Source organism: Leuresthes tenuis, unplaced genomic scaffold (assembly GCF_036924035.1).
Source record: "Leuresthes tenuis unplaced genomic scaffold, fLeuTen1.0.hap1 SCAF_24, whole genome shotgun sequence".
In the NCBI taxonomy this organism is placed as follows: Eukaryota; Metazoa; Chordata; class Actinopteri; order Atheriniformes; family Atherinopsidae; genus Leuresthes; species Leuresthes tenuis.
Window position 1 is genome coordinate 8,470,901 of NW_027325378.1, and position 142,084 is coordinate 8,612,984.

General features: G+C 39.6%; 7 protein-coding genes across 16 annotated transcripts in view; 5 read left to right on the plus strand and 2 right to left on the minus strand.

Moving 5' to 3' along the window:
* Positions 1-833: 833 nt before the first annotated feature.
* eif2s3 (eukaryotic translation initiation factor 2, subunit 3 gamma) lies at positions 834-8,324 on the plus strand. Its single transcript, XM_072378122.1, has 12 exons — positions 834-940; positions 2,149-2,212; positions 2,310-2,437; positions 4,254-4,375; positions 4,616-4,710; positions 4,977-5,135; positions 5,666-5,800; positions 5,905-5,999; positions 6,093-6,237; positions 7,348-7,517; positions 7,648-7,820; positions 7,913-8,324. Exons 1-12 carry the CDS (start codon positions 872-874, stop codon positions 7,974-7,976), a joined length of 1,419 nt encoding a protein of 472 aa, XP_072234223.1. The 5' UTR covers positions 834-871; the 3' UTR covers positions 7,977-8,324.
* Positions 8,325-9,264: 940 nt separating this feature from the next.
* Positions 9,265-17,985, plus strand: lrrc31 (leucine rich repeat containing 31). 2 transcript variants are annotated; one of them, XM_072378403.1, is made up of 11 exons: positions 9,265-9,319; positions 9,447-9,559; positions 10,011-10,202; positions 11,960-12,103; positions 12,354-12,521; positions 13,019-13,183; positions 13,294-13,476; positions 14,545-14,712; positions 14,795-14,959; positions 15,758-15,913; positions 16,668-17,985. In XM_072378403.1, exons 2-11 carry the CDS (start codon positions 9,547-9,549, stop codon positions 17,063-17,065), a joined length of 1,752 nt encoding a protein of 583 aa, XP_072234504.1. In that variant the 5' UTR covers positions 9,265-9,319; positions 9,447-9,546; the 3' UTR covers positions 17,066-17,985. The 2 variants fall into 2 exon arrangements, with proteins under 2 accessions (XP_072234504.1, XP_072234505.1); XM_072378404.1 differs by lacking the exon at positions 9,447-9,559 and having other exon boundaries at positions 9,276-9,319.
* Positions 17,903-24,971, minus strand: lrrc34 (leucine rich repeat containing 34). Its single transcript, XM_072378406.1, has 10 exons — positions 24,846-24,971; positions 21,887-21,999; positions 21,734-21,798; positions 21,057-21,143; positions 20,302-20,430; positions 20,075-20,170; positions 19,840-19,994; positions 19,587-19,742; positions 18,449-18,575; positions 17,903-18,372 (listed from the first exon to the last, which is right to left on the minus strand). The coding sequence occupies exons 1-10, from the start codon at positions 24,950-24,952 to the stop codon at positions 18,175-18,177; spliced, it is 1,233 nt and encodes a 410-aa protein (XP_072234507.1). The 5' UTR covers positions 24,953-24,971; the 3' UTR covers positions 17,903-18,174.
* Positions 24,972-25,680: 709 nt separating this feature from the next.
* mynn (myoneurin) lies at positions 25,681-39,863 on the minus strand. 3 transcript variants are annotated; one of them, XM_072378410.1, is made up of 10 exons: positions 39,835-39,863; positions 34,574-34,636; positions 33,932-34,001; positions 32,145-32,415; positions 31,111-32,057; positions 29,742-29,901; positions 28,932-29,110; positions 28,757-28,849; positions 28,029-28,154; positions 25,681-27,658 (listed from the first exon to the last, which is right to left on the minus strand). In XM_072378410.1, exons 4-10 carry the CDS (start codon positions 32,408-32,410, stop codon positions 27,234-27,236), a joined length of 2,196 nt encoding a protein of 731 aa, XP_072234511.1. In that variant the 5' UTR covers positions 32,411-32,415; positions 33,932-34,001; positions 34,574-34,636; positions 39,835-39,863; the 3' UTR covers positions 25,681-27,233. The 3 variants fall into 3 exon arrangements, with proteins under 3 accessions (XP_072234511.1, XP_072234510.1, XP_072234512.1); XM_072378409.1 differs by lacking the exons at positions 34,574-34,636; positions 39,835-39,863 and having other exon boundaries at positions 32,145-32,412; positions 33,932-34,109; XM_072378411.1 differs by lacking the exons at positions 34,574-34,636; positions 39,835-39,863 and having other exon boundaries at positions 33,932-34,109.
* A 769-nt stretch (positions 39,864-40,632) lies between these two features.
* On the plus strand, positions 40,633-47,446 carry LOC140284647 (uncharacterized). Its single transcript, XM_072378567.1, has 10 exons — positions 40,633-40,926; positions 41,003-41,075; positions 41,741-42,025; positions 42,144-42,245; positions 42,357-42,690; positions 42,990-43,117; positions 43,199-44,613; positions 45,692-45,805; positions 45,883-45,968; positions 46,611-47,446. Exons 6-10 carry the CDS (start codon positions 42,999-43,001, stop codon positions 46,923-46,925), a joined length of 2,049 nt encoding a protein of 682 aa, XP_072234668.1. The 5' UTR covers positions 40,633-40,926; positions 41,003-41,075; positions 41,741-42,025; positions 42,144-42,245; positions 42,357-42,690; positions 42,990-42,998; the 3' UTR covers positions 46,926-47,446.
* Positions 47,447-48,653: 1,207 nt separating this feature from the next.
* pld1b (phospholipase D1b) lies at positions 48,654-95,995 on the plus strand. 3 transcript variants are annotated; one of them, XM_072378395.1, is made up of 26 exons: positions 48,654-48,728; positions 69,112-69,282; positions 69,366-69,529; positions 70,333-70,475; positions 70,565-70,673; positions 72,053-72,118; positions 72,481-72,539; positions 72,838-72,930; positions 73,822-73,974; positions 74,078-74,227; positions 76,091-76,174; positions 77,303-77,384; positions 77,809-77,919; positions 77,999-78,181; positions 78,935-79,154; positions 82,871-82,999; positions 83,088-83,206; positions 83,673-83,786; positions 84,962-85,072; positions 86,356-86,444; positions 88,857-88,970; positions 89,239-89,288; positions 89,995-90,129; positions 91,353-91,506; positions 91,738-91,855; positions 92,192-95,995. In XM_072378395.1, exons 2-26 carry the CDS (start codon positions 69,144-69,146, stop codon positions 92,414-92,416), a joined length of 3,114 nt encoding a protein of 1,037 aa, XP_072234496.1. In that variant the 5' UTR covers positions 48,654-48,728; positions 69,112-69,143; the 3' UTR covers positions 92,417-95,995. The 3 variants fall into 3 exon arrangements, with proteins under 3 accessions (XP_072234496.1, XP_072234495.1, XP_072234497.1); XM_072378394.1 differs by lacking the exon at positions 48,654-48,728 and adding an exon at positions 60,875-61,122; XM_072378396.1 differs by lacking the exons at positions 48,654-48,728; positions 91,353-91,506; positions 91,738-91,855; positions 92,192-95,995 and adding an exon at positions 60,875-61,122 and having other exon boundaries at positions 89,199-89,288; positions 89,995-90,081.
* A 5,551-nt stretch (positions 95,996-101,546) lies between these two features.
* tnikb (TRAF2 and NCK interacting kinase b) overlaps positions 101,547-142,084 on the plus strand; it is a 69,353-nt gene continuing 28,815 nt past the window's right edge. For 3 of the 5 annotated variants that reach the window (XM_072378384.1, XM_072378385.1, XM_072378388.1), the window contains exons 1-16: positions 101,547-102,034; positions 106,969-107,034; positions 121,504-121,560; positions 121,665-121,790; positions 121,995-122,105; positions 124,058-124,148; positions 124,264-124,394; positions 126,904-126,958; positions 127,765-127,843; positions 128,339-128,514; positions 128,611-128,677; positions 128,793-128,991; positions 130,284-130,400; positions 131,576-131,662; positions 135,729-135,926; positions 139,289-139,576. In XM_072378384.1, coding sequence (XP_072234485.1) covers positions 101,927-102,034; positions 106,969-107,034; positions 121,504-121,560; positions 121,665-121,790; positions 121,995-122,105; positions 124,058-124,148; positions 124,264-124,394; positions 126,904-126,958; positions 127,765-127,843; positions 128,339-128,514; positions 128,611-128,677; positions 128,793-128,991; positions 130,284-130,400; positions 131,576-131,662; positions 135,729-135,926; positions 139,289-139,576 — 1,956 coding nt within the window. In that variant the 5' untranslated portion in view covers positions 101,547-101,926. The remainder of the gene's footprint in view (positions 102,035-106,968; positions 107,035-121,503; positions 121,561-121,664; positions 121,791-121,994; positions 122,106-124,057; positions 124,149-124,263; positions 124,395-126,903; positions 126,959-127,764; positions 127,844-128,338; positions 128,515-128,610; positions 128,678-128,792; positions 128,992-130,283; positions 130,401-131,575; positions 131,663-135,728; positions 135,927-139,288; positions 139,577-142,084) is intronic. The other 2 variants (XM_072378386.1, XM_072378387.1) reach the window with 2 other exon arrangements.

Consider the following 142,084-nt stretch of genomic DNA (forward strand, 5'->3'; position numbering starts at 1 on the left):
ACCCCAGCCAAGAAAATGAATAAACAAAATGAGATACCAAATGTCAACAAAGACGCTTAGAATAATTGTGCATATTCTCTGAGGGTGGTTGGGTTTGCTGACCATGTTTGGTTATAATTCATCTACCACTTAAAAAATTATTAAAGGAATAATTATGGTTTATTAATCGAGTAATTACAGCAAGAAATTTAAAGATTTTTCAGGATGTAGTTGACAAACATTAAAAGAAGAAATAAATAAGTAATACTGTAAATTCAAATAAATAACACACAATTTATTCCATTCACAAAGTAAAAAAGATATTAAAATTGAATTAAATAGTTAAAAACCAACACCAAGCCTTGGGACCAGAGCTATAGAGAAGTCCCAACCAGAGCTATAGAGTATATACTCTGTTCGTTAGTTGATTAAATTATTTAAAGAACTACAACCCTGATCAAAGGACTACAAACTGTATTTCAATGACGTCACACTGCAACGACGGACCAAACACATGAACAGAAAAAAGGAAGATTCTTTTAAGTTTATTTTTAGGGAAGCAAAATCAAGCGACGCAGGTAGCTCCTAAAGTTATTGGCAGTTATTAGAATGATATAAAATACAGAAAGTTCAATTTACTTTTCTTTACAGTAGAGATAAATTGCATCAGCCGTTAATAAAGGACCCCGTCGTATTGGATACAACATTTTGGTCATTATAACTCAAGACAAATTCAAACAATTGTACTGTTTTAAAGTTGTCCGATATTATCTCACGTCCGAAGAGAGAATTAAATTATTTTACAACAAACTTTTGGTGCAAAGAACCTAGGGTTTCGTTAGTTGATCAGGCATTCGCCGGAGCCGCCTCTTCCATTCCCTTTTCATTCAAGATGGCGGGCGATGAGTCTGGTACAACGCTCGGTCAGCCTCACCTGGCCAGACAAGACCTTAGTACTTTGGTAAGTCTTTCTTTGACGGACTTTACAGCTCTGTGATTTTATGTCGGCGACTGCTGGTCCATCGTTTCACTGCAACAACTCAAGAAAAAGTGGGAATATTAACATGAACGGTCGCTGGTGCTGCGCCGCCTCTACCCGGCACATGACGCCAGGCCCGGCGGGGCGGATAGCTCAGTGTTGGATTCTACATATTTTTATTATAAAACAAATGGTTCATTGTTTGGCATGATTTTCTAGCGTAGTAGTTATGAGTGTCAGTGGTGTCTACTTATAGATATATGGCCCCGGGCAGCTACAAGTTATGTTGTGAAATATAGAGAACCATTTGGTTTTTGGTGGTGATTTCGTTCTGGATAAAGCCATGTTTAGACGTACATCCAGTCTTGTAACATCAAAAGGTATGTGAAAAGCATCTGCCAGTTCATAAAAACTAACAATTATGGAAGAACATAGTTTTTTAAAATTGTATAGTTCATACACACCGTTAAATATTTATTTGAAACTGCTAAAATGTGATTAAAACAGTGCTGGACTTAAAAAACATGTACCACCTGGAATATAGTTTTATATGGTTAATATAGTAATGCTGCATGGTAATGAACAAAGTCTTAGTGGGGTTTGCTTACAAGGACAGAAAATTAGGCTAGCAGGACATCAGTTTTGTCATTTAGGAGCTTTGGTGTTTAAAATTTGAGATTAATTATAGATCAAATTTTAATAGAAGCGGAGAAAGTTGTCTGATAACTGTTGTTTTTTTTGGCAAACTCTTTGGGAGACTGTATTTGTCATTCTGCTATCAAAAGCTTAGCCTGGATAGCTCCAAATTAATGTTATGAACGTTTTGTAGATTGTTAATATGACAATAAGCCTGATATTTTGTCCTCCGTATACATTTTCATAGCTGGTAAAAAGTGTTTAGTTTGCAGTCTAAACATTTAAAGCTAATAGTTTTAAATTTATTAACTAATTTTCACACTCGGTTTACAAAAATATTTGTCTTGTTACGTTAAGGTGACTTGACTATATCCACTGGCAGGCGGCAACAGTTTTAACCATTTTATTGTTGTGTTTTATGAGCGGTACAGAGTCACTTGTGTCAGTGTGCTGCCTCTCTTTGTCCCTATTCACCTCCCGGATTAAACACAGGCTGGCTGCCCGTGTTGTTTTTCATTGTACGTTTTGTCTGATTTTGAGTTTGCTCTCGCCAGGATGTGTCGACCTTGACGCCGCTCTCTCCGGAGATCATCAGCAGACAGGCTACCATCAATATTGGTATGGAACTCAACTTGATCAGTTTTGGAGACTCCGTTCAAGTTAACTAAAATGGACGGCCTATTTTGACCCTGGTCTTCTTCCTTCTTGCTCTCAGGCACCATCGGTCACGTGGCCCATGGAAAATCCACAGTAGTGAAGGCCATTTCCGGTGTGCACACCGTCAGGTTCAAGAACGAGTTGGAGAGGAACATCACCATCAAGCTAGGATATGCTAACGCTAAGGTGAGTGGAGCTGTTTCTGTCTATCTGCTGCCCCTGTCATTGTTTTTAAAGGGTTTTAGTATTATTTTTTTAGTATTGTTCTTTCAGCAGCACAAAGTGTCATGAATGATGTTGCCATTCAGCGCAAGAGCTGTGTAAACACAAGCTGAGATCCAGGTTGATAAACTTTAGCATGTTTACTTGGCTGATAAATGAGAATACATACTTTATTAACTATTTTTTTACTAAATATAACTGAGCTTTTACTGTAAATGCCAGCAGCATTTTCATTATATTTATAAACCAGACCTAGATCATGGGGCATTATGCCCAGCTCAATAACTTACACACCTCGTGGATTGATTAGATAAATAGGTGAGACCACAAAAGTAATACAGTGATAAATACAACCGATTGTTTAACTCTGACTGAAGCAGTGAGTCAACCGTGTCAGAAGATACACTCTGAGGTTGTACTCTGTTTCAGAAGAGTCCAACTGATGCAAAAAAAAAAAAAAATGATGAAGGTGTCTGACACTGCTAAAGCTGGGCTAAGAACCGTCCAACACATTATTAAAACCTGAAAGGACAGCGGAGAACTATCATTTCTTTTAGGGAGTTAAATGGTCGAGAGAAAATCTTTGATTGTTATCAAAGATCATTTGAAAATCGACTCAAAGCGAGTATTTCCAATTTCTTCTGTGTGTCGGGACCAAACAGCTGTGCAGCCTTTAGGGAACGACTCATTAGTGAGGATTGTTGAATGAAGGTTTCAGCTCAGCTAATTAAAAGGTGAGGTAAGTCATTTGTTCGGTTCCAGAGTAATGAGCGTAGCACCAGTCTTACCTGGTGTCTACTGTTCAAGTCTGTAGAGGCATAGCTGTCATCTGAGGTTGGTCAGGTCGAAGGTTAGTCGCATCATGTGGGTCAACTGACCATGTGAATATACTGAATGACAGGGTTCGTCCCTGATGGGCTCAGAGTGTGAAATAGTGGTTCAGGGATAATTTTCTCACATGGATTGGCCACCACCCAGTTCAGATCTTTACCCCGTTAACTGTGGTCCAACTCTCCATCATCAATATGAGACATCAGTTAAAAATTAAATAAACTCTGGACTGAGATCATTGTTGTGACACTACATAAAAAGAAGGTTGTCTGACAACATCTCAGTATTTGTGACTGTTTTTTACTTATTTTCTATGGCTAAGCAGTGTGTTTGTCCTCGATTATGTCTCCGAATCAATGTCACTGTTATTTTAAGATATTTTAAATAGTAGGATGATCCAAGTACAGGTTTGTAAAATGAAATGGTTGTCGTGTTGTTCACATTCAGCAGCGCGCATGTCTTGTTTTGATGCGATCGATGATGGTTGGTCACATTCTGTTATACGTACTCGTGTCTCTGTTTCAGGTATCATGCACACGAGTCTCTTTCTTGTCATTGATATTAAATTCTATGCAATACAAGTAGCTCCTGGTTGTTGAGGATAACTGGCAGCTTCTTATCACAGATCTCTCTCAATCTTTCTGGAATGAGTTTACACAGTGGAAATGTCAGTCATGGCTGTTCTCACCAACAATTAACCAAAAGCTGCTCAGTTTCATCAAGCAAGATAGATATTATGTCAGATTGGGACGAGTCCAGCCAGCCTCACAGATCCCATCTCTGAAGTGTTCACATGTAGTGATTCATGACTCTGGTTTACCTCAGATGTGGGTCATTTGTTCTGGTTTAAAATCTTGTAGTCTGGACTTGGATTTCGAGTGGACTCGCTCATATCAGGATTTCCAGAAGCTAATCCTCACCTCCATGTCTGTGTTCCCACATGTTTTAGGTCTACAAGCTGGACGAACCCAGCTGTCCCAGGCCAGAATGCTACAGGTCGTGTGGCAGCAGCACTCCTGATGAGTTTCCCACAGATATCCCTGGCACCAAGGGCAGCTTTAAACTGGTCAGGTACGACTGGGAAGAAAAGGGGAGCAGTTTCCAAGTAGCACTCGTTAGTTTAGAGTCACAACATCTGAGGCTGTTTGACAGTGAAAACTCTTAAACTTCTCCCCGTTTTATTTGTAGGAAACTAAATGTCTTAAAGTCTTGGAAAGTTTCTCACATTTCATAGACAAAACTACTACGGAGAGTAAAATAATGGTTTGTTGTAACCCAAATAAAGACATTTTCTTTTTCTTCTTCTGACAGACACGTGTCATTTGTGGACTGTCCTGGTCACGACATTTTGATGGCAACCATGTTGAACGGAGCTGCAGTCATGGACGCCGCCCTCCTGCTTATTGGTAAATCTATGATTGAGTCAATGAGGGTTTTACTCAACTTGCTTTATGTCCCAACAATGTATTTGAGAATTACCAACATCCAAGCAGCCACTTTTGTTTCTATATTTGTAGTATCTAATTAAATAAACACAAGAATCTAGATTAAAGTCAGCATCACTGCTGTTATCGGTTCTGAGAACTGAAGTCGGACACCAAACGACCCCGTATCACAGATCGGAGTCAAATCACAGGAAGCAGATTGACCTCTTTGTTGTTTGTCCTTCCAGCGGGGAATGAGTCGTGTCCTCAGCCTCAGACGTCAGAGCATCTGGCTGCCATAGAGATCATGAAGCTGAAACACATCCTCATCCTCCAGAACAAGATCGACCTGGTGAAGGAGAGCCAGGCCAAAGAGCAGTACGAGCAGATCCTCGCCTTCGTGCAGGGTGAGTTACCTCGAGAGAAGCTCGTCCATCAGCTGAAGCAGTCTTCTGGAGCACATTTGCCATGGCAACATTTTTATAAGCTCATACAATCAGATAACAGATTAATATCCATTCAGAGCTGCATTCATTTTACACCAAGATCTTGTACTGATGATGAAGAGTCGGATCGCTGTGTAAAGTCTCAGAGATAGAGAGAGTCCCAGAGATTCTCAGTGGGGTTAAAAAAAAGTCAGTCCATGTGTGAAAATGTCCCACTTTCACCACGATGAATCCTAACCTTGGAATACGTCCGTACCATTCTTTTCTTTACCAGGCGGTGCATGTTGCTAAGGTGCCAAACAGCAGATGATGACCGCCTTCGACAAGCAGCCAAAACCTCTCTGTTCAGCTTTTTGACATTTTAGTTGCTTTTAGTCACTCCGACTGTTGAGACTGAACTTTTACAGGATGTCTGGCTTTTTTTTTGTTCTGTCTTGTCTTCTTGTGTCCACTTTGGGATTCTCTGCTCTAACTAAATGTTTCCCCTGCAGGCACGGTGGCCGAGGGCGCCCCCATCATTCCCATCTCAGCCCAGCTGAAGTACAACATTGAGGTGGTTTGTGAGTACATTGTCAAAAAGATTCCTGTACCTGTCAGAGACTTCATCTCCGAGCCCAGACTCATCGGTACGAACAAACACGTTTTAACTCTTTCAGCACTTATTTGCTCTCGTTTTTCTGTGATTCTGTGAAGGTTATTGTAGTTTAACATTTCGAGCCTGTTGTTTCAGTCATCAGATCTTTTGATGTGAACAAGCCCGGCTGTGAAGTTGATGACCTGAAGGGAGGAGTGGCCGGAGGAAGTATCCTGAAGGGCGTTCTGAAGGTGAGAATTATGACCTGTTCGTTTTATACTGAAACAACAAACACCGACACCTAAAACTGACTCACGTGTTGTCCTCCTCTGTGTGACATCCAGGTGGGTCAGGAGATCGAGGTGCGGCCCGGCATCGTCTCCAAAGACCAGGAAGGAAAGCTAATGTGCAAACCCATCTTCTCCAAGATCGTGTCTCTGTTCGCGGAGCACAACGACCTGCAGTACGCTGCACCCGGAGGCCTCATCGGTGAGACATGCTCTGCTCTCATTTAGCTTCATCTCCAGATTTTTACTCTCTGACGGAAGAGCACAGAGCCCCAGGTCTACCCTGAGCTTGTGTCAAAAGAGAGCAGTGAAGCGCAGATGTTACTACAAAAACGTTCTATTCAGATGAATAATCAGAGTAAATTAAAGCTTTTCGACCAGGTGCTGTTTCAGGACTGGTGCTGGAGCCAGTTCCCACCACAGAGCTGCTCAAACATGTCACTTTAAACGCATTTAAAGCTCCCTGTGTTGTATTCTGTTTATCTACAGAGGACAGGGAGACAGTTTATCTCCACCCTCGTCTATCACCGAAACAGTTTATAAATGTTGTTTATAGTTGATGAATGACTGTTTTTTAAATTTTTTTTATGAGTGCATCTGCAGATGGAACTGAAACAGCCATCATCTGAAATAAATGCAAATATCTGTGAATGGATAAATTAAGATTATATGATGGTAAATGCTAATAAAAGTAAATAGAAATTAAATTTATGCTAAAATAATCTGATAGAATGTGAAAAGAAAAACTTTCTGCTTTAATTTTAAACAGGAAATCATTTAAGCACTTGTTAATGTTGATATTTATTTACTTTTCCACTTTAATTTATTTTTAAATTAAATGTGTTTTCTTTCTTTGTTAATTTATTACTCCTGTATTCATTTCTGTATTATATTCTTTTACATCATATTGATCTGTTTATTCCCTCCAGACTTTTTACACGTTTATTTTATTTAGATTTCAGAATACATTTTATTTTTAAATTTAATTTCTAGATGTATTTACTTCTGTTATTTTCCATTCACACTGAAGCTCAATTTTTATCATGAATTAAACAGAGGAGACTCTACTTTGGCTCTGGATTTTTAACACGTTGGTCTCCATAAAGGAGCTTTGTCGGTTAGAAAAGAAAGAACAGTTTTTTATGTTTGGATCTATTTCTGAGGTTCAGATCTAAAGAGTTCAAGTGGACTTGAATACAGATGCACTAACAACAGTATCACGTCCAGTGTCTGGAACTCAGTTTGTACATTAAAGAGAAAAATGTGAAGTGTGTGTGAAGTAAAACCAGCAGTGAAATGTGTGTTTACGCAGGTGTGGGCACGAAGATCGACCCGACGCTGTGCCGGGCGGATCGTATGGTCGGTCAGGTGCTGGGCGCCGTCGGAGCGCTGCCTGACATCTTCACCGAGCTTGAGATTTCTTATTTCTTGCTCAGACGGCTGTTGGGAGTCCGCACAGAGGGAGACAAGAAGGCTGCCAAGGTGAGTGGTGCATCATGGAAAATGTAGTCCAAATGCCTTTGAGCTATGAGAGAAGAATATCTGTTTGATGGTGCTGAACTTGTCTGGCCTGATTGTATGAAACAGCTTCTGTTGTCTTTCCGTTTTGCAGGTGCAGAAACTGTCCAAGAACGAGGTGCTGATGGTGAACATCGGCTCGCTGTCGACGGGCGGCCGTGTCAGCGCCGTCAAGGCTGATCTGGCCAAGATCGTCCTCACCAATCCTGTGTGCACAGAGGTCGGAGAGAAGATCGCTCTGAGTCGACGTGTGGAGAAACACTGGCGGTGAGAATAAAGACGGAAACGTCTCCAGAATATTAACCAACGTGTCCAGGTGGCATCGGAATATGTAATCGATGTATTGTTATTCTTCTCAGCCTGATTGGTTGGGGACAGATCAGGAGAGGCGTGACCATCACACCCACAGTGGACGACGACTGAGAAGACCAAACCAGAACATCAGCCGGACAACACAACCACCCAACTCCTCTAGGCTATTTTTTATTTTTATTTTTCTCACATAGAGGACGAAGAGAGAGAACACAGCACGGACATTTCACAGGTTTAAAGACACTTCCTCCCTCTTGTCTACACTGTTTTCTCTGCAGCGGCACTCAAGGGTGGCATGCAACTGATCTACCTCCTGCTGGAGATAAAGGAGGGCCCAGGAGTAGAGGAAGTTCTTTAGACTTTCATAACAGTCCTGCAGACACCAGGAGTCCATTCAGTGCAGAGGCAAACCTGTACTGGCAACAGATTTCAGATCTAATAAAATAAATTTGGAAGGAACTTTCTTGTCCTTGATGTCTCATTGTTGCATCTGAGTCTCCTGTCCGTTTGAATGTTAACTGCAATTATAGCTAACTATAGTTGAAGCTGTAACTTTCCTTTATTTAAGTGGCAAATGGTTAATTCAACCTCTTTTTATAAGGCTCTGGTACATAACAAAAGGAAGCAGCTGAAGGTACAACGGGCAAACAGTTTAAAACCCGCGAGTTTTCCCGAGAAACAGGAAGTGCGTTGTTGCCATGGATACAAGTTGTTGCATTGCGGGCTTTTGGCCAATATTGACTAAAATCTGGGTTAGTCAATTCGCCGAAATAGCTGTTAATAGTTAAAACTCGTGATTATGAGACTTCAATTCGCAGTCCCCTTCGTAATTCTGATTATATGACAGTTTTTCTCATAATCGCGAGAAAAAGTACAGCAGCATTTTGAGACGAAGAATTGGAATGACGCAGAACTCCCCTGAAATTCCACAGCGTTTATCATTTTGTTAATTTCAAGTTAATCAGCGTGATAGCTACCAATACCTCTGATGGCACAAAACAAAAGAAAACGGTTCAAGGCTTATTCGGCGCATTTAAAGTTGCAAGATATTACCGATAGAACCGGTTATAAGCTCTTGTCAGAAAATCTTGCAGCAATTGTGTGACCTTAAAAAGTCGCAATCTCTAAATCAGTCAATTTGAATTCATTCTTAAAAGGTATGAAGTTAATAAATTCTGTTTTATTTTAAGAGCAAAGTTGAACGAAGAGGACAGTTATTGTGCAGTAAATATAGTTTTATCTTAAAAATGATATTCTTAGATTTTCAGCTGCCAGTCACAACCGCAGCATTAGTTAAGAAGTAAAAACAATATTTGCATTTTAATGGCCCGCAAAACTGTTGCCAGAGCAAACCGATGGTCATTTACTGAAGGTGTCGTCGCACTTCCGGGCTCAGGCACCTGACGAGCACGGGACATGACGTCGGGCAGGTGTACAAGCACCGAGGGGAAAAGGTGATTTAGATAGGGCTTCATTAAGTTATTGAATCGTATATCTGTAATATAGTAAGCGCAAACTGTGCAGAGAGTTATGGTGAGGTGATCTGAACTCCTGCTTTTTCATTTTTACTTTGTTTTCCAGACAAACCGAGAGCGAGTCGTCTTCTCGTGCAATTGATTAAAAACACTCACGCTTTCATATTTTCTTCCACTTCTTGTATCTCTTTTGACTTAAAACTCACATGGAGTCTGCAGGTAAGAGGACTTGTGTTCACACGCTCGTATTTTATTGCAACCAAACACGGATTTCTGTCCTGGACGTTAAGAATTCTCCCACCGAAGGATGAATATCTCTTTAGATTTTCCCTGCACTGGTACTTTTGTGATGATTATATTTAGAATAAAGCCGCACCTTTTTTTGATCTTCTAAATACTGAAGTTAAAAATGAATGTACCTGATAATCAACGTGTCTCTTCTAAATAATGTCAACCCTTGTAAATATGTATTTAGTCACAATTATTTAATTATTTAAGGCCAAATTCAACCTTTGATCAGTGTAACATCTATTAAGTTGTAGTGGAGTTATGATATTGCATTTGATACATTTAAGCACTTATTAATGTACAATAATAAGTTAACAAATAAAACTTCTATTAAGACTTAGATAATTCTTACTGTATTTATAATGACTGTACATTTGTTCAGATGGTCAGCGGGGGGGTGATGGTGGCAGCCAGAGACGTTCCCCTCTGGATGTCATCATGAGTCAGATCCGCAGGAAACGATCAGCCTCAGACAGGAAGCCGCTGGGACGCTTCCTCTCCAGAACCTTAAGTCAGACGGGGATCCCTGAGAATGGAGAGTCGGAGGGCAAAGAGAACAGAGGACAGAGTCCAGGTGAGGATGAAAGTCTGAGTTGTGTTATTTCAGGGCAGTTTGGGATCCCTGGTTATTGTTTATTTCACAACACATGAAAGTTTGCAGGTTTTTCCTCTGATTGGTGGCGATTTCCAGGTTTCTGTCGTTTCAGGTCTCATTTACTTTACATTAGTAAAATATAACTTAAACTTAGTGTTAGTCATATGTGACTTTCATGATATATGTTGTTTGGCATGTTTACTTTAGTGTTGTTGAAGTCATGGCTACAAATCAGTCAGGGGCCAAGATACAAACAGACTAAGAGAAATAATATAAATACAAAAAAACTTAAAAAAAAAAAAAGAAAACAGGACAGATGGAAAAATTACAACAAATCATCCCCAAGAATAGAAACAAAACAGCCACATGTAGAAAAATAAACCTTGAAGAGACCAAACACCTGTGCAAAAATGTGAAATAACCACATGGAAATAGAGCACTTAAAAGATACAACATGACCACGAAAACAACACGTAGTTTGAATATGAAACATTACACAAAGGAGCAGCAACAAGGCACAAAGCAACCACACAGAGGGAAGCTTTGTAAAATAAAAATATGCAGCAACTAGACCAAAGACAACACAATGGGAGGAAGTGAGGAGGAGGAGGAGATGAAGTTTACGAGTAAGACACGGGACAAGAATAAACGTCAGATTTGATGTTACTGCTGGAGAGAACTCAGGATGATCAGTACTTTACTTATCAGTAAGTAATAACTAATTAGAGCTCTTGTTCTGTACCTTTTGCTTTACTTGGTTCTGTCGGTGAAGTCGTCAACCTGCAGGTTTAATCATGAAAATAATAAAATCATGATCATTTCCCCCTCTGCGCTTTAAAGGCTGTAAGTCAGACTGAAACTGTGGTTGATTTCTGTAATAAAACTAATGAAACATGTTTATATACTCTAGACATTTACTTTGGTGCTCTGTATCAGGACTAACAGGAAATTCACAACATTACAATAGCAAAAACATCAATTATAACCTCATATCATATATCATTGATGAAGCCTCAGTTAGCTCCTCGGTTCTATTTCAGACTAACACGTCTGGTAATGTTTGGTCATTTTGATCTAATTTCACACCAAAATCTTGGAAGTTTTCAGCCTTTAAAAATGTTCTCTGCCATCTTCAGTCCCTGGCACTGTCATTTAAACAGTGTGCAAATGTACTGAAACAAATCAGTGAGTCATTAGCAGGCTTGTGCAGAACTTAACAATCTTTTGAGGAGATCCATTTCACCTGAATCAGGCGTGTTGAAGCAGGGAAACATCTAAAACCTGCAGGACAGCGGCCCTCCAGGACCGACTTTGGGCATCCCTGCTGTAAAACATGACAACAACTTCACGTGTGTAGCGGTGCATGTACAGGGCTTAGATGGAGGTGATGTTACATCCCACAACTAGAGCAACAAAAAAAGCCAAATTGTTTAGGGATACTTTAAAGTGAAAAAGAATAACTTCAAAAAGATTCACATCATTTTTCAGCAGAATGTCCATCTGCTTGTTAGTCAAGAGTAGTGAGAAAAAGAAGGTAGAGAGGAAAGGGCATGACGTAAAGGTAATGAGGTGTGCTGTAAAACAATCTTAGAGACCGTTAGAGGTGTTTTTGACAGAAGAAAAAGAGATCTTTGAAAACAAAGCTCAGCAGCTGCCACATCTACTGAAACAATCTGACAGCTACAGAAAGATGCAGAAGAGGTGCTGGCTCATTAGATCAGGTGTGTGTGTTTCAGGTGTTGCAGCGGCGGCAGAGAGTGAGCGCCACATTGGCTGGGGTCGAGTGTGTGTTTTCCTGCAGAAGCTGGGAAAGAAAGCTGACAGCAGGAGGCTCAGTTTGGCCCACTGTGATCTGACAGCCACAGACCTTCTGGAGCTCGGTACAAACACACACACGTAATCTGAATGCTATTATTGGATTATATTTAAGATTTAAGATTTTTACCTTTTGTTTACCTTTGAAACAACTCAGAATGAGATGACTGATGTCCACTTCCATATCACACCTGCACATATGATAAAGATGAAGTAAAGAGTGATATTAGTGGTGTGACATACGCAGGACGTTGGTCAAAGTGTGAAATAAGTGTGAGCACAAGTCCGCTTCATTTTTATCGGTTTCCTCCTCAGCGACGTTGCTCCACCTCCTCCCTCAGCTGGAGGAGCTGGACGTCTCCTGGAACGAGCTGCTTGGTGGGAGTCTGACAGTGCTCACCACTCACCTCCAGCACGTGGGCGGGATCAGGACACTGAGGCTCTGCAGTTGTAGGCTAAACACCGATGACATCACCGCTCTGGGTAAGGGTCGCTTTTATTTTTTAAGAGTAAAATATAAACTGCAGACTGAGTCTGCATCTACTGTAAGTAAAATTCTTATTTTGCTTGATGTTTAATTCCAAGATAACTTTATTAGTTGTATAACTATAACTATGTTGTGTTTCACTCCAAGTCTTCCATGAGCTTTTACTTAAACTTAAACTCGCTGGAAATATCTCTTGCCATCTTTTAAAAGAAAAACTCAATAAACTGTCAGTGTGTTGATTGATACATCTTATTTATGGACTATATGAGCATTTTTTTTTACCCTGAATTGGATGTTAATTCACAATGTTAAATAAGCCAGACTTTAAGCGCAAATCAAAGAACAAATCAAAGAGGCTTCCCCCTGCTGGCCATTAGATAGAATACAGTTGCGATATATAACCGGTGGCTCCTTCCATGTTTTTTGTGTAGTCTGTGATCCTGTCTAAAGGTCTGTGTCGTCATATTAGCTGTTATTTGGTATGTTTGTGTAGGTGAAGGTCTCAGTTATCTCCCTCTTTTGGAGATACTTGATTTGTCCTGGAACGGCGGTGTTGGGGGCGGAGCTTTGCAAAGCCTGCTGGGAAGAATTCACCCACCGCTGAGGGAGCTCCACCTCGTGGCCTGTCAGCTAACTGCAGCGGATGCGACTGCTTTAGGTAATGTTTTGAACAAATATTAATGTTTCCACATGATGTTTGGTTACATTTTGATCCATTTCCTGCCTCCTCTGATGGATAACTCCCTGTGTGTCATATATTCCTCTCAGGAGGAATGGCGGCTGTTCTCCCCAGACTTTGCGTGCTGGATATCTCCTGTAACCCTCGGCTCACACAGGAGGTGGATGCTGGCGGCTTCACTGACCTGGCGACTTCCCTCTCTCAGACCATCTCCCTCACCACGCTTCGTCTACAGTCTTGTGGTCTGATGGCAGACTGCCTCGATGCTCTCGGTAGGATGACTGGAAAGAGTCCTGAAATTAAGTAAACGCAACCTAAGATGAACAACACATGACATTTTACACTGTGTCATTATTTATTGAACAAAAATTAAGACAAAACACAGAAGCAGTGTGTGAAAAACTAAGTGAACCCTTACTACTTTCACAGGAATTAAAAGGGTAAGTAGCAGCCAGGTGCTGCTGATCAATGCTCTGATTAATTGATTATCAGTAAGTGTGAGCACCTCTATAAAAGCAGGAGTTTTGTCAGTTTGCTGGTCTGGAGCATTCAGGTGTGTGTTAACACAATGCCAAGGAGGAAAGACTTCAGCAATGATCTTAGAGAAGCTGTCCATCAATCTGGGAAGGGTTATAAGGCCATTTCCAAACTATTTGGAGTCCATAATTTTACAGAGAGAAAGATTATTCACAAGTGGAAAACATTCAGGACAGCTGTCAATCTTCCCCGGAGTGGACGTCCCAGCAAGTTCACCCCAAGGTCAAAAACCCAAGAGCTACATCTCAGACTCTACAGGCTTCAGTTAGCATGTTAAAGGTTAAAGTTCATGACAGAACAATTAGAAAAAGACTGAACAAGTATGGCTTGTTTGGATTGTAGGGTTGTAGTAGAAGGAAAGAAGAGTGGGCCAAAATTCCTCCACAACCATGTCAGAGACTGATAACATCATACAGAAAATCATTACTTCAACTTATTGCTGCTAAAAGGTGGTTCTACGAGCTGTTGGATCGTTCACTTAGTTTTTTTACCCACTGCTTCTGTGTTTTGTCTCAGTTTTTGTTCCAGAAATAATGACACTGTGTAATATGTCACGTGTTGTTGTTCATCTGAGGTTGGATTTACCTTATTTTAACTTCTGATACATTAAACTGCAGAAGTGAAAATGGGGGATCTTTCTTTTTCATGTGACTGTAGACTGTAAATCTATCATTCATGTATGAAGTGTCTCACCCATACACATGATGAACAACTTGTAGTGGAGGTATAAGTACAAAGTTGTATTATGAGAACGAATTACAACCTTGAGATACATGTGTTGTCTCCTCTCTGCTGGCCTGCAGGTGGCTCACTCCGCTGCCTACCCTCGATGCGAGAGTTGGACCTGTCCTGTAACAAACATCTGTCTGGAGGACTGAGCTCCCACACCGGCCACCTGGCTCACGTCACACACCTCGAGAGCCTGGACCTTCACCAGTGCTGCCTCACGCATGCTGACCTCGAGGCCTTGAGTGAGTCGCTGTGAATCTTGGATCTCAGACTGAGCTGAGGCTGCAGGTATCTGCAGCAGTCATGTGACTTTTTTGTCTCCAGTCCAGGTGCTTCCCTCTCTGACGGCGTTGACGGAGCTCGACGTATCGTCCAATAAGGAGGCAGGAAGCGTAGTCCACCCGCTGGTCTCTGCCCTCCCGCTGACACAGATGAGACGACTGCCGCTTAACAGCTGCAGCCTGAATGAGGAGTCCCTCACTGCTCTGGGTAACTGATGAAGATCATTCTGTTTCATAGTGTTTTGTATAAATAAGAAGCTTTGCAAAGCGACAAAATTCAAAGCAACTCATTTGCATAATTAATGCTTAGAAGGTCACTTGGTTGAAATCAAATGAAAGAAGGATCTGCTCATCCAACAGGGGTTTCTGTCCTTGGCCTTTCCACACTGAGATTTCCCCAGACTCCCTGAATCTTTTCACAATATTCAGCTCTGTAAATGCTGAAAGACCAATTTTCTTTACAATCTTACTGAGAAATATTTGTTGAACTTATTGATGATTCTCTGATGGAGTTTGGCACAGAGTGGTGAGCCACGACCCATCCTTGTTTAGAAAGAAACCTTTGGTGGATGCTCCTTTTACACCCTCACCTGTCACCAGGTAACTTGCAGATTGAAGAATCTACTTTATGTTCTTTAAACCTTTTTTGTCCTTTTTTGCCTCTATAACAACCTTTTTCCTGTGTTCTACTGTGTCAAATTTGAAATGTATTTAAGTTTTCTACACAAAGTTTAAAATGTATTATCAAATTACAGAATTAAGTTTTTAGAGCATTTTATAAAACTCCCAACTGTTCTGGAATTTAAATTTGTATTTGGCAGGTTGAAATGACTAAATTAGACAAAAGGAGCTGAACAGAAAGCTAATAATCTGGGGCTAAGAGGCACAGACGAGACAGACCAGCTGTACGAAGTGAAAGCTGGAAACAGGACAAGATAACCGTCTGCCTAAAATGATGAGAACTTCCTTAGTGATCGTTATGTTATGCAACATTTCTGTGTGTCAGCCTTGGCAGTCCCCTACCTGCGCAGTGTGGATGTTTCCTGGTGTAAAGTGGTTGGCGGTCGCTTGGCGCTGCTGCTGGACGCTCTGCAGCCATCAGTCACCGTGGAGCTCCGCCTCAGCAGCTGTGAGCTCACCTCTGACGACCTGCATCACCTCGGTAACAAACATTCACTTCAGAATCATTGCAGTAGATTTAGTTAATGAATCAATTAATGCTGTTTTGTTTGTTAACAATAGCTTGATTTTAATCTCAAATACAGCTTGTCAGTGTATCATTTAGCTGAATAAAATGACTTACATTCATATTCTAAACTATATTTAAACAAATATCACAAACGTTTAATGAGATTTTGCATCTTTCCGTCTTTCTTGCTTTGAATTATTGCAAACTAAGTAGCTAAATGTTCATTTCTACACACTTGTTGCAAAAATATTAAAAACATACCTTTTGAAAATGGTACTAAATACTTTACACAGTACAAAGAATTAAAATATGTTATAAAGCACAAAAAATGTGTAGGTCAGTCAAATTGACATGTTTGATAACATCACTTTGAATGCTTTCCGAATATGTTCCAAAAGCTGGAACATGGTCTTCAAATTGAATGTTTTGAATGTTAAAGGATAATACTTTCATAATACCAAAGGGAAATTAGCTGAAAATGTAAAAGATTAAGGAAGTTAAAGAGGGAGAGGCACAATAAGCACAGGGAGAAAACAGAAAGCAGAACTTCTTTATGAGGAAATCAGTAACATTATCATCAAAATATATTATCTACCATGCTCACAGTGGCTGTAGTTCTGTTAAGTCAGAAACATTGTGCAGGAATCGTGGAAAATCGAATCCTGACCGCCTCCCTGCCTAAATTGATCAATAATCAATAATCGGTCTGTTATCTTTCTGTGTGCAGCTGCAGTGTGCAGACGTGGCTGTTTGTCCTCTCTCAAAGTGTTGGATCTGTCCTACAACGGCTCGGTGGGTGATGCCGGCTGGTCGGCTCTGTTCGCAGCAGGAGGTCTGGGCTCGCTGGAGGACGCGGACCTCAGCCTGAGACCTTTGACCTCTTCTCCATGCTTGGCCTGGCTGCCCACGCTGCTCGGCGCTCTGCCTCGAATGCCAGTGCTGGCTCGGCTGGCGATGCAGCGTTGGACCGCCGGATCCCAGGAGAGACAGCAGCTGAACTACAGCACGAAGAACAGAGGCATCCAGCTGGAGTGGGATCCAGACATCACAGACTCAGCTTGTAAGATGACCGACGAGGAGAGACCTGAGGAGAGTCAGCCTGAGGAGAGTCAGCCTGAGGAGTAGGCACAAAAATCCTGACGGCAGATAATCTGATACTGTCTGTCACGGATGAAGGAGGCCCAATTAAAAACAAACCACCGCTGATCCAGTTCAGCTACAAGACTTCATCAGAGCATCATAATCCCTTACAAATAACTTATAGATTCTTCTCATATATAAAATGATCAGATTACTCCAGATAACTGCACCACTAACGTACAATAAGTCAGATATTCAGTTCCTGCTCTTGTAGATGAAATCAGAGTTAAATTTTAACTTTAAGAGATCAATTGTTTTATACAGTATTTCAGCTTTATTTAGTTTTGTTATTCCAACACAACATAACTTTTAAGCTTCAACCAACAACTCTTTCCTTTCTAATAGTGACAAGCTTGTTTAGCGTGAAAAATGTCATAAAATGGTGAGAAACACCTATATTTATTTTTTCCTGAAGCCCTAGTTAAAGTTATTCTCATGTCTTGGCTTTTCTGAACTCAAAGATTTGAGTTTACTGTCACAGAGAGTTGGAAAATATTCACATGTGATTCAACTCATTTCGTAAGTTTCACCAAATACGAATGAAAAATATGAAAAAAAGATCCAAATCAAATCCTCACTGACATTAGGTCACCTTGGTCTACTATCAAAGGATATTGTCTGCTCTTATGACTTAATTATTGCAAGACAATCATGCTTAATGTTTAGCAACAATGTTCAGTTATGGATCCACATCAGCTGTCATGATGATGATCTTCAAGCTGAAATCAGGTGTGATCAAATTCATCTAATACTTATTTTTGGGTTCTGTATAAATATCCTTGGGAGGAGCTTTGCTTTCTCAAAGTATCTGGTTGTATTTACCTCTTAAGAGAGCATACGGCAGATTTCTTGAGATGAAACTGCCAGTTATCACGAGAGAAGCAGCTTTGTTACTTCAAGATGAATTTTTAAAAAAGCACAGCCAGACTTTTGGGACACTTTTCAGTCAGAATTATGCAGTTTTTTATGTATTTACTGTTAAATCAGGGTGCAATGATTAAAAAAAAAGTTTATTTGCCGCTATTTGTTGATATTTTTTGTGTTGAAATCCATTTCTGTTGACGTTGGACGTGAGGAAAGTTAGGCTTTAGAGTTCAGGGCTGCAGAGGAACAAGATGCTGTTCCCTGATGTGCGGACAAATGGTGGCGTCATTGGATGTGTCTGCACAGTAAATGCGTTTCCTCAAACTCTGAAAGACCTCTGCGAGGAACACCTGACCGTCCACCTCGTACGCACTGACGTCTGTCTGCTCGGGCGGCAGTCGGCCGCTGGATATCAGCTCTCTGAAGGCCTGAGGGAGGAAGCAGCCATAGATTTAAGCAACATGTGATTTAAATGTGAATCCAGCCCTCCTTAGTGTGTTTTACCTGGCAGACTGACTCCTCCAGGTGGTTTCCCCAAATGTAGATGTGTGTTAGAGTTTTGTTCTTTTTCATAGCCTGAGCCAAAGATAACAGACCCTCCGTCCTGATGCTGTTGCTCCTGACGGACAGCCTGGCACACAGAGACAGCGTGAGCATAAAAGTGGACTCCTAATTCTTATTCAGATCTCAATACTGAATAATCAAACTTTGATAGAAATGGTCTTTATAAGAAGTGAAAAACTGGATTCCGATCCAAATTTAAATGTAAAGTATGATACTTTCCTCTCCGTGCACCTCTAAATATTCTGAAAATACTTCACAGAGTGACTTTTGTCTTAATTTACCTAAAACTTGTGAAATTAAATAAGGAATAAAGAAAGAGATTTTTCTTTTTAAAAGACATTTCAGTTCCTTAAGTAAAACCCCTGGCAAAAATGATGGATTCACTATTAGTGGGGTATGTTATCATGTTATTTCTGCAGTGTGCGTGTGTGTTTGAAATTTAAATTAATCACAGATAAGGTAATGAATTTAAGTGCTGAGTGCCGTAACTTGTAAAAACCTAAAAAAAAATGCTGTAAACAAGTTGTTGCACCTGCTGATTGTCAAGAAACAACAAAAGAGCGGTCAGTGGAGACAATGGAGAGGGTTATATAACTCCTTCAACAAGGTAATTCAGCTCAGAGTGTGGCATACGATGCTGGTTATTTAGCTGTGTCTGAAATTAGCTGCGAGTACAAACAGAATGGGAAGGTTGTAAAAGGGAAACATACAGGTCAACGTGTCAGGACAGAAAACTCAAAGCAGTACATTTGAAAAAAGAAAATGTTCAACAAAAGAAATTAAGAACAGAAACAGGAGTCAGTGTTTGTTACTGTGAGAAACCAGCTGAAGGAAATGGGGTTTCCATCCAGAAAAGCCAAACTAAACCATCATTAACACCAAAAGAGAAGAAAACAAGGTTACAGTGGGCTGAAGAGAAGCAGCCATGGACTGTGGATGGCTGGATGAAAGGGTTGTTCAGAGATATGCAAAGCTGATCTGCTTTCTGTTAATAAAGAAAGTTGGAACCTCATGGATGAAGAATACAGTGAAAACTCCAAAGAATTCAAGTTGTCAGAAAAGACAGAAGAAGACTCACTCTCTCAGGATGCAGCCTGGCCATGCGATGGCTTCACTCAGGCATGCAGCTCCTTCATCTTCAATCCGATTGGACGACAGATCTATGATCTCCAGGGTTGAGTTCTGTTTCAGCACCCCAGCAAGATGGCGTGCACCGTCACGAGACACACGGTTGCTGCAGAAATCCACGAAGACAGCGAGATAAAGAGGAAGTGAAATAAACAGTGATAAAAGCTTTGAAGGATGACACTTTTGAGTTGTTTTATTCCTACCAGCGCAGGTCCAGGTACTGCAGACTGTGGTTCAGCCTCAGGCCTTCAGTCAGCCTCTCCATCCCAGTGTCAGTCAAGCCCATCTTCCCCAGGTGGAGCTCCACAAGACTGCAGTTCACTGCCAGCATCTCAGAGAAGTGCACCGCCCACTCCTCCTGAGACAGATCCAGAGTGGAGTTACACATCAGTCTAAACAGATCCTGATCTCGGTTAACTGTGTTCTGTGTATTTGTACCTGGTGGCTGAAAAGAAGAGGTCGGCTGATATCGACAGAGCGAAGAGCTGTGTTGCTTTTCAACACGATGCTGAGTGCTATCACACTCTGAGTGGCCTGCTGGGACAGAGGGAAGCTCAGAGAAACTAGACATCTGTCAGTTTAAAGCTGGAAAAACTGGACCCCCCCCAACATTTCACGATGGCCAGTGAGAGCTCACACACAGTTTACTGGGTATGTGTGTTTACCAGGTCGCAGTCAGCCAGCTCCAACTCCTGCAGCGTGTTGTTCACCTGCAGCATGTGGGCCAGGTGCATGGCTCCTCTGTTGCAGATCTTATTACCTGACAGCCTGAGAGAGAGCAAGCGGTCGTTATGCTGCAGAGAAAAGGAGAGAACTCCCATCACTTTTCAGTCTCCCCCTGGTAAAAGTCACGTTTTTAACCTTGTTAATGTCATGATCTGCGTTTTTCTGTCCTTTGAGTTTCTAGTCTTTTCTGTGGTTTAATTATTTCTTAGTTTGTTTGAACTCTGTGTTTTGATTTTTTTGTCCTTTGGGTTCCTGGTCTTCATGATTCATGGTTTATATATTTAGATTTGACCTCATCTTTTCTTCGGCTCTGTGTTCTTAGCTATTATTCTTTATCCCCATCTTTTTTTCTCTTCAGAGTTTAGATCCTGTCATTATCTGGAGGACACTGTAAGTACAAGTGGACATGTCCAACGTCCAGAAAGCTTTATTGTGTGTGTATGAGTGTGTTTTCTCTGTAATATATTTTTTTAATATTAAGAAAGCAACAGAAAGTGAAACCATTCTGAAACTTCCACTTGACCTTGTACAGTTTAACTTACTCTTCTTGAGAATCGCTGTCTTATTCAATCATACGCCGCTGAATTACTCCCGTATTAGAACTGGTCATTGCATAGCGAAGCAAAGATGAGGTAGATGTCCATTCACTGAACGTGGAAAAAGGTGCAGTCATATTCCAAACCATTTTACGAACCTGTAAGCTGTTGGCGATGATGTGAGCTCCATCAGTCTGAATGTCGTTAAACATCAGGTCCAAAGAGCGCAGAGCTGAATTATCGGCCTACTCGCAACACACAATGGAAACGCACATTAATAACATGCAAAATCAACAACACAGCAAAAATTAAACACCATATTCCCAAATATGAAAACCGTTTTTAAATCAGCTGTCTGTGAACTGCACATTTAAGATAATAAATACAGTTAATCCTCCATATCTATAATAATAACAACAGAGATTCTGATTGATTCTTCTGAGGGAAGGCGAATGAAGTCAGGCTGGAAATCCTACACCTGTCTTTTGTGAGTTTGTTTGTGTCTATATTTCACGATGGAGCATTCTGACATTTTTTAAAGCTTGACAGAAGGAAGTGCAGCTGAAATGATAAACACAGTGTTATCTATGCAGTCTGTGTCACAGTCCCAAGATTTCTGAGGTAATAGGTAGCACAGAAAATAAAGAACAAGAGATGATCAGGTATGATCTGGTGTGTGGGAAGCACGTCTCCCTGGCCTTACCTACTCAGCAGAATAAAACCCACATATGACGGTTTATGACTAATCTGTAACACATATGTCCAAAAATCCCTAAATACTTATTTTCCATAAGTAAGACGCTTTGTTTTTTAGATGAAACTGATATTTATCTACCTTTAAAATCTCAGCGATGTGTCCAGCCCCTTCATCACAAATGTTATTGTATCTCACATCAAGACCTGTTCATAGACAAATTGTAAAAAAAAAGGTGTTTAATTCCTTAAAAACATCTGTTCTAGCTGCGTTGACCTGAATTTGACGGCTCACCCGTCACACACTCGTTGCTTTGCAGACATTTTGAAAGAGCACAGACGTCGTCATCACAGAGTCTCTGAATGTGTTTCAGTCTGTTGTTTCCTGTCAGTTTTAAGGTGAAATTCCTGCCACACAGAACAGAGGAGCATATTTAACGCTGTTTTAGACATCAAACACAAAACAAGCCACAGGCTTCGATAAAAAAACATATTCGACAAAAGTCAAGCAGGACTCATATTTTCATGATGAAAACAGGAAACCAAACTTAATCCAAACAAATGCTTTTATAGTTTTAAATCAAATTCTACACATATACTGTATAAACATGTCTGCTTCATTCAACGATCAAAGAAAATTTCTTTGGAACATTTTGCAGCCTTGAAATGCAACACTGCAGTGTAAGCTCATTTTATTTGTTTTGCATCGTCTTTTATGTATCCTCTGTGTTAATCTGTATTTATGCGTTTTTAATGTCTTATGTACAGTTGTTCAGCACTTTGGTCACTTGCTGCTGTTTTTAAAGAGCTTTATAAATAAAGTTGGCTCGGCTTATTGCTACAGACGCAGATTACCAGTTTACAGTAATACAGCAGCTTTAATGCTGTATTGGTTTTGTTTTAGTTCCTCATTTCTGACTCAGTTGTTTGGATTTCTATGTTGTGTTTTAGCTTTACTTCCTTTTTTAAAATATAGTTGGAAAATGTTTCTTTTTTATTGTTCACTTTTGCTTCCTGATCCTGTTTAATTCCTTTGTTCGCCACCAAACTGTTGTGATTGTTTGCAGCTGTGGAAGTATTTTAAGCTCCTGCCTTGCTGCCGTCACTGTTTGAGGATTGTCCTGTTTTGGGCTCTCTGCCACTGCAGCATTTTTTTTCCCCTCGGCCACCGAAATGAACTCAACACACAGAGACAGAAAGCTTCCCTCTGCTGAGTGAATGACATATTCTCTAATAGCTTTATGAGCATAAATCATGCTTGATACGTCAGAGTTGTCTACATTCATCTGCTTACCCCTTGGTCTTGCTTGAACATTCAAGATTATACACATTTTCTTTCTTTAGTACTGTATTTAATCTGAACACGCCACAGCAACTAGTGAGCAAGCTGAGGCCCCTGGGTATCAGCACCTCCACGTGTAACTGGCTGCTGGACAGACCATAGTCAGTGAGAGTGGGAAACAGCATCTCCAGCTCCATCTCCCTCTCCGTTGGCTCCCCTGTGGGCTGTGCCCCGAGTCCACTGTTGTTTATGCTGCTGACACATGACTGCTGCACTGCATCTGCTTTTAATCACACCATCAAGTATCTGGATGACACATCAGTGGTGGGTGTCATTAGGGACAACAACGATCTGTCTTTTAGAGAGCAGGTGAAGCAGGTGATGGACTGGTGCAGTGACAATAATCAGATCCTAAATGTCGAAAAGTCCAAAGAGATGATCATCATTGAAAACACGGCTGTGGGTGTAGTCAGCAGCACCAAATTCCTGGTGATGCAGACAGGTACACTCTGTAATAGTTCCACTCCCCAATCCATTAGACTTTAACTCTCAACTCATAATACCCCCAACCCCCCCTGCAAAACCCTCTGATTGTCATCATATAGAGGAGAAGGGTAGAGATTTATTAATTAGTTCAAAGATGCTTAAAAAGTTCACATAGAGCATAACTGACATAAACTGACTTTCTTCAACTTTCACATATATTCATTTTATGCCTTCACATCAGTGCATGAGTAGCAAATAACAATCTAATGTTTTATCATACTATGGTGAGCACTCTTACTTAAAATACCTATTATCTAATATTTGAATAATTTGGTTTTTAATGAACTCATTTTATCTGACAGCTTTAGTTATTTTTACAGATGGAAATTTAGTTTTAAAAAGCATGGACAGAGTTAAAAGAATATGATATTTTGTTGAAAGTTTTCCAGGAGTAAACCCAAGCAGAACACTAACAATTTGTTATATAAGAAAAAAACTACCAGAACATAGAAACTAACATCCAGAGATCCAGGAAAACATCAGGAAGATAGCCCCAAATGATGCCTCAGCCAGCTAAAACCCAGGGAAGGGGAGGAGGAACCATCATGGAAGGGTGAGCCTCTGTATGACACGTACCGCCAACAGATTGAAGAAGCGGCTGATATCAAAAAGTCTAAGATGAAAAGTTTAAGATGCAGGCATACATGGAACGCTATAACCAAGTGGTGGGAATAGTGTACAGGAACAGTGAAAGTGGGAGATGCCTCCAAAGGAGGTGGAGTAAAGATCCAGAGGGACTTTCAGATCCAGATTGAACAACAGGTGATGGCTAACCAACTGGACATTGTGGTGGTCAACAAACTACAGAAGAAGGCAGTAGTGGTAGATGTAGCGATTCCAAGTGACAGTAACATCAAGAAGAAGGAACATGAGAAGCTTGAAAAACATCAACAACAAAAGGAAGAAGTTGGGAAATATGTGGGAAGTGATAACTGGAGCACTCAGGGCAGTCACCCTCAAACTGGGACAGGGACAATGATGATTGTGTGTTGTTAGAGGCCCACTTGTCATAAGTACGTCCTGGGACCCCAACATCAAATAAGCATGAAATGGCTTCATCTCTATTTCCCTCCCTCAAAAAAACCCAAAACAAAACAAAAAACTGAGTTTGGACCGATCTGAACAAACAAAACTTTATCAAAAAATTTGAAGGATTCCCCTCACAACTTAATTATTTTAAGCTTGAGTTTCTGAGTATAACAAAGACAAGAACATTTTTTCTTTGCTCTAAATATTTTTTATACTTTAAGCTCAGAGTTCTAAAAAAAATTAAAAATAAATAAATACTGAAATACGTATAATTTTGTAAAATTTTCAGACGGGAACTTGTACATGTTTTTAAAAGCAAAAGGACCCGGATGTACCGTTAGCTCCGGAAGCTAATCTTTCATCAATCTTACCTGTGCGTTCAAAGTTCAACACTCACCCTGTTTCTGACGTCTTCTCTAAAATGTCTGAAATGTCTGGGTTTCTCTTAATGTCATGTTCGGAGCAGACATCTTCGTAGCACTCAGAAATCGTTTTGCCAGTCATTTCTTGAGGCTACGGCGCATTCTACGTTGCTACGGCAACGGCTGATGACGGCGTCCCCACAAGGACAAAAAGAACAAATAGTTGAAAAAATAGTCATTTTCTGCCACAAAACAGAATCCGGTGTTCTTACTTTCGCGTTTTAGCAGTTATATTTGATCTCCATAAACTGCGGAGCATCTTTATCCTCCACAGACTGGACTGACTTGATTAATGTGATGTATCTAATGCACAGAAATAACATTCCTCTTTGTCTACAAACGTATATATTTACAGATCCACTGCTTGAAGGAACCTACAACACAAACCCCCCTCCTTGAAAAACTATTAGTTGTACTGCCAAGGAGGAGATGGCTCCATCTCCTGCCATGTTGTTCATGAAGGATTTGGTCAACTCCCTGCTTATATGATGATAATCTGCATGTTTTAGCTCTGCTATGTACACAGGTAGGTGTCTGTAAATGTTTACATACAGGTGTAGACATGTGTGTACAAAAACCTAGTCTTATCCTCAAAAGGAAGGCAATAAAACACTTTAGTCCTTTTCTGATTGACTGAATTCAGAACTACACTGTAGGAATATATGCTAATGTGAAGGCATCTAATACAGAAATACATTCAGTGAATTATCACTCCTGAACTGTTTTCACAGCAGGATTCAGCGAATTTAAATTAATTTGATGCTGAAGGAAATGTTCTTCAAAATTACCCGCAAAACACAGATATCTGTCCCTTTTTTTTGGTCTTTATTTTCCTGCTCCGTTGTACAATTTTACACAATTGTGAACTTGTACATGTAATGCTTATATCTGTGAAAGTAAAAAGCACGAAATGAACAACTACTTTCAAGCTAACAGAAATGCTTCATGTACAGCAGTTTTCAGACTCGAACACCAAAACATGAGTTTAAAAAACATGGCCGCGAGTACAACAGCTCAGCGTTAAGATCTACGAAGCCGCCGTCACATTCAGCATTCACTATTTAGATAAATAAAAAAAAAAACACACACAGCTCGTCGTGATTGTAAGGCTCCTATTGACTACAGTAAATCATCAGTTATTCCACACGAGTAAGCCGTAACAGCAAGTAGCTGCAGCCACAAATCAGTGTTGAAGACAGAAACGTTTGAACAACATAATAAAACCATCAGTGGTGTTTAGAATAGATGTTGGAAGAGAAATGCAGGGATGGCAGTCTGAGTCATGTTTACCCATCCTGTCGTCTCTTTGGGAGTCTTTCACAACTCAGGGCTTATTTTTGTAGCTTTGATCCTAAATCCTACAGTAAATATAAAGTAAATGTAGCATAATCGTACATTAAACACTGCTTTTCTTGAGTTTTCTTGTCTTTGGTGGTATCTGAGCTGAATCTGTAGAAACTGAATGTTATGTCATGGCAGTATGACAAGAAAGTTTATCCAAGTTAGTGCCAAAACGAGTACTTGTTTAATGGATCGACATAAAAAAAAATCAAAAGCCATTATTTTTTTTCCAGAGTGGCCTTTTTTTGTAGCACATGATGGTAAAATGAAAACATACACACATCTTATTTTCTATTTTCCACATTTTTCGAGACAAAAAATTATTGGTTAATTAAGAAAACAAAACTTTTCAGTGACAAATATAAGATCCAAAAATATTTCAACTAGTTTATTTGGAGATGAGATATCTGAAGTATCATTGTAAAAATAGAAATGTTTGCACCTCGGGGCTGAAAGGGTCAGTAGATAGAAGGACAAATGTTTTAGTAACCAGTCATTTCAGCAGTGTGTTTTAAGCAGTTTCTGCATTTCTTTGCTTTTCCATTAAACTGTTTAACTTTGGAATAACAGGGAGAAAAGAGTTAAGACATAGTTTTGGTTTAAAAACTACGTTTTGACACTTAATCAAATATGAAATGAGCAGATCAGTTTAGAAACGTACTACTTAAAAAAGAATATAACTGTAAATTGGAGCCCTGCTGCAGAGGGTTGAACCAAAGCACAATGTGGTGAGTAAACTGTAAACTGACTATTTTTGGAATAATTTTACCATTCGTCCAACTTGGAAGCTTCTGACCAAACTGCTTGTGTTTTCTCACCTTTTTTCTTTTTTTTTTTTTCCTTTAAGTCCTGCAGATAGAAACGGACAAAACTATAAAACCACAGCCCGAGCTGTACTTAATTATACCTAAAATTCAAGATTAGACGTTAGCAAAGTGTACTTTACATTAGCCTGAATGTGTGAACTGAATTTATTCCAAACGGGGGCCGACTGTAGAGCGCACGTTAAAAAGTGAAGATCATCACTGCTGAGGGGGGTTGTTCTCGGTGGTGTCCACCGTCCTGATGATGACTATCTGCTCCAGGTCTTGGGCAGGCGAGGCCTGCGGCCGCAGCTGCTCCACCAGAGCGTGGAGGGTGTCTGAGTTGATGGTCTGCTCCTGGTCGGCTTCGAAGGTCACCTGGTCGGTGGTGGACAGAGGGAGATGGCTGGGCTCTGTCTTAAAGTCCTGAATGATACTAGTATCAGCGGTGGTGCTGCTTGTGTTGTCCACTTCAGTGGTGGTGGCGTCAGAGGAGGCTGCGGACGGTGGTGTGGCTTTGGGGTTGGGGGTGGCCGGTTCAGGGTTGGGCGGCTCGCCTTCAGGGATGGAAACCAAGCCTTTGTTTTCCTGGGAGAGTTTACTCTGGACAAAAGCCACAGGATGACTGGAAGCAAGAAGGACGACTGCGGAGGAACACGTAGTTTAGACAGAGAAACAACATCTGAAATGCGCATTTGAAGCAAAAGGAGCAAAAAGCAGAGTTTGGTGTGATCTTCAGAGACTCTCATTCCCATTCTTTTTAGTGCTTAAAGTGAAACACTTTACAAAAAAACTAGAACATAACCTGGATATTCACATCTGGTGAGAAAACTCCCTTCCAACTTTAGGGTCTAACTGAAATGTTTCCATAAGGATATATGAAGAGGACACAGAAATCCATCAACATCTAAAATGTTTGATGGTTCTTTAATTGAAATGTGGAACAGAAAAGAAGTTGTGAATTTCCTCGGAGAGAAAATGAATCTGTTAAATTAAATCATTAAAACAGCTCACCAGCTCGGGCCCGCTCCTTGTGCTGCCGCACCTCTTCAGCGTGAGCCTTCTCCTGGTGTTTGATCATGTTCTTCACGCTGGCGAATCGGTTTCCACACAGCAGGCACTGCACACCTGAGTTTCCATCTGCACAAAGAATCACCGTGAACAAACTTTGTAAATCCTCGCAAATGATCAAACATTTCCTCTTTGTTTTTTAGATTGTTACTGAATTATTTGAGACACTTTAGTTTGAACCAGTTGTGCAAAGAGCTCAGCAAGGAGGGTTGTTGCTAGCTTCAAGGTCCCATCTCAATAAATGGGTCTTAATATCGTTTAAATGTGAAGTTAACGGAGCACATTTTAGACTCTGCACTTAATCTGAAAAGCTGTGAGAGATAGTTGTGTAACAAAGGAGAAAATGAGCTGAAAGAGAAATTAAAACAAAGCACATATTTTAATCTGCACGTTTTTTCTGTGAAGTTGAGCTTTTTCTACCTTATTTAACATAAAAAACCCAACTCATGTCAACATCACAGGACCACGATTAAGGGCTTTAACTCAAGAAGACACATGTCATTGAAGATGTCAGAAACTGGCTGAGCAAACGTAACGGTGGACTTCTGTATGATATTAGAGAAATCTTCACCATATCAAGGCCACTCTATGAAGCCACTTTTCTGATTATCTAAACCTCAACTCTGATGTAATCAAGTCTCTGAAACATGACAACAAACTTCTTGACTCACCGGGGTGAAGTCGCCGCATGTGTTTCTTCAGTTCGGAAGATGTGACAAATTTTGCATCACAATTTGTTTGTGAACATTTGTACGGAGTCTCGCCTGAAACACAAAAGTTTGGGCTGTTAAATCTTCTCATCCGCACACCAAATACCTTCTGCGGATCAATAACCCTGGCTCTCACCTGTGTGTTTTCGCGCATGTGCGATGAGAGAGGAGGAAACGGAGAAGGACATGCCGCACAGATCGCACTGGTACGGTTTCTCTCCGGTGTGCCGCCGTTTGTGGTACGTCAGAGTGCTGGACTGAGCGAACGCCTGACCACAGATGTCACAGACGTACGGCTTCTCCCCGCTGTGCAGCCTGGAGGAAACAAACAAAGAGGAAAACAGCCTCAGGATAAAGAGGAACAGAAGCATAGGTGTGTTTTCTTTCAGCATTTACGGTAACAAGAGCCTGTTCGGACTCAAGGGGAAAATTAATCTCCTTCCTGTTGCAAACAACCAAAAGCAACAGACAGACTTCCCAGTTCCCATCAGCAGTGTTCAACTTATGGCTTTGTGCTCTTTAGGAGCGTCACCTTTCTTTTGAATTTGCCTACTTTTGGCTTTTTGTCATCTTTCATGTGGCTTCCCGACTTGTTTTCTTTTCTTGTTACTTTGGTCCCTGCCCACCCTGATGTTAAATAAATAAGACCAGTGATTATACATGTCTCTGTGAACAGTAAACTGTAAAAAAACAGTAAATCTGCTGTAAATATGTTGTTTTTGTCCACGTATTTCAGAATGACTGGATACACTGAGGTTGTTTGATCACCAGACATATTCAATCTACACAACAAATTGCCTCTAAAGACGTTCATTTAAGTAAAAGTTCTTGATGTTAGTCGACACTTTAATGCCATGACGGTAAAACTGTCCAACTCCAACAAGATACAAGTCAGCTGAAGTTGGTTGTTTGGTGAGTTATTGGACGGCACATCGCAGCTGCATACCTGATGTGTATTTTGTAGTTGGATGACGTAGCGAACTTGAACCCACAGCGGTCGCAGGTGTAGGGCTTCTCCTCTCCATGGTGCATCCGGCGGTGAGCAACCAGCTGACACTTCTGAGCGAAACACTTGTCACAGTCGCTGCAACTGAACGGCTTCTCGCCTGCAAACGACGCCACAGACAGAGCCAGACACAGAAAGTTGAGCCCTACTGGTGAATAGGACCAGGGAAACTGTGAGAACTGTGTTCACTGAGCATCAGCTGCCCTGTGACCTGCGTTTTGTTTGATATGTCAGCTGATGGATTGGAAGCTTTTCCCAAGAAACTGATGTAAAGAACAGAAAGGTCCAGCTGACAAACACAGACCAGACCTCCACAGATCAAATTCAAGACTTTTTATAACCACCGAGAAGACATTTAAAACGTTACATCAAGAAAACATTTAAATATAACTTAAAGATCATCAACTGAGGCTCAAAAAGCTTTGGCAGTATCTCATTTACCTGTATGATGCTATAATTGGTAGCTTCAACCAACAGAAAGTTTAATGTCTTGAAACTTTTGGCTACACACAACCTGTATTGTCTCATGTTTGTGACATTTTAAAGTACCTAAATAGTCTTAATCCAGCCCTCATTTCTTTACATTTTCCTTCTGAGCAGCCAGATTTTCTTCTAATCCTTCAAAGTGGTCTTGAGCAACAGTTCTCCGGGCTTTCTGAAGGTCTTTAAGAGTTTTTCTTTAGCTACCTTATTTCATGAGATTCTGGATGATTTGGGAGAAATACCTTCACGCTGGGGTTATGATATTAAGAAAACATGTTATGTGCAAAAATATGGCAGAATATGATGATGATATGATTTTTGATATATCAACGAATACTTATGATGCTAATTTAAGGTGTATCAACTTCTGATCCTGTGTGTGCTGGTTAGTTGTAGAACACGCGCAAAAGGAGAACTTCCTCTAAATGGAATGCAGCCCTCATATTCACAGACGCTTGTCTTACCTCATGTCAAAATATCTCAGCCATACTTCTGGCTAATCAGTACTAAGTCATTATTTTCAACGCACAGCTTGACAAATTAACACAATGATTACATAAATAAGGTGTTTTTGACTCATTCATTTTATATCTTCAAATCATGCATTTATCAGCCAGAACCCAACACTGAAATCCCGGCTCGTGCTCTCTGCTCACACACACACACGCACACACATATTTGCTGTTGAGAGGAAGTTTGACGGTCCGTTTTCTCTTTTTAAAGACTAAACTCAACTGACAGATAAACTTGGCTTCTGTAGCCTCATCACATCCAAAATGTGAGAGAGGAACCAACCCTCAGCCTCTTCACATCCGACTGGGCTCACCTGTGTGTATGCGCAGGTGTGTTTTCAGCTGCGTGGCTTGTCTGAAGGTCTTGGAGCAGAAGATGCAGGAAAATGGCTTCAGCCCCTTGTGGATTTTCTCGTGTCGCCGCAGGCTGCTCACATCTTTGAACGTTTTGCCACATTCGGTGCACGTCAGCGACAGCTCGTCCAGTTCAGACGGATCCTGCTCCCCGGCTTCACCTTCCTCCTCATCATCTGCCCCCATCCCGCCACTCTCCTCTTCCTCTTCCTCCTCAACCTTCCTTCTGCCACGGCCCCTTCCTCTCCCCCTACCTCTGCCTCTCCCCCTCCCCCTCCCCCGGCCTCGTCCTCTCCTCCCCTCTCCTCCGCTCAGCCGAGGCTTCTTGACTGGCGGCTCGTCCTCCCGTGAGGGGCTCCAGTCTGCAGAGGTGTCTCCAAAGTCCTTCACACTCGTGTCAGAGTCGCCCACACACAGATCTTCTTCACTTCTCAACCCGCCTCTTCCTCTCCCCCTGCCCCTCCCTCTGCCCCTCCCTCTGCCCCTGTAGGTTTTGGGAGCGCCGTCGGCTGAGCTGCTCTGGTCCACCTGCTCGCCGCTGAAACTCTTCCGTCCTCTACCTCTCTTCCTGCCTATCCCTCTACCAACACTCCTCAGCGTGGGGGTGTACTCGTCATCGCTTCTGTCTCCGTATTCCACATCTACATCTCCGGGGTCATAATCCTGGTCTTTGCCATCCCCCTCCCGTTCATGCCAGTCTCCTGTCACAGAGACAATAGACAGGGGAAGCGGGGAACTGGGGCTGCCAGCAGAACCAGGACTGGGCGGAGACAGACCAGCCTCTTTATCCACCTCTGACTGGGACGTTTCACTGGGCTCAGACCAATGTAGGATTTCCTCCAGATACTTTGTAGCCTCAGACATTCCAAGAAACACAGCCGCTCGTCGCACAGCTGCTTGTCTGGTGCTGAAACCAGAAAAAAAACATTTAAATCCTCCATGAGCTGATGGAAAAAAACACCCCAATCTGTCATAATTCAGTGTATTTTTCTACCTGCTGAGATTCATCTGTCCGGTGTAGATAAACTCCAGAAGCTTCTCCAGAGAGTACCGGCTGACTTTATCAGGGTCCAGAGTTGTGACCTCTTGACCCTTTTCAGCCTGGGAGGAGAAATAGTTGCTGAAGGCAGCTAGAATGTTGCGGTGAGCTCTGAACTCCACGTCTTTCACCATTATGGTTATATCACACAGGAAGTCCATCTCCCGCTGCTGATGTAGGCGCTGCAACAGCAGCTTCCCATGGTTGGAGACATGAGCCATCACTGCTGGCAAACAAGGGAAAGCCCAGTGAACATCAATGAAACAACTCTTTCTGAGTGAGCGTGTGGCTTGCAATAACATGTATGAGACATTTCTGACATTACACAGTATAATAGTAGATAAAAATCATAACTAACAACTTCTCCATAAATGTATGAGTCCCTTAAAGGATCAAGTTTTTGTAGAAGTTTTTGTGAGATACTGATGTTTGCTGATGTTATCAGTATCTCACATGGTTCTGGAGGACGTTTGGCAAACTCTTCTTTCCAACATTGCTTCAGTTCATTGAGGTTTGCAGCATTGGTTCATGCACAGCTCTCTTAAGGTCCCACCACAGCATTTCAGTCAGGTTGAGGTCTGGACTTTGACTGGACCATTGCAACACCATGATTCTTTTCTTTTTCAGACATTCTGTTGTAGATTTGCTGCTGTGTTTGGGATCATTGTCCTGTTGATGACCCAGTTTCAGCCAAGCTTTAGCTGTCGGACAGATGTCCTCACATTTGACTCTAGAATACTTTGGTATCCAGAGGAGTTCATGGTGGTCTCAATGACTGCAAGGTGCCCAGGTCCTGTGGCTGCAGAACAAGCCCAGATCATCAGCGCTCCACCACTGGATCATTGCAACACCTTGAATCTTTTCTTTTTCAGCTGTGCTGCCATGTTTTTTTTTTGTTTTTTTTTAAGAGAGAAGAGGCTTTCTCCTGCAACCCTTCCAAACAAACCATACTTCCATCCATACTTCGATCCAACAGCTCGTAGAACCACCTTTAGCAGCAATAAGTTGAAGTAATGATTTTCTGTGTGACGTTATCAGTCTCTGACATAGTTGTTTTGGCAACAAATTTTGGCCCAACTCTTCTTTCCTTCTCCTACAACCCTACAATCCAAACAAGCCATACTTGTTCAGTCTTTTTCTAATTGTGCTGTCATGAACTTTAACCTTTAACATGCTAACTGAGGCCTGTAGAGTCTGAGATGTAGCTCTTGGGTTTTTGACCTTCGGGTGAACTTGCTGTCCACTCCTGGGAAGATTGACAGCTGACTTGAATGTTTTCCACTTGTCTTTCTCTCTGTAGAATGGTGGACTCTAAATAGTTTGGAAATGGCCTTATAACCGGTCCCAGATTGATGGGCAGCAACAATTGCTTCTTTAAGGTTATTGCTGATGTCTTTCCTCCTTGGATCAGATGAGAACCAGATGATTTACCTTCGAACTGAAAGAAAGTGTACTTTCTTTTTCACATTACTATATGGTTTTAACTGTGGCTCAGGAATTAAAAAAAATACCAGGTTTTGATGCACAGCTTTGTTGTTGGGTCTCACATAGGTACTTGTTGACAATATGAATAAAGCACATTTGTACCTTTTATGACTTAAAATATTTACTGAAAAGTGTTCAGTACATAACTGAGTTAATTTCAATGCTTGAAATAATTTAAATATGAAAATTCACGAAAGCCCCAAACACCATTATTATTTTCTCGGACTAAAAGAATTAATAATAACATAAAAACTTACTCTCAGTAGTATACTGCTGCTGAAGAGTCACAGCTTCACCGCCTCTTTAAATTGGAGTTAGTAGATTCCTCTGTTGGCGACAATTTGGGACAAACAGAAAATAAGTCAAAGCCATGGTACTATCAACTGTCTAATTGACATTTTTCTATCATCATAAACGCTTAAGGACAGATATAACTCAGCATCTTTGACAGGTGAGATGAAGAAGCAATTTTGGAAAATAAAAGCTCCCGCCTGCTTCCTGAACAGGCCTTCGGCTAAAGCTAAAGCTAACAACAGTGTCGTAGATCAGTTAAAATGACCTCTGCTGGTTGGTTGTTGTTTCACACGGATTTAATAAAGCTTTACATGCTGTACAAGCCAACATCGAAACGAGTATGTCTCATAAGTGTCTGACCAGAGCGGATGAGTTGCGAGGCTAAAGCTAACTATTTTTGTATTGATAAAAAGCGCGGAAAACATTGTGCTCTTATTTCGAAGGTTTGGCGGTTTGTACAAGCGGGGTCGACGTGAGCGACCACAAAATATAAGAATTAGGGTTATTTCTACAATAAGTCGTGCAAGTGTGTGGTCAATTTAATTATATTCAATGCATTCGCTCGCTATGAAGCCACAGTAAAGTAAATAAAAGCTGAAAAGTACCTTCTAATATCCGCGATCTTCGGCCATTATCCACGTGACGTAGGCGTTCTCGCGAGACGTCGCCTTTGATCAAAGATGATAGGTTCAGGCAAGATGAGTACCGTCCTGCCTCGACAACAGACTGCAAAACGGTGTGATTATTTTTCACTTACAGTCCATAGAGCGGAGAACAAAGATTAAATCTGTGATTTTATGTTAAAATTGACTATATTTTGATCGCGGTCAAAAATTGGTAAATCAAATAGTGCATACCAATTTTATCATTTTAAATGATCATTGATTAGAACCAAAATATGACAATGTTTTTTGGTCAATTAAATCTTTATTTGGTATTTTGAACAATCTAGCAAAGTCTAAAGGTGGTAAAGATGATAACCAAACAGTAATTTGTTTATTGTTAGTTTATTGTAATGTTTTATGGTCTTTCATGTTTTGTAAAGAGACTGCTTAGGAGAAGGTATCATGATCATACATTTCGTGCAAAACACAGTTGTACACTTAAAATTATAAATCTTTTTTGGAACATGTTCTTGTATTTTTAAGTCATGTGTTACTATAAACATATATTAGTGTGACTTATAATGTATGAAATGTGTATATGCTTAGCGTGATTCCCTAATAGGAAATAGATTCCTCAGAGAAGCCACTCTTTGTTCACTGTTGTCAATTTGTTGAGCAACTTCACCCGTATGAGTTTTAATTAAAAGGTTAGTCTTGTTAAATATTTGTTGGTGGTGTATACATAATGTGGAAATGACTGCTTAGTTACAGTAGATAAAGAGAAAGTATATCGGCTCACTACTTTAAAACGTGAGGGTCAGTTAGCCTAGAAAAGTTAAACAAAACTAATGTTGAATTTGAGCAAAACCCCTTTTATTGTTCAATAGGGTAAAAAAAAAAATCAACCACGATTTTTTATAATGTGAAGATCATTTTAAAGTCATCTGTAAAAAACATCCGTTGCCATTGATCTTTTGGTGCCAGAGGAGAAATTCCTCAGTTTATTTTTATTTCTTTGATTATGAGCATAACTTGTTATACAAATGTAAGTTTATGACTTAAAGGCAAAATTGTTCCAGCAAAAAAAAAAAAAAAATGAAGAAACTTGAATCAGCCTAACTTTTGATGTCATTTCATGAGAACACTGCCACAGATTAGAGCCCACATGAGACCAAATAACGGACCATCATTTGTATATCAGCCAGACTTGGAGGTCAGACAACTCCTCCAGGTTCTGTAAGGGCTGATTGAACAAGTACAGTACCGACATTGACCCTGAAACCAGTCAGATATGTGATTTAACACCACCTGAAAACTGCTGTTGGTGAACAACACAGTAGAACAGATCATCACTTAAAAGCATTACACCATAGAAGCAGAGGAACACTCCCCTCACCTCCTGCAGGAGGAGTAGTGTAGCAGCTTTTTTCTCTGCAGGATCTGTGGCGTTCAGATTGTTCGGCTTCTCTGGAATCTGAATGTGTTTTTACATCTGCAGATGTATATACCTTCATCACCTGTATCCGGGAGTTGTACATGCAAACAAACTGTTGCTAACGATGCTGAACGATGAGATTTAAAAAAAACAAGACTGACTGCTATATTTTCATTAATGTGTTTATGGCACTTTGTACTTTCCCCACACTCACCTGCATCTAACTTTATGCCCTCATTTATTTGGTTTGAAAAGCCACAAATGTAATGAGTTCATAACCTGTGTTTCACTTTTGTAGGTTAAAGGTTAACACAGTATTGTGGCTCCTCCTTTACTCTGTATCTCTTACAGTCCTGTTTATAGTCTTTTAAGAAGCTCATTTCTAATTTTGTATTAATTAATTTCCAAGTTTTCTTTGTGTTTCAAGTGATTAAGATACAGAAACTTTGTAGTGACATATTAGCCATTAGGTCGCCATCGGAAAACTGCACGGCTGCAAACATCAGTCTTATTTATTATCAGTATATTTGATAGTTATGTAATTTAGTCACTGATTAGTGTATAAATGTAAGAAAAACAGTCATGTTAAAAAGTAAGTTCATCCTCTTCCACTTCCAAGGTTTTCAGGACATAAGAGAAAATAATCTGGTCCTTAATCAGGTCTTAAAATGAGGTAAATACAGCCTCAGACTGACAACAACACAAGACTTGATTATTTTAAATGTAAAGGGCTAAGAATACCCATCGTATATCTTGGACGCGTTCACAACAGTTGTAATAGTACCTCGAAAGTGTATTTCAGGAGCTGTATCAGCAGTATGTGTCACACCTGTTTTTGCATTATTCGGCATGGACATGTTATCAGTCACTGCAGCTGTGATGTTTCTGCTCTGAGCAGATGAAAATGCAAATGAGGAGCTCAGATGACTCTTAAACTGGGAGTAGCTGCTGCTCCAGTCTTTGTCTGACTGTTAACACACCTCAGGTTTATTTCGACTGTAGAAGTGCACACTGTGCTCATCTAATGTGGCGACATTCATTGTGTTTACATAATGGATCCCAGAGTTGTGCAGCAAAGATAAAGAACACCTTCAGGGCTCTGATGGGTCTGTTAGTGTGTGGGTGGTTATTAAGAGTGGAGTGTGTTTGAATATAAGATAATAGAGCCGTGTAACTGCAGTGATAGTCGTGGCTGCGTATCAAATTAGAGGCTGATCTGTCCTAAAGAACCAAAATGACTCCTGTTTTCAGCTGTGGGAAGAAGCTGTGTGAAACAGTGGAAAATGTAATCACAGACTCCTCAGAGGGTTTTTACTATTTTCCACAAGATACAACAACTAAAAGCATAAAAAATATATATAAAAAACCCACAAAATATACCTCTTCACAGGTCCTTGTTTTGATTTTATCAGGTGAGATTTTCCTGCTGTGTTGTGATTTGTGACAGAGACACTCTTTTCTCGTGATTTAATTGTTCAAGTTTGTGTTGTTTCATAATAAGATGCCGCTGGTGCAGTCGGCCGTTTGCGGACGCAGCTCCCGTAGTGTTTCTTTAAACTTTGTTTTTTGAATAGTTAATTCTTCCTTGTGTTCTTTACGATATTTTTTACTTGAATCTGATTTTGTAATTGTTTTTCTAGAGGTTGAATTTTATACTTTTCTTTATACTACTACTTGATGGTAGATACTGTTTATATACTGCTACTGCAAAGAGATTTCTCAGTTTGGAATGAATAGTATTTCTATTCTGTTCTATTCTACTCTATTTTATTCTAATAAAGTGAATCCTGAATCGAAATACTTTGGTGCAACACAACAGACAGTCTCACAAAAAAGTAAGTAAGAGCCAGCTTTTGACACAGCTCGCCTGTTCACAGCAATCCTTTCAGAAAAGGGTAGTTTTGCTCTAGAAAAAGGCAGAAATAACCAAAATGTGTAGATACCAGAAAGCTTCCCGGTTGTATTTCCTTCTTAACAGTAAACTTTGTATTTCTGAAGTTGGTACAGTCAGTTTCCATTGTAACACCTGATTTCAACCCTGAATGTAGTTTGCTCTGTGCACACCCTCAAATATTACAGACAGAACCAAAGATAAGACACAAGATGCTGAAGTAACTCTGAAAACATGAACTATCTTTCTTTCTCCCTTGCACGTTCATTCCTCCTCCTCTCTCACATAAACACAGGGCTCTAGACAGATTGATTATATGGTTAAACTTCACCTCTGTTTGTATGTCGGCCCTCAAAAGGCAGCAACATGTAATAACTGCAATAATCCTGTCAACATTTCATCTGGAAGTTTGGCATCGTGTTTGCAGCATTTATATGAGATTTATACGGTTTTACTGTCTCACACATGTGCAGCATTTTCACATTTCTAACAGGTACATGTGATTTAATCTGGGTAAATAGGCCGCAGAGCGTCATAGCTGTGGGGAGGAAACCAGTTGTTATTAGCTGCATCAGAACAGAAAGAGAAAACAAGATTGACTGGATGTAAGGTATTTTACCCTAAAAAACAACAACTTAATTATCATAAGAGATTGCTGATACTGATAAAAATATCGAACTTCTATTTCTAAAAGAAATACCGGCACAAATTTTAGTCTACAGTTGAAAGAGAGGGCTGTTGGGCCTGACTGACTGACAAAAAACATGGCTCCAACAAGAGAGCTGTCAAACAAAAGAAAGGACTGTGAAACGCCTTCAAAAAGATCAGAGAGATTCAAGGAGAGTACCACAAAAGTAATGAAAACACATGCAAAGACACAGGAGTCAATATCTGTGAGGGAACTGTAAAAACCGAGATGGAGAAAAAGGGGCAGACCACAAGAAAAATAAATGATCTAACTTAACAGAAAACACAGAGAACCAGGCTCTGCAAAATAGAACTGGAACCAACACGAGCTGCAATATTGACTCAACCAGAATAAGAGAAAACAAAACAACAAAATACAGAACCAAAAACACAGATCATGACAGATGATGCTGGAACTTGCAGGTAATAAACGTTTAAAGATGATCATTGTTGTGCATAAATGCGTTGAAATGAGCGAGGTTTATATTCAATGTGAATTTTGAACTGAAAAAAGCAGTTTTTTTCTGACAAACGTGCATTGAACGGCATTCTTGTTGACAGTGAACGTGTCATTCTGAATTATGAGGCCAGAAGCCACAAGACCTTTGATAATTTCCGCATCTGTCAAAGGTGTAAATACTAACATACACAACTAGAGCAAATGCATCAGGACAAAACAGACATGTGTGGAACTATGTAGCAAAACAGTCTAATCTATGTGTGAAAATGTTAAGTCTTGAGGGACAAGTGACAAGAGGAAAAAAGCTACAAACTAAATAGTGTACTTGAATAGTTTGGATGCACCGTGATGAACAGAGCCTGCTTTGACCATCGTGTAGTGGAGCATGATGCGATTCCTTTCACCTTTGCCACCAGAGTACTGTTTGAAGATATCAATTCAACCGCTGTAAGATAACCGTAAACTGATTGAGTTCTGCATTTTATGATGCTTTTGAGCCATAAGTGTTATTTGACTTGGCAGAAGCAGAATTGTTGAGAATGTTATAAGTGTGACTTCTGAGGGTGAAGATGTCGTATTTAAACCTGCAAAAATGACCTTCAGGATGCAGCCTGTTCAACTTGATCAGATAAAGTAGGTTATGCACTGAAATCATGTTTTATTGTCATAGTTTGATTTGAGTTTGAAATAAAATAGAGAAATGCAGAGATTTGAATGTATCTGTTCAGATGGCTGTTCCAGTTATTCATAGCACGGTGTACCATGTAGAGGAGGATGGCAGACATCACCTCTGCCCTAAATTCACAGGTGGACACTTTGACATTTTGGACACTTTTCTCATTCCACCAATCAGAGGGAAGTTCGGGGATGCTGAGGTCCTGTTTCAGGAGGATGATGCGTCTCTAGCAAAAGGCGTTCAAATTTTGCTTCAGCACAGACATATCAACTAAATGACACGGCCAGCAAACTGTCTGGATCTCAACCTGAGTTCAAATTTGTGGAGGAAAATGAAAGAAAATGGTCAATGACAAGGCTCCATCCTGCAATATGATCTGTAAATGTTATACAAGAAAGTTTGAACGTGATTCTGACCGATCAAGACAATTGTCCTCAAATAATTCTGGCTGTCAGAAAAGACAGAGGAGCTGAAACAAAATACAAACCGGGATGTTTTTGGTTCATTATTACATTTTTTGTACTGCAAGATAATGTGTTTTTTTTTAAACAAATAAAAAAGCAGAATAAACATCATCCAACAGTTGTGAATGCATATTTGTTTGCCTGGGGTTGTATTTCTTATTTTAGACAGCTATATTCATGTTTTGTCACATGTCTTTTTTCCATCACAGGGGTGGAAAAAAAGACAATGTTTGTCCAGTTACGTTAAAGTCAGTTTCTTTTAATTTTACCAGCTTTTAATAAGTTGTACAAAATTCCAGTCCAGCTTTCAAGACGACGGTTTCGATCAGAAAATTAAAAAAAGGTTTTAAATAGGCGGTGTCAGTGTGCAGTATCCCCCCCTTTTCTGCTTGCATTTGGTAGAGTCCAAGGAGGTGACGTAGGTCTCAAACACGGAAGTCGACGATAGCGTGATGCAGATGTCTGACGGAAACATGTGAAGCATTAGAAGGCTGCAGGTCAGTGCAGATGAACATGAAAACCAAAACAAGGTCACCTGTAGGAAGGTTACGTGTTGGATGATGTGTTTATCTGCGAGCGTCACTACCACGTGCAGGAAAGTTTGTTAACTTCTAACTGCAAACTTTTAACAAAGACAAAAAAACTGATGATAACAAAATGGCTTTATCAAACCTGTTCACGGGACTGCCAACCTTCAATGAAGACGTCAGGAGTCAAGATCGTTCAGGCGTCACATACCGGTGATTGATTTAAGTTTGATTAAAAAAACACTTCTGTGTGAATTACCCCTCCTCCGCTAACTTTTGTGTTTTACAGGAACGAGTCTCAGGATGGTAGAAGAGGCAGAAAGAGGAAAACACAGGCTGATCAGCCAGATTATCACATGAAGGTGAGCAGAACTTTTTAATCTGTGTCTTCTCCATCAGCGTCTGCTAGGTGCCTGAAATAACAGACTGTACTTCTTAAGGAAGCTAAGGTCCTTCAGTGTCTGCACTGAAATGTTTCATATATTCTCCAAGTCAGTTGTGGAGAGGGAAACTGCTTTGCAGCCATCTGTTGAGGCAGTACCATCAGAGCCAGTGACTCAAAGAAACTGAATAAACTGATAAAGAAGACTGGCTCAGTGCTGGGAACTGCTCTGGATCTGATTGTTAAAAGAAGAATGCTGCCCAAGTTGGTGAACATGATAAACAACACCGACTATCCTCTTCTTAACATAGTGTTGAAACAACTGAGTGTGATCAGTCAGAGGCTTCTTCAGCTCTGCTGCAATCCAGAAAGATACAGGCGGTCCTCCCTACCAGCCGCATTTACCCTACATGATTGTTTGGTCTTGTTCTTCATATTTATTTAGATCCTCATATTATTCTGCAACAATATAATTCTCCTTTGAGTGTTAAGAACATATAATTATATTCTATTCTGTAGATTAGACGGGCAGTTAAAAAGGATTGTCAACAGTTCAGAAAGGGGTTGTACAATTTGCAGTTGTATAAATGCAGCAAATATCCAAATTTCCTTGAGATTTAATATCTATTCTTTATCTTTTGACAGAGGAGATGTTACCAGTCCCAGACCACCAGAACCTATGGTGATAACACCCGAGCCAACCACTACCAAAGGCAGGGCAATGACGGTGACCGTAAACATCTTGGCCACATTAAAGAAATGATAAGCGGCTATAAACCTGGCTGCGATACCAGACACAGCAAAAGTCAGAAAAAGAAAAAGAAAAATGGAAAGAGGACAGAGAAAAAGCAGCAGTACACAGACAGAAGGGATTACAGAGATGGACCGGTGCCAAGAAAAGCTGGAAGAACCAGTAGAGACGTCAAGGAGGTAAGAAGGACCTGGCTGTCGGTGACAGGAGTCAAAATACGCTTCTCTTTGAAAATGTAGTTAACTTATTAGATTGGAATTTCAATGTTCTAATAATTTTCCCACTCATGACGTTCAGGTGAAAACAAAACTCATGTCTCAGGAGTTTAAGGAGCAGAACGGTTTGTTTGTGGATGGACGGTTAGTTTGTCGACATTTCCTCTGGGGGCGATGCATCAAGGCAGGTTACATCAAAGCTCACAAGTTAACTTTACCTTCAAGGTGAAAATCCTTAATTTTTTCATGAAACACTTTTCCTTACAAAAAGCTTTTTCCCCTTTTCTGTGTCCAGGCTGATGACTGCCAACTGGAGCACGTTCAGGGGTACAATGATCTCATCAAAGATGTCTGCAAATTTTATGTTCAAGGAGCATGCTCCAAAGGGGAAAGCTGCCCATACATGCACAATATCCTTTTGCTCAAAAGCAATATTTTTCTGTTAGAAACTCAGTGTACTGGTAATTGTTTGAATCTGCAAGCTCTTGGATGTCAGATGTTTCCTTTACTGAGCTCCATAGTCATTTCCGTGCAAGTTTTTTCACAGAAAAGGAAAATGCTTTCAAGGAGAAGATTGCAAGTTTTCCCATGAGCCACTTAATGATGTCACTGAACAACTGTTGGATAAGGTGTGGACAGCAGTGTGTTTATCTAGCCCTCGTGTCTTTTTCTTTCCTTCTAATAAGCCAGACTTTTTAAGTTCTCAGACTTCAATAATTCTCCAGGCTTTCTGAAGGTCTTTTAACGTTTTTCTTTGGGTATTGGCCACCTATGAATCATTCAAGCAGAAAAAAGGCTACTAACTTAGGGGATGAACCAGTGTCGACACAAAGCAGACAACTTAGCAAAGAAGCAGTTTTAAATTGTATCTTTAGGCACTTTGATACTAGCAGCCTGTCACAAAGACATGATTATCTTTTCATTGCAGGTTTTAAAAATGGAAAGTGATCGGTATGAACTTGCCAGAAAAACTAATGAGGAGTCGTCAGCAAACACAGAGGAGTCTGAAATGACAGAAACAAATAGGAACCCTGAAATACTGATACAACCACTCAGGTATGCACATACAAACTTGCCACTCCTGGCAGATGACGTGATAATCTAATCATTTAGAGATCTTTTATAACTTTTTTTCAGGCCTAGTTTTTACAACTGCAGTGATGCTGAGAAGGAAACATCAACATGTCAGACAGAAGCATCGTCCGATGTCACAGATGTACCTGAGTCAGACGCTGCCCAGCCTCACAGCCCTCCATCAACCCCTCACAACCAAGAGGAGCCAGTTTGTTATTCAGTGGAAGCTGTGCTTGGACCTCAGCTGTCCAGACCTTTCCCCAGTTTCATTACAACTCCCGGAACTAAAGAAACTACGTTTGGCCAAACATTTACCCCTCGCAGTGCACAAACTGTGTCCTGTGCTCCAAAGATCACCTCAGAAGAAATCTCAGTCCCTTTGTTTAGCTCACAAAACCGAAATGAGAAGGTGTCGCTCAATAGAAAACATGAAGCGAGCATATCCAAGCAACGAATGTACAAGAGCTTGCCATCCCTCCGAGTGAGCACCGGCCTGATTTCAAAGACTTACGCTGACCATTATCTTAATTCTGGAGATCATAAGAAACTAGAGGCAGATATGTCAGAATGCCAGGAAGATGTTCAAATAACTTTGCATAAAGTCAAACCAGAGAACACTGCATCCTCCGAAAGCAAAGGAGATGAAACACTCACAAGTCAGACATTACCTACCAAACTGAAGCCACATCTTTCTTGTCTAACATTTGATTCACAGTCTTTTAGAAAGCCTTTCCCTCCATCCTTTGGTTTCAAGGAGTTTAAAGACGGAGCTTCTAATCCTGTTGAACGTGTGACTGGCTCTATTAAGACAAAAGACTCTGCAAACGCTGCTGCTTTTCATCATTTTGCGGCAAAACAACTCGGTGAGATCCACCACAGCTCTAAAAAAAGACAATCTAATATCAAACCGAGCACACTGGAGGCCTATTCATCTGACGTCACCCCAGAGACCCGCAGTAAAATGTCAAGTCATGGTGATCTTTCAGTTGGATGTAATAAGACCCTTTCTGCCAGCCTTCTCAATGACAGTGTGACGCCAGCATCTGACTCTGTGACAGCTCCAGCCTCTCCTCAAGCCGTAATCAAGTCTGGAGATGTGACCAGAAACAAAACCTCTGCCACATCCTTCCTCAGCCTTTTTGCAACCCCTCTCATTGAGACTCCTGCTTCTTTCCAGTGCTTGCCTTCTCAAACAGCTCACTCTACAACTCCTCCCTGCAGTCAGCAGTCAGTTGAGAACACACCCTCGGTCCCCAAACAAAGATCTCCTGGTTTAAAGTCTTCTCTGCCATGCCCGGTCAGAAAAAATGCCAAACAAACTTCTCACAGGCTGGAATCTCCTAAATTGTCCCCAAAGAAGGAAAATGATCCTGAAAAGCATCTGGTGACTCCAGTTTGCAGCCTCGTGTCCGATTGTCCCAGTGATGCATCTACAATTCAGACTGTGCAGCAGCTGCCTGACATTACACCCTTCAGAGGTGAGGATGTGATGCACTTTCATTCACATGCTGATGCCAGTTGTTGGCCAGATTCTTCCCCTTGTCCCCTTCTCTCTGCTTTGTAGGGACAAGGTGCCTCCTACAAGGTATTTTCTATTGGTAACCAAGAAGTGGTGGTCGTGTATTTGTTGTGGAAAATAAGCCTTCACAGACATTTTAGACATGTTTTTTAAGAGTTTATTCAGATGTGGGTTATATTCTGTTGAATATGTAATGTCAGAGTTTATCTCTCAGCTCATCCTCGTTTTCATTCCTATGCTGCTTGTATCCTCTGTAACTTTGGGACTGGTCACAGACTCTCATTAGGTCCCGGCTCAAATGAACTCAGAATTGAGTTTTATATGTCTTCCCTTGGGAGACTGGTTTCTTTCCCATAACACTAGCCATTTAAATGACCCCCAAGGTTAAAGGGCAACTCCGGTATACAGCCTCTAAATAAGGCATTATCTGTCTTTATTTCACCAACACTTTAAGACGAGTGAATGAATGAATGAATGAATGAACACGTACTATTGCACTGTTAGCGCATAGCTGCTGTGTTGTTGTTATTGGCTATCGGGGGGGCTTATAGACGGCTTTCTACACACTCATCTACTGGGATGACTTCATCGACGTGTGCTGCTGCAGCACAGCTTATTTACTCTGAGCTCTGTGACAGTCGGCTAACTTCACACGTAGTTTGCTACTGATAGTTTTGTGCAACATGGCAGGATATTTATCAGATTTTGACAACGTGAATGACGACTTTGAGTACGATGGACGTCCTTACTGGAGCTATTGCAGCTATGAGCTAACAGTGCAATAGTACTCATTCATTCATTCATTTACCAAACTGCTATGAACATATTTCATGCCAGAAATGAGGTCTAGGTTTAAAAATACCAGAGTTCCTCTTCAAGGCTGAAAGGCTGGATGACCACTAATCTTTCATCTCCAAAAAGGAACACCCGATCCCTACACAGTGAAGGGGTAGTGCCAAGGGGGGGGGGGGGACCATTAGACCATGTAATTATGCTGCTGAAATGTGCTAACTGTTAAAGCTGTGTTCATCTTGTAGACTCTGCTGTAGAAACTTCTTCAAATTCAGTTCTGAAAACCCTCTTTATGAGTCTGAAGCCGTACAAAGAGGACAGAGATCAGCAGGACAGTAGTCAGACCATCGTCCACTCAGGTATTGTTTATTCACAGTCAATAAAATGCTTCATCCCAGTAGAATTTAACAATATTCTGTAATTGTTTGGATTTTAGAGGGTGAAAAGAGGAGCGGTGCGGGGTGTGCGTTTGAGCCTCAGCAGAAGAGTGGAAGCCATAATGGAGAGAAGAAAAACAACATGGTAGGTATTTTACTACTATAAATACTTTATTGACAGGCTGTTAGTGAGAGCGTTACTCAGTGGGTCTACATGATGAGATTAACTCGATTATAGCTATAGTTTGGTTATGCTCCTTATCTGAGCAAGGGTAGTAATCCTTTGTTACATGGCGGTGAATGAATCGAATCACTGGCACAAAGCATGCAATACCACAGTAGATAAGTGGCGCTGTACCCATTTCAACTATCGCTAATAGAGCCACTTCCTGTTGACGTCTTCACCACCAACAACAACAAACTCAGGCATTCGAGAAAGATGGCGAACGAAGAGCAAGATGAAGTTACGTCCCTCTACATTTAATTTGTGATGAGCACGGTTATGGCATAAATGCGATGCACAACGGCGCATTCTCCATCACATTGTTTGTTTCTGTCTGATGTGTGCGTAAAAAGGTTGTAGAAAAAAATTGAGTGGAGACTACTAGATAAAATGAGTTCCTTCTGCATAAAAAAACTAAAACATGCCTCGTTTTTTCAGCTTTTGGTGACGTTTAAGGTGATAATGTATCATTTCAACTGCGGATAAGCCAGAAAACATGGAAAAGCATGAAATGGGATGTTTAATCACATCATGTCTCTTTGTTTTTCCTGTTCTGCTCCTCAGAGTCCAGTTTCCCTCAAACGTTGCTCTGAGACAGCAGCTGAACACTCAGCAGAGCACCGGCCGTCCTCTCAGATTCCTCAGAGCTCCTCAGAGGCAGCAGGGGCTCCGTCCGTCAGCCGTCCAGGTCTGACCCAATCTCAAGTGAGAAATTCTGGAACACACACCTTCCCATTCAAGCCGGTGACGCCGCTGATGCAGCATCACACCCGACTGAGAGCAAAGCACACATCAGAGGAAGGAGGAAATGTGGCGCTGACTCCATTTAAAGACCTTTTTAAGACTTTAGACACTTCAGTTTTCCACCTGGGGCATTGATTTACTGAGTTCAACCACAATAATCAACTTTAATGCTTTTTTCTTCATGGAAACTAACATAAACACTCTGTAAAGAGTCTTCCTTTGATTCCTGCAGTATTTTACCTTGTCTTCTGGTAGCCATGTTATACAAACTCATGTTTAAATTTTTTTGTTTAAAATCTGCAGTTCTGATTCTTGTTTTTTTTCTTGTAGAACATTCAGTCCATTGATGAACATTTTGAGCACTAACATACTGAAAAAAGTATTTTTTCTATATGTTCATTAAGAAATATGTGAAAAACATTTTTTTCTTTTTTTTTCTACTTGGCTGCTGGTTGAATTAAATATGTACAAATGTTATCTTTTTATGCAGTTTTCCACTGTTGCTGGAAAATTCTTCCTGGTTTTGTTGTCGGTGAATATTGAGTGTTTGAATTAAAGAGATTTTTTTTTTCCATTTTAATAAAATGCTCAGTTCCTGTACAGTAGAAATGACAATAAAACCTTCTCATAAAGTGAATAAAAAGATGCAGACAGAATGCAGTTATTGTTGTCCTTCTCCAACAAGAGCCTGAAAATAAATGCTTCTTATCTGGAAACTTCTTGCTTTGGCCTTGTGGTAGTTTCTGCTTTCTCATTAGCTGTTTTAGGTGGTGTGGTGGTCAGCACGGTCATCTCACAACAAGGAGGTTCCTGGTTTAAATCCCAACTGGGTCCTTTCTGTTTGGAGTTGGCATGCTCGTGCCATGCATGTAAGGGTTCTTTCTGGGTATTATGGCTTCCTCTCACCTTCCCAAAAGCATGCATGTCAGGTCAAATGATGATTCTTGTCTCATTTGTCTCTGTGTGGCATGGTGTACTCTGCCTCTTTCCTAATGGCAGCTGGGATAGATTTCAGTTGCCAACATGTTTAAAAAAAATCAAGGACAGAGAGAGCAGAACATTTGACAAAACACAGTTTTCAGGTGACTCAGAGCATAATTTAGTGAGAAGGTGCATTTGAGGGAAAGCAGAACGTTACATGGGCATAAAAAAAAATTGAAAAACACAGTCCTGATGAAAGATGGTGATGTTTCCCATAGTTAGTGTTCCGTCCTGTATTGGCAGATTATTTTATCTGAAACTTTGAGCATATTAGCAGAAAAAAATACCAGTGAAAGTTGGAAAAAAATATGGTTCATACAATTAAATTTAAACATTACCAGTATAGTACAATACAAAGTTATACTTTTATTAGAATCTGTATTCCTTTGCATTTATATATCAGATGAGGTTTTGTTTTGTTTTTTAGATTCAGATAATAGCACTTCAGGTTTATCTTACTGCTTTTATTGTACTTAATTTCACTTTATTGAAACTACTGTCAGGGCTGTATAACGTATTTAATGAAAACACACCCTCAGATTTTACTCATGACCTTAATTTGATATTATTTATATGATATAAATACAGACTTTAACTATCCTGGTGTTTTCTTAAGTACGCCTACAGCTTGAAGTCAAGATTTAAGTTAAATTTGTTTTGCCTTTCCATCTGTTTTTTTTTCGATGCTGTAGTTATAGATATAACAGATTTTATGTTAATCATAGACTTTAGATTAAATTAAGCGCTATAAAATCCTCTCGACGCTGATAATTTCTGTCTGGGTGTGGACATTTTATTTTGACAGTAATCGGGGACTTTGTTTTGACAGTAAAGTAACAGGAAGTCCTGCTGTTGGTGTTTACTGAGCGCTACACTCATCAGCTGGTTTTGGTGACCGGCTCACTGCGCCTCGAGTCTCTGAGCAGCAGCTGCTGTCGCTTCTTCTCACATCAGAAGGTAAGGTTCCTTTTTGTCTTTAGCGGCTGGTTGGACCCTTTTGAGTGTATGTTTAAAGGTGTCACCTTGTGATTATCGGGTAAAGTTTGCTCGTACTAGGGAAGCGCAGGTGCGTAAATGCGTAATTAGTAGTATTTTGGTGTAAAGTTTGCGTGTGATTGGTGACATCAGGGGTGTGAAGGCATCCGAACGGCCGCTCTGCAGTGGTCAGGTACCGCATCTCGGTGTTGTGTTGGAACGCAGCGCGCAGATGCGCGACATGTGTGCTCGTAAATCTCCTGTGAATTCATCCAGATGATCAGCGGAGCCAAACGCTGGCCTTGCGGCGGGTACGCGGAGGGTTCTCGGGGAAGATGGGAACAAGTTAGACCTGTATGAGCAGCGTGTCCATGTGTCACCGCTTTTAACTCCACGATACTCTGCGGTGAAAGCAAATAAAACCACTTCCTCCATATCAGCCTGGCCATCACATGGCGTACCCCCTCATATACAGCACCACCTCCTGATCATGCCTTATGATCGCTTCTACTGATTAGACAAGTCATTTTTTACTAAGTATATATACTCCGCTTTTATCAGCTCTTTATCTGTTCACTCTTCTCTGTTTCCACCATGACTTTGTATTCGCTCCATCATTATAAAGCAATAAAAAGAGATACTGTGACTCTGAGCCATCACCACTTACAGGCTGCCTTTACGATTTTGATGGCAGTTGGCAGGTACCCACTGGAGGTTGGCTCCACCATCTTGTTCATTTATGCTGCAACACTTCTGCCCTCCTGCTGCAACAAGGAGTTGTGGGGTAACATGACGACTGTGGCCACAAAGAAGTTGTTGTAAGCTGATGTGGTGTGAAGTCTACAGGAAGGAAACAGAGAGTGTGAAGAGAGGAAACATCAAATGTATTTATTTTACTGTGTGACAGGTTTCAGATGGACCTGCTCATCTACAGTGTAAATAATGTCCATCCAGTCCCACAGAGAGTCACTAATGGGACCGACTTACAGCAGGATCCTGAATGTTATGGCTCTTCCAGCAAACATTGTCCACAGCATGGGAGTGCTTAATTGACTTTGTGGGTGTGTGTGTGTGTGCTCTTATGTGACCCACACACACAGATAGACTAAAAGCTCAAGGGGCAGTGGGCGTGGTTGATTATTCCAGCCTTTAATCAATGTTATCAGCAGCAAAATGTCATGGCATGGAAAATAAAGACTGACTGTCAGATACAGTAAGTGAGGTTGAAATACATCAAACTTCTGGGGGAGTGTGTGAATAACAAGGGAATGATGCAGTGCAGCTTAAAAAGTTAGAATTTCCTCATAAATTTCAACCAAAAATAACATAAATATAAATGCAGTCTATAAGGCAGAAACAGTTTGTACAATTCTATGGAGCTTTAAAGTCCATATTTGGTCAGAGCACCTTTATTCTCCAACACAGCCTGAACCCTCTCAGACGAGCTTTCTGTCATTTCTTTAAGTAGTCTTCAGGAATAGTTCTCCAGGCTTCCTGAAGGACATCCCAAAGCTCTTCTTTGGATGTTTGCTGCCTTTTGTTCTGTTCTCTGTCAGATGATCCCACACTGTTTCAATAATGTTGAGGTCCGGGCTCTGGGGAGGATTCATCCCTCCATAAGACCTGTTGCCACTGATTTTCAGTCCACTTCTTGTGTCATTTGGCATAGCTCAGCCTTTTCTCCCTGCTTCCCTTCCTTAAGAATGGCTTCTTGACAGCCACCCTTCCATGGAGACTTTAAAGCTCTTTAGAATTGTACAAACTGTGTGACGTGTTTGTTCATGTTTCAGTAAATTACTAAGTCTACTTCTTGTTTTCCTGGACATATATAAAGAATGGACCCGGACTTTTTCACAGCACTTTATTTTACGGAAATGTTTCCATTTTTTGTCTGATCTGTTTATTTGGATTCTCTTCATCCACTTTTAAGATTTATGTGGAAAGCTGATTATATTTTTGTGAATATTTATTTCTCACGCAGCACTGTATCGTTCCTTTGTTATTCGTATGCTCCATCAGCAGTTTGATGGGTGTTTCAGCCTCACTTACAGTCTGACTGACTGATAATATTGATCAAAGGCTGGAATAATCCTCCACGCCCACTGCCCCTTGAGCTTTTAGACTATCAGTGTGTGTGAGTGGTGCTCAGACCAAATATTGACTTTCAAGCTTGTTATAATTGCACAAACTCTGTTTTTGCCTTATGTACTGTATTTACATTTATGTTTGATCATGTTTCAAGAAATTCCTGCACTTGTTACCCAGTTCTATAAGAAAAAGAGAGATGGATCAAGACTTTGTACAGTAATCTATTTGTGCTCCTGGAGGACTCATAGGACCGATAGTTTAACAACCAGGAAACTGGTGTTTCATGTCACAGAGCCAGACCAATAACAAGTTAGGGGAGTGGACGGCATGGATCCAGGCAAGCCATTGGTAACTTCATTGGCAACTGTGCAAGTTATGAATATTCAGTTTCTGCTCTGGTCATGAAAACAGTATGAGACGATTCTTTCAGTCATGTCTTATGACCCCCTGGATGTGTGTGATGGTGTGTATCTCTGTAGAAACACCATCCTCTGCTGGTCATTCCCTTGTTTTCACTTATTTCCTGTGTGTGGGACATTGCAACTGTTCTGTGGAAGGTCAATTAACTCTTCATGCCCTAATTTATATTGCAGGAAATTGTGCCTGATGGCAGGGATTGTGGGGAAATATTCTAAACTGTTTTGACCCATCACAGTTTTATTAAAAAGACCAACCTAAAGTGATGTTTTCCTTTTTTAAAAGTGTTTAAATTGAGCTAAGAGAGGGACTTCTGGCAGTTTAGACTGATTATAATCTATTTGTATTTTGTCAAACATTTCTTTGTCTCTTTCTAGCCTTGCCATTGTATTCAGATTCTAAATTAAACGGGTATATCTGTTGCACTTAAGTGAACTCTGATATTCCTTCTGCTACTTATTGTGAATTGAGCAGCTGTGGGAGAGTAAGCTGAATGCCAAACATTTCTTAGTAAATTGAGCTCACAAAGAGTTTGTTGTGCCACTGGTTTGACTGGTGAAAGCTTCTCAACTGAGTCATGGTTTTGTGGGTCAGGAGTTTCAGATCATCAGATTAAAAACAACAAAAATATGATGCCTTTTGTGTCACTACAAGTAATCAGATGCTGAAAAGTACAGATAGGAATCGAGCATCTGTATTAGTTGACCTTTCACATGAGACACATGCACACACACAATATTATACATTTTCCAGAGCATGAAAGAGGAAGTGTGTCACTGGCAGTCACTATTCATTAAACCGTCAGATGGTGCTACAAAGGTTACACCACTAAAGACGATGTCTTACTCGACCTGACTTTAAGACAGTCGTGCTTTTATCACATATATTTAAAAGCCTCTCCACTCCACTGAGCAAGAACTACGTTTCTGTGATATTTTCCAGGTGAATCAGAAGGTGGAGCTGCTGTTGATTTAAAAAAACAAACAAGAAAACAAGCAAATAAACAAATTTTTTTTGTTCGCGATTCAAACTGATTTAGCAACTGTCACATAGTTGTTCAATAATTCAGGATGTTAAGGCGATAAATGAGGAGTCAGAGGATGGAAGTCTGTTTGATTGATCGTTTTGGGAACACAAATGTCTGTCCAAAGTCTCATGAGGGCTAAATTTTACTCCAACATACTGTCTCTAGATCTTCACTGCTGGTGTTGCTTAATGGGATAGATATATTATTTTTCTTTTTAAAGCAGGATTATGCCAAGTACTCATGAGTAAACAGCTGTCAGTGAGCTCTCAGTTTGTTAAACCAAGTAGGAGTAGCTAAGCTAGCAGCTACTCAGAACTTGTCCAGAGAAAGGAAATTTTTCTTCATGTACACGACTCTAATCTGAGATATTTTGCAGTGGTTTGAGTGCTCTCTATGTTGGGGTTTCTACACAATGTCACTTTTGCATTAGTCATTTACTTTCTCATAGTTTTCTTAACCCAAGAACATCTGAGCCGCTCCGCCTCTTTTCATGAATGATGGCTGTCAGGCGTATCTTGCTGCTGATCAGATCAGCCAATCAAAAATGATGTCAGACTTGTTGACTCGCTCACTGCTGGGCGTTACTTTGGCAAAGATTTCAAATATGCAACATAGTTGTGCTTTTTGGAAACACTTACCTCATTTTTACTGTCTGATTAGATTAACATTCAGATTGGATGTTTCATTGATGTTTCCATTTACAGTCCAATCAATGACTAATAAACTGGTTTCATAATGGATGTGTGTGGTATGCATTTGCTGCAGGAGAGAGGAGCACACATCTCTTCCAGGGTTTGCACCACTTGCTCAGTGACCAAAAAGACATCCAAGAAGTAGCTAGGTTTACCTGCTACAGACTTGGATGCAGGATGTATCTTCCTAACTGTCGGAGGAAAGCCCTGGCATTGCTGTTACTAATGAGCTTTCTGGAGTGTAGATTAGTTCTCACAATACACAACTCATAAACATGAATGTTCCTCTGTTTATTTGCTTTCTTGTTCTGCACTGTGAACTGTGGCGGTGCCAGTGTTGCAGAATGTAGTTGGTGGTTAGAGTGGGTCGTCCAATAACTGGAAGGTTGGCGGTTCGATTCTCGCTCTCGCCACTCAAAGAAAAGGGTTAGGGTTAGGTTGTCAGTCCACCTCCTTGTCACGACCGAGGTGCCCTTGAGCAAGGCACCGTACGCCCATGCTCCACCACCGCTCCAATGTATGGCATCTGTCTCTATGAGTGTGTGACCATGTGCATGTGTGTGTCAACAGGTGCCAACCTGGATGGGTTAAAAGTGGAGGACAAATTTCAGGTTTATGACTACTATGCATGACAAAAAAAAATCTGATCTAAAAGTCCAACATAAATCCAAAGTTGCTCATGATTAGCTGACCTGGCAACTCAGGAGCCTGTAGGTGCAAGGTGCTGTGATAACCCCTTGAGAATGTAAAATCTTATTCAGAGTAAAGCTTTAACCAGGTTAATATCAGGATATTGCTGTGCATGTGAACATGGCCACAGGACACCTAATGAAACATTCACTTCAGAAAAACAAAATCCTTTTAGAATTAAACAAGAACAATGATGGTTTATGATGAAATTATGTTCTTTCATCTTCCGGATTATGGCCCCAACGCTTCTTGCGGGAACATTCAAGAAGTTCAGAAATATGTCTGTAACCATCAGTATGTTTTGCAATAATTGGGTTGCGAAGGTCTTGAGTGAGCTCTTTGCTTTTAGCAATCATGAGATGCTTCTTGTGTGACATCTTGGTAATCAGAAGCCTTTTTATAGGCCACCAGCTGATATTCATTTACACTGATAGAGCAAAGGATTGCTTTCTAAATGGTGACAGATTTCAGTTGATTTCTTGGCTTTCCATGCTCTTTTGCACCTTCTTTTCTTCATGTTTTAAACACTTATTCCCTGTGTCCTTTAACCTCAGAACTCATGATTTGAATTATGGACTTTTGGACTGATTTGTTATCGACATGAAATGATAAATGTCACATCAAAAGCCCCATTAGAAATATATTTACTGAGAAAAATGTTGACTCGTTCAATACTTATTTTCCCCGCTGTATGTAGATACAGTTTTGTGAATAAAAATGAACCCTTGATTGTCTCCTCGGTCACCGCTTTCAAAAGCAAGCCTTGTCCTTACTTCTTTCAGAAGACGACGAGGATGAGTGTGAAGTCCCACCCACTGGTGTGGCTGTGCTGTAATGCTGGTGACCCAAGAATGGTGATGTTTTTGCTGCATAAGTGGACAGATTCAGGCTGTAATTGTTTGGAGCAACAAAAACCTTAGAAATAACTAAACCTGCCTGTGAGTCTAAGCATGAACAGGAACACAAACCGACAGGGGAAAAATCATCAGTTGACAACGGCGAGGATCTTAAAAACTATAATAAACCAGGGAGATTAGATAATGTGGAGAAGCGATCAGTGAATGGTTGCAGCTGAGAAGATTGAACACAGACGAGTGAGAGAAGCTAATGACCTGAACAGGGAAACTATGGGAGAGAAGGTGAAACAAACTGAATGAAGACCAGAATAATCATATGAATAACAAGAAACAAAAAGAGAAATAAGGACTTGACAAAAATAAATCGTTACAAAACCTGTGACTTAATAACAAGAAACGAAAACAAAACCCAAGAACAAACCCATAAACTCTAACAAACTAAGCTTTTCTGTGCTCCTTTAGCACTTAGTTTTATGTTCTACTAAATAAATCTAATTGTCATCTATATTTTTCTGTTATTCAACAGCAAAAACACCCATTTATCTCATTCATAAAATTTCATTATCGTTTTGTTTCTTTTCTAATTTGAAAATAGAATATTAAATGAATTTAGAGTCTGTTGTGTGTTTAGCAGTACAGTCGCTCTGATGCTGTTATGAAACAGGATGTTATACAACATTACAGAGCTCTCTGTTTCAGCTAGATATTATCAAATATTGGCTGTACTGAAAGATTAAGATTTAATGATGCCTAAAAACAACAGCTAAAGACTGTCAGTAGCATTAAGTAGCTTTGCACCTGCAGCGACTTGAGTTAACAAACTTCTCTTCATATCTTTCATTGAGCTTTTGCATGTTGGGAGGTTGACTCACTTCTCTTCCTGTGGCAACATTTTAGGGAGAAATAGCTCTTTTAACTGAAACAGAGAACAGTCTTTTTAACCCCACAACACTTATCTGACAGCTGCTTTTAAGCTGCTACCAAATGCCTCCTCTGAAACCATGACACTCCTCCTCAACTGGAAATATTAGGTTTGCAGCCAGGACACATAGTAAATTCTATACTCTGAATACTTCACTTACATTATAAGTAAAGGTTCCTCATTTTCTTTGTCTTCGATATTATTATTTTAATCATTATTATTTTCCAGCGGTCATAGCCACCTAAAGGATATATTTATTCTTGTTAAACATATAAGATCTGTATTTAATGGTCATAAAACATGATTTAATATTGTTTTAAGTGTATTTTCTATTTTCTCAGCCTATTTTTCACTTCAATAATATCATGTGTTTAATTCTGAAATGATATATAAAACACTGCTGTGCATTTCTAAGTCTCTTTGTTCATAGTCACAAGTTTTGGAAATATTTCAAAGTATTTTTTTATGATCTGAAGCTACAATAAGGATTACTTTTCCTTTCTGCAGATCAACAGGGGCATCAGTTAATGAAATTTCACTAACTTGATAACCATTGATAGTCTCCTCTTGGATTATTAATAGGTCTGATTATGAAGTAAATGGATGCATTTGACTAACCTGACCAGTAGATGGCCTTGTTATCCACTTTATATTCATAATTTGATGCATAGGAATGTTTCTCCTACTACTTTAAAGGCCTCTCCTTAAAATTTCTGCAGTCTATCTGTTGTGATCAGCAATATTTTTGGGGCATTTGGTAGGCTGTTAAGTAACTGTGTGGCATTTTTAATAATGTGTGTTCTTGTTGCACCTTTCAAAAGCGCAGTAGTCATTTCAAGCTGGCGCTGACTTCCTGCAGAAGCACCACAATACTAACCCAGCATTACAGGACGATGACGTATACTGGAGAGAAATTACAAAACTGTTTCATTGTTTTAGACTTCTAAGAGGTCTCTACTCTGAGAAAGGATGTTTCCTTTATGTGCACAGGAAAACTGTTATGGAACACTTTACTTTTCTAAGTACCACTTATAGTTTTAATCTTATTAGTTGCAACATGGAACTTTCTAATTTTTTAAAATATGGTAGTGTAAGATAAGTCCTCCGACTTAATGTTGGTGAGCCAAATAAGTGGAGTAGCTGAGTATTCAAGGTTTGATCTCAGTAAAATGAGACAGGAATAATCATTAAAATGTTAGTCAAAGTAATGGTGGAGCTGATTGCTCTGTAATGAGCAGCCACACAAAGACAAGCTTGATACACAGTATTGATATAGAGGAGGAAATGATAGCACGCTGTGCAGAGGCGGTTCTGTTTATATCTGACTCCACAGTGCCCTTGAATATACCTTTTATTACACCAGCTGCTATTAATTCTTTATGACCTCCTGTTAATGTGTTCCTACATTGTCTTTGATCATTTCTGGTTTCTTATTTTAGTACGGGTTGTAGTTTTATCCAAAAATCCTCAGTTACTATCACAACATACACATTTTCATAGCCAGGGATTTTCAAAGATGGGAAAGTGTTTTTTCACTGTTCAGTGACTTCTCTGTTTTCTCTGCTCTACAAATTCTGCAGCCTCCAGGAAGTGTTTTCAAGTCAACCTATATGTGTTACCCACATTCGCTGAGCGAAAATAGATGAAAACAAAATGTAGAACTGGTATAATGTGACCAAAAACTGATTAACAAAACTGCACAAGATATTAGATAATGGAGTTTTATTTGCAATTAATTTGCTCATTGGCTCCCTCTGCTGTTGTGGGATGAAACGCCACCCTCCCTCTGAGCCCTGCACATGCACCGCTGTATGTGAATACAGCGAATGTGAATTTGTAGTCATGCTCTAGATGACACCAGGAAGAGACAAGGTGGTGTAATGTTACAAGACCTAACAAGGATAAAACTGCATGTTTTTATATACTACGTGAGGAAAAAAACAACCTCACAAAGAGCCAAAATACAAAAATAAAATGTTCTAGTTCATCTGTAATACAGTTAGACTTTTCTGATTTATATTTTTGAAGGATCTGAAAGTGGTGTGTGTGTGAAATCAGCAATGTAATGCACATTGTATATAAAACAGCGCCATGAACTGAAGATAGCGGAGAACATTTTTCAAGTCTGAAAACCTCCAAGAGTTTTGTTTTAAATTTGCTAAAACCAACCAAAGATTTTTACCAAAGAACTTATTTCCATGTTAGTTTGAAACAGAACTGAGGAGCTAACTGAGGATTCATCAGAGATGAAGACCATAAGGTTATAACTTGTGTTTCAATCTCTGATGAATAACATAACAGGGATGAAAACGCTGCTGCTATAATGTTGTGAATTTCCTGTTAGTGCTGATACAGAGCACTAAAGTAAATGTCTGGAGTATATAAACATGTTTTATTACAGGAATCAACCACAGCTTCAATCGTATTCTTTTCATTATTGTAAACCTGCATGTTAACAACTTCGATGACAGAGCCAAGCAAACTAAAAACCACAGAACAAGAGATCCAATCAGTTATACTTTTCTGTCTCTCCAGCAGTAAAATCCAATCTGAGGTTTATTCGTGTGCCGTGCCTTGCTTGTAGACTTCATCTCTTCTTCTTCACTACCTCCCATTGTGTTGTCTTTGGTCTGGTTGATGCAGCTGTATTTTTTATTTTTTGCTTTATTTATTATTATTATTATTATTATTACTGTTATGTGGTATCACAAAGGGAACTATGGTTCTGAAGTTAAGTATCTAAGCCTCAAGGCGCTCAAGGGCAGGTTCTGGCCCGGCAGTGTGCATAACAAAGGTTGATGTACTTCAAAATGAGTCAGAGGCGTTTTGAATGTTTCTGTTGTGTTGCTTTAACATTCTAGCAACAAATTTGATGGCATGATTTGGCCCAAACATCCACCTGAATTAGAATTAGAGCAACTTTTTAGCAGTAACAGTATACCATATGTGCCAATATGACAAAATTGTTTGTTTAACAGGATACAATGATGAAGCTTTATTGACTGGTGATGCAGACACCCGCATGGCAGTAATCTTGTTCTTCTTGTTACTTTCCTTAGAAACTTTTCATTTTTGTGTGGTCACCTGAAACCTCAAAAACCTTTAACACTTTTAACACCTTTAATAGAATTGGGCCTGTTTTGATGCTTACTGTTAAGGCTGCCTGTTGCCTCTTCGAAACTTCTTGCATGTAGGGTTGAGCAATCTGAATATTCCTGATTAAGAAATGTTTGCCATACTGTATATATGTGTCATATTTTCTAAATTTTGCTTTGATGTTCTCATGGAACCTGCACAAAATGCTGGAGTTTAATCTTGGACAACATGGATGTGCTTTGGCTTCTTAAACATTTAATTAGTTTGTGTAGTTTCTACAGTGTTGTAAAAGCTTTGTGTGTGTCTGTGTGTGTTCTGATAACTCACCAGGGTTTTCAAACTGACTGTATGGAGTAAATTCACTGCTTTGTGGAGGATTCAGATGTGGTTTTAGGGTTAGAATTGGGTCAGCTTTGGTGTTAAGCTGTAAAGAGACTCGGGGAGTATTTTGAGCTTTTCACATGGAGAAACAAATGTGTGTGTCACAGTAACTGATGTGTGGGTGAGAGTCTGAATACTTTGGTCCTGCTCTGGAATGTCAACAATGAATCATGTCGGCCGGCTCGTCTCGGGCGCGGAGCTGCTCAGGCCCCAGCTTTACTCATACCTGCTTCTCGAAGAATCATACAGGTTCAACCTGTTTCCAAACAATGATCTTTTATCATTGGCACGTGTTATAATCCTGATACTCTTGAATCCCAGTTTCAATAAAAATTCATCCCTTCGATTAGTGTAGTCTTTATAACATTAACATTACATCAAAATTGTGCACCCCCTTGACATTTTTCCTGTTTTGTTGAATGAAAAGTTTGTTTTGAGGTTTTCTGTAATAGACATACTCAATGTTTGGAGGTTCAGATTGAGAGTGACGTTAAAGACGCTCTTGAGCAGTTTAAGGGGAATATTCCTAGTCCTCAATTCAACCGAAAATCTGCAAATCTGACTTGAAATCACTCTTAAAAGCAAGTTTTTAACCCTGTTATCTTGTCTACAAGAGAAACCAATCCCTACTACTTGCTGGGTGGGACTAAAGCTAGTTTGATGACAAGTTGGTGCAAGTCAGAGACGTCAGCACAGGTACTGCCATGTTCTCTTCCAAACTAGCCATACTTGTTTAAGGTGCATTTTGATCCACAGCACCCAGAGTTTAAACTGCTCACTGGGGTCTTAGCACTGCTGCACTGAGTCAGCCTCAGCTGTATTAACTCAAAATCTGCCCACGTTAAACATTTCTTTACTTTATTTGTGTGTTAGAGGATAACTGTTTGTGATAAGATCAGAGTTTAACGTTTCATTGCTCTGATTTAACTGCTCTCTTATCACAATATGAGCTCTGTCTCCTCATTTAGTCTGTGGCTCCCAAAATAAGTGTCTGAGTTTGTGTTACAACTTAAAGTTAACTGATTGTATGGGCTATTGTGGACATTAAACCTGAAATGACTGAGACAGACTGAAATAAATCTTTGAGAATGCTCGACCCTTCAGAAATGTTCAGTGATGCAAGCCTCATCCCAATGTTTCAGGTAATATCAAAAGTACTACCTTCCTACCATGAAACTTTTCTTTTTGTAAAATTTGACGTTTAAAATCTGTCTACTCTTACCTTTAACCTGCAGTCGCCCTCTCTTTGTTTTGGATACAAAGTGGTTTGGCAGTTAAAGGGGATTTTCAAGCAGAAAAGGCTTGAGTTACATATCATTACCAATTTATCATGGGTGTGTCCCAACAGGATGACAAGCCATTCAGCACAGTTAGGTGTGGTGATTTCAGCCAAGGTGAGCTTTTCAGACTTTGATTAAATATCTCAAAATTCAAAGCGTCTTGATTTTGTAGAAGCTGAAAGGAGAGAATGTTTAGTGACTTCTTTAAAATGACTCGAAGCTTTACTTCCCTGTTGAGTGCTTAATGCAGGGCTCTCAAAGTAGCTCAAATTTGGAAACCACTTGTTCTGCTTTAGAGCGGAGTTAAGGTTTCAGTTCAGTTTCAGTATGCAGACCTCTGCCTCTGTCATTATCTTGACAGACTATTTTTAGATAACAGACACATTTCCAAACATGATTTTGAGGTAGTCCTGAAGTCACAGGATTTTGTGGAAGTATAACTCTCATATCTGACACTCAAATCTGACTCTCCAGTTGAGCCACTTTGCCCTCATGCTAAAAACCCTGAACAGGCTGCTTCTTTAACACAAACGGGTACCTCAAACAAAAAGTTCCTCCCACTCCTCCCATTGGCTGTCTTTGGGCTCTTGGGTCCTCAGGCCTATAGCGTCTCGTACGTCCTGACTAACTCCCACCCACCTGAAGCTTCCGCTCCTCCTTCTGCATTGCTGCTGCACTCTGAACACAGACTCTCAACCTTTCAGGCTGTTTGTCAGAGCTCCTGTTGTGCTGTGCATGTGTGTGTTTGTGTGTTGGAAAGCAACAGTAGAGTGTGGGGAGATTCAATGTGAGGCTGCTGAGGAGGAAAGCAGCAGCTTGTTCAACTCGGAGGAAGTTAGTTTTCTGACCAGGTGACAGTTTAGAGAAGTAAAGGCTTGATGAGGATGATGAAGATGTTTGGTGTCTCTCAGCCTCTCCACGCTCAGGTCAGTGGATTTCCACCCCGTGTTGAGCTATTCGCTGATGTTTGTGTGTGTACAAAATTGCTGGTGTTTGCATTCACAGCCTGCTTGTTTTTTCCACTTTGGTTTTGTTGCATGTTTCCATGACTTTGATGGTTGCAGGTATGTTGTGCATCTCTTTTTTTAGTTCAAGTTGCGTCTGAGATTTTGTTTCAGGAGTTCAAAAGCATCAGAATCATGTGTGTGCTGCTCCCAGAGTTGCAGCATTTTGGCTTTTAGCTCATATAGTTGGGATGTATTACCACTAGAGCACTTTTAAATACTCCTTTCAAATCCAAGCTGAGCTTTTTACAGTTAACCCAACATTAAAACCTCGACTCAAAGCTTTAGATTAGACCCATTAAAGTTGTTGTTGGGGTGAAAAGCTGGTGGTGGCTACTAAATTAATCAGCAGTGGCATTAATTAGGTTTCTAACAACCTGTAGGTCTGAATGGGTTGAAGTCAAACAACTGAGATTCAGCATTAAAAAAATCAATCAGATGCAAGATTCAGTCCCAAACATCTGGTGGGGATTCACTCAGTCCCATTGGCTGTTCAGCCTAAGTATTCCCCCCTTTTTCTTACTGACCACAGTCCTTATGTGCAATCCGTGGTCTCTTGAAGGCTATTATGGAGTTCTGATCAGCTCCAAATGCCAACATAAAATGCCAGAACTGGCTCTTGATTTTAAAGTCTTACTTGTCAAATATGCATGAGTTTTTTTTTTTGCGTGTGAGGGCTCAGCAGCTTGCCAGCTGCCTGGCGAGTGATGTGGTGTGAGGGGGGTATTGGCCCACGCTGTACCCAATTAATGTGAGTGCTCACTGGGCTGGACATAACACACACACATTTACACACACTCCGTCAACATTAATCATTTCAAATACTATATTGGTATTTCCAAAGTCAACAATGATCTCCCAAGCTCGGTTTCCTCTCATTGTTTGAGGTTTAACCCGTTTGAGGTGCCTACAGCAAATGTACTTAAATGGAGAGAATATATGAAGGCTGCTTTAATCGCAGATTTTTACCAAAAGGCTCTTTTGTAGTTCTGAACCCACAGAGTATTCTCACCAGACTGCAAACAGACACAGTTGGAGACGAGTTGGTGAGGAATTCTTCTCCTCAGGAGGGGGTGGAAACCAAAAACAGACCATAAAGGGAGAGAATGTTGCTCCTAAACTGGTCCAGTGGACATAAACACGACTACACATCAGGTGCAATATTAATCTGCTGAATGCAATGAGAAGCAGGTGGTTAAAAAGACTGATAACTCCATTAATTCTCCATTATGCTTTGAAAACATTGAGGAAAAAAGAATAAGATTATGCTTGTTTATACTCGAATAGACAAAAAAAAGACATGATGAATAGACATGATAACAGTCCAGGTGTTTATACACACTGTGAAGATGAAAGCATGCAAACAGCTGGATGGAAATACAGAAAACTTCAGAGAAAAAAAAAAGTAATGAGTAGTTTAAACCTGGTATGTTGATAAAAGAAAAATTAAAGTGCAAAGCAATGGTTAATGGTTCATCAAATGAATGATGGTATACAGAAATTAGTGGAAGTTTAATTTCCTCATAAAATGGAATGAAGTGGACATCAACAAAGCAACTCGTGGAAAGTAGTAAACAAGTAAAAGAGCATTTATTCAGTGTTTTATTCTTTAATCTCTCGTTTTTGTGGGTCCATTTTTGTGTTTAGTGCAAATGCACAAAGGGGGTGGAGGGAGGAAGGAAGGAAGGGAAAGAAAGTAAAAAAGGAAAGGATGGAAGGAAGAAAAATGAAGGTGGGAAAGGAGAGAAGTAAATGAGGGAAGGAAGAAGGGAAGGATGGAAATGAGGTAAAGTAGGAAGGAAGGGAAAAAGGAAAGAAACAAGGGAAGGAAGGAAAGAAATGAAAGAATGGAAATGAGGGAAAGAAGGAAGGAATACGGTGATGGAAGGAAAAAGTAAAAGAAGGAAGTTAAGAAAGGAAGAGGAACGTATAAACAAAAACGGTGAAGAATACAAAAAAATGTCAGGGACACATTAGACCACATTTTAAAAGCATTTCTTCACTTTAAGACAACTTTATTGAGGATCTGATAAAATGTCCAATAAGGTTTTTTGTCACTCAGGAAAAATAACAGTTTAAACTTCAGCAGTAAGTATACCATCACTAACTGCATCACATTTCCGTTTCCATGCACAGTCCAGTCGAGCTCCGATCATACAGACCATTTAACCGGACCACTGACCTTGTTCCAGTTTACACTGGAGGAGCGAGATGATCTGTTCAGTTGGACAGCTTTGTACTTTTTATACTTCATATATGCTTAACTGTTCTTACAAATAAGTTTCACAGTAACCCTTCAGCTATACTCTCTGCTTCAGTGAAAACATAAACTAAGGTGATGTAAAGACTTAAAGCTGACTTTAGTATCCCAGAATCTACAGAGTAGTTTGGTAGCATCATGTTCTCTCACTCTCACTTTCTCTTCATCTTTACTTTTCCGTTCACTTAGGTTTGAATTAACTGGTGGACTTTTTTGTTCTTTCTAAATGAGATGAATATGAACATTTATTTATTTCAAACATTTAAATGATCTTTATGGCCTCTAAAGCCTCAGTTTCTGAGAGAGTTGCTTTAAAACACAATGTATACTTCACAAAGAATGAGATCCCGGTATAGTCATGCATACTTTATACAAGTTCTTCATATTGTGTACGGTTTTGATCATCAGAAAAGACTCCCCTTGTAAAAGTTAAAACACTTAAAATTAAGTTAACAAGCAGAGGTGACTAAGGATTAATGCAAAAATCTAAATTTGTTTGGAAGCTGTTCTAAAAATCAAGCCACTTCCAAAACAAATAAATACATTTTAAACCTTGCTCATAGTTCAGCCTGTGTTGAGGAGGCGAAATCTTTTCTAAATGCAACCCAAACTTGTGCTATGAATTTTTGTGGTAGTCATTTGGAAGATGACTCTAATGACTTCGACTCTCTGTCAAACCCAGAACACAAATAACCACTGAAAGTATTTACTGTATGTTATTTTTTCTTGCCTTGACATTTATTTCACTTGTTGGTCTCGTTTCTTGCGATCCGTAGCTAAGAATAGACACTCAGACCTGGAATCCAGCTTTTTTCTTGATGGAATTTGTATTGTGTTGACGGGTAAGACGATAAGATGTTTTGACACTTGAATGGAATGTAGTAAGCTGTACAGATTAGTTTTATAGGTCAAGTCATCTGAGTCTCTGCACATCTAATTTCACCTTGAAAACAATTAAAAATGTATTCTCATAGTGGATCAGCAATTTTTCACTTCCTCTTTAAGACTTTTGTTTGCTTCGAATGTGGTGTTGTGGTTTCAGGTTTCTATTTTTTACAGATTTTTAGTGGTAGTGGCATCATTTACCGCAGACCAGAGGGTGAACACTTCTTTTTAGATAATTAAATCTCAGATTTCTGCTCTGGTGACCTTTTCTCCCCAGTCTTTGTCCACGCTTCTCTGTTACTTGTAATTCCTTGTATCACCGGTTCCACCAGGAGTTATTGTTAGCTGTCTGGAGACACACCTATGATGCACTTTCACACCGTTTCAATACCAGTGTGAGGCAATAAGCAGAGTCACTCGGGATATTTCTGACGGATCGTTTACATAATACAGACTCCATGCTTTGTGTGTGCAACTGTTTGTGGTGGTCTGGTAACAGGAAGGAAAAGTTGTTGCATTTGCATGTAATTTGTTTGAGTTTGCATGGTAAGATATTAATCAGAATGTGTGGCTTTTCCTAAACAGTGTACGAAAACAGATGGTCTGTGAAGGTATATGGAAGATGATGCGAATCCAGCAGATCAAGGGTTCTTATCTGGGAGGTTGTCACTTGTTAAGAAAAAAAATGTAGATCTGATTGACACATTTGTACTGATTTTCCTGCAAAATACTTATGTTTTACCTCTTCATGCTCAAAGAATTACTCAAATGAAAGTTTAGACTTGCAGCTCATAACAACCAGACACTGGAGGTATTAGAAAAATTACTCAGATCTTTTACTTGTGAAAGTAGCAAAAAACAGTCTAGATATACTACAACCTGTAGTCAGAAGAACAAGAGAATTGCTATCAAAACGTACTTAATGTACCACCTAATCTGTGGTTTAATCTATAGTAAAACCTCATGACATGCTGTACTTACTGATATTATTACTATATGTAATCTGCACAACAGCTACAGGTGGTAAAAGGTGTGATATTTGCCTCTGAAATATGGTGGAGTAGAAATATATGGAGCGAAGTTTAATCAGGAACAGCATACCAACACTGGGTTGAGATTTGATCAGTCGGTCTTCTTCTGATTCGGACCTGGTGCCTTTAGAGGCCACCGGACTCCCTTTTATGTTCATGAACCCAGTTTGATGTTTGATTTGTGACACGTTGCATCATCCAGCTGGAAGCAGCCACCAGAAAACAATAAACTGTGGCCATAAAGGGATGCACATCAGCAGCAGCAACACTCTGCCACGTTTTGGCATCCCAGCCATGATTAATTGGTACAGTGTGGATTCAAAGTGTCCAAGAAAACACTTCACACACCATGAATAATTGATAATTTTGTGTACCATCTGCAGCCTCAGCAGCTTCTTTTGTTCTGTCTTCACAGGTCCACTTTTATGAGCCTGTTCTTGATTCCATAATGTGGTCTGATGTGTTGTTTCCTGAATTATCTGAATGATTTCCAAATTAGGATGAAAGCGTAGTAGTGTCTTTGTGACATGCAGGCCAATGGTCAACATCAGAAGAAGACTTTTTGAAAGTGTGTGGTTTTGCTTCATCAAACCACAGCTTTGTTTATAACCACTTTAAACATTACAACAGCATTAGTAACTTTCTGTCTCGTAACAAATGAAATGCTGTCATTGGGGATCTTTGGGAAGTGTGGCTACTGAGTCATCTGATGGCCTGACATCCTTTATAGTTGTTGTCAGTTTCCTGGTGGAGGAAGTGAAAGCAGACAAATGGGTCTCTGTGGGACTTTCTACAGAACTCAAATACAAAACGTTTTGCACTTAATGCTCTACAGACTTCTCTCCAATTTTTCTTCCTGCTAATAAAATCAAAATGTTTTCCACATTTAATGCTTTAGATTTTATGGTGAATCGTTCATGTGTCATAGTTCTCAGAAATGTTATGTTTTCTGCTTTTAAGTGATAATTTCAGTTTTCCACTTTACATAATCTACAGCAAAACAGTAGTCACCCTACTTCATGGATCGGTTTATTGTAAATGAAACGTTTATGATAAATCAGTCCATGAGTCCACGTATTGATTTTTGTGCCATTTTTTATGTTAAAACCAGGTTCTCATTTGTGCCGGTGACTCTTTAGACCCCTTTTAGAAACATCTGTGTTACCAGCTAGAAAGTCTGACTTATTGTTATGCTGGCATGAAGTAGGTAATTCATATTTTTCTAAACCTTTTGCGTGCAAATGAAGAGGGAAAGCTTAATTAAGGCAACTGATACATTCCTCTTTATTTACTGCTCCAAAATATATTGATAATTCATTGTTTTTGTGAAATCAGTAAGTGCAGTTCCACTACTGGATGTGACCGCTTGGACCACAATAAATAACATTTCACTTTGAAGAAGATTTTGAACATGCACAGTTGCAGAAGTGGAATGGAGTCATTATTACACATCAGTTTAACACCACATACTGAAGTATTTGTTTATAAGTTGCGAGTCATATCATCATTGGAATATTTAAAGGTGGTAATGCATACAGCATGTTTTCCCAATATCTTGCAGCCCTACCTGTAACCACCATGAGGGAGATTTTACATCAATTGCTTCACCTCTCATTGGATCAACTCCTACTGATCAATGTTTGAAGAGAGTTTTCTGGCTTACAACTTAACTTTGGCTCATGTTCACTTGATGCCCACTCATCTTCAACTTTATTTTTGCTGCTGATTTAATCTCTTGAAAAACAAGTTTCACTTGTTAGCAGCAGATTAAATAATTTAAAGATGAATGTGTAAACTAGTTTCTCTAAAAAAGATGGCACCATCGATCCTCCTCTTCCTTAATTCCCTCGCCACCTCAGATCACGTCAAACGTAACACTAATCCAAACATCAAGGATTATCAGAGGGGAAGCACATGAGGCAGGAATTCTTTTTCCACCACATTCCACAATATACATGTATGTGTGGGAAAGTTGAAAGAGGAGGAAAAATAACAGGTCAAATGGTGAGTGTGCACTCACTCATGAATGAAAAGGTTTGTCTTGAGGGATTTTCACATAAACTGACCCAGAAACATGAATGATGAAAGATGATCGGTGTGGGTGAACACACAGACTGTAATAGCAGCACGAATTAACATATCATCTCAGAATCAAAATCGCAGTTTGAAGTCACGTTTCCTCCATAATCCACGTAGCTAACTTTAAATTTTGTTCCTCAATTTTATTTATGTTGGTTTTAATCTGCAAAATCTAAACATTTGTTCCCTGTGGTCTCACACTGAGAAACATTTCCATATCATAATCACAGGTTTGAATCTGTTATGTATTTAAATGATTAACTAGCTATCTCATGCTATAATATGAAATTAGGTTTGCAAACATAATTCAATGTACAATAGCTCAAAAAGGAAATTAACTCTTTTCTTCCATTTGGAATAATGTCTGTTTTCTCTCTGGCAGACCTTAAAAAGCAACTTTGAAGTAATTGCTTATTGTTATAATCATATTGGTGCAACATCAGATCTCTGAAAAATAAGATGGACTGTGCAAAGCTAACATGACCCTTACAGTCGTAATAAAGACTTTTAAGGGAAATGCAGCAAGTTCAAATAAACCAGGTTTATCCTTTAATGCATCTCCAGATCATTAAAGTTGCTCTAAATAAAAAAAATCAGATGGGTAAGAAACTCATATTCTATTGTTTTAATCATCCAGCTCCAATTTGATCTGTTATCAGGGATTTAGCAAATCCCCTGAGCCAAACAAACAAAGCAACTGCAAGTGTCTGAGAGTCTGAAAGCATTTTTCACTTTTAAATTTATCCCGTTGTGACCTGATGGAACATCGCATCATTTTTACACAATTATTTAAAGAAATATAGGTAAATATGAAGGTAAAGTGATCATTTACAAAAAAGCAAAACAATTAACCTCCAAAATGTTTTAAAATATTTTACTTTGTTCAGAAACTGATAGATAATAAGATCTAACAGGCTTTAGAAGGCCATTCTGGTTAAAGGAGACCTATTATGACCTTTTTTCTGAATGAAATGTCTGTTATATGTTCTGTTCATAGCAGCAGGTTTTAGGAGGTGGAGTGAGTGCTCCTCACCCCTCTCTTATGGGTGGTGTACCTTTTATGAGATCTATCCTACACTTTGTGCTACCATGCAAGCTTAAATTCACTTAAATTACACTCAGTAACCCTTTAGACATATTATTAATATAGATAATGATTGAATTGGATCTGACTTAACCAATTTAAGTGTCTGAAATGTATTGATATACCTATTTTTTTTTTAAATACCTAAAACAGGTGTAGGCATTTGAAAGCTCCCAGTGAAATCAAATTTAGTGTTGAATTATTATTTATCAGTTATGAATAATCAGCATTGGCCATAAAAGTTTTACAGAGCCTTTATTTCTGATTATCCAGCTGCAGTTAATGAACAAGGGAAAACCTTAACTTCCTTCTAGTGACCAGGCAGTTAACAGTTACACATTGATTTCTAGGCCAGATTCAGAGCTCTCTAACTTTTCTTACAGGCTGGTTATTGGACCCACAGTGTGTGATAAAGATCTCTGTTATTTTGGGTGATGAAATGTAAACGCCAAGATATTCTGGTGTGACTCACTGGTTGTCCTGTGTAATGACAGGAAGATGAGTATGTCACTCAGATTTGAGCTTAACCTTGAACTCATCTCAGCTGTCCCCACCTTGACCTGTCTCTCCAGGTGAGCCCTGGGCTCCACGCTAAGTGTTAGCCATGCAGCGGCAAACTGAGCCAACCTCGAGCACCCTACAGCTGGTAGCGAATGATATGACCGACATCATGGAGAATCTGGACACCCGCGAGCTTGACCTCGGTGATGGCGAATATGACACGACAGACACCAACATCCCCGGTATCTGCAGTCGCTACATGCACTACACGTGTGTTTTCATGTTACATCTGCTGTGTTTCTAACTGCATTTATTTTTCCTCCAGAGAAGCGACTGCCTTTTACGGCGATTTACCACACGGTGGGTTTCAAAGAGGCTCAGGCCAAAGTCTTCCTATCATCTCCGATCACTGCCAAAGTTTTGGAAGTGGAGCGGTTCACCTCAGCTCAGGACCGCTTCAATGTCACCACACAGAGGAGCGTCAACAAGGTGAAGACGGTTTTTCATTAGGGGTTAGAGGGACATGTTGTTGGTTTCAATGACTTCTCTCACCAATACGTGGACTGACAGATTAATATAGCTGTTAAATTAGCTTTTTTGCTAAAAATGTATCTTCATACCTTTTAAATGGCTTAGATTGTGGACTCCTTGCCTAATTTAAAGTAACATCAGAGAACCTCTACAGTTGTGAAATGTAACACCACTGCTATATAAATGAGCCATCGTGTGAGCCCTGCACATGTACAGCCATACACATGTTGAAGAGGCCACAAAGACGCCAACAAAAGGCCGCAAAAATGACAAGGGAATGTAAAGCAAAATAATGTGGTGCAGGGTTGGAAACCAAGTCATGAACTGTGGTATCTCAGCCCTCAAACACTCCAGGGGAGTTTCTGGTCCATGAATGTGCATAACAAAAGTTACTGTTCTTTAAAACTAGTCAGAAGTATGGTTCACAGACTTCTCTAGTGTTGCTTTAACATGTGGACATAAGCCCAGATTTTGTCTCCAATACTACTTAGATTCTACTCCAACGCTTAACTCTATCACTCAAATATGTAAGCACACAGTGAATGGTAATATTTTTTTTTTATAATGTTAAAATCCTTAAACAACAAACATCCTTCTATCCATTTTCCATATCCCAGGAAGATCAGTCTAATTAAAGATGACAAGTGGGCAGGAAAGTTGCCAGCGAGCTGAACTATCATCGATCTGTTTAGGTGATTTATTAAGTGCTTTTATAATGTAAAATGTTGAATGTAACTAACTGGAAGCTCTGTTATGTGCAGTCGATGCCAGCTGTGTATAAGATCGAGCTTAAACATGGGGAGTTTACGTGGCTGGTGAAGAAGAAGGAGAAACACTTCATGGAGCTCCACAGAGAGATGAGGACGTACAAGACCTTCATGAGGCTGCCGCTGCCAACACGCAGGTAAACTCACTTTTTTCTGTATTTCCACTGCCAGCTCTGAGAGTCCAGCCAACAACCTTCTCACAGGTCATTTTAATATTTCTTCACAGTCACACAGTGAAGAGGAAGACTGTAACGAGGAGCGAGGTGAGAGAGATGCCGAACCTTCCCAGAGGAGGAGAGGACATGGGTAGAGATGAGCAAGTTTCCAGCCGCAGGGTACGTCTCCCACTAATTATTAACTTTGATTAGCTTTACGTTCATCTGAAAAAAATCCCACCATCCCTCAGTCCTAAGAGCTTCAGGACATATTCATACATTTACATTAGTAAACCCTTACTGCTTCCACAGGAATTAAGAGGGTAAGTAGCAGTCAGGTGCTTCCAGTCAAATTCACTTGATTAACTAATCATCATCAGTATGTGTGAGCACCTCTATGAAAGCAGACGTTTTGTGAGTTTGCTGCTCTGGAGCATTCAGATGCGTGTTAACACAATGCCAAGGAGGAAAGACATCAGCAATGATCTCAGAGAAGCAATTGTTGCTGCACATCAATCTGGGAAGGGTTATAAGGCCATTTCCAAACTTTTTGGAGTCCATCATTCTGCAGAGAGAAAGATTATTTACAAGTGGAAAACATTCAAGTCAGCTGTCAATCCTGACGTCCCAGCAAGTTCACCCCAAGGCCAGAAACCCAAGAGCTACATCTCAGACTCTACAGGCCTCAGTTAGCATGTTAAATGTTACAGTTCATGATAACACAATTAGAAAAAAACTGAACAAGTATGGCTTGTTTGGAAGGGCTGCAGGAGAAAGCCTCTTCTCTTTAAAAAGAACATGGCAACACAGCTTAGGTTTGCAAAGCTGCATCTGAACAAACCACAAGACTTCTGGAACAATGTTCTTTGGACAGACCAGGCCAAAGTGGAGATGTTTGGTCATAAGCAGCACGTTTGGAGGAAACCAAACACAGCATATCAGCACAAACACCTCATACCAACTGTCAAGCACGGTGGTGGAGGGCTGATGGTTTGGGCTTGTTCTGCAGCCACAGGACCTGGGCACCTTGCAGTCATTGAGTCCACCATGAACTCCTCTGGATACCAAAGTATTCTAGCGTCAAATGTGAGGCCATCGGTCCGACAGCTAAAGCTGGGCTGAAACTGGGTCATCAACAGGACAATGATCCCAAACACAGCAGCAAATCTACAACAGAATGTCTGAAAAAGAAAAGAATCAAGGTGTTGGAATGGTCCAGTCAAAGTCCAGACCTCAACCTGACTGAAATGCTGTGGTGGGACCTTAAGAGAGCTGTGCATAAACCAATGCTGCAAATCTCAATGAACTGAAGCAACGCTGGAAAGAAGAGTGGGTCAAGATTCCTCTACAATCATGAGAGAGACTGATAACGTCACACAGAAAACCATTACTTCAACTTCCTGCTGCTAAAGGTGCTTCTTCAAGCTGTTGGATCATGGATCGTCGACTTTTTGTCTTTGTTTTTGTTATTAAATAATGACAAGATGTTGTTCATCTTATGTTGTATTTAACTCATTTTATGACCTGTTACATGCACTAATTTATGCTTTTGGTTCCAGAAACAACTGGAAGATTACTTGAATAAGCTACTACGGATGCCAATGTACAGGAACCATCATGCTACAGTAAGGATTTGTTTTTAAAGTATATGTAGGGTGAGCACACTTTCAAGAAACTGTAATTGAATTAAAATTACAATTTTAAGTTACATGTGCAGGTAAATTTATTAACACTGTTGTTGATTTATCAGCACCCAATTTTAGTACATTTTGTTAGATTATTATACATTATACATTACTAATACTTTTGAGAGTTGTATTTTCTTATTTATGATAAAGGGTATAGATTTGATTTATATTTGAATAGGCTGCAGTCGGCCACACATCAATGTGGGTAAAGGAAGAGGAAACTTAAGTAAGAGGTTTCTGGTTTTTAGATCTTTTCGCTTTTGTTTTTGCCTAAAAACAAAATTTTTTCCTGTTTTCAGATGGAGTTCATTGATGTTAGTCAGCTGTCCTTCATCCATGACCTAGGACCAAAAGGATTGTAAGAACAACTCGCTGTACTTTTACTTAAAACTAGTACTGAACAATAGATTGATAAATGATGAAGCTGCCTTTGATCGATGGGGATCCGCTCTTTGACATGATTTTATCTAATTAATACAAATAATATGAAATCCAATCAATAATATGGCCCATTGTTGAGCATTTTATTTCAGAAAATGTATCCAGCTCATGTTATAACCTTTCGTTAAGTGAATGTGCTTTTAAAAACGTACAGTATAGGATTTGATTCCTAAAACCAGGGGCAGTATTTCAGCAGCATCTCTTCTGTCTCTCAGAGAGGGAAATGTGTTGAAGCGATCCGGCGGCCATCGGATTCCTGGAATGAACTGCTGTGGTCACAGCAAAATGTGTTACCGCTGGTCCAAACGGTGAGTAAACACACACGGGCAGCATGTCTTCTGAACTTCTCATGGTTTTGAAAACTTTTTTGTGCTATCTAGAGACACACTGACACTGTTAACCCTTTAATTTTCAGCTCTACAGTTTGGTCGAGCACATTTTTCAGTGACTTTAGTGTATCTTAAAAAAAAGATTGAAGTAAACCTGTGTCGGCCATCTTTACTACTAGGTTTAGATATATAAAGCAGAAAGATAGTATATGTTATGCCAACACTTTTACAAATTTTGACACTTTCACCTTTTTCTCCATTTTGCTCCCGCTCTGCATTGTTGACGTCTCCTCTTGACTTCAGGTCTTATCCCAGGCATCAATTGGGCTTTTGAAAGCTCAGTTAACTGCTAAAACAGGTTAAAAACTTTCCTGTTGCCATGGTTATGCATCATAGCAGATATGAAAAATAATCAGAGTTAACAGCAGAAGTCCTTCCAGCAGCAGAGCTTCTGAACCAAATGTGTTCAGAAATCTGTTTTCTCAGAAAAAAAGCTCCGTATAAAAATCTAAAGAAGATGCAAATAAAGACACAGCATCTCCAGAGCTGCTGCTGTTGGCTGTCATTCTTTCTTAGATAAATAAGATATAGAAAAGAAATGTGTGTGTGTGAATAGACATTAAATATTGTGTTTAAGAACACTTTTTATGTTTTTGTGGTTGTTTTGTCCCTCTTTGAAAGACCAGTCAGTCAGTCAGGCTTGGTAAAACGTGAGAATTCACTTTATCATAAACAGAAATCACTTTAAATATTTTGTTTTGATCATTTAGCTATAAAAAAAAGTTCACAAAGCTATAATATTACTGAGGATGTTTTTTAAATGCACGCTCTGAGTTTAAATGTTAAAAAGCTGCGGCTGTACCTGTGCAGCTGGCTGGTGGTGAAGGACTCCTTCCTGCTGTACATGAAGCTGGACTCTGGTGCCATCTCCTTCGTAATGCTGTTTGATAAAGAGTTCAGCATCAAGATGGACTCCAAGGACACGGAGACCAAACACGGCCTCCGCATTGACAGTCTCTCCAGGTCCGTAGAAGAACCTTGAAACAGGCTTCTTGCTCAGTATCTGACAGAAATGCGCTTCAGAGGGACGGAGCCTTTGTTTTAAAACTGACTTGTGTGTGTGCAGGTCGCTGGTGCTGAAGTGCAGCAGCTACAGACACGCCCGCTGGTGGGGTCAGGCCATCGAAGACTTCTCCAAGAAGTACGGCGCGGCCTTCCTTAAAGACCACCGCTTTGGATCCTTTGCCAGAGAGGAAGAGAACATCCCTGCTAAATGGTAACCAGCTCAAAATTTCTACTGGAGCTACATTCCTATCTGATATTTTATACTTTTCTTGTCTTTTCTTGTGTGTGTGTTTCTTTTAACTTCCTCTGTTTAGTAATGTGTGTTAATGTGTTAAAAAGCCCTCTCCTCTAAACTGATGCCGGTCAGATGTCAGTAAAGAGAAGTCTAGACGAGTTTCAGTCCAGCTGGCAGAGTAAGTTTGCAGGTTAGCGTGTGAGTGTATGTATATTTGCATGCCTATACGTGTGAGGACATTTGGGGAAAGTAAGGAAAAGCATCCAGAGAGCTGCCTAATGGTTCATGGCAGACTGAGGTGTTCTAGAGTATATTGTTGTGATGGTTAAGGTCCATTATATCAGTGAATGTTCTCACAAAAGCAGTGACATGTGTGTGTGTCTCGCTGGAGTAACTCGACACAAAGAGAGGGAAAGTGAGACTTGCCTGCTCATCACCTTTCCTCCTGCTGGGCAACACTATCCTGTCTGTGAGATGGACTGAGCGTGTGAGTCGGCCAGAAAAAGCATCATGACTCCAGAGAGGGTGGAGTTCTTACATTTAAAAAAAAAAAAAAAGTGCAAAAACAATCGAACGTTGAGATAAAACTGTCACGAAGATGTTCCATACTGTGAAGGAGACTCTTACTAAAGTGAGAGTTGTGAAAAAGAAAGTATGCCTTCTGTCAATTCCAAGGTTTTTCTTATCAGAACAAAAGAAAAAATTATCTGGTCCTTACCAGGTCTTAGAATGAGGTAAAAATGACCTCAGATGATAAACATGTGACATATTAGACTGTCTTATTATTTATTGAACAAAAACTGAGACAAAACACAGAAGCAGTGTTTGAAAAACTAAGTGAACCCCATGATCCAACAGCTTGTAGAAGCACCTTTAGCAGCAGGAAGTTGAAGCAATGGTTTTCTGTATGACGTTATCAGTCTCTCTCATGGTTGTGGAGGAATCTTGGTCCACTCTTCTTTCCAGCGTTGCTTCAGTTCATTGAGGTTTGCAGCATTGGTTCATGCACAGCTCTCTTAAGGTCCCACCACAGCATTTCAGTCAGGTTGAGGTCTGGACTTTGACTGAACCATTGCAACACCTTGATTCTTTTATTTTTTAGACATTCTGTTGTAGATTTGCTGCTGTGTTTAAGATCATTGTCCTGTTGATGACCCAGTTTCAGCCAAGCTTTAGCTGTGGGACAGATGGCCTCACATTTGACTCTAGAATACTTTGGTATCCAGAGGAGTTCATGGTGGACTCAATGACTGCAAGGTGCCCAGGTCCTGTGGCTGCAGAACAAGCCCAGATCATCAGCCCTCCACCACCGTGCTTGACAGTTGGTATGAGGTGTTTGTGCTGATATGCTGTGTTTGGTTTTCTCCAAACGTGCTGCTGTGCATTACGACCAAACATCTCCACTCTGGTCTGGTCTGTCCAAAAGACATTGTTCCAGAAGTCTTGTGTTTTGTTCAGATGCAGCTTTGCAAACCTAAGCTGTGCTGCCATGTTCTTTTTAGAGAGAAGAGACTTTCTCCTGCAATCCTTCCAAACAAGCCATACTTGTTCAGTCTTTTTCTAATTGTGCTGTCATGAACTTTAACATTTAACATGCTAACTGAGGCCTGTAGAGTCTGAGATGTAGCTCTTGGGTTTTTTATAGTTTCTCTGAGCTTTGCATAGTCTGACCTTGAGTTTCTCTAAAATATGTACAAACTTTGATCAGATAGAAATGAAAGATATATTTGTTTTGCAGCTGACACATGCATGTCTCCACGTGTTTTACTCAGTCCAGCTGCATCTATAATAATTTTTTTTAAATCTATTTTGTGGCTTTGTTTTTTGTGTCCTTCACAGGTATGTGAATGGCAAAACATACATGGAAGATGTAGCTGATGCTCTTGAAGAGGCCAAAGAGGAAATCTTCATCACAGACTGGTGGTGAGTGTTCCACTTCTGCTTGCTCCCTCACACTAAGATGCAGAGTAGATGTGTGTTTGTTTTAGAGTGCAGCGGGTGCACACGGCGGTCACCTCTGCAGGATGATTTTCTGGTCAAACGGATCAGTTACAGTCTGACGCTCAATTGAGTCACAGGGTCAGACTTTTGTTACACTCTCACAAACACATAGAGACACAAATATCAAGGCTTCATTCAAGGAGTGTGTGTCTTCAGTATTCTCTAGTCTTGATGTTAAATGAAAGTTGTTCATTTTAGTTTTGGAGTGTTTCCTGTTTCACATTCAAGTTGAAACAATGGAAAATATGTTGGGAAGAAAGTGTAAGGAAGAAAGATGGATGAGAAAGAAGAAAAGGCAGAAAATAAATTAGGAAAACTGGGGGAGGAAGAAGGTAAAGGCTGGAAAAAAGACAGAAGAGGAGGAAAAAATAAAGAGGGAAGGGATGCAAGAGTAGAGAAACTATTTTAAATGAGAAGGAAATAAAGGGATAAAGGGAAGGAAAGAAGAAGTCAAAGTAGAAGGACTAAAACTATAAAATAAAGACAGAGGAATGGGGGAAGTTAGAAATAAAAACGAATCGTAGAAAATAAAGAACAGGAAAAAGAGATGGAGATGAAATAAACAAGGAAAGGATGACAGAAAGACCAAGGAAAAAAGGAAATAAAGAGGGAAAAATGGAAGACAACAGAGGAAGGAAAGAGAGTAAAGGTAAAATAAAGGAAGACAAAGAGATATGATAACAAGAGGAAACGGAGCAAACAGAAGCTCAATATTTCAAATTCTTTATTTTGTATATTTGTTACAAGTTTTACAACATGCAGTGGGAAATTCTCCTGATTTCTGCAATAATTAAGGTAGTAAAGATTTAAGATAAACACTTATAAATATAAATAAATACATAGATATAAAATGTGTTTATGATAAAGTGCACATGAGATTATTGATGGGACACAGCTGTTTACGTATGATGTGTTTTGAGATGGCTATATCAGTGCAGACAGTGTGGAGATTAAAGAACAAACGTAGCAGTGTCCAGTGGTCTGACAAGAGGACAGAAAGTGGGAGAAGTAAGAGAAGAAAAAGCAGTTTGTGTTTGTTTCATCGTGCAGGTTGAGTCCGGAGATCTTCCTGAAGAGGCCGGTGGTTGAAGGAAACCGATGGCGTCTCGACTGCATCCTGAAGCGCAAAGCGGTGAGCTGGAAACACTGCACATGGTTTTCAGATTGAGCAGAGATTCACTTTCTGCATGAGACTTATATCTCTTCATACAGACTGAGATGACCAGCTCATCCACAGTTCACACAATGAATATGTCGAGTTTCTGTTTGTATAATTTGAGCATAAATGGAAACGTTAAAAACAGTAATTTCCTCTGGATGTCCTCTTGATACAAGAAGAGACCATCCAACATTTATACAGAACATTTCTAAATGTGTTTCTTCTCAAAAATGATAAAGAATCTGAACAAAGTCAGTTTTCTTTTCATTAAAAAAGTACATACTTTTGAAGTATTTTCCCATCATATAATCCTGCTTCCATGGTGCACATCTGCAATCTTTAGCAAACTGTAAAATTTCTTGACTCTTCGGGTATTAAAGTGATTTTTCTTTTGCAGCAACAAGGTGTGCGGATCTTTGTGATGCTCTACAAGGAGGTGGAGTTGGCTCTGGGTATCAACTCAGGATACAGCAAGAGAACGCTGCTGCAGCTTCATTCCAACATCAAGGTGTGGAAGGTTTGCTTCACGGTGACCACGCTGTACACACCTTTTGCCCCATCTGAATTGCTACATTAATGTTTATCAGGTGATGCGCCACCCAGACCACGTCTCCTCTGCTGTCTATCTGTGGGCACATCATGAGAAGATCATAGTCATCGACCAATCGGTGGCCTTTGTGGGTGGGATAGACCTTGCGTACGGACGCTGGGATGACAAGGAACACCGTCTGACGGACATCGGGAGTGTGACGCTTTCTCACATGGAGCAGGTTTCATTCACATCATCTAATTTTGATTTGATCTGACCTCTTCTCAAGATTCAGAAACCTTGTAAAATCCTCCCAAAATCTGAATCCAGTCCTTATAGAATCTAGTTTTACAACATGCAGTGGGAAATTCTCCTGATTTCTGCAATAATTAAGGTAGTAAAGATTTAAGATAAACACTTATAAATATAAATAAATACATAGATATAAAATGTGTTTATGATAAAGTGCACATAAGATAGAGTTGTAACTCTAAGATACTCAATAAAACACCTCGTAATATGGACAAATTGAATTAAAAATTAGTAAAGCTGAGGCTGATTTCCTGGTTTTATGGTCCAGTTAGACTCAACAGGCCGAGACTGATTCTTTGCTCTTTGGCTCCGCCTTCACATGGCACACACAACAAATCTTTATCTGAGCTCTGAACGTGTGCAGCCAAAAACATGAAATTGTTGTCATGTTGAAGAGGCCACAAAAACGCCATCAAAAGCCCCCCAAAAAGCGACTGTAACGCAAAACTGTGTGGTGTGGGGCTGAAAATCTAACTTGTAAACTGCGGTATCTCAACTGTGCAATGTGCATAAAATTGTACTTCAAAACAACTCTGAAAGACATAGTTTTAAGGTTCATAATTTTCCCTAGTGTTACTTTAAGTTCAGGGTGCTACTGGTCAGAATGCAGCTTTATGATAAAGATACACCAAAAAATGTATGTTAAATGATTATTTACCCACCTTATATTCATTGTTTTTAGGCTGAAGCTTCTCGCACCAGTGTGGCGGCTCCTGCCAACGGCAGCGGTGGAGCTTCCCAGAACAACGGGAAGGGCATTTTCACGTTGACGGACTCTGTGGACCAGCCCAGGCTCAAGGGTCAGGGGAGGATGAAGAGGACCAGGTTCAGCATCAGGAGGCACCTGCAGAAACACGGGCTGGCCCACGCCGACAGTGACAGCGACCTGGAGGAGGAAGACAGTGAGTATGAGCTGACCTCTGCTGACATTCACATGTTGGTGTTTCATAACTTAAGGTTTCATCAACTTTTGGATCTGGGTGGGAAACCTGATGATGATGATGATGATGATGATGATGATGATGATGATAGCAGCATTTTTTATGGATGGGAGGAGGGGGATTCCCAATGATCCTCTCTACTGATTATAGCATTTACAGTTGCAGATAGGATATTACTTTTATATCCCAGTTTACATATCAGTTTATGTCCTCATGCAACTGTGAGCTTTGCCCTCCCACCTTTGGTCATTATTGTGTCCGTATCCAAAACACGAGCATTGCTCTGTTCTTCCCTTGACAGAAAAGTTAGTCTTCTATTTACCCACAGCCTTCCTGTTCTACACTGGACTCTGCCTGAGACGGTGTTTCCAGATATTGCAACAGAAACAAGCAGCACAGTGTATTTCAAAGCCTAAACTACACTGAAAGCAGGATGCAAATCATGTGACTGAGGTGTATGCATGTCAAAGACAAACATCAGCATACTCCACATAGCTTAATTTGGTTATTGTTCTCTCCAAATATGACTTTATCTGAGTTAAGATGATCAGAAAATGCTGTGTCTAATTCAGAGTTGGAGGCTGATATCAGAATATTGCTCCACAGTAGTTGCACTTAATATTTTTAAAGTAACATCTTTTAATTGGATTTTGTAATTAAAAAAAAAAGTATCTTCCAGTTGTCACTGCTGTTGTTTTATTGCAACAGGTGAGATGTTGTGGGAATAAACGTTCACATTTTCACTTAAAAATGTGAACTTAGAATATTTAAGGTGATTGTAAATCAGTTAATTAGAGGATTGTAAGATTTATAAAGCTAAAATGATAACCTCACCCAGTGTTCAACAGTTTGGCAGTTTTTCAGCTACTTGAGACCATGTGTGCATGATTTGAAACCAACATTTTTTAAAAACACATTTTCACTCCGATTGTAACTTTTATGTGTGTACATGTAAACTGTGGTTATAACGTGAGATTGTGTGCCGATATCTCCATGCTTTAGCGTTCGGGTTCAAAGCCCCGTTTTTAAGAATACCTGCTTTTGTGTCAACCTAGGAAGAACCTAAGTCAAGAATTCGAGGACAAGATATTGTAGTTCATGTAGTTTACAACCATTACAACATTAATGGAAGGAGATACTTCACACATGTTTCTTGAAACGGATGTGCAGATGGATGAATGGATCTTAGCAAGGCAGTCTAGACATTGCAAACCAACGTTTTTTTTCAAACCAGACAGTGTGTAGGAGGTTTTCCTACCACCTTAGTGTTTGTTACTTCGTGTCCAGCAGAAACAACCTTCATCCGTGTTTTCTGAACGCTCTGCTCAGGTTGGTCTGACAGCATCACCAGCCAACACATTCTGATCCCCAGCAGGTTGGCAGAGCTGAAGGCGGCTTCACCGCTCAGCCAGTGCCAGGCTGGTGAGTCGGGCTGCCATGTTGGATGTTTGGAGGTCACTCACCTCTGGTTTCCCAGAGTGCTTTGCTGTGGTTTTGATCTTCACACACTTACCTTTGTTTCTCTGTGTCAAACAAAGGTCAATCTGACTTGTCTCAGTGATTATCACTGATAAATGGATATTTCTTTGGATTTGCTGCCTTGATTTTACTTCACAAGAAAAACAGTTTCCCATCATTTTTACCCTCCATTGGGGTAAAAACTGTTGAAGTGACAGTTAGTCTTTTAAAAAAAAGCAAAATATAAAATTTCTGCTCCCAAAATATTTTGCTTTTCTCTGCCTTGAATTCTGAATAACTTACTTTTTTTCTGCATTCTGGACTATTGATTTAACAACAAGTAAATGTAATTTTGTAGCATTAAACAAGCATTTCTTATTCATAGTATAATGAGAAATCCATTTGTGAGTTAAGGTTTGCAAACACATCAAACAGACGTGGTTTAAGGTCTGACCGCACACTGCAGCCTGTAATCACCCTTTATTAACATATATATAAAAAACCTCATATTTCTCAGCAGGCACACACGCCCTTCATACAGTTAAACAAACACTGTAGGTTTTTTATTGACTGCAGGGCGCTGCTTTTTGTTTGCCAGGATAATCTCTGTTTATCCTGCTTCCATGACAGATGGAAGTGTGAGAGACAAACATGGATCAAATGCAGCCATGCATGCAAGCAGATAAAAGGCAACCTAACCATTATTTTTTCTATCCTTACTGTGTGTTTTAGACATGTAAGTTTTATTCTATAAAATGCACGTCAGTCCAAACAGGTGAGTGAAATGACCGTAGCGAAACAATGTGAGTCTGCATGTGTTTGCTCTGCTTGTATCTTTGGTTTATGTGCCGTCTTAAAAAGTGCTGTTGAAGCATTTTGCAAACACCAGTCTGTCATCATCAGGGTCAGTATGTTGCTTCTGGTCAACTACTAACCAGAATTGACTGCGGTGTCCTCTTGTTGGTGTTGTTCCAATACAATCAAATTCAGTGTCAGATATTATGCAACAATTTCAGTTGAAGGAGAAGTTATTTTCCGAAATGTCACTAAATTTATATGAAACATTTTTGTTAATGTTGCCACCATTAAATCTTTTTTTAAATTACTTTTTTCATTGCTCCTAGAAACCTTTTGGTAAGTGTGATTTAAAAGATTTTGTTGTGTTATTGCACAAAAAGAGTGGAAGCTACAATATTGGTCTGTTTCACAATGCTTTCTCACCTCCTTACCCATCCGTTTGTTCTGCGAAGTCTTGTGAGACTAATACCACATAAGCTAAAAAGTCTTTACAACATTTCAAAGGGGTTCAGTGGAAGACAGATAGATTTATTTTCATGGTTTTTGAGGATGTTTCACTTCCCGTCAAAGAGGAATTTTCAGTTCTGTACTGAAAGAAGTTAATCATGACCCAAATGACTAAATATCTACAGATATCCTTAAATCATTCCACAGGGATGCCTAACTTATGTAGATATGCCCAAGTTATCTGACTTGGGTTCTTCCTTTTCAGTTATGATTAAGCTCCAGTTTACAGACTTTTAGATAACATTTAGATGCAGCCTAAACAAGGTATTCAATCAGGGGTTTGAATTGAATTAAATAGGGGTACAACCATCACAGAGTTGCTTATTCTATTGGTAATTACAAGTAATGGATACCCCCCCCCAAAAAAAACAAAAAACCAAAAAAAAAACAAATGGGGTAAATTAATTATTATAATATGTAATGATCAAAAAGGGGGGAAAAAAGTAAACCTGTGAGGTAAAAGTGCAGACAAAGGACTACAACTCTTGAAGTAGAAGGATTAGATTTGACATAAACAGTTTGAAATTATTAGTGTTAGTATTTAAATACTTAGTGACATTAGTAATATGAATAAACAGTAAAATTGTCACTTAAAAGTAAGTCTCACAGCCCAGATTGAGTTGTAACTTTTTGTTCATATCATGTATTATCAGACAAGAGTACAGAGAGTTGAATTAGTCTTTAAACACAATGACTTTTTTCAAGTAGTGGCTAAAAGTAGCAGATTAATGGTTGAAATACTAAGAAGTGATCAATGAATAATGAATGAATCAATTAATAGTAGAAAGCTTAATATGAGTGCTAATAGTAAATGTTAAACTGTTTGTAGTCCATTTTTAAAGGAGTACAAAAGGTTTGTTGCCATTTTTTAATGTTTGATGACAAATAAGTGGAAATATTCATGTGTATTTTAGAAAGTGGCTCTATGCGAAGTCTACATACAGGAGTCGGAGAGCTTTTTGGAAACACGCGGTTCTGGCACGGGAAAGACTACTGCAACTTTGTGCACAAGGACTGGATTCAGCTCGACAAACCTTTCGACGGTAAGCACACCTCTGAGGTATCTGTGATGACAACGGAGAATTTTCTTTTGCCCCAGTCCTTCTAATGATCCAGTTTCTGCTGTTTTAGATTTCATAGACAGACACACAACTCCTAGAATGCCCTGGCATGACATTGCCTCAGTGGTTCATGGGAAGGCGGCTCGAGACGTAGCCAGACACTTCATCCAGCGGTGGAATTTCACCAAGGTATGACGTGTTGCTGTTTTAGTTTTGTTTAGAGACAAAAGAAGACAAACCCAGCTTTAGTTGTTTCATGGGATTTTGCTCTATAAAACGATAAATGGCACAAGTTAAATTAACTTTCAGTATTTGTGACACTGCATTGATTTAAGTGTATAACTGAGATATATAATAGAGCATCATCTGCATAGTGATGGCAGGATTTTTCTTTATGACTCTTCTGCATCAACTATCAAAAGAAAATTCTTGTTCAGAGTTATCAGGAGTCGCTCACAAGTCAAGTGATGAGCTTTTTTTATTGGAACAATTGAATTTGATCATTTTTATATCCAGAAACCTTAGATACATGCAACACTTGGTTTAAAAAGTGTTTAAATCCTTTGCTGCCCGACATAGGCTGTAAACTCTTTGGTCTTCTCTGTGCTGCCGTGTCCATCACTGTTTTAACACTTCCACTCGGTCTGTCCACCAGCTTGTGAAGCCAAAGTATCGCAGACTGTCGTACCCACATCTGCTGCCCAAGTCTCACACCACCGCTGGAGAGCAGCGATACCAGGTTCCCAACTGCATCAACGCAAAAGTACAGGTCGGTTCACATTTTCTGATTTAGTTTTCTAATGATGAAGTTGTTTGTCAAGATTATGTGTAATTATTTAAATTTAGTTTAATTTCAAATAAACTGGTCTGTCTGTGTGTCCTCTTAGGTTATTGCTAGATTTGTGAAATTTAACTTACTGGTATTGTTTCTAGCTATGACTATATAAGGTTTTCTATATCAGATCACTCTGTTATATTTACATAATCAACACAGCTTGTTAATCGTTTTGAATATCACAATGATTGACGATACACAACAGCCCTAGTGAATGTATATTAACTGCCTCTACAATGAATAATACATAGAATATACACATCTGTTATGGGTCTGTCTCTGCATCCTGGCTTCTATTGTAAATTATTTTTATTATTCCTGTTTAATGCTTATGAGTTTCTATGTAAACATCACTCAACCATGGCTGAGTTCTCCACTAGATTTATGAACAGAAATTAATTATTTAATCTCCATTAAATCTTTTGAGATTTGTATTTGCATTATGTCACCTTTAGTTATGGTTAATATGTAACTTCTGTCATATTTGAATGTAAGATAGATGCCAACATTAACTAAATTTCTATCTAAATATAGAAGAATAAAATATGTACTTCTTCTCAAAGGCTGTTAATTCATCCCTCTGTCATTTAGACCTCTCCATGTACAAGTATTCTTGACCAGTATGTAAATTGTTTGATTTGTCCCTGTTTCTACCAGCTGATGGACTCTGAATAAGCTCAGGATGTGCTGTCTTTATAGTTTTTATCCATTTACAAGTCTTTCATGAATGCTTACAAGTTGTCCTAAGTGCTGTTGTGGAGCTTTTTACTGAACCTGGGTGTTGAAAGTCCTCTTTCCTTGACTCTGTGATCACATTCTTAATGTTTGACTCTCAGAAACCTGGCAACATGTAACACTTACTACAGCCCTGCTTCACCAGAATGACTCCCTTTTTACTGCAAAAGTGGATTTTCAGATGAACATTTCTGTTAAAGGAGTTTCTTTTTTTTTTTTTTTCTTGGGTGTTTTTTGCATGAGAGTGTAGGTGACATGCTGACATATTTAAGAGTATGTAAAAGCTAAAACTGGAATGAATACATCTTTGTGAAGAGCTCTCTCTGAAAAGAAGCTGAGTGCATTGATGTGTTCCGGTCTCCGCCTTTCCTCAGATCCTTCGCTCAGCTTCAGACTGGTCCGCTGGCATCAAGTACCACGAGGAGTCCATCCACAACGCCTACGTCGACACCATCAAGAACAGCCAGCACTTCATTTACATAGAGGTATTTGTCTGTACAAATTTAAGCACAACAGGAATATTTTCCTGAAATCTTTTTGGTGACATGTGTCCTAAATGCACAGGACTGATGTGTAGCTCAGGAAGACTGGGGATGTGCACCTCCTTTGTCTGTTCATAAATTTGGGCCCTTTATTATCTAATTAAACATTTAGGTAGTGGAGAGAGCGCTGGTCGTGTGTTGTATTTCTACCGTAACCTCAATTGTTAAGATGTCTGATGGCAGATTTATTTGTTTTTGATATATATTATAAAGTCATGAAGCTGTGGTTTAGTCTGCCAGGCAGGAAAGAAAATGTTTAAGAGTCAGCAAATCCTCTCAAATTAGAGTCAAACTGTGAGTTAATACGTTTACTGGGACACAGAAAACATTATTATGTCTCTTCATATTCTGTGTATAGAAATCAATAAATAACTGAAAAATAGTTTAGACACTCAGTGAAGTCTTTGGATAGAAAAATACACATTTCAAGCTTTAGTTAAAAACTAAACAAGTTATAATATAACTAATAATATAACTGGGTAGCAGATTGAATTAACTTAATTTCCTCTGGTAAAAGGGAGTTTTTTCTTTTAAAGTGGTCTTGAGCAATAGTTCTCGGACATTGGCTGCTTTTTCACTCATTTTCAGTCCAGTCCTTGGACCTGACCATTTTCAGAGGAATCTGTTTGTTTATTAAGCCACTTAACTCTGACCTATGTGTCATTCAAGCATGAAAAAGGCTCCTAACTCAAGGGATGAACCAGTGTTGTGTCGACACATAACAGACAACTTAGCAAAGAAGCCATTTTAAATAGTATCTTTAGGCACTTTATTACCAGCAAAAAAATACCTTTTTGGAAGGGTTTGTAGCAACAGAGAGAAGCTCTGCTACAAAATAAATTTTAACTGAACTGAGATTTTACTGTACCAAAACAAATTGTTTTCAAAATAAATGACAATTACAACTTACACAATGTCCCAACTTCATTGGAATTGGAGTTTATACTTTGCTTACTTTTCCATGCAGTGTTGCTAGTTGCGTTCTCAAAAGTAAGAATCTATACAATGGCACACTGCAGTGGAAGTATAATAACAAAAAGGAGTCATTTTCTTCTGAAAGGAAGTAACAACAGTAGATTTTCATTTAATTAAATTCATCTTACATTAGAACCAAAACTGTGCACCAACTACAGACGTGAAGTACTTCTTCTTGGGAGTTGCTGTGAGAGCAGAATGTCGGAAGGTTGTTGCTCATTTATTGATGTGTGCATGTGTTTTTCTTTCAGAATCAGTTCTTCATCAGCTGTGCAGACAACAGACATGTTTTCAATAAGATAGGAGACACTATTGCAGAGCGCATCATCAGAGCGTACAGGTAAACGCACAAAGTTTTGGATTAATGTACGCACACATTAGAAATAAATGTGTGCCTGCTGTGTGTATTTTGGCTTAGACTGAAATCATTTCCCAGAAATACACTCGGGGTGTGTGTTGAACAGTTTGCTCTGCAGTAACTCTCTTCCTCTCTGATGTTTTGTTGTCGGGGAACATGAGCTTATCACATCCTGCAGAAAATACCCTGACACAAACCTGACCCGGTTTTTCCTCAAAGCTTCAGTGTATAGCAGTCAATGATAGCCTTTATAAATATTCTGTATGTCTTGGTTCTCAGTTTGGATGAAAGCTGACATGAAGGAAAATATTAAGTGTTGAAACAAATATCTCCTGCTGAAAGTGTTTAACTGAAGACCAAACCTCTTCAGACACAGCTCAGTGTGCAATTTTTTAAGCCAACTTCTCTTGTTCTTGCATTTGCATCTTTTGCTGTTTTCTTCTTTTACATTTGGTCATTAAACAGAGGCTTTTATCCAAAGTGACTTACAAGTGAGAAACAACATTCACATTTCAGTGCTGTAGAGAACCTGAACTACACACAATGTGCTAAATATTCAGTATTTCAATATATTTACATTACAGAGTACAAACAGATTAGGTACAGGAGTTAAGTTTTTAGTTAAGTGTTTTAAGGTATTAAAGTTGTTAGATGAGGTATTATCTGAAGAGATTAGTGTTGAAGAGATTCTTGAGGGCAGAGAGGGATGCCTCTGCTCAGACAGCATTTGGTAGCTTCTTTGACAATTGTGGAACCACAAATGAGAACAGTCTGGACTGAGACATAGTCTGGACTGTGCGTGGGTAGCGGTACCTAATCAGGTTCCTGAGAGGAATGCAGTGGTCCAAAAGGAGCATAAGTCTGTATGACCAAGTTTAAAAAGCTGCTGCAGACCCTGAGGTCTCTCTGTAGGCAACATCAGTGTCTTGAATTTGATTTAGGCTGCCATGGATAGTTAGTGGAGGTCAATGAGTAGTGAAGTGGCATGTGACCTTTTTGGTTAATAAAACACAAGATCCACTGTTGTGTAGAGGTTTCACTGTGCATGCTGGGAGACCTAAGACAACCATGGTCTGTACCAGGACAGACAGAATCAGGACACCTGATCATCAATCAGGACAGCCAGGTGTCTTTCAGCCTTAGTTGGAGAGTTAGTTAAAGTGGCAGATTTTATCTTGATATTGAATGGAATGGTGCGAGAAAAAAAAAAAAAACTGTATAAAAATGTATTTTAGTAAAACCAAAGCTGGACTTTTAAAATGCATGTAAACACACCAGTTTGACTGAAATCGTATGAAATCGAGCTGCTCATTCACATATTTTTCTGTTTTTTTTGTCAGACGGCTAAACACGTCAGAAACGGGGACTGAAAAATCGGCCCGTTAAGACTACACATCAACTCAGGGTCACTTAAAGCATCTCCAGACTGTCACTCTTTTATAACCGCAGCCTCATCTGACAAAATCCCTATTTAAGTGACTTAAAGACAACGTCTGAGCAGTGAATTCAGCTGTACTTACACATACCGTGATCTCCCACAGAGAAAGTTAGACGCAGCTGAATGTCTTAATGTATTTACTCTATTCCCCTGCTAAAGGACTGTGGCCCAGTTAAATGGCAGTCAAACTGTGACTGTACTGTATGAGACAAGCTGAGATTCATGCTGAAACTGTGGGGTGACCTGGTGGGAATGATGGGTATCATCTGCATACCAGTGATGCAAGAAGCGATGTTACAGGATGATCAGGGCCAAGAATATGTTGTATATTGCAAAAAGTAAGCGGTCCACACTTTGAAAGAACTCTCAGTGAAGTATTATTTGAGCCAAGACTTTGCCATGCCTGAAATATCCAACTCAGAGAGGACAAGTGGTGCAATGACATGATTTAAAGTGTCAAAAACAGTGAGACAGATTTAGTAAGATGACTGCAGAAGCTTTAGCTGCTTGTATTTTCGGTCTCCTTTACAGAATGTAGAGCTATCTCAGTGGTGGCTTCTCTCTTTTCTGTGGTCAAAAGCCTGAGATACCAGGAGTAGTCAATCATTTCCTTAAACCGTCAAAACCAAGAAGAAAACTGGAAAACAGACATTTTAAACACATTCAAAAAGAGAAATAAAGAATTTCAGGACAATTCATATGGTCAAGAGTTCAGAATTCTTTGGGTTGAATCAGTGTTCAGATGATTTGGTCCACACACAAAAGGTTTGTTCAGCTAAATCAGCCTGTAAATGTGTCTGTCTCTTTCTTGTTGTCAAATTAAGTTGGGATGGGGCTTGTTAACCTTTGCTATGCATGGGCTCTTTGTCTTGGCAGCACTGTAAGAACAGCAAAGCATTTATTTCACAAATATTCTCCTGAAATGATTAATCTTGTCTCTGTTTGTATGTTTGTAGGGAGGGTAAAAAGTACCGTGTGTACGTGGTGACGCCTCTGTTGCCAGGCTTTGAAGGGGACATCAACACTGGAGGAGGCAGCGCCATCCAGGCTGTCATGCACTTCAACTACAGGTGTGTGTTTGTAGCCATGTGATGAGAGAGCTTCCTCATGTCTACCTGCTGTCTGCCTATATCTGATGACTAAATCCTGGAAGGAGCCCTGACACATTAACTCTTGAACTGTGGCTGTGTATTCCTGTTTGAACTATCATTGTTTAGGCTGCATTCTTGAGTACACACTCCTGTTCACTTCTTGTACAAACATGCTGACACGAAAAGCCTTGTATTGTAAGGAATCAGGATCTGCTGCTCATCCTCCTCTGTCCGTTCATCCCTGCAGGACCATGAACAGAGGAGACCACTCCATCATTTCACAGCTTAAGAGAGAAAGTAAGTCAGAGCCAACAGCAACACACTCGGCAACTCCGCTGGTACAGTTTGTTTCTGAGCAGCTCTGGCTGCGCTGTTTCTATGAGCAATAGAAACTTGGAACGCTGCACCTCTGATCTTTAATTTGTTTCACAGCTATTTCAAAAGTGTGCTAACAAGAAAAGTGGTAATAAAGTACTGTGTATCAGTCTTCAGATGTTGTTCATTGTATGTTGCCAGGAAAGCAGGAAATTGATGTAAGGATTTATTGAAACATTTGCAGACATCAAATGAAATACAGTATATAAAGGAAAATCAAAGTCTGTACAATTCTATGGAGCTTTAAAGTGAATATTTGGTCTGAACACCTTTATTCTTCAACACAGCCTAAACCCTCTTAGACAAGCTTTCTGCCATTTCTTTAAGTAGTCTTCAGGAATAGTTCTCCAGGCTTCTAGAAGGACATCCCAAAGCTCTTCTTTGGGTGTTGGCTGCCTTTTACAGGGTACAAGGACTGGACAGAAAATTAGTGAAAAAGCAGCCAATGTCCAAAGAAAAACTTTGAAAGCCAGGAGAACCATTGCTCAAGACTACTTTGAAAGATTACAAGAAAGTCTGACTGCTTGGAAGTAAAATGTGAAGAAATGAGGGATGGATAGTTTCTGAAACACTAAACCACCTGCCAAAAGGAAAAATTGTGAGTGTAACATCTGCTCTTTGTTTCCAGTGGGAGACCAGTGGATGAACTACATCTCCATCGCTGGTCTGAGGACTCACACTGAACTGGAAGGGAAACTGGTCACTGAGCTCATCTACGTCCACAGCAAGATGCTCATCGCCGACGACAACACCGTCATTATCGGTAAACACTTCCTTCGTAACAGACCTTGGAATATGGACTGAAATATCTTTACTGATCATTTATTGTAGAGAAGTGACAAACAAGAGCAGAAGAGAATGACAGTTTCAGCCTTCAGCAAAGAGAATCTGGAACATTAAAGATTAAAGATGATTCAAGTTCAGAGTAAATGAGGAAAATTGCATCACTGAAGTGTGTCACTCAGCACTGGGAAGTCTGCTTCACTAGTTTTAACTTAAAATCAGTCAATGTTACACACTTCTGCTGGTTTGGGATTAATTGTCCACTTCTCTGAGCAAAACAACATAACAAACTCTTGTCTCCATAACTTTACAAGGAGCCATCACCTTTTGAATGTTATTCTCCCAGGGATAATATCTATGACTACATTCATACAGAATACAAATGATTTAACAAGGGAGAAGATATTGACTTTTCTTTTTCTTTTCAAATACTTTGTAGCCTACGGGGCATTTAAATATCTTCACCAGGAGCCTGAAAAAGCTCATTTTAGCCAAACATATCAGTAAACTGGTTGGAGAGGCAGGAAAATGGTCGACTGTGGCTCAGGAACTAGACAGATCACCTTCCTATTTAAAGCCAATTAAATTGTTTTACTTCTTATTTAGAATTGAATGAAGTGAAACAAGAATAAAGTAAATGAAAAGGCAGATATGGTCCCATCAAAGGCTTCACACACCTTCAGTCAATGTTGGCCTGGAGCTGTTTTAATCAGGTCAAGTATTGAGTTGAGTTCCCCACACCATTAGCATTTTGTTGAGGGAAAAAAGGGAAAAATTCAGAATGGTCAAAAGACAGGGAAGTTTATCAATAGGTTGAATAAAGTGAGAAAATTTTGGAGTGGTTTACAATGTTTGTTGAACAGTTTTGGTGATTAGACTGTGACAATGTCAAGAATGTAGTCCTGAATGATGGTAGGAGATGGAGGATGGAGCAGGATCCCACAGGTGATGAGGCGTTAATCCAGAGAGAAATATGGACAGAATTTATGTTTTTAACTTCCACCTAAGACTCGTCATAAGAAAACGCCAGGGCTGAATCCAAGTCAGTGTTAAAAGTGGCCCTGAACAAACTTTATAAGAAAAACTTAACTTGTCCTGCAGAGAACTGATGTGATTTTGGCAGCTGTTAAATAATGTGCTGTAGCACCACCTGGTGGTGGTTTTTATTTCCTGACACCTGCTTTGTTTGCTGTTTAACTGCAGGTTCTGCTAACATCAATGACCGCAGCATGCTGGGAAAGAGGGACAGCGAGGTGGCAGTGATCGTGGAGGACTCGGAAATGGTGACCTCTGTGATGGACGGGGAGGAGTACCAGGCGGGAAAATACGCCCTGGAGCTCCGCCTGGAGTGCTTCAAGTACTGATACTTTATTTAATTTAATTCATCTTACAAGAGTAGTTTGTGAGAAATGCACTGAAGAGACTTTTAGTGGAAAGCGGAATCAGATTAAAGTGAGCAGTAAGATTTTGTTTAAGTTACAGTGAAGGATATTTGATAGTCTTTAAATCATTCAAATGTTTGGTTGATTCTTTGCAGCTCTATTTTTTTTAAATTACTGACTCCTCCTTACCTCTGCCTTCCCGTCAGGATGATCCTTGGTGCTAATGCTGATCCCTCCATCGATGTTTCGGATCCCATCAGCGATCATTTCTACAAGGAGGTTTGGATGGCCACCTGCGCCCGAAACGCCTCCATCTACCAGAGGGTGAGTCTGATGTTACAGTTCCCAGATGGCATGAAAATTCAGCCTGAGTTTGGCTCTCACAGCTGGATTCCAGTTATCTATCTCGATACCACAGTTTAATTAATATAATTCACAGTAACCCTTTAACTCAAAGTGAACCTTCAATCTATTGAGGGAGTTTCAGTTTTTGTTTTTTACATATCACCAAATCCCCTGTTTTTGCCTTTAAAACTTAAATTTGAACTTAATTATTAAATTATGATATGTTATGACATTTTTTATGGACATTTTTCTTTAGTTTAAGCCACATAAACAGGCTTGACACCAGACCCTGTTTCCTTTCTCTGACCCGTTCAGATTTTCCGCTGTTTGCCATCCAGCGATGTCCGCACCATCCTGGAGCTGCAGGTCTACCTGGCCAAACCGGGGCTGGACAAAGAGGACCCGGCTCGTGCTCATGAGGAGCTCAAGAAGATCCGTGGCTTCCTGGTTCAGTTTCCTCTTCAGTTCCTGTATGAGGAGAACCTGCTTCCTCCCATCGGCTCCAAGGAGGCTATGGTGCCCATGGAGGTCTGGACCTGAGGCGCTGGTGGTCATAAAATACATTGACGCCATGTTGGAGATCCCTGAGCCTGAAAAAGCTTCGCATCGTTTGTTGTTGTGCGAAGAACTAATGTGGGAGTGTTTTAATATTTTACTGGTGAGGAAACGACTCATCAGCGACTCAGTTAGTTTCTCTTTTTCTTATGATTTGCAGCAACTTGTGTCTGCATGTTAACAGGAAGGTGTTTTTTTCCTCCTTAATTGAGCCTCCCAGGGGATGGTTCCTACTGAGATTAATCAGATGATGGTGCTTGAGCAGCTCAGATTCATGACAGTGTGAGTCATCGTCGAGAGGATTAGGTCCACACCAGCCAGAGATTCTGACAAAAAGAACAGACCTTAGTTAGCTGACTAACACCAGAAATATTTCTATGTTCACAGTTAAATTAGAAACCTCTGTTAATCCTAAATACAGTTAAACTCCCAGTATATTGACAGCAGGATGATTTGATGTGTGTGCAGCATCGTAGATCGTGCCAAAAACTAAGAACACTTTAGGATTGGCTTTTAGCTGCAAGTTTTGAGGAAGGTCAGCCTGCGAGGCCTTGCCCAGGGCTAAAAGATTGACACTACAGACAGCCAAGAAGTCGGTCCAGTTTCTGTAACCAATGGTTACTGGTTCTGTGATAGTTAACACTTACTGCTGTTATGGAATTGTTTACAGAGTCGCTAAAGAATGTTGCAAATATCTGCATGAAGAAACATTTAATGAAACATTAACACAACAATTTAAACATCTCCGTTATCGTCTAGTTAATGGAAAATTCTTTCAGTCAGATGTTGGGAAAAGTGGCGATTATTTATTATTATTAATTAATTTGAATATTAATGGTTCGTGTTCATATTTTTGTCACTAAACCTGGATCTGGAGTAATTGGTGTGGCTCCAAAATGTCAGATATTGTCCAATTAATAATAAAAAATTAACAGTAATGTTTGGCCAATTAAAGCAAGAAAATGTCTATTTACAAGAACTTGACTAGCAAAAATGTGCATTTTGCAACATTTCTCCTCAGTTTATCATCTTTAGAGAAGCTGGTGGTTATCTCTGTTAGGTGAACATAAGCAGTAATTACACCTAAAGGTATGTCACTTTATTTTTTTGCTGTAGAGTAAAATGTAAATACCGTATAATACACCCAGATGCTGTTTTACCTCCAGCATGGTGTCAGCTGTGATGTATTAGGAATGTTAAACCTCCACAGAGAGACAGCTTCTCATACCTGATGTGTATGCGCATGTTGTTGCAAACGGATGCGACATGTGTGCATGCAAACAGGAGAAGTCAATCAGCAGACGCAGCATTGAACTCAGTGCCTGGAAATCTGGATCTCACGTTTACAAGAAAGAAAAGGAGAAAGGAATGCATTTACTCTGTGATCTCAGCTTGTTCCTTTGTTCTCTAACAACACTATGCAACGAGAACACAGCTGATTTGGTTTGAAAAGACACTAAAAGGATGATTTAAAAAAAAGGATAAAACGAACATCTCTGTATCTCTCATATCTCTGTTTTCAATATTTTTGTCAGACAAAATCACAAGTGCCAAATTCTGTTGCCTGATGTTAGAACTATATATTAATTTACATTCATCGTGCTGTGGACTCTGTGCCACGCCTTAAATTACCTGTTTTCTGCTATAATCTGGTCTCTTTAGTTCCTGGTGGAGATTTAATTTGTACATCTGTGATTTATGAAAGATTTTCTGGAAGGAACAACAGTTATTTTTGGACTTTTCCCCCAAAATAACTCAATTTATACCTGAACAGATAATGATCTCACGTATTACAAGAAACCTCTGACTGCATGTAATAAGTTGTATTTTTTTTCTGTTAGACAGTTGGAGAAGTCTAATTTTCTCCAGGAAACTTTTAGGAAATATTAGGAAACTTATTATAAGCCTTTCCTGTTTTCTTTGACTGTGTTACCTTCAGATTTATGCATGATAAGTGGATTACTGTGCGGCATTTTTGTTCAGTGTCAGAAAGTGGAAACTTTTCAAAGCCAACTTTATATTAGAATATTTTTTCCAGTAAAGTGGCAGCTGCTTTTGAATTGTGAAGCTGTGGTGAGTTGTTCTAGGCTCTAAGGGGCAGCCGAACAAGCTGAAAACACAATTTCTTACATTTATTTAGTTTATAATGTTTCTCGGAAACCTGTCACCTGTTTACATGAACTGAAGACACACGTTTTCCTCTTCGTGTCATGTTTCTCTTCACCAAGAGTAATTTGCCCAATCAGGCATGCGACATAGAAATGTGGTAATCTGGAGCAGTACCTCAACATTTATGTTTGAAATTCAGTCAGTTACAACAACTACTTCAGAAATTGAATTACAACCACAAGCAACATAGCCTGGTTGATTCACTTCCAACCAGTGCTGGCATTCACTCATTATCACAACATCTATTTATCTAAATCACTCTCTTTTTTTTTTTAAATCTTTTTTTTATACATTTTTTATCTCCATCAGCTTCTGAGCAAAATGTCCGACACTTCAGCCGCTTGATGCTCCACTAGGTTCACCTGCTAGTTGCTGACTTTGTCTGTTGGTTTACCAGTTTACCAGTCAGAGGCAGTCGTATCCAGAGAAAAAGCTGGTTAAAGCCAGCGAACACTACCTGCTAAGCAGCAGCTAAAGATGCAAAAAAATCCCTTTGGATTGGAAACAGAATTAGAATTTGACTGAATTTAGACACAACATCTCTAGATTTACGTCTCCAGCAGACAAAAATAAACAGCTTTCTGCCTCACATATTTCAGTTTTTGTGTTAGTGGCTTGTTTCTGTTGCCCACTAGTGCCCCTACCAACAAAAAAAATAATAATAATCTGACGCCGCAGGTTAAAGGTATTTGTAATAATTTTGTGATTCAGAATTTATTTTTTTTTTATTTTTCAAATGCAGCATAAAAAATGTACCTGTGTCTTCCTCGTTGGTCTGTATGTTATCGGCATGATGCTGCAAATTTGACCCAAATACTTGTGGCTGACAGCATGACAGCAGTTCTGTAAACGTTCCAGATAAAAGACATGAATCCTGCTTGATGGAAGAGTTCCTTTAAAGCCATTATGATGCTTAACAGTGTGCCTGTCTGAGCCTGAAACTTTACAGTCAATATTTATGGAAAATGGGACCTTAAATGTACTTTTTATATACTTTCTACCTCCCTGTGTTTCTTCCTCTTGCTCCAGGGCTTCTCAGCAGATCGTGTTTTTAGTCTTAGCTTTGCGCATATTGACTTTAGTCTGTTTACATCTAAATTGGAAACCAAAAAGAGGAAAAGCTTAACTCGGTAAGCTCTGTCGAACCAAACATGCGGCTGCAACTCAGCTGCTTCCTCATGTTTTCTCAGATCTGGCCAGCAGAGGTTAAGAAACACTCATCTGTCTCGTCTTTTCTTTTTACAGCTTTACCTGCTGTATCTCTTGGAAAATGCACTATTTGCACAGACTACTTTTCTTGTGGTGACCCCTTAAAGATGATCTGCAGTACCACGTCTTGTGTGGCTTTGTGAAATGATGGAATAAATAAAAAAGGTGTTAGTGCCTTTAAAAAGGCTCAGATTTTCACTCTTTCTCTTCCTGATTGAAGTGTGTGTTTTTTGAATAGATGGGAAATTTGGCACTTTTTTAGCTTAGATGTTTTCCTTCAGCTGTAAAATCCCTTTTACCTCTGCAGATAAACTGTATTATATATCCTTAAAAAAGGATCAAAACTGGAGTAAATTATGAGACTTAGAGAGAAGTTAAATGCAGGTGTGTTGTTCTAGAGCCTAGGGGCCTCTTGGTCGGTCTCGTTAATCCATTAAAAGGCCTCAGGGTGTTAGACCAGGTGGTGGCTCATATGATGGGAGAAGGTCTTATTTGTAAAAATGCTTAAAGGAAGTTTATTAAAAAAACACAACAGACTGATCAAACCAAGTCTGGATTATTCTACAGAAAATACAGATTCTTTAAAACATTGTTTGTGATTACTGAAACCTAAACATCATCCTAAAGGTGCTGAAGATTAACCGAGTGGCTTTGTTCTGATATTTCAGTCACAGCTGATGTGGGAAGAAGTTGTGGTTAAGGTCAAGTCAAGGCACCTTTATTTGAAAAGCACTTTTAAAAACAATCAAAGGAAGGCTGAGAAAAGGAGCTGGGTCTTTAGTAATGATTGGAATTGCTGAACAGTGGGAGCAGACCTAATATAAAGAGGTAAGCCCAGCTCTGCGCTCATTGAGGTAGCGGCCACAGCTTGATTTGAGACATTGGAAATCAAGTAAAAGTGCATTTCTTCTGCAAAACAATTTTTCCCACATGATAAGAATCTCAGTTTTTGCTCGTCTTGATTGCTCTTTCCCCAAAATCAGCTTCAGAACCCCCCCCCCCCAATTTATCCCCTTCTGCAGTGTCCACTTGTGCCTCTTGATGGTGCCACATCGACATGATTTAAAGATGATCATTTTAGCCATTTATAGCACCTGTTTGTGTTTCCTCCTTTTTTTTTTTTTTTCCTGCTACCACATATTCCCAGTGCCCTGACCTCAGCCTCAAGGAGAGCAAACCTCTGCAAGCCGCTTTAAAATCTGGTGGGAAGCAGCAGCTTAGGGGTTTTGGATTAACTCATTTAGCCACAACATACAGCTTCAAAGTTTGTGTGTCATAATACTTTGAATTGTTTAGTATCTGTTTGTGCTTCATGACATCAGTTTTCATGTATCTAACCTCCATTTTCACTGCTGCAAAGCTCAAACGTGTAACAAAACCTTGTTGTTTTCTTACTGAAGAAGTGGTTTTGTGTGGGTATTACCTGCCTCAACACGCCACCACGGACTCACCTGTGTCCTGAGAACTTTATCCCAGTTAATCCCCACACAGAGGCTAATTGTTTTTACATTTTCTCATCCCACTGATTGTTGCCTTGATGTCTTATTCTCTCTCTCTTTAACACATTTAACATTCATATATAAAAAAATAAAAGAAAACCAGTTTTTATAGGAACTATAAATTTACAAATATAACTTTTTTTTTCTTTTTTTCTTTTTTTTTACAGTGATAGGGTCACAACTAATGTTTGAGGTCAAGATGCAAGATTTGTAATGGAAAAGCACCAAACCAGATAAAAACTGACCTGCAGCAGATGGTAGTAACTAAATAAGGATCATTGAACAGTTATGTGTCAACAACTGTGGTAGGAAAGATATTACAATGAGCACAAAGAGAAGTGAACCAGCTGAAGAGACTGAAACTCAATACAGGCTCAAAAAGACACAAAAAACCCCACAAATATATGTCAAACAACTAAAAGGGTGCACAAAACAGCTGCAAAGAGATGCAATAGTATGGAAGAACAAATAATACTGCATGAAAAAAGCAACATGACCAAATCTATCTGTGAGGACATGCAATACATTCACAAAGAAACCAGAAATTACAACTAAGGGACACAAAAGACCAAAAAGCCATCAAATAATCACAGAAATGCGAAACCATTACTGTACAAAAAGGACATGCACTGACAAGAAAGATAAATCTGCAAAAAGAAAGACAAAGAATGACCTCAACCAACATCGGCACATCCACAGATGTTCACACAAAACAAGCAAAATGACAAAAGCAGCAAAAAGACAGTTGCTCAAAGAAAGAAAGTGACCATTAAGAGACGTGAAACAACACAATCACTTAAGAGACACACAATGAGAACAAATAAACATAAAAAGGCAACATAAAGGACTCAAATAATGAGAATAATTCCCCAAAACCACAAATGAGACTCAACAAGGGCACAAAGACGAATCCAACAACTAAGATCCCAAATGGCCAAAAAAACACAACCACAAGAGACAGAAAATAACTAAGAGCATAAAGAAGGAAGAAACGACTAATACTCCAACGTATCATGAAGAGACAGAACAACAATAAAAAGACCAAGAGATACAAAATGAGCAGAGAATAAAATGTGCAACAAAATCAAAAAGAGACATGAAACAATTCCTCAAGATGCCAAATAACTTCAGAGATGCTAAAGAGTCACAGAGCACATGAAAGAAAATACATAAAATGATGGTGAATAAATGGCCCCAAAGAGGCACATAAACAACAAAAATATCAAGAGACACAGAACATATTTAAAAAAGAGATAGAAAATGAGAAGAAATAAATACAAAATCATGGTTTATAGAATAACAAAAAGAGCAAAAAATACATCACAGAGCAACAGCAAAAAGACACAAGATACACTGATTCACTGCCTTTGGCAAAGTGTTCAAATAAAAATGTTGAATAAAGTGAAGGCTTGTATTCAGGACATAAGCTCTATACTTTGCACACCGTTTTTTTTAAGCCAATTTTGGGATCACACAGAATATTACACATATTTTCATAAATAAATACATTATTATAAGCAAAGGGAGTGGTTGCTTTAGCATGGAGAAGGATTACTGTCCCAATTGTGAAGGAATGGCTTTCATTCTTTACAACACTACCAATAGAAAGAATTATGCATGTTATCAGGAAAAAACAGCCACTCTTTCAGAATATTTGGAGCCCTTTTATAAGTTACCTACAAAGGACTGACTTAGCCAAACTTTTAGAGGCACCTGGTGGTTTATAAGTAGCGATATCCAAATTGAAGTGTTTTTAAGTTCAGGAAGATCTGAGATCTGATTTCTAATATGATCCTTAATCACCTTTCCTCTAAGTTAGCTCGTTGTTAGTTCCACTTCTTCTTGTTTCTGCTTTTGAATTGTTAACGAGTTTGCTCATACAACTGTGCTTAACTAGATATACTCTGTATGTTTATGTCTAAAATGGGCAAGAACTCAACATAGATACAAAAAACAATAATAACTTTATCACAAAAGACAAAAAAAGGTTTTTAAAAGAGGGAATTAAACCACTAACAAGACCTAAAATGAGCAAGCAAACACATGCAACACAATCACAGAGATGCCAAATAATGGCAAATGACACGAGATAAGCTAAGTGACCACAAATAGGTATGAAACAACTAAGGATTTAAAAAAACATCGAAAAAACGACTAAAAACTAAAAAAGACTAACACAAATTCACAGTGCAGAGACCCGACAAAGCAGAAATTACTACAAAATTACGCCAAACATGTCCCAGGTTCTCACTGCATGACAATGTGGCGACATGTTGAAGAGATCAGTTTCAGGAGTTAAAGAACATGGTTAAGATTAAGACCTTGTTAAGAGCTGCAGGATTTATTACACATGGTTTGTGGCTCCCACTACGTGACCTGGATGCTACAAAAACACAACAGACACGTCACCACCTCACAGTTCATGTATGATACAACATTTTGGACACATGGACACGCAAACCTTTTGCCTGTTTTCTGGTGAAACCTGGTTAGAGTGAGAAAATCACAGATACTGCTCCTCTGTTCTATGCTCTGGGGCAAGTTTTCATACAATGCACCGGAACTATTTATGGGATCAACAGTGTGGAACAGGTTTTAGTAGTTTAAAACTCATAAAAACGATCAAAGTCATGATCACTGTGAATTAACTGTAACAGTGCTGATGTTTCAAAACACACCAGCAGCCAAAACATGAACTTTTTTTAACAAAAAGTTAACACAAAGTTAAGAATTTGGGATTTTGCAAGTTAAGCTTATAAAATACAGAGTGAGTGTTCAACCTTGTGCAATTAGGTTGACAAAAAAAGTCAGATTATATATCACTGTTCCAACTTAATTTTGGGTACATCTTCTCTGTAAAACAGAAATCAGCCTTATGATAAGGTCAAACATGCTACACTAATGCTTACACAACTGGTTTGCTGTAACAACTGTCGGTTTGTCTGCAGATTTTGGTCTCTGATAACATCTTTAGAGCAGATTAAAGGTGTGTCCCGACAGGTCGGTGCTGAGAATCTGTCAGCAAACAGTGACAGCAGGGATATTTTGCTCCTTAACACTGGAAGTTTTACCTGAAGTCTGGACGGTTGTAGTGGGACCACTGAAAAGCAGGTGAGGAGCTTAGCTGGCTGAAACTGTACACTGTACACAGTAAAAAAAAAAAAAGATTATGGTTGAAACGCCTGAGGAATTCCAGGAAACAGCTGGAAGCAACATGAGAGCATGAAGTAAATATGGAAAGGAGCAACTCCTGAGGTCATGAAAAGAAAGTACACCCTCTGTCAATTCTATTGTTTAACGTATTTGGACATGAAAATCATTAAAAAGTCCTTACCAGGTCTTAAAACTAGGTAAATCCAACCTCAGATGAACAACACATGACATATTACACTGTGTCATTATTTATTCAGTAAAAACTGAGACTGAGCTCTTGGGTTTTTGACTTTTGGGTGAACTTGTTGGGATGTCCACTCCTGGGAAGATTGACAGCTGACTTGAGTGTTTTCCATTTGTGAATACTGTATATATATTTTTTTTATTTACCTATGATCTGGTAAGGAGCAGATTTAAAAATATATATTATATCCTGATATGTGATTTTGGGTGTACTTTTTTATTCTCACATGTGATTGTTGTCATGTGGAGTTGTGAATCCAGTTTTCAGCAGAGAGCCAGACTTTTGCTGTTTTTTTATTTTTTAGATTAAGACCAAAATATAACCTGAGAAGCAACAGACGGAACATTTTTTGTCCAGATGTTTACAAGAGAATTCAACCTCAGCACCACCTTAACTCTACTTAATTGTTGCATTTATGATTTTATATATAGTCAGGTGTTTTTCTTTCAATGAATGGAGACACTGAAAGGGACCAAACCAAGCAAGAGGCACAAATATCTTCGGCTAAGCATCCCTTTGATGTGACATTAATATGTAAATTAGACTTGGAATTGTCCCATGAGGGTTATATAAAAGTCATTTGGGCACTTGCAACAAAAAGGACAGGGCAGTCGCCCCCCTCCTGTGCGAGTGCTCGCCCTTGGCTGTCAGTGAATGCTTCGTGGCATTTGTTGTCCGTTTTGGCCGGAATAAGCCGCCATACCACAGCGGACAGCTGTGTGAATTTGCTTCCTTTTAAGTAGAGGTGAGTGTGTGTATGTGTGTGATATTGTGGGCGTCTCCTTGTGTAGCGCAGCCTCCTCACAGGCCACTCCCGGGAAGCGCGCTGCTGTTACGCCACACCGACTGACTGAGCGTGTTCGCCCTCAGTGCGCTACGGCTGCTGTGCGCTTCTGTCCGCTCCTCTCTCTGTTTGCGCGTCACCCTCATTACTCTCCTCTCTTCTTCAGTTCAGGGGTCGAGGTGGAGGTATGTAGCAGCGGATTCACCGCTCCGACCAGCATGTAGCACCTGGAGCTCCGCGCACATCACCTCCCTGCTGCGCTCCTCCTTCTCCTCCGTCTTCTGTCCCTCCTGGAGCGCCCATTCCTCCTTTCAGGAAAAGCATCGCCCGCACAAGGATTATAGGGAATTTGCTTTGTGGGGTGGGTGGGGGGGATTGGTTCAGGCCTATTTTAGAGGAGTGTGTGTTCACCCCCGCCGCTCTGCACCTCTCGGTCGATGGTCGTTGAGGAAGCTTCCATCTTGAGTCCCGTATCTACCGAGAGAACCATGGCGAGCGACTCCCCTGCGCGGAGTCTGGACGAGATAGACCTGTCTGCACTACGGGTAAAATTCTCCCTACGCGTGTATGTGTGTGTGTGTGAGGTGTCTCTTTCTGCGCGCGTGCGTGTGGAACACCTGTCCATCCCACTGTCTCTCCTCCCTTCTCCTCTCCATCCTCACCCTCCTCTCTAATTACCGCGGTGGATGCGTCTTCCTGCACCTTCCTCCGGTTAACTGCCGCCCGAGCTGGGGTGTGCGTGCGCGTGCATGAATCCCATACCGTGTGTGTATGGGGGAAGTAATCCTCGTGCGCAGCGGTCAGTGGTTGAGGAAATCAGACATATCTGACTGGGATCATGTGGGCTCTCACCGATACTCTTGTTTGTTGTTGATGTTCCTTTTCTTAATAATTGGGACGTGATGTAATGAGGCCCTAAGCTGCTGCTGCTGCACGCGTGCATCCACACTCCTGCACGTGCGTCAGACGGCATAATAGAAGTCTCTGTACGATGTGGGGCAGATGTTAAGCTGCCTGGTCTCTGACAGTTTCACAGCACTCACACAAACACACACGGACATAAACCTTCCAGTGAGCTCGCGCGCACACACAAATAAAAGCGTGCACGCGCGCTCTATATTTCTCCATTACCCTCTCAAAGACACACACTCACAAACACACCGGGAATAATAGCGATGATAACCGCAACAGGAGCGAGTTCCGCCATTTCGTGATGTTGTGGCGACAGCAGCATCACATCTCAGCGGCCGTTTACGCGCGCGCGCGGACGTCGGAAGGAGGTGTAGAAGAGAGACAGTGCAGGAATGTGTGTGTTTGCATATCTCTGTGTGTGATTATACTTTCACACTGCATTAACTCTCTTATTTTAGGGAACCAGATCTTACAGGATTCACACCATCTCACCATTAGCAGCTGAACATGTAATTTGCTGCATGTCTGTGCACGCGCGTGTGAGTGTCTTCCCTGCAGCTTATGCAACTCAGTTGTACCTGCAAAGCAGCGATCAAGTCTGGGCATGATCGACCGGGTGGGACCGCCTGTCTCAGTGTGTCTGCACTTGTAACACACACTTAAAAAGACAGAAAAACGTGAGAGAAGACTGGACAAGATGTTGCTGTAAAGATGCCGTCTCCTTCTGTGGCATTATGAACAGAAATTAGGTCACCCAGGACAGAGCAGAGAGCTGAGAGAAACATTTCAGTGTGATGCAAAGCATGTCGCAACCACACACTTCCTGTTTCTGTGAGCACCATGTCCGAAATGATCTATTAAGATCCAGGCTACTGTGCAAAAGTGTTGATCTACCCTAATTTCTTTCCCCGGGGAATGGCTGCAGTGGTTTATTGAAAAATGTACAAACATAAATGTAAATACATTAGAAAAGACAAAAAGAGCGTTTGTACAATTCTAAGGAGCTTGAAAGTGAATATTTGGTCTGAGCACTTTTTTTTCTTCAACACCACCTGAACCCTCTTAGACAAGCTTTCTGTCATTTCTTTAAGTAGTCTTCAAGAATAGTTCTCCAGGCTTCTTGAACGACATATCAAAGCTCTTCTTTGGATGTTGGCTGCCTTTTGTTCCGTTCTCTGTCAGATGATCCCACACTGCTTCAATAATGTTGAGGTCCGGGCTCTGGGGAGGATTCATCCCTCCGTAAGACCTGTTGCCACTGATTTTCAGTCCACTTCTTGTGTCATTTGGCATAGCTGAGCCTTTTCTCCCTGTTTCCCTTCCTTAAGAATGGCTTCTTGACAGCCACCCTTCCATGGAGACCATTGCTGATGAGGCTTGGGCCAACAGTAGATGGATCAGCTGAAGGTCCAGATGCATCTCTCAGGTCTTGTGTCAGGTCTTTGCTGGATTTTTTCTTCTTTCTTAAGGACATCACTTTCAGATACTGTTCATCTGCTGTAGATAATTTTTTAGGTCTGACACTTCTTCTTTTGTCCTCCACTTGTCCAGTTTTCTCAAATATTTTAAGGACACACCATGCTGAGATATGCAAAGTTTTCAGCTAATAGCTCTTTGGGAATCACCTTGTTGATGCAAAAATACTATTTTCTGTCTGTCAAACTGTGTTATCTTTGGTGTTTTTCATAGATGCAACTAAAGAAATGGGAACAAATGATGTGGCTTTGTGACAGGCTGCTGGTAACAAATTGTCTAAAGACATGAGGGCTTGATCAATACGTACAGAACTGTTTGACTTGTCTTCTTATTTTCCTTTTCTCACTGTATGTCAAATCCCAGCTGGATTCTTTATCAACTAGATGGTTAAATGTGTCACAGTCTGAGGTTGAAGTCCTCTGCTATAGGGAGCAGTATTAATAGATGTTTGAGTGTCACATAAGGACATAACCTGTTATGTCACATCCTGGGTGATTCATTCAGGAGGAAGAGGAGTGTTTTAAAGCAGAATACACTTTTATGAACAATCTCGGTCTTCACTTGTATCTTTCACATCTTAACTGCTGACCTGTTGGATGTGGTAATATCTCCAGAAAACTCAGTTTTGTTTCAGGTCCAGTGAAAAGGCTCCATGTAAATGTATTAAAGCTAGTTGAGCCATCTTACACTCGTAATGGTGGAGACACATTATAACACAATGGGCCCCTGACCTTCATTGACTGAATCAAATGCCCCAGACAGAAAGATATGTCCATTGATCTTTATGTGATGACTTTGTCTCATTGTAATCGTGGTTTTCTGCGGTCTATTTGTATATCTTCATAGTGTTGTTGACTCTTTTTATGCTGACTTTTTGTCTCTTTGTGGTCGATTTGCATCTTTATCTAATAGTATTGTCTCATTGTGGTCAGCTTTGTGTTGTCGTTTTGTATTTCATAATGATTTTTTGTCACTTTTTAAAATCTCACTGACATGTTGCAGGTGAGCTCAAGGTTTGGACTCTGTGAACCTGTATCTGGTTAGTTCATGCAGTAATCCAGCCAAATATGTTGCTCATTCTGTATAAGGTGACAGATATTGTTTACTCCAGAGTTTTGGCGGTATCGGTTTAATCCCTTCAATGTTTAAGTTCATAATTTCAACCAAAACAAACATTTTACCAGAATTTGTAACAGTTTTATCATGTGAACTAACCCAGTTATTTAGATATTAAGTCATTCACGTTCAAAATGATCACTGAACTTGCTTGTTTCATGCACAGAATTTTTAATGTTTAGCTTAAGGTTGAATTCTTTGTCTTTTCTACAGTTTCTGTGTTTGTCTTAATAATCTTTCCTTGATCAGTTGATGTTTTTCGTGAGCCACTAAGTATGATGAGAAAACCAAGATGAAATATTATGACAGTGTTGCCCGTGTTCTTCACCAAAATGGCAGCATAATTTTGCAATACAAGCTGTATAGAATATAAATTGAGATCAGTGGATCATGAATGCTGTATAACGGGGAAGGGATAAGATGAGATACAGTTCAGATTCTGAGACAGCAACACAATTAATATTTACAAAGAAGTGTTCCTATTATGTTTAGTGACACAGAAATTGAATATTTTGTTGAAAATATGGGTTTAAAACTGGACTCACACTCTCTTAAATTCTTGCTTTTGGATACAAATTTGTCAGTGGGGAAATACTCCCAACATAGAAGCTAGGAAGTTACAGACAGGCAGTTGTTATATTTAGCTCCCTTCATTTGCCTTCCACCTTTCCTCTCACTTCTCTTTTTTTGGCTTGTTGTCTGACAGTCGGTTAGAGCTTTAACAGGTGAAGGGGTGTGTGTGTGTGTGCGTGTGCGTTAGGCTCAGTCCTTCAGGATTAGATTTGCCTCTGTTTGACCTTGAGTGAAAAGGAACGTTGCTTTTTAAGATAATCCCTTTCAGGAGGCTGCACTGGAATAGTCCCAACTGGCCCAGTGTACGCTAGCACATGCACACACAAACACACACACATGTTAATATGAAACACACACAGGTGAGCTTAAAGGTCTGCATCTGTGTTTTGGGAGGTTTATCGATTTTAATCAGCCTGCTTAGGTTTTCTGCTCAAAACAGACTTTACATTTGGATGATGGCCTCTACAAAACAACATATTCACACAAGCAGGTTGTCACATATGAGCTTTTAGTGAAGAGCCTGCATTGAACACACCGCATAACACTTTGGCATAATATTTCACTATGTCAAGCAGGGATCACGAGCATTACTGGGTGTAGATGTACGAGAACTGACAAAGTTTGTACTTACAGATTTTGGGAAAGCTGGACTCTGAGCCATAGTTTCTTTTTGTTTTATTTTTTTGTTTCCAGTTTTTATTTGGTTAGTTTTAGGCACTACAGATATATAGGACTGCATTCAACATTCAAACACTGTTTCACAACTTTTATTGTAATTATATTATACACTCAACACATTTTGACAGAAAGATCATTGGGGGAAACTCTACTTGCTCAACCACAGCCATGCATTGGTTCATTTTTGGAGAATTTTGTGGTTTGTGTTAGAATTGATAAATTGACAATGCCACATTAGAGGCTACACTTACCCTTTCTGCTTCAAGCTTCTCCATGTTTTTGATTCATGATGACTAGTCCCACAAAATTGGCGTCACTAGTAGACAGCATTTTGTCCTGGTGTAACACCTTCTTATTTCACTTGTTCAGACGGTTAAGGTCTATCAGACGACTGTGCGTGTTTAAAGAAATGAGCATTTATATCTGCCATGAACTCCTTGAGTCTGTAAGTGGCAAGCTGGAAGTAAAGAACAAGTCGCAAAGGTTAATAATTGAACGAATAATAACTGTGGTGACATAGGGAGGCTTTTTACAGGGTAATTCCACAGGTATGCAGTTCCCACTCAACCCTTAATGCGTGTGTGTGAAGGTCAAATTTCCTATAAAATTCCTCCATCCATCTTGTGTCGAGTTAAGACAGGGTTATAGTCTCATGAATAGATTTGTTCTTCTTTCTCCTGTCCATCTCCTCCTCCTCATTCACCTCTTCCTCCCTTTCTTGCAGGACCCAGCTGGCATCTTTGAGCTGGTCGAGCTGGTTGGAAATGGAACCTATGGGCAGGTCTATAAGGTAAGATGACCTATATAAACAATACTGGGAAATTACATCTGGGCGTTGGTGTTGCAGTTAAAGAAAAAATGGGAGGAAAATCTCAGAAAGTCATGTAGAAGCAACTTATTTCCATTTTTTAAGAATAGCAAACATAATATTTTATAGAATTCAAAGTGACAAAGTCCACAGAGGAGGGAAGTTGGGACAAATGAAGGAAAATTTTGAAATTTAAAGAGGATTCAATTTAGTCTTTCACATCATGAAATATATATATTTTTTCAGTAATTAGAAATTGTTTCTAAAAAGTGCATCTTGTAGCCTAATTTAAATTTAAAGGCATGTTAGTCTGACTGAAATTGTACAAAATTAAACTACTTAAAGCCGGACTAACACTGCCTGGGTTTTCATTATTTCACTCATTTATCTGCATCATTCCCCAGAAATGTATTGAAAATAGCTGTGGCGTTTAGAACTACAATTGACTGATTTCAGCTTGAAAGTGAGTAGAAATTCTGCTGCTATGTTTTAAATGCATAACCCCATTATGCATCAAATTTAACAAATTTTCAGCTTTAAACTGAAACACCTTGAGATTAAAATAGAGTTCTGCAATATGAGCGAATGCACCACGTGTGGGTTTGCAGCTCTTTTTGTCATCTTTAAGTACATGTATGTGTGGAATCACGACTGTACTGCAAAGCAAAGTTAATGCTTTTGTTGTTTTGTATTCATTTGATCTAGTGAGGCTTGTTTTTAAAGTGCTAATGAGCGAGTGCACTAAAGAAATTAACGTGACATAACTTCAATCTGTTGTCCTGTGTGTGGAACTTTTTGGTAGCACTTGTAGCAGATAGCAGGAGTCAATCTAACAGCAACTAACAAGGGGCCCACAAAAGTTAAGTGTTTGTGATTAAGAAGGTACCATAAAAAAATGCAAGCGCACATCATTTTGAGGAAAAGGATCATCTCCAAAATTAAATGGGCTCATTCTATTGTGCATGTTCTAACTCTCCAACAGGTTCTGTGAACCTTAACAGTTTAAGGTATATGAGTTTGGTTTTTCGAATATAGACGAATGAGGAAACTCTGGAGACACTTTTGTGTGCAGTACGCTGCACCAATAAGACTCTAAATGCCAAAAAAAATTTGGAAAACAGAAAATAACCAATATTAAACAAAACAACATAAACCAGCTACAAACACTGGATTATACCTTTTTGTATTTCAATGTCCCCAAAAACTAACTAAGAAACTACTATTTATGTACCACAAATTACCGCTGATGTACCTTGACAATAAATCATCTTTGCCAGCTGAGCTGTCACTACAAGACTCTCTGCACTATGCTAGAAATTAAAGAGCATTAATTAGTATGAGCTTCTCCATAGCTTATGTAATTAACACAGAATTACACCATTCATGGAAGCTCCAAAACATGACGGCTGCTTACCAGGAAATTCTAACAAACCCATAACGGGATTAAACTGAACAAGATTTCCTTGAAAATGTAGGAACACATCCCAAAAGGGGTCAAGTATGGAAGCAAATACACTTAGTTTCTGTCAAGGACATTTATGGAAGTTAAGCAGCATTTCCATTCATTCAATGTTTTCTTAAAGCTTTTAAATGTTTTTTCCATGACTGGGCTGCTGCCTTCCCTCCTATCTCCCAATTTAAGTAATTTTTTACATTTTGGAAGGGATATCCGAATGATGCTGGAGCATTAATGCAGGAAACACTCAGATGTTGTGTTATATATAACCTGCTACCACAGAATCTGCTCTCTAGGTTTGGTATCCAGCTAAGAGTGACCTTTTCATCACCTTTGTTTCTCTTTGCCTCACATTTAAAAGCTTGGACAGGAGGTTCGACCAATGAGGAGGCAGCTTTAGATTTTACTGGATCTGATTAAGCAGTGAATCATCCTTCACAAAGTGGAGTTTATTCAATCTGTAATATTGATCGAAGCTCACAGAGGCTGAATATCTCTTTTCATCTCCCTGAACTAGGATCTTTCATAGCACTGTAAGAATTAGCAGGTTAAAACAGATTCTCAAAGATGCTTTTAGGCCAGAAGCAGTTTAGGACCAAGCTTGATTTAAAACATTGTGATGCTGATAATCACAGGAAGTAGAGATGAATCATTTTCACACATGTACCTATACCTGGGCACTGAAAGTATGTGGGTGAGGGCTATGAAGTGCAGACACAGTTAAAAAACACTCCTCTGCCCTCATTCATGTCCCATCTTCATCAGATTCCTGGCAGCTGATAGTTTTATTCAGAGTCAACAACAAACACACATTCTAAACAGAAGTGTTTGATTTAGCTCAGAAAGTAAAGTCAGTAAAAGCAGGTCTGGGGATGGTGAATAACTGCAGGAGGTGCATGTCAGAGGTTCTGATGCCACAGCCTTTTGTTTACCGAGGCTGAAAATCGGTCTTTTGTTATCTTAGTTCCTGAGAATTTAAATATTTGATGGCACTTGATGGTACAACCTGCAATTTACAGGGTGATCTCATTGTTTGAGTAAAGAACAAAGTACCTTAATTTTGTTACAGAGGAAGAAAAACAAGACTAAGAGGAACAAATGGGCATTTTAGAGGAAATAATTATAATATCCCTTTTGAAGAATTTTGGTATATACAGTGTAAATACATGTTGATTTGAATGAAGGAACAAGCCATCCACCTACCACCCACATACTTTGCATTACTTTGTAATGTAAGCTGCATGTTGTGATGTCAGTGTGTTGTAGGCAGGAGCTTAAATACACCCACACTCCAAGGAAGCATCTTTTATCACGTCTTTTGCTGTTTTTTAAATAAAGACAAGTGATTAAATTTGTTGAAATGAATTGAAAAGGGTGGGCCTACTTGTTATTTATATTATATATGAATATATATATATGTTTACAATGTGTTCCAAGTTTCCACTTCCCATTTGCGAGTACTGATACATGATTCACTTGGTTTAACGTGGTTAAACTTTTCGTAACACAAACTTGTGTCTTTGAATCCCCACATTTACCCTGAGCTGCCTTTTTATATTTTGTTGCACTTCATTTTACTTGTCTTCTTTATGATTTAGATACTTTTCTCCTGCAGTAAAACTGAAGAAATGCAGACTGTAAGAATTAACTATTGATGATAACATTTTTACTGGATTACCCCTTAAAAATCAAGGTTTTACATAGCAGGACATAAGTAAACAACATTTATTTGAAAAAGAAGAAGAATTCAACAAACCCAAAACCAAAATACAAGACAACTGTCAATTTTCCCAGGATTGGACGTCCCATCAAGTTCACCTCAAGGTCAAAAAGCCAAGAGCTACATCTCAGCCTCCACGGGCCTCAGTTAGCATGTTAAATGTTGAAGATCATGACAGTGCAATTAGAAAAAGACTGAACAAGTATGGCTTGTTTGGAAGGGTTGCAGGAAAAATCCTCTTCTCTCTAAAGGTTTTGTTCAATAAATAATGACACAGTGTGTTGTTGTTCATCTGAGGTAAGAATCAGATTATTTTCTGTTATGTCCTGATACATAAAACCTGAGAAAAGAGTACTTTCTTCAAGTGGTTAAATGGTTACATTTTCTCTGGAACATTTATTCCAGCTGCTGTGGATAGGCTACAACATTAAAAAGTCATGTAATGATGTAACTCATACTTGTAGGTTAATCAACTGCAGGTCTTTAATGTTTAATAGGGAAGCAACAAATGAATATTTAAATTATTTTATCACCCGCTGATAATGACGTATGAGGGCTTTAATCCTCTTCTCCACCAGTGGGAGAATTAAGTCCAGTTTTTAGGTATTTGTCTTGTGTTTCCGTGCTACTTTATAACTCTACTATATCACGTTTAAGAGGAGAATATTGTACTTTATGCAGCACTTAATTTACCCGAAAACATTGCAGTTAAATTTTGCAAACAAAACACATGAGTTGCTCATAAAGGTGCTTTCTTTTAGATTAAATGACAGAGCAGTGTGTAAAAGTACTGGTTATGAATGTATTAGTCTTTACAATGGTTTTCTAAATTTTCTGATTCCAGTTTGTCAGAATTTGAAGCCTTTTTATTTAAAGTTGCCACCCTGATAACCTCTAAAAATGGAAAATTGGTGTTTCAGTTGTGTGTGTTTATCTTTTCATAAATAATACTGAGAATAAGTCGGAAAATAATACCAGAATGCTCCCAGACTGGACACAAGCCTCTCAGTGTCCTGGCTCAACCTCAAATACCTCCTTTTAAGCCTTTTTCTCTGCAAAGAAAAATAAACAGTCATTTGACATGGATACATATTATTATCCTAAAACATACAGGACAATGTGGAAATGGTTTGTCCACATGACCAAAACGCATCAGTGTCACAACACAAACTGCAGAGCTGACATCATACATCCACTACACATGACTTAATATGTTAAACACATCGCTGAATCTTTCTGGTAGAATTATAATTTGTTTACTTTCACGAATTAGCTAAAGAAATTGGATTTGGAGCAGATTTCTTCATAATACCGCCGTGTTAATTAGCAGATCTTAACTTCAGCTGTGCGATTCAATTACTTATGCTAGTGTCCATCTCTTCTCTTTTCCACTAGATTTAGACTCATCCACACAAAACAAAATATAACCAGGCAACGGTGGTTTTAAACTGACGTAATGGAAGAGCATTCCTCATGAGATAGTGTTAACATCCCAGTATAGAGCATGGTGGGATGTATCTTCACAGTCTATAAAGATGCAGAAATTGTCAAAGGGTAACATTTGTCATTTGCCTGCTCTGTTTCATAGGGTGGCATTTAGGCGACGTGATGCCAACTTGTGACCATGTATTAATTGATATGAAAACCTAACCAAGCATGACTGACAGCAGTGCAGACAGCTAAATAGTTGTTGGACAGTATTAGGACTCAAACCCAGTTCTTTCGTGTGACAGTCTGTTGCTAACACCACCGTCAACCTCCTCCTATCTATTCAGAAGCATTTTTTTTAAACATGTTTATGACACATTTATGACAGAGTGAAACAATGCAGTAATTTTACAGGTATTTAGCATTTGTGGCCGTTTCATGTGACTCTAAATGTACGCATGTTGGGATGTTAAATGGCAGATGTAGGGACATAAACAGTTTTAGCACATAAAGTAGTAATTGTTACATTTTTGAGCCTGTGTTGTGAAACAGCTGTGACCAACGAAGCTTTTGCATATTCTTATGTGAGACTGCTTTGCATATACCTACATTTGAGTAACAAATTCAATGGAAGCCTTTTACTTGTAATTCTGTGTTTTCACTGCTTTATATAGATACTTTTACTGAAGTAAAGGACCTGAGTAGAAACCTCTACTTATTACTTCATTGTTTCCTGTTGTCTAATTTTCTTTTATTAGACCTTCATGGCTGTTTAAACGTATCAATCCAGTCCTCATTTCTTTATATTTTGCTTACAAGGAGCCAGACTTTCTTGTAATCTTTTTATCTGGTTTAGAGTAATGTTTTTTTTTTGTCTATTAAGCAACTTGACACTGACCTATGAATCATTCAGGTATAAAAAAAGACTCCTATCTCAAAGGATGAATCAGTGTTGTGGTTAAACACGATTCACGCAGTACCGTACATGTAGGTGTCAGCTGAAATAAGTAAATATTTTATTGGTACCTGATTCACACAGATTACTGTGCAGCTGCAGGAAATGAGCTGCCCTTTTTCTTTATTCACGTGTGTTAATATTTGTTGTCGTTACTAAGTGCTTTTATGTTAAAAGGGGGAAAAACAAGGTGGCAACCATAAAGAATCCTTTAACCTTCTGCGACACTTTTTTGCACCTTTTATAGTGCAGAGGGAAGTAAAATCCTTCACATGTGGCTGTTTCTGTTTGGTGTTTTGGTGGTTTGAGATGTAGAAGTTCTGGAAATTACTGTTGGACATTTCATATCACTGCTGTCTTGTATCCGAACAGTGCTCTGCACACTGATTTGGGGATGAAGGCATCATTGTTTCATTCTTTTTCAGTCTTGCTCAGTTCACACAACAGTTGGCCTGAAAACTTACCCAGTTTGTGTGAATAGTTATAACATTGTTAATGTCCTCTTGGAGAGACTAATGGAAAATGTGCACTGTTATTTAATGTGTCGTGTCTCGCTGCTCTCTGTGAAGTCCCCATCAGTTTGGACTTTACGAACAAACTTTTGGTTTCAGACACTTTGTTCAAAACAATTCAAAGTCCTGTAACTGTTTGATGACTTACTATTAATGTGAAAACAGGTATATTGTCAGGGTATTTAGTCCAACAAGTTCTATGGAAAGAAAGGAATCTGCTTTGACACAGACTTCACTTTGCAGTTTGTGTTAATTTACCTGAAAAAGGAAATTAGTTATTAGTTCACCTATACAGACATGCAAGCGCATGCAAAGTAAAGTCTGCGATTCATCTAAAAAAAAGGAACACATTTTAGAAAAATCCAGCCATGATTTCTGCAGAAACATGTAGCTGATTCATACTGAAAGGATGCACATTTGTTGCTTTGACCCATTCAGATCCAACAACAGTCATTGCTTATGTGTTTTGGAAATGATGCAATGCTTCGTCACATCAGAACTGAAAGATAAAAGCACACGAATGTCTCCAGCTCTTAATGTGATAGAAAAAAATTAGTCAGCAACATAAAACTGCAGAGAAGTTCCCATAAAAAGCAGATCTCTGCTTTGGCAAAAGCAGCCTTCAGTTTTCTTACACTCCAACACACAGATGCTAAATATTTCACCCGTAAAAGAAAGCAAATTTCAGCTACAGTTCCTGGAAATCAAGGGATCCCAGTTCTTGGTAATAAGCAGGTGTGTTTACAGCAGAAATCAAAGCATTTTCATAAATATTCATCTGGAGTAATCTGATGTTCCAGCAGATACTTTATAAGTTTCCAATGCACCAACTCCAGGCCTTAAAATGATAACAAGCGTCAGATAAAGAATTATAATGTGTCTCTGCAACTGCAGTATTTCTATATTTAGTTGAACTTCTGCGCCCACCTCTGAAATGCCAGATTTGATGGTTTGCATCTATATGCAGACAAACGCTCACCCTGGTTGCACTAACTAGCTGTTTCCTTTCAGCCTGTGGTATTAGAGATCAGGGATGGATACTCCACTTGTGTTTGTATCTGTCTGATTTCTTTCTCTCTTCATGTGTTGAGGCTTGTGTTTAGGTTAGGAATGTGAGGCAGGTCTGAACGCGGGGCCTGAGGTGTGTTTTAACGCCTCAGGCTGCCTCAAAAGAATATCCTTACTCTTTTCTATCTGCAGATCTTCTTCCTCCTCCTCACTCCCTCTGTTCTCAATCAGTCTCTATCTTTATCATTCCACCCGTGCATGTGTGGATTCAGGTACTGTTTTAAAGCCTCTGTCGTAATCTCTCTGTCACACACAAACACACAGGGAGCTCTGTGTCACCTTTGGGAGATTGTCTGGCTGGCCGTCAGCGTCAGGGGAAAAGAGATAGCAAAACAAAAAGCCTCTATGAGATGATATCGCTTTCCATCATGTGCCCTGCTCTATCTGCCTCTGCTTTTATTGCTTCATTGTGGAGCATCGCTGCCATTTGTCCTGCAGTCACAGCAGCTCTTCACACACTTAACCTGTTGTCCCAGAAGCACGTTTACACACATATCTAAATAGTACTGGGCAGAAGTCTTGATCCACCCCTCATTTATTTGTAGATCACCAGGAAATACATGCACGCACAATACACTATATTAGATGAAAACAGAGTTTGTACCATTCTAAGGAGCTTGAAAGTGAATATTTGGTCTGAGCCCCTTTATTCTTCAACACAGCCTGAACTCTCTTAGACAAGCTTTCTGTCATTTCTTTCTTCTTTTCTGTCTTCAGGAATAGTTCTCCAGGCTTCTTGAAGGACATCTCAAAGCTCTTCTTTGGATGTTGACAGGCCTTTTGTTCCGTTCCCTGTCATCCCACACTGCTTCAATAATGTTGACATAATTTGGCATACCTGAGCCTTTCTTCCCTGTTTTTAATCCTTAAAAGTTCATCTTTTATCTTTCTCTGCAGTTTGCCTGCTGTGTTGAATGATGTGTGTTTTCATAAACATCAGCTTTTGGACTGATGTGATTATAGATGCTCCAACCTGTTGTTCCTTCTGCACAGTGTGGTTAATTTTTTAGGTGGATAAACATGGATGTCTTTAGAAGAACTGGATACTGGACTCATTTAAATAAAATTCATTCAAATCGAACCGGAGCCAGAAAAGTTTCTTGCTTGTGATATTACTTTAGTGTTGTACAGCTCACAAGGCCTTGACACCTCACCCAGGGAGTCTTTCATATGCTTTTAAAATATGTTTAAACATCCATCAAAGTGGCCTTTTTTTATTTCATTGACAGTTTAAAGCCCTTGAGTTTCTTTTTTAATAAATGCTGCAATGCTGCTCAGCTAACTCAGTAGTCTAATGGCAGCCACACGCATCATTTGAATGTTGCAGTGTCTGTTCATAGTTCTTCATCTTTGTTGTGCTTTGCAGGCATTAAAGCAAGTTCAACAGGAAATACTTTCATTAACACGATAGAAATCAAGATAAGAAATCAAAGAAAAAGTATCAATAGTATCAAAAAGTTAGAAATCACATCACTCCAGTTTTACTCGAATAGGTTACAAGCGCTGTACCCTGAAAGAACAATTCTGCACCACGAGTGACAAAAATGCCCCTTTATGCTCAGGTACAGAAATGCACCCACACATTCAGTCGATTTCTCACCAGCTAACCTTACAGGATTGTTTTTGAATGTAGGAGGAAGCCACAGAATCAAGAGAGAACATGCATGCCCCAGACAGAAAGGCCAAAACTCAGATTCAACCCTACCTGCTGTGAGGTGACTGTGCAAACCAACACACAGTGCAGCCCACACCTTGTATCAAGACTTTAGTCAATCTATTTGTTTTCATCTTAAGGCTGATAAAGGTATAGTTATGTAGGGAGCTGTGGAGCTTAACTCACTGAGAGGGCTCCTCATATAAAGAGGCTGAAGTTCTTGTCAGAGCTGACCCATGGCCGAACCCTGACCTGTGTGGCACTTTACTGCATGTCATGTCAACTTTCCTGTCTGTCTCCCTCCGCTAAATAATGGCTACATGTGCCGTAATCAAATGGTTCCAAATATGTCCATTACAAATTATGATGTACCACAGCATTTACTACTTCTGAACCTCAGAGGGTACTTTTACACACAAATTGGGAGAATCATCCCAATCAGTACATTTCTGGTTGATCTGTTACATCACACAACAAAATATTTGCTGGTGACAAATTGTTACCATGTCGAGCAGTGAACTGCACATCTTTACAGCTCTGTGCATATTCTCTGTTGTTACCAGCTTCTTCTGTTGCTTCCTGTTAAATGCTGAGACAAAAACTGTGGAGCAGGTGCAGAACACCAAGGCCTGCGGGAGAAATTTAACTTCCGTTATTCTGTCAGACTTTGACAAATTAAGTGTATTTTTCCGAGTGTACTTAATGAAGACATTGAAAGTGGTTTTGCCAGATCTGAGGGAAACTCCAACAATTGAAATTCACTCTGCAGAGCACCCATTATCGAGTTTTTCACATTTAAGAGCAGTAGTAAGGGCTTGACAGTCATAACCAAAGGCTTCGTGTTTCTTGTTCTTGTAAACTTGATGTCTCAGGAAAATTTTGGGGAAATTTCTTTGAATTATCAAACAATGGCAGCGCTAAAAGGTAGTGAGGAAGGAACAGGAAAGATGAGAGACACACAAAGACACAAAAACAAAAGCACAAAACAAAGAGAGATGTGAGAAAAGGAAGAAGACTTCCCAAACTCGGAGGTGATTTCGGCCTGTCACATACATTCAGTGTCTGATGCAACGCTGAGTAACCAAGATGTGTGTGTGCGTGTGAATCTGAGCAGCTCACATGTGCATGTGACCCAGTGTGTGAAATATCACGGCCTCTAATGCACACTCATGCACACAAACACACACTGCCATCGCTTTGCCTGCTCCAGCCCCCCTATTCGTTGCCCTCACTGCCAGGCTTGTTGCTAGGTTACTGAGAGGAAATGGTGTGTGTGTATGCATTTGTGCGGTGAGGTGAATGAATTTCCACTTTCTCGCTTTAACAGCTACTGTGATACTGACTTGAGAGTTTGCAGGAGGAGACTGAGTTTTGGATATTAGCTCATATTCGGGATCAAAGTGAGTAGTTTTAACTAAAGTTCCTTCACTGTGTTAAAAACCCGGTTAAAAGGTGTTAAAATACATGTTTCACTTTACATTTGTGCTCCGTGGGGGCTTTACATTCAAGCAAAACACGTAAACCTCTACCAGGTGGACCAATCACAGCTGTTATCAGCATGTTCTCACACCCAACTCCACATATAAGCCCTGTTTACACTGGCCAAAAAAACGGCTTACCACTAAATTAACTCTGCTCGTCTGCAGCTCGACATCAGTGTGAACACAGCACCCGAGATTAGATATTAATTTTCAATTAATGCTGTGATGGGGGCAGCAAAAATGGGCTCAGCTCACTTTTTCTTTACAGAAACATTTACTGGGTGCCAGATAGCTCAACTGGTTAAGCTGGTGCCGCTTGTGCAGATGCTCTAGCTCCTTGATGTAGTTCGAGTCTCAACCCGGGCCTCTTTCCTCTTGCTGTACCCACTCTACTTTCAAATACAGGCCCATTGCGACCAAAAAACCTTTAAAAAGAAACACAGGCACCCACAAGGAGGCTGATGAAACTGACGGCAATAATTATTGGACGAAAGGATCTTTTCTTTTTTTTTTATTGTTTTTTTAAAAAACTTTTTCTAAACGGTCATCAAGCCCGATGGCAGGTTATTCTCTGTCCCGCTGTGTGGGGCTGATCAAATGCAGGAAACCAACACGATTATCTCAGAGAGTTGTGATTATCATTAACACAGTCTGTAGGATACAAAGTAAGACCATCTTTCATGTCATCATGGTAAAACCGCTGTCCTCTGGGAGGTAGAGGTATACTGGACTGGCAAGTTGTGACACTGACAGCGCTGGTTCTAAACCTGCAACAGCCAAAATGGCAAAAGCTTTAATCTGCATTTTTTAAGCTGGTTTACCTCCATCCATCAATTTTCTTTACCCACTAAATCCAATTCAGAGTTTCAGTGGGTGCTGGAGCCTATCCCAGCTGCCATTAGGCGAGAGGCAGGGTTGGCTGGTGTACCTGTGCACCATTAAAACACCACAAGAGGCAGGTCACCACAACAGCCTGAAAAATTTTGTTTTTCTGTATATGCCTCACCACGATATTATCCTAACACTAGTACATTTAATGTGTAAAAAAGTAGTAATAGAGCAGATGAATGTAAAAAAGGAAGTGGAGAAACAGCAGCCTCAAAGTGAGGGTAAAAAGAGTCATTTGCTGGCCATGGAGCTACTATCTGCCTCCCTCCTCCTATTGAGCGCTGTGTTGCTCCTTAATAAGTGTGCACTGTAGAGTAATATTTGCAGTGTTTTCTGTCTTGCGGATGCAGAAGGAAAGCAAGCAAGATTGGGCTGTGAAATAGTTCACTGCTCCTAAAAAAATTACCGTAAAGGGGCACCGAGTGCATTCAGGAGGGATGGTACATGTCAGGTAATGTGGAAGAATAAATCCAGCTTAAAGAGGAGCCAACACAGTGAAACATGTTACTCTATACATACATGTTGTTATTACTCCTCTGATTCAGTGCCAGCATGCTATTTTAAAGAATAATCTGCACTCTGCTACCTCTTTTAGTCAGTAGGAAGTCTATATATTTTATGTTATATCGTGATATTTGTTTGAAAAGGATTGTTAATGCTGCTGCTCTCTTCTGCTTTTAGGCCCACAGCAGAGTCATACCACCAAATATAAGCTACTTTATAACTGCAGATAGACAGAATAACCTCTCAGTGGTCCTGACTGAATTGGATTGTTCAGTTAATAAATGACCGATGTGACTAACAGGGCTCCAGACTAACTTCTTGCACTGGTTTCACTGGCAGATTTAGCTTTTTCTTTTATGTGCACCACCACCTGTCTAGATGAGTAGATGTCTTGATGTGTGCATACTTGTTTACATTTAACTCGTTCTTTTTCCAGAGGATAATATATTATGTAAATTGTCTTCTCTGACTGCATTGAATTTTATCATAAGTCACTTGAGTAACATTTTTGTCTGACACTGAAATGCTAAGGAAGGGTGCATTGTTGGTCAGACAGTTGTCACATCAACATTGTGTGTTTCTTTCAGTGTTTTAACTCTGTAATTGAACACTTTTACAACAAAAGCACTATAACCAAATTCTTTGAGACAGATGAAGCGCATCAAATTGGACATTTTTATCGTAAGCAGTCCAAAACGAATATATTTTGGCCTTTTTATTTTCAGTTGGCTCTGCCTCTGAGTCTGATGCTCGACCAGGGTTACTGTTTGCTGTTTTTAATGGGGACAGGGAAGCCCACCGCTGTTCAGGGCTTGGCTCAGAGTTATGTCTAACGGGTAGCATGGTATTTTTCTATAAAAAACTGTAAAGTCATCACACTATGTGTCACAGTTTCAGTTTCAGTATCACACACATCCGCCTGGACCTCTGAAGACGTAATGACACCCATGAAATTAAAGTTATGCCACCTTTTCCAGCAACAATAGCAGACAAAAAGCTTCTGATAACTGGATATCAAAAGCTGACATCTGCCAGCTGACATCTTTCAGCCTGAGTGATTTGTTTAAGCTGCAGCACAGGAGCTCTGCAGAGCATTCTCTAACTATCTCATCAAAACAGCCACAGTGCTAACAATGCTCTAAGCACTAATCCAACAGGAGACCTCGCATGAGCAACTTCACATGCTTTGACCATAATAACTTTTGTTTATCTGCATTTATCAGACTAGTCGAAGCTGAATTAGGGATGTCCCTAACTGTTGTTTAGTCAGAATGATGTTGTTACCAAATTCAGTGTGATAGAGCCATGATGCTGATGTGCATAATTTATATGTCAGATATTAAGACTGAGCTTGTCAATGTTAAAAGACACAGAAAACTCTCTTTCAGTGACATCATCAAAGACAGCAGTTAGTCAGGGATAAATTTGTTTTCTGTCATGCATCTTGTTCAAGTTGCAGCAAGAATTTCTGAGTCTTTAATCACCTACTTTGACACATGTGATACAAATGAAAACATTGTGCTGTCTGAACTTGAGCATTAGTGGATTTTTGTTGGTAGAACAATACACTTCAAGCCACGTGTGGGGAGGGCCATGTTATTAGAATTTAAACAACCTGCATGTCTGAGTCAGTGTCATTTATGATTGAATGGATTTAGTATGAAGATCATGTTTTCACTCTTAATCCTGCCTGCAAAACTCTGTTTGAGTCAGCTGTTTTTCCAACTGGGAAAACAGGAGGTGTGGTTGAGGACTCAGAGCTTGACAATTGCAAAAGGCTGAGAAAAATCTAGAGAAACCAAACAATGAGGGTGAACTAGATAGAAGATGTGTAAAAAACATGACAAAATATTGAGTTTAAAATTTAGAAAAATGCAAAATCTTGTATTTAAAGTAGAGCAAATTTAAGATATTATAAAGTGTAGTAATTTCTCTGTATGTGAGATGTGGTTGCCTGTGTTTTATTCCCGGAACAATTAGCTGCTTCCAGGTGTGACTAGGTTCATATGGAAAGAAGAAGCATGCTGTTATCACTAATGAAGGCTGCAGACAGACTCATGTCTCAAGGACATTTGTAGGATGTGAACTCAACAGCTCAGGACAGCATTACATAAGAAGAGCTCACATATCAACAACAGTGTCTGAAATTCATATATACACTTCTAACTTACTCTAGTGAAACATTATATACCTTATTATATTTAAAATATATTCACCCTTTCAACAGTATGTTGCCAATATACTAACTAAAAAGAGTACTATCTAGAAATATATAAGAAGTATGCTAATGTCACACTAAGTTAAAAGCGGCAGAATTTCTCAGACAGTCCATTGCATTGTGACGTCGGACATATTTCAGTCAATAACTCGAGTGAGAAACTAATCAGATACTAATTTTCAGTATCCATTAGTATCTTAGTATAGATTTTCTTGTCAACCTTTGTTGCTTTTACAGAGGCCTTTGGGGATGTTTTCTCATTACAAAGAAGATTTCAGGAACAAAATTACAGTCCACGTCTTTAAAAAAACAGGAACAATAGATAGAGAAAACCAGATATCTGAATAATTTAAAGGACATTGTCCACTTTCCCTGCAGAATGGGTGCTGAAACCCTTTCTAAAACAATGAATTTATGAAAGGCATTTCTCTGCATACTAATGTTTGATTTGTTTCCAATCAGACTTCGTCTCACCAAATGTGACTTCTGTCAACATGTCACACCAACATGAACTAAGACACAGATTAATAAATGAATCCACGTTATCCTCTCTCTGTCTCTGTTCAGGGTCGCCATGTCAAAACAGGGCAGCTCGCTGCCATCAAGGTCATGGATGTCACAGGAGTAAGCGTCTCACACACACACACACACACAGCTTTTAATTCTGCATCACAGCAGTTACAAAAACTATTGTGCAGCATCTTTATCTCTCTGTTTGTGTGCTTCAGGATGAGGAGGAGGAGATTAAAGCTGAGATCAACATGCTGAAGAAGTACAGCCACCACAGGAACATCGCAACCTATTATGGAGCCTTCGTCAAGAAAAACCCTCCGGGGATGGACGACCAGTTATGGGTACGAGTGTGTTTGAGTACGCAGATCAAAAAAGCTAAACTGCAGATGTCTGTTTTGAAGACACAAATTATCCACAGAGACAAAAAGTGACAGATTAAATCAATAGATTGGGTCAGCGATGACGTCCATAAAGAGGTGTTTTTTACCCAAAACTGTGGTTATAACAACCTGATGTGTATGGTGGCATTGGTTGTGTGCCTGCAGCTGGTGATGGAGTTCTGTGGGGCCGGTTCAGTAACAGATCTGATCAAAAACACCAAAGGCAACTCTCTGAAGGAAGAGTGGATCGCCTACATCTGCAGAGAGATCCTGAGGGTAAGTGCTGAAACTGCAGGTTATCTTTAAAACAAAAAAGCAGACAAAAGATAAGAAATGTTACTGTTCTAAACAAAAGAGACCCCCAAAACCTTCTACTGAGGAACCACTTGTGATTCAAATTCTTTTGTATTTCTTGTCTCACAGGCTTTGAATTCTTTATTGATTAGTTTTATTGATAAACATTGTAATATTGCACTAGACAAAAGCAGAAATTTTTCATCTGCATGCAGATTCAAAGTGAACAAATCATTACACCAGAAACTATATTTCAATTTCATTTCCAGGTCTTATTTAAAGAACAAACAAGCACAAGACAAGGAAATGCTCATAAAACTGGACTGTCAATCCAGTTCAATCAATCTTTATTTGTAAAGCACTCTTTATACAAAATATGTAGCACAAAGTGCTTTACATAAGCAATAAAAACAGAAAAAGATATAACAAAACAGCCACACCACCATACCCACCAATATACCCATCCAAGTCCAAGCGTGCATATGGACTTAAAAACACTAACTTGCACATATGGTCTTATGGGTGTCTGTGTAATGGTACTAACTAATGAAATGAAATTAAACTAAAACTTGGTGGACCTAAAGTAGGCGAAAGGTGAGATAAGAAAGAACTAAATGGAAGTAAAATATTGTAAAGTATATAAATAAATGAGATTCAGTTAAAAGTTTAACTAAAAAGTTTGTCTTGAGTTTGCTTTTTATATATCAACACTCCCTGCTGCCCTCAGGTCCCATGTTCCATAAATGAGGACCATAGTAGCTAAACAAGGCTTCTCCGTATGCTTTGGTCCTAACTTTAGGAATTAATACAAGACCTGAGGGTTCTGGAGGTTCATAAATCGAAAGAAAATCAGATAAATATTTTGGGCTAATACCATTAAAAACCTTAAAAAACAGTAAAATAATCTTTAAATCAGTCCTAAAACACAGATAATTGTCTTGTGAAGAGTATTCAGGGTCATGCAGCTTGCATGCCAAAGATGTTTGACCAAGAACAAAGAAGCCAATTCCTTTTTATATCAAAGTGAATGTGCAGAACAGCACCTCTATCTTCAGGTTCTGTTCAACACAGGGTTCCTTTAAAGGTCACCCGTACATTCTGGCACCTTGCTAACATATCAATATATACATATTGAAGGTTAATACCAGATATCTCAGTGTTAGACCATCTCACTGTGGTGCAAAGCATTAATCAGGTCTGGCTTCTCTAAACATGCTATCAAACTCAGATGTATCTATATTCCTCTCTTAATCTTTGCATACATTGTATAGAGAGAAACCCAACAGTTGCCTCAGAGCAGAGAAAAACTTTCTTTTAACAGGAATAAACCTCAAACAGAACCACCCACGAGGAGATCTGTCTACCCTGGTTTGTTTGAGTGAGAGAATAACAAAGAGAGAAAAAGATTGCAAGATAAAAAGTCAAGAGCAAACTATAAACCCTGGACAAGTTGATCAGACCAGTAACTACAAATCAGAAACATGCAGCTTGTACCGTGTGAAGAAAAAGCCAAACTGTGGTACAGAGCAGGTGACATATAAATACATGGAGAAAGGAAGAAAGGAAGGTTGAGGGAAAGTGCCCTGGGCATGCTGGGCGGTCCCCCAGCAGTCTACGCCTAAAGCAGCATAAAGCAGCATAACTAAAAGGATAGCCATCCTGAGCCATCCCTAACTATAAATAAAGGAAAGTTTTAAGCCTAATCTTAAAGGCAGCGAGAACCCAAACTGGCAGCTTGTTCCACAGAAAGGTAAAGGTAAATTTAACATTTTTATTTCTGATCATTAATACGGAGGATTATAATATTTGTTTTGGCTTTGAAACTTGTTTTGGCCTCATAAAGGTCTGCAGCGTATGTTCTGCTGATGAAAGAAGAAGGCTCGGCAGACATGTTTTCTCTCTAACAGCCTTCTTAAAATGTTCTCTGTTTCCAGGGTTTGACCCATCTTCACCAACACAAGGTCATCCACAGAGATATCAAGGGCCAGAACGTGCTGCTGACAGAGAACGCTGAGGTTAAACTGGGTGAGAAGGCATCAGCACACAATTAAATTACTTTAACTTGAGGTGTGAGGATTATTTGCTAAATTAAACCTCCCTGAGACAAACAACACTACCCTTTGTGTGTGCGTCTGCGTAGTTGACTTTGGCGTGAGTGCTCAGCTGGACCGCACAGTGGGGCGGAGGAACACGTTTATCGGGACGCCGTACTGGATGGCCCCCGAGGTCATCGCCTGTGATGAGAACCCCGACGCCACATACGACTTCAAGGTAGACCTGATACATACTAACTTTCACAGTACACCTCTTATTATATGTAGTATTAGCTCTTTTTCTCTACAGTCACGCTCTCATGAGCATGCTCCAGTGTTCTGCCAAAAGACACTTTTACATGTGGGCAGGACATAGAACACCCATCTTACATTTGGAAAATCACACTGTACACTCGAGCCACAGCTATTGATATTTGCTATTGAATACACTGAAGACTGCTTTCATTTGGAAAGGTTACAGGTATTATAGTGATTCAGATTTGCTATGGGACTTGTTTAGGACCTGTTTTAGACTAATTTTAGACTTTTAAGTCTGTTTTTGATTTTGATTTTAGGCTGGAACTGAAACATCTTGCAGAACAGTCCATCTTTGATATGAGATCGTCTCAGTGTTCTCCATTTCCATTAGGCCAGATGTGGAATGGTTCTGGACTTGATTTTGTGTTGTTTTTTGGATTTTGTCTGGACATGTCTTGGACTTGGCTTTAGGCCGGTTATAGCATTAAAGTTTTGGACATTCCTTGGTTGGTTTTGGAAAGATTTTTTTACCAGTTTTGGATCAGTTAGGGACTGCATTTCGAATTAGATTTGAACTGGGTGTTGTGCTTGTTGCACTTGGAGAAAAAAAATCAAATTCAAGTTGTCTCATTGTCCTCTGTTTCTATTTTAGACTGATTTTTAGATCAGATATGGATTGGTTTGGAAGAGATTTGATAGATTGTTATTTCGTATTTGTACATGGGTTTGGGACAGGTTTTTGAGCAGTTTTGGATTTATTAGAGACTTAGTTTTAAACATTTATAGACTGGCTGCTTGACTGATATGTAACTAGTTTTACTACAACCGTGTTTGTGGTTTTAGGGTATGCCAGTGTCTTCATATAATCCTGGAATGACTTGATGATATAAGACAGGTAGAGGACTCGGTGTTAGCCTGGTTTTTGTTTCCTCAGTGGATTTAGGCTGACTCATCACATTCGGTCTCTGAAGCACCAGATTCAGCTGACGGTGTTGAAATCAGGGCACTTTATCCACAGGTAGTTGGCTACGTTTTTTACAATTTTTGAAAATATTTCAAAAAGATTTCAGATTGGTTCTGGACTAGCTTGAATTAGCTGATTTTTTTAACATTTCAGAGAACTTCCTCTGTGGATTCATGTTGTCTCAGCATGTTTTCTCTTCATGTTATCCCAGACTGACTTCATGATGTTGAGTTCAGTAGTTTTTGTTTGAACTGGTTTTAGACTGATCTTACACTGGTTCTGAAATAGTTAGGACGATTTTAAGACTTTGCTCTATACTGCTTTTAAATGGGTTTTAGACAGGTTGATTCTGTACTACTTGGCAGTGGTTTTTAGCTGGTTTTGGACAGGTTTTAGATTTGTTTTAGACAAGCTGTTGGTCTGGTTCTGGACTGGTTTGGAACATTTTTTTAAACTTGCAACAGGTCGTCTGTGGACTCAGGTTTCCGTGTCTTTTCATGACTCTTTTTTTCTAGTTGGACTAGTTTTAAACAGAATCCCAGACTGGCTCTTATTGAGCTAGGTTTGGTCTAGTTTTGAATGAGGTCAGGACTAGTTTCAGCCCAGCTTAAGTCAGCCATAAGAGTGCAAATTCCTCTTCATCGTTTGATGTTAGTATCATCCATTAGTCATGTGATCTGTTAGAGCCGGCTTTACAGTTTGAACTATAAGCTTTTTGTTTAAATGATTTCAGTATCTGTTAGGCTGTCAGTCCTGGGATTCTTGAACACAAACAAATGCACTGGACCAAGACGAGAAAATAACAAGATGAATGATACGGCGTATGATCAGAAAACAATCTGAGAAAAGATCTTTATGGGATATCATTGAAAGACCTTGGTACAGTGCAGACCGGTTTATGACAAGAAAAAACCCACAGTTTTTGCTCATTTTTCTTTTGTTGCCTGTGTTGAGCTCCCAAAGTTCAATATTTCATCAGTCAGAGTCAAGCTGCTTGTAACTGTGAACAAAAAGCACAACCTGACCTTTGGAACAATCTCTAAATGATTAGATCTTTTTGGAAACATGTAATCATTGCCACTCGACTGCACAAAAGATAAATGATAAAAGTCCGCTGAGAAACAGCGTCTGAAAACATTGTATTAGCAGTTGTTGCTGTTTGAAGGATGTGCAGTAATGGGGACAGGACGGACCCCTGTGGCGAGCCGGTGGAGGATGAGCGCATACACCATTAACTCCGACCCTGCAGGGCTTTACGTGTCAAGAAAGTCTCAGTTCATCTTACAGCATGAATAGTTTGTTGGATACAGCTTAGCAGAGAAACACATACAACTAATATTGATAGAATGTTAGTTTGAAGGCAGAAGTCTACAGCAGCAGTGGCAGATGGGTAGTTTTTCTATCTGTAATTTTATAACATCACAAGTACACTGACCAGGGGACCAGTCTCTGATCAGCACAGCTGACGTTTTCAGTCGGGTACACGTTGTGAGGATGTGAACATCGTGTGTTTTTCTCTCTGCAGAGTGATCTGTGGTCGCTCGGTATCACAGCTATAGAGATGGCAGAGGGAGCACCACGTAAGTGTGATGACGCTGTTATCAGCTGAACAACATCTTCCTCTTCTCTTCTCTTCTCTTCTCTTTCCTTTCCTTATTTTATTTTGTGTTTTGCTCGGTTTCTTCCTCTTCTTTTGTCTTCTCTTTCTTTGTTTGCTTTTACTTCTTTCTCTTTCTTTTATAAACCCTTGTTTTGTCCTCCTTTGTTTTGTTTTAATCTTCCTTTCCTTCCCTTCCCTTTCCTTGTCTTACCTCTTATTCTTTTCTCTCTCATATAAATTTTTATTTCCTTGTTTTTTCTTTCATACATTTCTTTTCTTTTTCTTGTCCTATTTCCTGCTATTATTATATCCTATTATTTCTCCCCCCTTCCTTTTCCATTAATTTGTTTTCTTTGTTTTCTTTTTGTTTGATGTCTTTCCTTTCCTCTTATTTTCTAGTTCCTCTTTATCTTTCTCTGATTGTATTTTCTTATGTGTACTTTTCTTTTCTTCCCTCCTCTTTGTTCCCATTGATTGTCACTTCGTTTTTCATTTCTTTACCTTACCCTCCTCTTTTCCTTCTGCACTTACCTCCTCTTCTGTTACTCTTTCTTTTCCTTGTCTCATTTCCTGTTGGAATTTTTTGCCTCTCTTCCTGTCCTCAAATATTCTTTCCATTCTCCATGTCTTTTCTTATCTCCTGTCCTGTTCTTTTAATACTCTCCCGCTTGTCTACTCATCCGATTTTGTAACTATTCTTTGGTGTCATCTTTTCCTTCCTTTTCCCTTTTCTCTCCCTCTGTTCTCCCCCCTGCTCTCCCTTACCCCTCTACCTCCCCTCCTCAGCTCTGTGTGACATGCATCCAATGAGAGCGCTCTTCCTCATCCCAAGAAATCCTGCCCCAAGACTCAAGTCAAAGAAGTGGTGAGTCACTTGAACACAAAAACACAAAAATCATCAAACATCTGATAGAGACACATAAAGATTATTGTCAAAGAAAAGTTAAAGATGCCGCTTTACTTGAAAATCCTGCTAATCCTGTTTTGCATGAAAAGGTTTCATCCTAGTGAAAGATTTAATGATGTATGGCGGACCAAAATTCCCAAAACTATCAAAAAAATAAATGAATATGTTCATTATTTGTTTCTGTATTTCTTCATTTTTACTTTACTTTATATACCATACAGACATAGACAAAAATTAATATGGAAATACAGAAATAAATGGAGAAATAAACAAATTAGTAACATATAAATACAACAAAATTAAGGCAAAAATATTTTTTTAAAAATGTATGTTTATTGAAATTATTTATTTCTGCATGTATTCATTTATTTTTTACCTTGAAACGAGTCGTTCAGAACAATGAGCGCTTTCATTTTACTCCTCTGCTCTTGTGTTTAACTTGTGTGTTATTAGGTCAAAGAAGTTTCAGTCGTTCATAGACAGCTGCCTGGTGAAGAGTCACAGCCAGAGGCCAAGCACCGAGCAGCTCCTCAAACACCCGTTCATCAGAGATCTTCCCAACGAGCGGCAGGTCCGCATCCAGCTCAAGGACCACATCGACCGCACCAAGAAGAGGAGGGGGGAGAGGGGTGAGGTCACACCCCCACTGACTCCCTTCACTGCTGCTAACAGCTGTTTTAACCCATGTAAACGCTGACCTGAAATCTGTGTTTGTTTCCTGTCAGATGAGACAGAATATGAGTACAGTGGGAGCGAGGAAGAGGATGAAGAAAGGGACATAGGAGAGCCCAGGTAGGAGTACCACTACAGCAAGAGGACAGAAATGGTCCAAACATTTAACTGAAAGAAACCAGGCCATACAGAGGTTTGATTTTTCCTGGCTCTCCTCTGATTGGCTGTCCTCCAGCTCCATCATCAACATTCCTGGCGAGTCCACTCTGAGACGGGACTTTCTGCGACTTCAGCTCGCAAATAAGGAACGCTCTGAGCTGATCCGACGTCAGCAGCTGGAGCAGCAGCAGAATGAGGAGCACAAACGCCAACTACTGGCCGAGAGGCAGAAACGCATCGAAGAGCAGAAAGAACAGCGGCGGCGGCTGGAAGAGGTAACATGAAGTCTTCAAAGTATAAAAATCTTTGTTCTTAAAACATGTTGCACACAAATTTGAGTAAAAAACAGGATCAAATTTGAACATTTCTAAAGAAATATTGAAGGTTGCCAATGCAGCTACTGCCTATCGAGATACTTACTTTGGGAAAACACTGACTTTTTCTGTTCTTTTTAATCAAACATAAAGCAGATTATACAGGACCTATAGGGGCAGCCATGATGGAATATTCCACTGAGAAATTTTCCGCCTTTCTGGGAGGCAGGGGGAGGGGGGCACACAGCACATCACTCTGTTGAGGAGACAGAGGCAGACTAGAAATAGAGCCTCAAACAGACACTCGCTGCGTGAAAACTAAAAGTTTTATCAAAAAAGATCTTGAACCATGAGTTCAAGAACATACTGATTTTATTTATCTACTGTGTATTGTATATATTTTTATAGCAGTTTAAACAGACCTCTCACCCACAAATCTAAAGAAAATATTCAGAACTCAAATATAGTGAAAGTGAATTGAGTTCGGATGGGTGCACTTTGCATCCTGGGGCAATTAAAGGGAAAATCTATGACAAAAATTTGTGTTTTGATGTATGAATTGTTTATGTAGAGGAAAAATTGTGAGGATAAAAGTATTGTGTAATTAATTTTTTAGAAATCTTTGACATTCTGTTTTTTAATCCTTTAAAACATCCTAGAAACTTAAGCTTTTATTATGTAGAAATTATTTAAATACTCAAAAATACAGATTCAACCAAGTTCCTGTGACCCATTTAAACTATAAATGATGTTTCTGCTGTAAAGTATGACATACTTTTTTTGGCTAAACCTCCTTGTTCTCAGTGGGAACATTTTTTGCAGTATTTTGCAAACATTAGACAATATATCGGTGCCAAAAGTCATGGAATGCCATTCCCAAACAATCCACACTATATCTTGATATCTTTTTTGTGTGTTTTCTCAGAGCAGAGGGATTAGTTATACACCAAAGTTTTTTAGCAGAATAGTAATAAGTGCTTTGACACCTTTAATAAGCCTTTCTGTACTTGTGAAATGCGCTGACAGCACATGGGACAAATGAGGATGACTGCCTGCGCGATTTAGCCTGCAGTTATTTTAACCTGAGAAAACATCTCAGCCTTGATTTAAAAAAAGCTCTTGTCCTCCATGCAAAACCCATCACACCTTTGTTGTTAGCGCCTTTAGCTCATCTAGATGGCAGGGAAACACACCTGACATGCAGAAACACACACAACTGAGGCTCTGCCGTGTGAAATGGTTCCCACCTGCAGCAACAGCGTCGGGAGCGGGAGCTGAGGAAGCAGCAGGAGCGGGAGCAGAGGAGGAGGTACGAAGAGATGGAGCAGCTCCGCCGGGATGAGGAAAGGAGGCATGCGGAGCGAGAGCAGGTAGGAAAGCACCTGACTGACAGGTGTTGGAGTGACGTAACAACACAGGTTTCAAAACCTCCTTTTCAACTAAAACTAATGAACATCTTGGTCAAACCTCATTGAGTAAGCTTTACAAACAATATCATATAGTAAATATAAATATGGTTGCGTATTGACAAAAATCTAATTTTTTCGTTGTTTCATTATCTTTTTCATGTTATCACGGCATCTCCTCTGATTATCAAAAGATTAGAAGTTCTTCTGTATCTTTTCATCATGAGCACACATCACTAACTTAATATATCACAAATATTTCTTGTTATTTCAGCGACCAGCACCGTCAATCAGTGACGTCAAAGAAACACAATGATTAGATGTCTAAGAAACCAAAGCAACCCACAATCGATGTGGCAATGACCTTCTTTTTCAGTCTTATCATGGTAGTAGGAGAAAAAATTCAACAAGATATGTTTGCTCTGGGAAATGGCTTGCAAGGCTTTTGATAAGCTTGATAAAGTGACTCCTTGCTATGACAAGGAATTTAACTTTTGTCTCAAAACCTTCAAAAAGGATAAGATTTTAAACAGCAATTCGCCCTCGAAAACATGTTCCTCATCTGTCAGAGAAAAACATGATGTCATGATGTAAGAAAAAGAACCTTTTAAGCTTTTTTTTTTTTTAAGACCCTCAAGATGATTAAGAATGCATCCATCTGAGTGAGCAAACTCAGAAAAGCTAAGGCTTTCCAGATCAAATTAGTTTGTTCCCTGGTGAATCCTGTTGTTTTCATAATGCTGCTGTTATACAAACTGGATGTGTCTCTTAGAATCTCTTATGAGGTAACATCATCACACACCATAGTATCACTGATGAGGCAGGATGCCTTGAAAAGGTTTTCCGGTATTGAATTGCTTCCTGAACGCGCTCCCCTTTCACAGCTGATTTAACATCACCATCTTTGCATGTCTTTCTCTTCTACTAATTACACCCCTTCTGCTCTTTTCATTTTATTTCTCCTCTCCTGTTTAAAACTAAAACCCAAATCTCACACTTCCTACTTTTATCTGTCCTCCTCCTCTTTTCTTTTCTTCTCCGGTATTTCCTGCTCTGCTGATGTCACTGGTTGCCTGGGCTCCGATTTGCTTCTGTTCTGCCTGGTCGCTCTCTGATTGGCTGCGGCTGATGCTGGTTAGGAGTATATCCGTAGACAGCTGGAGGAAGAGCAGAGGCAGCTGGAGATCCTGCAGCAGCAGCTCCTGCAAGAGCAGGCTTTACTGCTGGTAACACAACACGTAAACACACACACATACAACCCTGATCCTCAAATTATAACCCAGAATAACAACAGGCAAAAATAGTCCTGTGTTCCTGAGTTCCTGTGTTCTTGAGCACCAATTTGTCGACTTGTTTCTTAATCCTGGTTAAAATGATCCTCAGTAACTCCTCATGTTATCAAATTTAGTCTTAACTCATATAACGATGTCTGAGTTGTTCTTTTACTCTCAGTGAAGAGTCCTACATGAGCTTCTTCTACAGCAAGTTAAATTAACCCACTCCTTTGAAGCAGTTGCTGAGTGGAACAAACAGATAACAACTTATTGATTACTTTTTGACTGATAAGTCTTTTTGTGCACCTAAAGTAAAGTGGCTCACCTGGCTGAGCAGATTTTTCAGGATGAGACTCTCCAACCTATGATACTCTGACTGCTGTCTACTGCATGTAAGACAATGACTACTCATAAGCACTTCATTCAACCCCTCTTTAAAGAAAATTAAATAACCCTTTAGTTTCTGAGGACGACCACAGCAAACACTCCAAACAGGACACTTGGGGCTGCCTTCATGCTAACCTGTAACTGAATAAAATCAAGCTTATCTCTGGCCTTGTGGTGTGCTCTACTCCTTTACCAAGTACTTTTAAATTTGGCTCTGCAGTATGGGCCAAATCATGCTGACAGACAAACAACACAGAAAACAAACGTCCGCCTTGGTTATTGCCTGTAGAATAATGAATGATTCAGTAAGGAGTCATGAATGAGTCTTTTCTAGTTTGTGCACTCAGCAGCTGGATGTTAATCAAACTACTGATGAGAGGGGTCCAGTGCACTTTCCCCCTGTCTGTTTTACCGACATAATCTGCCCATGTTCTTTTCGACATCAAGGAGCTTTGTCAAGACTTAAATGCATATAAACATGTAAACATATCAGACTAGCTGAAATTTCCCAAAGTAGAAGCTCACAGATGCTCCAAAGTTCTTTTTGTAAAAAGAGTAAATTGTATGTATTAATACAGCTAAACTCCCAATAAATCTGCTCTCATTGACATATTTTTCTTTGTCAGATGGCTAAGCGCGTCAGAAACTGGGACGGAAAATCAGCCCATTAAGACTAGGTGTCAACTCACTTAAAGCATTTCCAGACGGTCGCTCTGCTCTAATAAAATCCTGATTTTGTAACCACAGCCTCATCTGACAAAATCACCATTTAAAAGAACTTAAAGACAACATCTGAGGAGTGAATTCAGCTGTAGTTGTACCATGATGTCCCACTGAGAAAGTTCACAGTCCACAGTGGCGTCAGACATAGTTTAGTCAAAAACTCCATTTATCTCCTCTGCAAGCACACAGCAACAAGGACGACAGTCCAATTAAAGGCCAAGTCGAGCTGTAAGTAGCTCATCGCAATTGTGAATGTAACAGAATCATGGGCGCTTCACATAAAAGGCAGCAACCACTCTCACTTAGCTAATTTTCAGTGACACACCAGTCCCGCTCTGTGGGTCTGTCTGCCCATTGCTCAAGAAACAGCTGTGTGAGCAGTCTGGCACGGTGTGCTGACGCCTCTCTGGGACAATCCTGCATCTCTGTTGGCTTTTTTAACAATCTGCCACAGACAGTGTGTTCTCCAGGGGAAACCGTGGACATAGCCTGCAAATACAGCCAACTTGCAGCCAGGCTACTGCTGGCGCTGCTCGAGGCTTTATGAATTTCGAATGAGACAAACAAAGACAAATTTAAAAAAACTTAAACTTGCCCTCTCGCTCTCTCGATCGGTGTCATAAAGAATGTGACAATACGTCATGCTGGGACGTACTCTCCCATTACCTCAATTTAAGACCATTGTTGCCTGGTTAGATTTAGTTTTGTTTGGTTAAAAAAGGTCAAATCTAGTGAGGGAAAAATAAATGGATAAAGAAGTGAGAAGAAAGAAGATGGATCTTACCAGAAATATTCAAATTACACCACTGAATGTAAAATCTGCTCATTATCAAGCTGATATTGAGCTGAAATCTGTCCCTCGCTAAATGTGAGCCACAGTTTTTGGCTAACTAATTTATTACTAGATAGATTCAATGATTTGTTTATCATATGAACTCATGTGTAGTGGATTTTTTGAGTCACTGTATTGATAATAAATATTTGTTTTAATATGTTTTTTAGACAGATATGTTCCATTTTTGGTTATAAGGATTAGAAATTGACTGAGATATGATTTTTAAAGGCTGATACAGCTTGAGCATAGAAACACTTTCCTAAAGGTAGAATTCAGAGTCTGTACGTACAAAAGACAGCCTCAGAGAGAGCCAGAATACAATATGGTTACCAGACTAATTGAAACATGGCGTCAGCTTTGCATTCTTCACCATACGTTTATTGGCAAACCCTCCTGTTTTTTCCTGATTTCTGAAAAATGAATACCTGTGTCCTCTGCTATTTTTGATGGGACACTGCAGTGTCAGATAAACTATATCTACTCTGCTGTAGTTTAACATATTTGAATAAGATATGAAGGCTCACAGAATCTAATGGCATGCTGTCACAGTCATAAACGACACGTCACGTCTGCCATTTTAGCAACCAGACGAAAACACACCTACTAGATTCTCCTCCTTGTTTGTGTTAGCTTCTGCTGAAATTTACTGGAGCCCTACCCAGCAAATAATAAGGATAGACTGGTGCTGGTTCCTCTAAACAGTCTACGTAGAGCTGTCTGATCTTGTCTCTCTGAGGCTGAGGGTGGTGCTCCGTAGATTGAAAGCAAAATTCCTCAGCTGTAGTGATATGTCATGTAATATACAAAATAACACAAAAACACATTAAAGCACACTAGAGAAGAGTGTGAGCCATAAAACTTTGTGCTTCTGACTCATTTTGATTGACCTTTGCTAAGCACATTCCTGGGCCTGAAGCTGCCCTGTAGTGTCCAGGGAATGAGATACCGCAGTTTACAACTTTGGTTTCCAGCCCTGCACCACATCGTCTTGCTTTGAAGGCTTTTGATGGCATCTTTGTGGCCTTTATAACAATGATTTTAGATGAAATTATGAAATTTAGATTTATTGTAAACCATAAAAGTTAGTCTAATGTAAAATCTTCAGCATTACAATCTAGTAGTTTATTCACATCCGAAAAAAATGGAGCCAGTGTCCATGACATTTTCTGATAACCTTGGGAACAGCATGGTTTCCCGGATGTGTTGAGCACACGTGTTGTTTACCCACAGAAATTGTGACGTGAAGGTGATGGCGGTCGATACTAGATCAATGCTGAGTCAAAACAGACCCATACATCATCTCATTTTCTTTGTATGTCTCCTTAAAAAGTTCACAAACATAAAATCAATCAACACACACAGCAGCGGGCGTGTCGGTCGAAGGCTGCCGGCCCTGAAATCACAGCTAAATCACCTTCATTGTGTGTGACGAAGCTGTCATCATTTTTCAGTGACGTTACAGCAGACCTCGACACACACCTCAGAGAAATGTTTGTCCTCTAACCGTGATGAGACGTGCGAAAAACACACAGTCGATTGATGATATTCAATTCAATCCAAACTGCTCTTAAAAAGGATACACTTCTGGAAAAACCTGCACCACATTTAGTATCTTTACATCTTTATTGTTTCTGTTGGAGGTTTTATCCTGTTATGGCTCTGTCAGTAAAGATGTTGGCATTCACAACACGTTTCATCACTCTGGTTTTGTTTTAGTGTCTAATGATATCTGGGAACCAGGAGACTGTGAGAGCTCTTGTTTCATTTGCTCATACTGAGTGCACCCCTCATGTTCTAACAGATCTCCACCTGTTCTCACCTGGACTGGGTCAGTCACAGCCATTTATCATAAATGACACAATAAAGATGCAGTAATATTGTCAACATAGATGAATCATAAACCTCTCAAGATGGGATTAAAGTTTTTTTTGTGCGCTGTAAATTGTACACAAACTGAGCTGAACGTGAGATCCACAAAGGTTAACATAAAACAAGTGTTTCTCTCTTCATGGTTAGTAGTTTGTATTTTTTTTAACTCCTTAGTTTTACCTTTGTCCACCTGTTGTTCTGCAGGAGTACAAGAGGAAGCAGATTGAAGAGCAGCGGCAGGCCGAGCGGCTGCAGAGGCAGCTGCAGCAGGAGCGAGCGTACCTGGTGTCGCTGCAGCAGCAGCAGCAGGAGCCGCCGCGGCCGCCGCAGGACAAGAAGCAGCTGTACCACTACAAAGACCAGGCGCCTGGCAGCAACGACAAGCCCGCCTGGGCCAAAGAGGTAGCCAGCACCACCCGATACTCACAAAATCTGTTTCTCACCTCATCACACGTTTTATTTTAGTGCCAAATTACTGTTTTATCGCTGGGGCTGTGAAGAGAGATGTCTGTTTATGCAGATGTACTGCTGGTGAGGTATGAAAGGCCATTTTAGTCAATAATTGATAAGAAGTAGCAATAGAAATGCCAAATGAAATACAGAAATAGCCTGATAAAATGAAGAAATAGGCAAGCTGAATAAATAGAGCTGTAAAGTTTTGAGTTAATTTGGATATAAGATATGTTTAAGATGTTCACTTTTAATTATTCACATATTTGGAAATATGGTGAATCTGTGTTTGTTTTCCTAACATTTACTTTAGGCTAACTCCTCCTAGCTTTGATTGGCTAGCTCAGTCACATGGGACGAGAAATGAGGAAGTATGAGTGTGTGAAATGTGTGTGAAACTGTGAAATATCTGCCACCTATTGCACCCTCACGTTACAGAACTTTGAAATGAATCTTTCAACAGACACATTAAAAACATATAAAGATGTAGAACTGATATAGCACAAATTTGTTTAGAATTTTTCTTATAGACAAATCTTATGAATTTCAGTTGATTTTAATTTCATAATTCCACATTGAAAAAAACTATTGTCTTAAAATGTTTTAAATGTTAAATTTTGATATATGAATTCTGTATTTTTATTCTTATTTCATGTATTTGTTCATTTAAGAAACATATTGATTTATTTATTCATTAATTTCATATTGATGTTCGTAATGGTGTCGTAACAGATCACCACAGTATATTTTCTTATTGATATGATCATCATGACATTTGAATTAACTTTAACTTTGAACAAAAAGTCCAAATACCTCATTTTCTTTAAGAAAAAGTGAATGAAATCTACACAAATTACTATTGAAACCCTGTTTGTGATATATTCTAATCTTTATTGATGACAAAATTAGTTTTAGGAAATTATTTCCTTCGTATTTGTAGATTTAACTGACCCAAGCTGAAATAGTGAGATGAAATCCTAAAAGAAGATGCAGCTAGAATAGATAAAAAGGGCCACAAATAAAACAAATTAAGAAAGTCCCTGTTTTTCTCACTTTTCAGAAGACAAACATGGTCTCAAAGCTAGTTAAAAAGATTAAACTGCTTTCAAACCTTTTTTATAACTTTTTTATATTAATTTACATGTCTGAGGAAGAAGAGCTAAACCCTGTAATCTCACTTTTTGCAAATTCTTTCCTCTCCATATTTCAAACCCCTAAACATCTAAAAGAGTTGGGTAAAATGTGAATAAAAACAGAATGCACTTTTCTTCCCTCCAGGTATCATCAGAGCTGCAGCTGTAGAAATGTGAAGCTTGAAATAACAATTTCACTGGCTTTTCTTTTTACAGGTGGAACAGCAGAGCAGCAATGCACAGACTGTCAATTTATTCCTTCAGCAAATTGAGAGTTTCATTCCAAAAGTGAGCCTCTTTAAACTTTTATTGATGTGACAAAAAGGTAAGACTGCTGTGACGTGCAGCTGTGCCGTTAAACTGAGTTATCTCATAAAAGACTAATGAAGTTAGAATAAAATTTACAATAAAAAATAGGAGTTTTCTGACTTTTGAGACCTGAAACAAATAGTTTCTGAGCATTTTGGAATGGACCTCTTTGTTTGCATTTAAATTGACATAATATGTGTTGCATTTCTGTTTTTTCAAACACCATAAATAGATGTTTGACTTCTTCTACCTGCTGAACATGAAGTGAAAATATGGCAACAGGTGCATGACGACATCAGCAAATATTGTATATTCTGTCTTCACTTCTTGTAAATTGTGATTTTATCCATTTTTAATGCATATTATGTTCTTAACAGATTCTCCTGTAGCAACTGCTGCACAGCTACTGGCAAAAAATATAGAAAACCCACTCTTAGAAGATGTTCATTGAGCTGTTTTATTTATTTATTGTTTTCGTAAGATAAACATTAATCATAGATAGGACACAAAACCTTTTTTTTACAGCTGGATATTCTGGCTCTGTAAAACATGCCTAGAATAGACTGAATAAAATGTTATATTCTTGAGTCCAGAAGAGAACTGTGGAATTATGAGCCATTTTTTAAAGACTTCACTCTTTAAAAATCAATATTCTTCATGAGTCAGGTTCAAACCTTCTTGTACAGCAGTTAACAGATCAGCTTTGCAGGATGGAGCCTCATTAGGGATCATTTTCTTCAATTTCGACCATAGATTTGAACTCAGATTGAGATTCGGACTGTTCGGTCTGGTCGTGCCATTGAGTTGAAATGTCTTTCCTGAAGAAAGGTTTGAACGCTTTCTCCTCTGTGGTGAGATCAGTCACCATCCTGAAAAATGAGCTCAGCCTCACCAAACATCCTTTTGATTGATAAAATGAGAAAAGAGTCCACCCATTCCTTTACAGTAGGGGTAATGGCTGCCATCACCCCTGGTCCTTTACCTGACATCAACTCCATATCATGAGGCTTCTTTTCCTCAGTCAGTCACCTTTGTTTCATTGGACCTGCACCAAGCTAAAGTTTCAGCATCATCTCCTTGTCCAAAGCAGAAACCATCCACAGTCTATGACTGCTTCTCTTCAGCCCACTGTAACCTTGTTTTCTTCTCTTCATTGTTGGTGATGGTTGATGCTTTTTCTTGACTCCCATAGTCCCAATGTACTGACTCCTAATTTTAGATGCAGCTAAATGGGAACAACCAACATCTTACACCAGACTCGAGCTGAATTACCTTGGTGGAGTTTCATATCCTTTCCTTTCCACTGACAGCTCTTTTGTTGGGACCATGTTTCCTGTCAATCAGCAGCTGCAACAGCTCTGCCAACACTATCTTTTAACACCAGACTCATTTGCATATTTAGACTTGTGCAGGTGTCTGTTTTAGAAATGCAAATTGCAATGAGATTGAACTGTAACTGAAAAAAGATAACAGTTTTATTATTATTTTTTTTTATCTATTCTTGTCTATTTTTCTGGGTGAGTTTTACAAAGACAGCATGTTCAGCTGGTACATAAAATAGTTTTATGTCACATGTGAAAAATAAAACAGCTGAATGAACATCCTCCAACATAGTCGATTCCATATATTTGCTCATTTATTTACAGGAAATCCCTGATGATTAGCTCTCTGATGCTATGATGAGCTTGATTGCTCCATCATTGTGATTAGTTTTTCATTCATCAGACTTTAACAGGCAATCTTTTTGCTTGGTTTTCAGTTTCACATTTCAAAACGTTGTCAGCTCAGCTGCGGACCCTCTGAGCAGATGCCAGAGGATGTGTCCTTTAAACTTTTACCTGCTGTCTTGTAAACACTCACCATGCTCTCCAGGTAATGCGTCGAACTCAGAGCAACTCTCCTCGCATCCCTCCAAAGAAACACCACTCATTCAAGGAGACACGTGACGTTAACCTCGACAACCTACTCTTGCTTCCCGGTTACAAACCTCGACGCTCCCGCCCCCCCTCCTACCCCATCCACGTCAGCCCTGCCAGAGATCACCTTCACTTGCCTCGAATCCGCATCACCTGCATCCCTGAACCAGAGTATGCGGAGCCACTGCGGCGGCAGAGTCCAGGAAGAAGCCCCATGAGCAGGGGCCGCAGCCCAGGCCGCAGGGTCAGTCGGAAGATAAACAGGCGCTCTCTCACCCTGCAGTTAAAGCTGCCGCTTTAACCCGGGCTGCTGGAATGATTTCCCATTTAATCTCTCCTAACAGCTTTATATCTCTAATCAGGTGAACTCTAATCCTTTCACTGTGGCCGCAACACAGAAGATGATGTGGCTAGCTCTGTTTTCATTTTCCACCTCTTCTTCTCAACGTTTCTCATTGGGATTTTATTATTAATTTTCTCTCTGACTGGTCACTTTGGTGCTTTCAGCCATTTTCATTCCAAAACTGAGACTAACTCCTGATACAGTAATGCCGTATCACATCAATCTGAGCCACACCTTATTTCTTTATAGATTTCCAGGGAAACAGAAAATAATTGCAGGGATTTATTTAGAGGAAATATAGTTTAATCTAAATTGTAGCACCTTTATTCTTCAGCACAACCTGAACTGTCTTAGATAAGCTTTCTGTCATTTCTTTAAGTAGTCTTCAGGAATAGTTCTCCAGGCTTCTTGAAGGACATCCCAAAGCTCTTCTTTGGATGTTTTCTGCCTTTTGTTCCGTTCTCTGTGAGATGATCCCACACTGCTTCAATAATGTTGAGGTCCGGGCTCTGGGGAGGATTCATCCCTCCATAAGACCTGTTGCCACTGATTTTCAGTCCACTTCTTGTGTCATTTGGCATAGCTCAGCCTTTTCTCTCTGTTTTTCCTCTTCTTCTTCCTCTTTCTTAAGGACATCAGATACTGTTCATCTGCTGTAGACAGTTTTTTTCCGGCCTGACACTTCTTCTTTTGTCCTCCACTTGTCCAGTTTCCTCAAATGTTTTAAGGACACACTACACAGCATGCTGAAATATGCCAAGTTTTCAGCTAATAGCTCTTTGGGAATCACCTTGTTGCTGCAAAAATACTATTTTCTGTCTGTTCACCAGCTCACCTCTTGTTTTAATCTTCAGTCATTCTTTCTCCCTCACAGCTTTTAATCCTCTTTGTAACCACAACTTTGTGTTCTTGTCCTGAGGACAGTAAGGTTTACAGCTGCTGTTCATTTGCATGTTGTGGTGTGACTTCAACAAACTTCAACAACTAACAAAAACCTTTCTTTTTCAGGCCTCATATTCTCTTTATTTTATTTCTAGGTTGTTAAAGCCTTTTATTTTTGGGTGATTTTTGTTTGATTTGCTTTTAAACACTTAATTCTCACTTTAAATGTTAAATGAGTGTTACCTTTATTGAAGCTTTTGATGTGTAAGTTTGGTAAAGCAGCACCGATGACTTTTAGCGCAGGTTTGTGCTCTGTATTTGAACTCAAGGCTGATTAAATCAAAGCTTAAAAGCATGCCCTTACATGTGAGCTGCCCTCACACACAAACAGACACACACACATTTAGGACACATCTCCAGGCCTGCCCCCTGGTGGCAGCTGGTAGACAGATGTAGGGCAGCTGTAGCTATATCAGTCTCACTCCCTGTGGACATTGCACATGGAAACATACTCTGAGCAGAGAGGTCTACCCTCATCTTAGCCTCCAGAGATGCCCCTCGAAGCTTCGGGGAAAGAAATATTTCCATCACGCCTACAGGCACAGTGTTCTACTCTAAAAACAGATGACCACAGTTTAGGAAGAGTTAACCCTTCTAGACAGTGTTGCAGTAAAAGTTAATCTCATTAGGGGCTGAAGGGCATGTTTGCAGCCAACATGAATCATCCCTAACACTGTTAGAGCTGAAATGGGCTTCTTTTGTAAAATAGTGGTGATATAATTCATTTTATTTGGGGTTGTTAAACTGAAACTCAAGGAGATTTTTTAAAACTCTTCCTAAAAAACTACTGTCTCCAGTAGTGGTCCTTAGGCAAGACCTCCTTACCCTATCTGCCTACCTGTAAGTCACTTTGAAGCGTCTGCTAAATGCATAAACATAAACATAACATTATTCAGGATTGAAGATATAACTTCTACTAAATGAGAGCTCTGACTGCACAAACTGACAACATGATAGTTCCTAATATTTACTTCCTAACCACAACTGTACAAAATTGCAGTGCAAAGGTTAGGAGAACATGAATGCAATCAAACAGGAACGTTTTGCAAAGGTTGTCCAAACGTTCATTTCGATTTCAGTTAAGGTTTATTTATGTTGCACTTTTTAAGCACAAGTTCAACCCAACGTTCTTTGCAAATTGGGACAAAAAACACAACCAGAAAGCTATAAAAACAAGAGTCAAAATAGAAGCATAAAGGTTTAAAAATATACTAAAAACAAAGGATATCACAACAGATATCGACTGAAGACAGTTTCTGTGTCCTGTATCAAAACTGGGAGCTGATTTCACTATACAGGAGCCAGTCATGGTGAAACAAACCTAGTTGCATTTAAATACAATAGATCTGTTTCCAGTCTGCGGCATCTCTGATGTGCACAAAGCATTATCTGTGTTTGATGAGGGATTTTAAATTAAGGATTTTGGGGGAATCCATTGGATACCCAACTAAAATGGTATGACAGCAG

What these genes read in the sequence shown, in the direction of transcription:
- eif2s3 (XM_072378122.1), top strand. Translation starts at nt 872, where the DNA reads ATGGCGGGCGATGAGTCTGGTACAACGCTCGGTCAGCCTCACCTGGCC. An exon ending in CTCCGAGCCCAGACTCATCG is followed by an intron (nt 5,801 to 5,904) that starts GTACGAACAAAC and finishes CTGTTGTTTCAG; the next exon opens with TCATCAGATCTTTTGATGTG. An exon ending in GAGACAAGAAGGCTGCCAAG is followed by an intron (nt 7,518 to 7,647) that starts GTGAGTGGTGCA and finishes TCCGTTTTGCAG; the next exon opens with GTGCAGAAACTGTCCAAGAA.
- lrrc31 (XM_072378403.1), top strand. An exon ending in GAACAGAGGACAGAGTCCAG is followed by an intron (nt 10,203 to 11,959) that starts GTGAGGATGAAA and finishes TGTGTGTTTCAG; the next exon opens with GTGTTGCAGCGGCGGCAGAG. An exon ending in CGATGACATCACCGCTCTGG is followed by an intron (nt 12,522 to 13,018) that starts GTAAGGGTCGCT and finishes ATGTTTGTGTAG; the next exon opens with GTGAAGGTCTCAGTTATCTC.
- lrrc34 (XM_072378406.1), bottom strand. Translation starts at nt 24,952, where the DNA reads ATGACTGGCAAAACGATTTCTGAGTGCTACGAAGATGTCTGCTCCGAA. An exon ending in TCATCGCCAACAGCTTACAG is followed by an intron (nt 20,431 to 21,056) that starts GTTCGTAAAATG and finishes TTTTCTCTGCAG; the next exon opens with CATAACGACCGCTTGCTCTC. An exon ending in TGGAGGAGTCAGTCTGCCAG is followed by an intron (nt 18,373 to 18,448) that starts GTAAAACACACT and finishes TTCCTCCCTCAG; the next exon opens with GCCTTCAGAGAGCTGATATC.
- mynn (XM_072378409.1), bottom strand. An exon ending in ACACCTGCGCATACACACAG is followed by an intron (nt 29,902 to 31,110) that starts GTGAGCCCAGTC and finishes CGTCGTTTGCAG; the next exon opens with GCGAGAAGCCGTTCAGTTGC. An exon ending in CATGCGGCGACTTCACCCCG is followed by an intron (nt 28,155 to 28,756) that starts GTGAGTCAAGAA and finishes TTCTTTGTGCAG; the next exon opens with ATGGAAACTCAGGTGTGCAG.
- LOC140284647 (XM_072378567.1), top strand. Translation starts at nt 42,999, where the DNA reads ATGGAAAGTGATCGGTATGAACTTGCCAGAAAAACTAATGAGGAGTCG. An exon ending in TGACATTACACCCTTCAGAG is followed by an intron (nt 44,614 to 45,691) that starts GTGAGGATGTGA and finishes TTCATCTTGTAG; the next exon opens with ACTCTGCTGTAGAAACTTCT. An exon ending in GAGAGAAGAAAAACAACATG is followed by an intron (nt 45,969 to 46,610) that starts GTAGGTATTTTA and finishes TCTGCTCCTCAG; the next exon opens with AGTCCAGTTTCCCTCAAACG.
- pld1b (XM_072378395.1), top strand. Translation starts at nt 69,144, where the DNA reads ATGCAGCGGCAAACTGAGCCAACCTCGAGCACCCTACAGCTGGTAGCG. An exon ending in GACAGACACCAACATCCCCG is followed by an intron (nt 69,283 to 69,365) that starts GTATCTGCAGTC and finishes TTTTTCCTCCAG; the next exon opens with AGAAGCGACTGCCTTTTACG. An exon ending in CGCATTGACAGTCTCTCCAG is followed by an intron (nt 73,975 to 74,077) that starts GTCCGTAGAAGA and finishes GTGTGTGTGCAG; the next exon opens with GTCGCTGGTGCTGAAGTGCA.